The following is a 144,179-nucleotide window of genomic DNA, read 5'->3' as shown; positions in this document are numbered from 1 at the left end:
GGACCACTGACAAAGACTTGCCGCCAAACGATTTTACATAGCAGTATGATATCGCGTAGAAACCGATTAGCGGTAAGGGAAAGGGCAAAATATATTACTGGCTTATCCCCTAACATGTTGGTCGTTTACCATCTTAGACTACATCATTCCTCATCTACAGATGAGATTGCAGTTAAGAGCAAATTTGGAGTCGAATAAAAGAAGTTTCAAGTTTCAACTCCTATTCATGAGCTTGTTCGTGCGTCAAGTTTGTGCCGTTAATTCTACTTTAATTGGTAAAATCTATACAGTTGGTTCAAACGACCTGTGATACTTCATACTAGTGTTAATGAATACGGGCGTTAGCCTTTACAAGGTCTGTGAATGTACATTACCATATGTCTACCTCAATCCAAAGGCATGATTGCATGAGGTTATAACTAAAGCACGTAATTCGAGTTCCACAGCGCCATACTGGGCGATATTAGGTACATATTCAAGTTGTGGTCATGCTGTATAGAGCACCTACTGAATCTCTAATATCTTTGACGTTTGTACTGGTTTTAGTTATTTAAGCATTGATTGAATATGCTACTAACGTGACTTTATCTTCTCTTGTAAAATGTTAGGTTAATATATGAATAAATAAAAATATGGTAGAGACACACATACACACGCACACAGTCACCCACACACATGCACGCACACACACGCATGCTCGCACACACACATACACACACACACATTTATACACATAATAAATTGTATGTTGATAATGTAAACTTCCAAATATGTATATGTGTATGTTTTTTTTTCTCTCTAATCTCGATGCGATACGGGAAGACACTGACTCCCAAGACACGGGATATCATAGTTTGGGGCTCCATGGTAATTTTAGAAAAAACATTGTACTTTTAAGCAAATAAAAACTGTTATTATTATTATTAATATCTATATCGTAACTTAGGGAATTACGATGCGAATCATTGACTCGGTTAGAAAAATTATTAGATATTGGATTTTTCCATATAGGAATTCTTCATATCAATCCTGAATTACTTTCTTTACTCAAAGAGAACGTTAAATGGTCTATCAACACTGGACTACGTAGTGCTGGGTCCCTATTTCAGCACTTTGGAAGTGCTGAAAACTAATAAGTGGCTGATAAAAATATCAATTTGTTCATTTGTATTAAACGGTGATATAATTTATCTTGAGGATACCTGAATGCCTGAGAGTTATCTAAAAAATTGTCAAAGGTGTATGAAGACTAACAATCCGCACTAGGGCAGCGGATCGAAGTCTATTTCTGATTTGATCACTGCCTTCGCATAAACAGCTGTTAGATTATATTGAAAAAATACGTAATATTTGAGGCAAAATGAATTTTCTATTATTATTTAAGATTTGTTTAATATTAACATTACCTAGTCGTTTAAGATGTGATGTATATGCAACCATTTTGTAAATAATTATTTAATTAAAGACACTTATTAATGAGACATTTGCGCATGAAAGTATATTACGAAATGTTGAAATTAGTAATGCGAACAACAACGGGGGATACGGAAGTCTCTGAAAGTTTAAAATTTATGTCCTCTGCGGTTTGGGATGGAAGTAGTAAATTAGAATCTGTATTTCCTCGGACAAGCATTATATTTTCGTGCATGCATACAATTATATATTATTTAAGAGGTGTACTACATTGGATTTCAGGGTTGTTCCCGGATATTATTACAAACATTTGATAATTATCGTTTATGCCCGCTAACACTTAGTCGAGCTGAGAGCTTTCTCCTATGAGAAATATATAATGCTTACAGAAATAACTGTGACATTTTTAGTAGTTCTTTGACCTCATTCAAAAAACATGTCATACATTTACTTGCATAACTTAAATTAATTTATTTTCCGTTTTAATTTTATATCGTAGTAATATAGATTATCTTTTAGATTATCTTAATTAAGCATGCTGTGGTCATTTCTAGAAGGTTTCATTGTCCTGTCTTTCTCTTTTATTTATGTTATTCTCACGATAACGTCATTGGTTGTTACCAGTTTAATGATCCTATAAAAAAAAAAATTGTTCTCAGCATGTGCTGGGATATTTTAGTAGAACCTAGTAGATTTTAGGGAAAGTACTGTGGGCCAGTCTGAAGGACGCGGTCGCCAGGGTAATTACAGGCTCATCAGCTTAGCACCTGAGGTTGATAGACACAGACTTTCGTTGTAAAGTCTGTGTCTATCAACTGTGTGCAGTGTAGCGATTTGTTAACGACTACACTGTTCACAAAACAAAACGGCAACGATTACATTAAGGATGAGTAGTTCCTGGTAGCCATTTTTCATTTTCATCGGCAGCCATCTTTCTCATATCAAATTAGTACAACTAGATGCCATGTCTATTAACATAGGTGCCATGTCTCTATTAAAAAATAAACACGTGTGAAGCATTTTAGAATTTAAGAGTGATGATACTTCTTTGGCTTCATTATAAATGTACCTATTTTTGTTTTAATCTCAAATTTCCTTTGATGGACGAGTTCCTTGTACGCCCTGTGAAGTTATACCTACCAACAGAAACAGTCTGTATTGAATATATATATATATACCATTGTACATGTTATAATATTCAGATACCTAATTAATTGGGTTTTTTATTATGTACAAGGTAAATATTATTATCCATTTAATATCTTGACGATTAAGTTACATGAAGGCCGTAAAAGAATAGTACAACAATTTAATGACATGTAGGTGAACCATAATGATAGAGTGACTGCTATTTGCGTATTCCGCATGAAAAATATTTCCTGATCTTGTTTATTTGATGTCGTAATCCGTACCGAGCGTAGCGCGAAATTCACGTTTTTTCGCTACAGTGAACTCGATTATGTAAATAAAAATGTCCGGAATGTGGAACAGAAAAAAAATCATAATCATCTGATGATCCACATGCGCAAGATACCTATTATTAATATTGCATGGTATTTACTGTTGGAATACCGATCGGTTAAGATTTGAAACTTAGAGAAATAATAAGGTTCCTACTCACTTAAATATTCATCATCATCATAAGTCTATAAACACATCTTAAATGATTAAAAATATTTCAGTTGTTTCATACTGTTTGTTTTCCGTAAAGTAATGATTTCATTATTAAAAAGATTACAATAATGTTATAATCCCTTTTAATAACTATTTGATACCTTAGATATTTGATACGAGAACTCAGTCACTAACTCAAAAAAGATCAGATTCAAGATTAATTGGCCATGTGCTATGTGTTGCGTCATACGTGTGCCCAACCGACCATCAGTATTGCAGCAGACATAGCCTATCCATTTGAAAAGCTAATCAAATTAGCTGTAAGCAACTAAGATTTGCTAGGTATATACCGCCATGCACAAAGCTATTTTAACAAAATAGGCATTATAACAGATCTAATTTAAGGCCCTTCTAGTGATTTTGCCTTACACCTGCGAGTTACGATTGTGCTGCCGGAATGGACATTTAAAGAAGTAAGTTAGGGGGGGAGTGCAATGGTATAGGATAATAATAACGATGCTTATTAGGCATTTTCAATTTCGAAACGAAGTCTGTTGTTTTCTTTTTTATCAATATCGATAAGCTCGCTGGAACTCCTTCGTAGGTCTATGATTTTATTCAATGAGCAGTGTTGCTCAGACAATATACAAAATGATTCTAACCAAGGTTATCTGTCTCATAAAACCTATTGTACATTCCTAACAGCGTATTGTTCTCATAATAATCTTTTTCCGCGAACAATAAGTACCTATTCCCGCTCGAGGGGAAAGAAGCACGCTCGCTAAAATACAATACAAACATGAATTCGCTCTCCCGTAAAATAACAACAAAACAATGGAATGAAATAAATGTTAGCATGAGAAATGAAGATGGAGCGAAATGATGAAGCGACTGCCATTTGCGTGGAATGAAAAATATTCACGTTGATCTTGTTTACATTGACAGGTTTTTGCCATGAATATGGGAGATTACAGATGTCGTTTTCATGGCATTTTCGTAGGGAAAGATGGAGGCGAACCATGTTTTGAAGGTGATAACCTGTACCTATACTTAGTACGCAGAATCCTCTAGACGACATAAATACTTTTTATACGTTTCGAAAGATTGAATATTATTACTAAATTCTTTTTCTTTTTTTTTTGTAGATAAAAATTAGTTTTATTTTTTATGCATTGATTAATTTCGATATATGTGGTCCTTCTGGTGACTTACTTTTTGTTTATACCACCACCGTGACTACACACTAACAATACCAAATTGTATATTGCTGGCCAAATGTGGACAGTGGATTGGTGGACTTCACACGACTTTGAAAACATAAACAACTCTCAGGCTCTCAGGTAAAAAGAAAGGCCAGATCCCAAACAACTGGGCAGTCCTAAGTACTGACTTACATAACATTAAACATTATATAGAAAACGGTATTCACTGCGTTTATAAACTAGAAACTCGCAACATAATGGTTTTTGTATGGGTAAAATAAAGTAGCGTAACGTTTTATTGATATTGGGGAAATGATTATTACTTAGCAAATTACATCGGAGCGTGTCTTCCAGATACTTAAAATGTATTGCCAATTTCGAGGAAATTGCTTTAACGTGGCTGAGATTGTGCGTATGTCCCGTTGAAGTTTTTTATGGCGTTACTTATATTTATGAATGTGGTAAAGTAAACTTTTTTTGATATAATAGATTTTAAAAAGTTAACTCTGATAGGGCAAAGCTGCAATCAAGCGCTAGCTAAAGGTAGGAACCTAAACATACAGAACAATTGAAGCATTTCTTTTTAAAAGCAAAACAATCATAGACCTGTAACAAAATAATAACACAACATCACATAACATGACAAAGATATCGAATACACAAACGTGAGAAATGAAGTTGGCGGTAAATAATGAAGCGACCCCCATTTGCCGAGCTCATGTGAAAAATATGTCTATTGATCTTTCTTATGTTGACAATGTAATCCACATGAAGTATTATATTTAAACACGTTTTAATACTTTCGATGTGATTTGATTTCTTCGTGGTCTTATGGGGATTATGAAGACAAAATAATTGAATATAAAAATTAAATAGGTCCTACTCCTATTTGATTAATCACGAAATCACATAAATAATAATGCTGATTCTTGAAATTGAATAGGTAGTCATTGTGTGCAAGCAAGTTTCTAACGTCATTAATTATTAATTGTTTAAATATGAGTTACATTTTTAAGGTTATATTTTCAAGACACAAAAGTCAGCAGAGCTTCTTCTGCTTTTTGCACAAACAACGTCTACAGACGAAAATCTTCCCGAATAATTTGGAATTAACTAAACCCCGATCTCAATCAACGATTAACAGAAATAATAGACTAATAAAGATTTTGATTGGGTGGCAGAAACATTATCTTAATATACTCCAAACAGCGTTTGGAGTATATTATAACAACTCCATTTGTTAACGCGGTTGTTAAAAAAAACAGTTAGCATATTACCTCTTTGATCATCGATGATTCACATTATGTTGTTTCGAGTACTCTATCTGTTATACACGAGTACAATATCAGAAAATAAAATCAATGAAAGTGCTAAGCCACATCCTTGAAACGGTAAAATAAGGGTAGCTTTTGGATATTTCATTACACCTTTTGTTATCAGCGACGTAAAAGACCCACGTCCAAACTTTACGCATCTGTAACAAGCAGTCGAGTGATTTCAGGGTCCCGCATAAATAAGCGAGTACTTATGTGTTGTTTTAGGACTAATGAGCCCTTTGAATTTTAGTCATTAGGTTTACCTTGCAATTGATAATATGATCATGGCTAAATCCATAAAAAAAACATTAAATTATGTTAAGTTACAAGCATTGTTACAAGCATTGTAGGCAGTTTACAAGCATTGTTGAAACGACTAGCCAATCTTTTTGTAGTGACTCTGCCACCGTTTAAGAAAGCAGATTCCACTGAGAAGAAGCCGGCAAGAAAACTAGCAGATTGCTCTTTTATAACATAATTTTACAATCTTTAGAATTTTTCTATCTTGTGAGAGCGGCCTGCTTCCAAGCAGCCGTGTCGTCAGCCATTTATAATATCTTTTATATTTTAAAATACACTTACTACGACGCAATAGAGGTATTTAATTAAAGTGTTAAATTCGAGCAAAACAAGGTGTGCCTGTGTGTTCATCTAAAAATACTATAACTTATACAGACATGCTGGTAGGTATAGTATGCAAAAATGGATGAATAAATAAATATTTACACACTATTTACATATTTTTTTAGTCTAGATACGATGGATGAAAAACTAAAAACAGAGCACCAAAATAATTAAAAATTGATGATTCGGTATACCTTCTATCAAAGTGTGTGCTTTTAGCGATATTTTTTTCCGGTTCTATCAGTTTTATTTTCAAATCTAGTTATCTACTATTACTTTTACTATATTTTCAGAAAATTTATGAATGTAAACAGCAATTACTTAGGTATATTGAATAATATTAAAGTAAAATGAAGGAGCTATTTTTTTAATTTGCCAGTTGTTAGTTCATTACTATTATATTAAGATTTACCAGTCCTTTTAATTCAGCTAACTTTGTTCGGAAGAGTTTTGTTTGTTTCATTCTCTATTTTACAGTAACATCAAAAATAAACATGTGCATAGGCAAAACTTGATGCCAGGGGGCATTTCCTATCAGCCTTTGGTAAAATGGACAGTGTTAAAAAGTGAAGTATACAATTTTACGAGATCTGCACGTTTTTTCACAATATTGATCCACCAAGAGTTCTCTACTCTACTTTTCGATCTAACCTTATAACGCTCTATTTAGGTGACAGATTTTATATTTATTCTTCTTTACTGTTTATTTTAGTTAGTCATGTTATTTTTAGAAACTCAAGACATGGAAATAGGCCTAACCTAAATTCCCGAGTTTAACGAGGGTTGTTTAACCTTCTTATGTAGGCAGAATAAACTGTTGTAAAATGGCTTTAAATTATTTGACCGCATTGTCGTAAATATTAAAAGCTGTCATGTATTCTCACCATGCTCTCATACATAGATTAATTACCTACATAATAAATCTATGCCACAGTTTATCCCCCATTTTCTGAGTAGGCTCCACAAATTATAAAATAAACCTTAAAAATAATAGGCAATTAAAATTTAGTGGTCGCCAAATGTAATAGTTGTATTATATACGAAAGGTGAATGGAAACCGAAATAATACGTAACAGGCTTTAGAGGTAAATTATGAACTATCTTTAAGTCTAATCTATGACACCAAAAATCTAATAGTTTTTGAGTAAACCAGTGCCATAGTTTTTACTGAAATAAATCATATGTAGCCCTAACATCACATGCAAAATTAAAATCCCGTGACTCTTGTCACTTTATTAGGTACACGTCACGTATCGTAAGTAGGTACTATGCACGTGTCGGTCTTTTGTGTTCAATAGGGTTGTTATAAGTCACAATGAGAATGTTTTGAATTTGCTTGTATGCAAAAATAAATATGCTTCTTTTGATTTTATATTCTTACAGATTCCTTAAAAAATATACTTGTGCATGCATCAATATTATTTTGCAATTCTGTTACAAGTTGTTTAAGTGGCGTGCAGTTCATACATGCGCGAAAGCACTGCATACCCTTGGTGTTGCTGCAGCCGTAGTTACAGGCATATTATGTTTAACATCTACGCCTCGGGTTGATGGACACAGGATAGAAATTTGTCAGACATGTTACTAGCGTGCCCTGCGAAGTGTTGTTACCCTGCTTTAAATCGCCATCAGGAGGACCTTCTACTTGGTCCATTAATTATCACTCTAAAAATCGTCTACACGTGTTTAAAAACATATGTAATTTTATTTTACATTTCTTATAATATTTACATGAAATCTAGAATTTAAAAATTGAAACGAATTTATTTTCAAAATCGATTCTCGCGTTCGTTTCTCGGTTCAGTAGTATATCAGGGTGCATTTAGGACCAACGCCAAGGCTTTCTCTGTGACCTTTCTGCTTGTAGATATTAAAACATTATAAAACTTCTTTGTGAACTTTTTCGAATGAATTAAAAAAAAAAAACTTGAAAAAGAAATGATTACTGAGTACTAGGTTATATTTATTATGACATTTCGCTCGCTTTTTCTATGATTTTAAATTACAATCCAGTAATCAGCTAATCTGCAAATATGTACAAATTCAGTTATTGACGCAGATGTTAACTTTAGTCTTTGAAGCGACCATTCGGTTAAAATATCGCTAAATCTCCTCAGTGAAAGGCTGTTTATTATTTTGCTATTGTTTACAAAATAAACACAGAGCACGTGAACATTACAGAACATTTGCTACATACTCCAAACGTAAATAACAAACCACAAAGCAAACATTATCGTGTACATACATATTTGAATAAATGACGTTATTTTGATATGGGCATGTTTATGGATAAATTATTTTGTTTCAGTAGGTAATTATTGTCTGGTTAGGCAGGAATTTTAGAAATCTGTTTTAATAAGAATTAGGAATGTATGGTTGACCGGGTCGTTGATCTAGTGATTGACGATTCGATTATATATCAGGGAGGTCCTGCATTCGATGCCTGAATCGGACCAAGAACATGCTAGGTTTTCTTTCAAGAAGTTTTGGTTATTACATTCGATAAAACCCACCAACCTGCATTGGAGCGTCATAGAAGTTTAGTCTTCACACTTCCTTCAATGAGAGGCTTTTGGCTATTGCCTAAGAGCTATTAAAAGAATGCAAACTATATCATGATGAATAGATCGCTTCGCTTTTATCGCTGTATTGAAATAAGTTCCGTTTGCGATAAAAGTGTTCCAAAAAAGGAGAAAGAAGTTCTTTGGAACACTCCATAATAATATATAAAATTAATTCTTAAAAAGAAAAAGCAGCGTATCCATAATACAAAAAAAAAATACGACTGATAGATAACCTCCTCCTTTTTTGTGTATGTAAACTTAAAATTTTAGGTCCAGAAACAACGCTATCTAGTCATACAACTAACCGAAAGATACGATCAAAATAGACAGACAGTTGGTATCTAAGTGCATAAATAACAAAGCTATACTTTGTTATTTATGCACTTAGATACCAATTTTATTTATGTTATTTAAAAAAAAACATTCAATCAAATGGGCATAGAAACGTACAAAGTGATGTTTAAACAATAGCATTAAACAGGTTTAATATATTTACAATTCATCAATAGCCTGTAACAGTCCACTGGTTTACTAAAGGCCTCTCCCAATGGAAGGGTTTGCCCATAATCGCCACGTTAGGCAGGCGGGTTGGTGATCGCAGTAGAATGAAATCGAGTAGCAGGTAGTAGTAGCACTGAGAATGTTGCTGCCCGTTGTCTGTTATATTCCCTTAGTCGCCTCGTACGAAACCCATGGGTAGAGGACAACTGTACTCTGATCTGCCGTCGCGCCACGAGGATTAGCTACAATTATTGACAACATTTTATAATTTTTTACATAACGTGCTCGTACATAAAATACATAAATGAGGCTTAGTAAATTTCGTATTCTTATTTTATTCTCCAATGCTGCTTCCATTTTATTAAAATAACTTGGATGTACCAATTGATGTAGTAATTCCTTCTGTTTTATGAGTTGAGGCAGATATCAAAATATTCAAGGCTTATCTCCGGGGAGGGAAGAGAGTCATTGAGAGAACTCGTTTTCATTTTATACCTGTTATGAAATATAACGTAAAAATAATAGAATTTTGAAGTTATATGCCTTTGTTGAGGTGTTTATCTAAAAGAAATATGCCAGTACGTAGATTTGAATTTGAATTCCAACATTCCTTCATTTTTTTATTGCTTTTTTACTTTTATGAACATTTATCCCGCTAATAAAAACAAAAGATAAGCATTTTCTCTTGATTCTTTTGTTTTCATGGATTTCAACAGAGTGTATTAAACGGATTATGGTTTTTTACATTCAGCTAAGAATCTACTCACGGTAGTGGAGAACGGCTGGACCAATTGGGCTTTTTTTTTATCTTCAGAATTGTCAGGAAAAAGTTTTGTATGTAAGAAAATTTTAAAAAAGCCCGATAAAAAGTTAAAAATTTCGATGATAATCGAAGAATTCCCATCTATATAGTCACTCACCACGAAATCTCGGGAACCATAAGACTTAGAAACGTGAAACTTGGTTGCAATATTACTTTTGCTATGTAGAGGTCAGCTATGAATAGATTTTAAGAAATTCATTCCCCAAAGGGGATTGCGGGGGCGTTAACAATGAACAATTCCCGTTTTTAAACTATAGCTTCTATAGACTTCAAATTTGGTAGGAATCTTCTGTAAGAGGTGTAGAAATAGGCTATGAACGAATTTTACGATAGCTCACCCCACAGGGGGTTGCGGGGGTGGGTATTAACAATTAATATTTTTAATTTTCCAGCTAAAGCTCCTACAAGCTCCAAATTTTGTAGGAATTTTCTATAAGTGATGTAAAAATGATTTATGAACAAATTTTACGATATCCCACCCCAAAGAAGATTGCGGGGGCGTTAACAATGAAAATTTTCAATTTCCAAGCGATAGCTCCTATAGACTCCAAATTTAGTGAGAGTGTTCTATATGTAATATAAAAATGATCTTCGAGCGGATTTTACAATGAATCACCTCCAATAAGGTTCGCGGGGGTGGGTGTTAACAATAAAAAATTTCAATTTCGAAATATAGCTTCTGAAAATTCTAAATATGGTAGGACTCTTTTATTATTCACATAACGAACATCTCAAAATGGATTTCAATAAAGTCTACTTCCGACAGAAATTGCGGGGGTGGGTGTTAAAATCTAAAATTTTTATTTCTAACCTGTAACTTCTACAGACACCAAATTTGGTGGGGATCTTCGTGTATGTAGGGATATTCGTGTATTTCCTTACAACAATCGTCTTTTTGGCAGCGGAGAAAAAGTCATTGAGAAGTTTCAAAAACTTAACTTTACATGTAGCTATCCAATCAACGGACTAAGAATTTTACATTCATTTTACTTTTGCAGACTACATAACCGACGAATTCTTTTATTGCGGGATCGCGGAAATGTAACAGATTAAAATGAATGCATTTTCCAAGCACATGAGATGTGGAAAAGAAATTTAGTTACTTATTCCAATAGAATTCATAAAAAACATGCACAATTAATTTTCTATAAAAAATTTATGTCACGGAGAAATTTTAGTTAACAAAAAATTCGTCGCAATTGAACCTAGACAGATTTCAACTTCACATATGAGACTTGCAATGACTTTAACTTAAACTTTCAATGCTCATTTCAAATTTTTTTCTTCATGTCAATTATTATTAATTTTTGGAAGAAAGGCACGGAAATGTTATAATGATTGCACATTGAAAGTTACAATGAATATTAGTGAGAAAAATCACCTGGATGAAAGATACAGGCTAAATCGATGGAATTTGGAATTTGAGTAAGTCTAAACAATATCGATGCTTACAGTTCTATCCGCGGGGCCTATTTATGTTCATACAAAAATAAAAAAAAGGAGAATAATAAAAATATGAAAAAAAAAAATAAAAATGAAACATAAAATGTAATTTATTTCCTTTTTCAATTCGCCCAGCGAAGCGGGCTGGAAACGGCTAGTATTATATATATCAGTTTTAGGGTAGGCAGTGCTTTTGTGCATGTATGAAGTGCTTGCCACTGCTTATCTCTACTGTTGTAGGTTACTTATCAGACCTGAGACCGCGTCGAAGTGTGACTACAGAATGCATCTGTTGCTTAATTTAAATATATTATCATCTAAAAACTGCGTCGATGTGAAGAAGCAGAGATTATAATTGACTACACACTGACTAAGACAGCGTTGAAATTTTACTAGAAATTCATATTATTATCTGGTGTTTAATTTAAATAACTCCCCACTAATATCTGCTTTGATGTGACACAGCAGAGATTTCACATTATAACTGCCTAGAGGTAGGTACTTACTAGAATTCGCCAAAGAGTATTAATTTAAAGTTAAATTCTTCGCTAGTCCATAATTAATGAGCAACACGTTTCCTAGAAATTAAGCTGGCAACTCAGCTTGTTCTGCGATGGCGAATTTAGGTTTAAAATGATAATTGTAGCAGCGTAACTGGATATTTCTTCGTCAATATGTCAAGTGATCCGGTACTAACCTGACAAAACCGAAAGCGACTTATAGTAAGTTAATAATCACTGGGTTGTTCCCTAAAATAAGAACCCTCATTATACAATAAAGAATACACTACTCCCCAAGGGTAATTAATATCAACTCCTTATTTAGAATTTTGAATGGTATTACATTTAAGGAGAATCGTTTACATTTTCAATTAATTGCTGCCATTCTGTCGAAATTCTTGGCATTACAATTTAAATCGTAATAATTGACAGTGTTACAATAACAATATGGAATAAATGAAGCATTTGGCTTGTATCCCGTGAAATAATATTGTTTCTCGTGATAGTTATGTAGTTAGAACATAGGTTAGAACATATCTAGGTAAATATTTAATAGCTTTTTCTTGGGAAAAAAAAAGGTGTACAACAAAATATAAGCGTTGATAACCTAGTTTTCTAGGTAGAATTCGGCTTGATGGTGAGTGACTTTTCGAAGTTGCGCGTTTTTTAATTTAAGCAATTAAAATTTCACTTGCTATAACTCACAGTAGGCAGCGACACTGCTTTCTGAGTCCAAGGCCGTGGGTATTCCCACAACTGGAAAATATTTCTGTGATGAGCATGAATGTTTTTCATTGTCTGGGTGTATATTATTCATCAGCATATATTGTCGTAGTATATTTATTTATTTTATTTAAAGTGGATAAAACAAAGTTTGTTTTTGATTTTTCTGTTTAGTTCTATAGAAAATTTGTTCTCTATTTCGATATAAACAATTAAAGTTGGTATATACCTTTACAAAAATACAAAAATATTTGCAGAACAAAATATCGATACTAACCTAAATAAATTGCTTCATTTTATAAAATATCTACAAAATAAACAGACCTGCTATTGATAAAATAGTTATTATTTTATTTATGCAATGATTGCAACTCTTTGATACTACAAAGATAAAACACAGCATTTTTTTATTTGTGATTTACTCGTAAGTGCTCACTTTCTTATCAAGTCACGCCATCTTGTTAAAATTCCTGACAGAGAAAGAAATTTTCGCCACTGATATAGCTCGCTTCTTACGTTTTACTACACACAATTTTATTACAGAATAAAACAACTCTTTCGTTTTATTTCTTTGTAAATCGTGCTTGGGAACTTTTATACAGCTGAGTACATTCCTTGGTATACTTTATATCTCCAGACCTCAGAGTATAGAGACCTATACTCTGAGGTCCATGAATATAGGGGACACAGTCATAGCTATTTTAGTTGATGGTTATACCATCAACCACACTAATATTATGAATATGAAAAACATTAAATTCCTAAGAATGGTATAAAAGCACATTCGTATTTTTACATGAAATATCTTCTTTCATTCGTGTTCAAACCAAGCAAACAAGGTTTTTTATAAACTTTATTCCATGGTACTAAGATAAATAGTGCTGCAAGTGAAGTATTCTATTCTTTATTTAATTTGATTCTAAAACGATTCATTGTGATGGTCATTTTGAGTCGTTTGAGAAAATTAAAAGTAATTTAGTAAGGCGAGACGGGAGTGAAGTCCCGTGACATTTCATTTTCGATTGGCAATGTTCACTTGAATGATAAATACAAATAGTGGCTGATTTAAGCACTAAGGGCAAGCACCTCAGTCGTTTGTTGAAAAATGTTGAAATGAGTCGATTTATCACATTAGAATTAGATAGGTAAGGTTACATACCTTTTACCTAACTAATGTGATAAAGCTGAACCTTTTTTGTATGTTTGCACTTATATTTTAGAACTCTCAGTTCAGTTTTAAAGCAATTTGAATGTTTTTTTTCACTCGGTCGGGGTTCTATCTATTACCTATAGCAAATACCTATCATTAAAATTTCTCAAAGTTTTTTTACCACTACAAGTAAGCCATGGCTGCACTCTCACCTAATGGTTACGTGATGATGCGTCTAGGATGGTAGCAGGCAGATGGACCCAACACCCCTATTCGGTTTCTACAAGGCATCATACCAGAACGCTTATTCGCTTGACGACACGCCTTCTTCGGTAGTGTGGTAACTAAACAAGCTAACTAAAAAAGCTCCGACCAGACACAGAGCATAAAAAAAAAATCGGTATTTTTAATCTATATTTTTTGTTTAGCTTTTGAACGGATGAATGCTGTGTAGACAGTTAAAGAGTCATCAAATTTCGTAAACTTTTTTTAATCCACTACAAGTTAGCTTTGGATGCACTCTCACCTGGTGGTACCTGATGATGCGTCTAAGATGGTAGCAGGTAGCATGGACTTAACACCCCTAATCAGTTTCTATATGGCACCAGAAACCTTATTCGCTTGACGACACGCCTTTTTCGGTAGGGTAGCAAACCAAAGCTACCATCAGACCCAGAGCATAAAAAAATATCGGATTTTTTTTGCTGCTGATCAATGCTGAGTAGACACTTAAAGAAATTGCTGCTTGATCTAAATACTTATACCATATTAACGTTTCGTTAAGAAGTTCGTGTATGACAAAGAAAATTGAACATATTAGAAACCCTTTATATAATAAACACTAGAGTGAAAGCTTCATGTACTGTGGTATAGGTTTTGCCGCTTCAAAGTTTGGAAGTTGTTCAGCGTGCTTCGACAAAGGTAATTTATGTGCCTCAAGGCGCAGACTGTGTGGTTTAATTAGAGAATTCTGAATTGGGTTGTTCACGCAGATTAATCTCGATCGATCCAATATTAAGAACTTAATTGTATAAAGCTTTAATTTATTACAATGAACTTGCTTCCATTCGTCATCATCATCACCATCTTTATCAGTCGTTAAAGGTGTTTCACACTCTACAATACACGGGTCTTGTATCACGCTGGCCAAGTGCAGAGTGTAGAGTTCAAACGCCTTTGGGAACTGTTAAACGAGATTTTCAATTGCGTATATTAATTCATTCTTATATGTATGATATGTTCTAATTGATACGTATTATAAAAAAAAATATCTGTATTTTTAATCTATATTTTTAGTTTAGCTTTTGAACGGATGAATGCTGTGTAGACACTTAAAGAGTCATCAAATTTCGTAAACTTTTTTTAATCCACTACAAGTTAGCTTTGGATGCACTCTCACCTGGTGGTACCTGATGATGCGTCTAAGATGGTAGCAGGTAGCATGGACTTAACACCCCTAATCAGTTTCTATATGGCACCAGAAACCTTATTCGCTTGACGACACGCCTTTTTCGGTAGGGTAGCAAACCAAAGCTACCATCAGACCCAGAGCATAAAAAAATATCGGATTTTTTTTGCTGCTGATCAATGCTGAGTAGACACTTAAAGAAATTGCTGCTTGATCTAAATACTTATACCATATTAACGTTTCGTTAAGAAGTTCGTGTATGACAAAGAAAATTGAACATATTAGAAACCCTTTATATAATAAACACTAGAGTGAAAGCTTCATGTACTGTGGTATAGGTTTTGCCGCTTCAAAGTTTGGAAGTTGTTCAGCGTGCTTCGACAAAGGTAATTTATGTGCCTCAAGGCGCAGACTGTGTGGTTTAATTAGAGAATTCTGAATTGGGTTGTTCACGCAGATTAATCCCGATCGATCCAATATTAAGAACTTAATTGTATAAAGCTTTAATTTATTACAATGAACTTGCTTCCATTCGTCATCATCATCACCATCTTTATCAGTCGTTAAAGGTGTTTCACACTCTACAATACACGGGTCTTGTATCACGCTGGCCAAGTGCAGAGTGTAGAGTTCAAACGCCTTTGGGAACTGTTAAACGAGATTTTCAATTGCGTATATTAATTCATTCTTATATGTATGATATGTTCTAATTGATACGTATTATAAAAACAAACAATAATACAAGTTTTCATCGCTCGCAATCGAGGAGTCATTATTATGATGACTATGATGATAAAAAAATAAAAATAAAATAAAAATACTACGATAATACACACATCGCCATCTAGCCCCAAAGTAAGCGTAGCTTGTGTTATGGGTACTGAGATGACTGATGAATATTTTTATGAATAATATACATAAATGCTTAGAAAATACATATAAAAATCCAGACACTGCAAAACATTCATGCTCATCACACAAACATTTTCCAGTAGTGGGAATCAAACCCACAGCCTTAGACTCAGAAAGCAGGGTCGCTGGAAACTGCGCCAAATTGCCGTCAAATTTATAATTACTCCTCGATTGCGAGCGACCAAAACGTGTATTATTGATGTTTCACATCTGCCAAGCACCTCGAGACAGCCAACTGTTTTTATAATACGTATCAATTAGAACATATCATACATATTAGAATAAATTAATATACTCAATTGAATATCTCGTTTAACAGTTCTCAAAGGCGCATTTTCAGTGTCTGGGTGGTTATACGTATATTATAAGTATTTATGTATTATATTCATAAAAATATTCAACAGCTATCTTAGTACCCATAACGCAAGCTACGCTTACTTTGGGGCTAGATGGCGATGTGTGTATTGTCGTAGTATATTTATTTTATGTATTTGTACACTTTATTTCATAGAACTGTACTGTTGCCGCACTGCGTATGGCGACTTATTGGAATGCACCTTTATTATACACCCTTATATTAATTAATCAAATTTTGTAACTTTATGCACTCTCTGTGCCAAAGTTGCATACGATAGTGGCGATTAATTACTTTAAAACAACTTAAGAAAAATTATGGAATATTCTACAAAAAAATCTCCATTTATAAGAATAATGGAGAAAGTTTAATCAATAATCCTACGTGTGATAGCGCAAGTACTATAAATTTACATTAATCTTACAGCCATTCTGAAACAAATGCGGTAAAACTTTGAAAAACGTTCAAATAATCTTTATAAGTAGGTCATAATAATATTGTAATATTTATCGCCTGGAGAATACTATGCTTCCGGATGCGAGCAGGGTCATTCCCTAGGCATTAACTTTGTTCCAACTTTTACTATAGGCAAACAGTATATGAAGTCATAACATGGCATATCATTGTAAATATTTAGTTTTGTTATTTTTTTTATCACATACATATTAGCCCTTGTCGGCAATCTCACTTAGTGGTAAGTGATGATAAATAAATAAATGAATATACTACGACAATACAAACAGCGCCATCTAGCCCCAAAATAAGCGTAGCTTGTGTTATGGGTACTAGGATGACTGATGAATATTTTTAGAAATATTATACATAAAATACTTATAATATACAGATAAACACCCAGACATTGAAAAACATTCATGTTCATCACACAAACATTTTCCAGTCGTGGGAATCGAACTCACGGCCTTTGACTCAGAAAGCAGGGTCGCTGCAAACTGCGCCAAAGGGCCGTCAAATGGGCCGATGATGCAGTCTAAGATGTTAGCGGGCTAACCTGTTAGGAAGTATGACAGTTTTATTTAACCCATATCCCATCATCGTATCGAAACGCTAAATCGCTTAACGTCTAAGTTATGGTAACTAGCCACGGCCGAAGCCGCCAGCCTATACTAGAGAAATTTCCGAAATAAGAAATTCCCAAATCGCTCCTGTCGGGAATCAAACCCGGGACCTCCAATATAGAACCACAACGCTAACCGCTGCGCAGGGAGGTCGTTAAAAAAAAATTACACTCCCAATTGTATATATAGTCAATAGGATTACAGGAAAGGATGCGAATTTGAGACTATCGGGGATTTACCTTAGTCAGCTCAGTTACCGCAAAGGGATTTGTCTCCAAACGTCTAAACTAACCACGGCGCTTTACCTTACCTTTTGGGTTTAAGTACGAGTAAATACAAGTTAAAAATTAGGATGGGGTTTACTGTTGATAAACGTTGATTGAGTTTATTTACTCGAATAACTGGCTGTTGCACGTTATTTGAGTAAATAAATGTAGTAAACAAGTTTGTAGTATTACTAAGTAACATTTCTTGACAGAGTTTATTTCTAAACAGCATTGTTATAATGCTGTGTTACGCTCTGAAGGGTTTAGTTGCCGGTGTAAGGTTGATGCGACAGATGAGCACTTTGCAGGATTTGTTCCTTACACTAGCACTTAGCAGGGTGTCCTGCTAAGTGCTATTTTATTTTATTTATATATTGGGTCTACCAGCGATATCACATAAATAAAAATAATATTACTTATTATACATACATTATTACACAGAGTATGCAAAACCATTTAAAGGTTAAACACTACATGCTAATTTCGCTTACGAACAAATAATTTTCAAAGAGTATCAATAAAAACAAATAAAAAGAACAAGAACACAAGCCGAAACAGTTACAAACGGGAAAAACTAAATAATTATAACAAAAGAAGTTATGATTAAAATTAAAATTAGAACTATGTTTAACTAATCTGTTCTGTTTATAGGCGATGGTTTCCACTTACCATCAGGTGGGTGATCTGCTTGGTCGGTCAATTACAACTATAAACTAGCTTAATTTACATTTACCGGCTCCGACCGGACCCGGCAGTAACCGGAGGTATGATATGAACAACGAATATGCTGAATACACGTAATGGCACTAGACAGAATTTGTAATTCTAACACATAATTATTTTTTTTAAATTAATAAAAAAAAAATTGTTAATTGCTGGTGTGTCTTATGAATAAATAAATTAATTAAAAAAAGCTGTACTCACTTAAATCATATGTAAAAACACTCCCGACTATTACCTTGCATACCGACTTACCGACTCAGAAAATGCGATGCGACACTCATATAAAAACATGTAAACACATACATAAACACACACGCACACACAAACACACCATCGTTTTTTCGTCGGGATTTTAAAATTATACTTTACTGAAATATGTTTTAAGCAAGGAGTTTTCCGGTAGAAGAAAAATTATTCGCAACTGTATTCTAGTTGTGTATTATTAAACACTTTGCATACATATTGAGCATAATACAAAAGCACACTGGATACGAGGTGGCTGGAGTGGTATCCAATTTTGAAAACTTTTGGCCGGATGGAAACAGTTTTGCAAATTGCATGTAATTTGCGCGTCTGCCTAAGCGGAATCTGCTAATGGCGGGCCAGAATTTGCCACATAACTACAATTCTCAAAAAGAGGTCACTAATGACTCTCATAAATTACTGATATGTTGCAAACTCTTGAAAATCTCCCTGGCGCATTGGTAAGCGATGTGGTGTTCCCACTTAGAACCATATCGCTCGCATCGACCCCGGTTTCGATTTCCAGCAAGGGTAATTTAGGAATTTATAATTCAAGGGTTTTTTCTTATCTGTGCTGCTAGGAAGCTCCAGCCGTGTTAGTACTTACCACTCTATCTACAGAGACGTGCCGCTAAGCGATTTAGCTTTACGGTACGATGTCGGGTTTAATATAACTACCCTACCAATACAAATCTTAATAATAATAATAAACGACCGTTATTGTTCCGATCGTCGTTTCAGTCAATGTTCTTCTCGCGAAAAGCTTCGACCGACATCTTAAGAAGCTTTCGCTTGGTTGTTGGATCAAGGGTCGGATACAGAAGGCAGTAGTCCTTGAAACGGCGCGTATTATGGGGAGGTTCCTCACACCGCCGGTTGCTTGGGCATTCAAAAGCCCCGCAAGGTGTTTTGTTTTTTTTCTTTTTCTTATAAATTTTTAATAGTGTTTTTTTAATTTTTGTAAGCATTGTTAAGAATTAAAAAAAAAGAATAATATCAATAAATGATAGATTATAATATAATCTATCATTTATTGATTTTCATTTTTTATAACATTATATATAATAAAATACTACGACCATACACACATCGCTATCTATTCCCAAAGTAAGCGTAACTAGTGTTATGGATACTAAGATAACTGATGAATAATTTCATGAATCAAGGTCAAAGTCAAAGTTAAATATTTCTGTATTCAAATAGCACATAGATTGCACTTTTGATGCGTACATTACATGTAAAATATGACATAGAAGTGAGTTGATTGCGATAACTAAATTCGTCAACTTAAAACTAAGCTACGATGGTTCCAAACTCTTCCTGGTCTAAAAAAATCATAAATATTTATAATATATAGAACCCAGACACTGAAAAACGTTCATGTTCATCACACAAACATTGTCCAGTAGTGGGAATCGAACCCACGGCCTTACACTCACAAATCAGGGTCACTGCCCACTGCGCCATTCAGCCGTCATATGATACAATCAATCAATATAATAGTCAATAACAAGATTTCTATGACCATTCCCTAACAGGTTAGCCCGTTATCATCATTACTTAACAGCAGGTGAGATTACAGTGGTTGAGGAAAAAAACTAACAGAAAGCCTTTGCTCGTGTTATCTCTTATCGACCTTGGAATGTCTTAATGTGCGTCTTTCCAGTGATGATTTATGGTTTCATAACACGGTCCTTAACTATGGGTGTCATAAGAAAACTTAGAGTCACGTAGTGGGTGGTGGAGAGGACAATTCTGTGTGCGAATCATTTCTGACGCGATCGCGTGATAACAGCAGAAATAAGGAGAGATTCGTAAAAGAGCAATATCTGTGAAACTAAGGTGGCACAGAGCGAGGCACAAAGCTCGTAGGCACGTCTTTAAGGTAAGCCTCCCACCAGATCACGACCCGGGACCTCCCATTCATAAGATTACAGCTCATGTTGATTCCGCAAACTATGTAACGTGACTAGCTCTAATGAAATGTCGCTAATGGAGTTTGTAATTTATGTCGGTAGCTGTTAGGAGCTGTTGGGACGTGAGATAACGAACACGGTTATTAACAACGTTTAATCAACATCAGAGATTCACTATCGCGTCAATCCATATGCGTTTGGAAAGCTAAATTCAAGTGATATTAACAAATTTCCTTATTAATATAAATTTGTTCGTCTGATTCCATAAAGTGCTCTATATAAAAATCTGGCTATTATACTAATCCTTTTTTTTTTTTTTATAATAATAATAATCATAAATGGAATTATTGCATAAATACACTATGATAATCAGATGTTAGAAATTTACCTTTTGTTATTAAATTTTTGTATTACCATTAATTTGGCGTGCAACTTACAATCATATTATATGAAATAAAAACATAAAAAGACGGAGAGAAATCTTCTTAAAAGATACCCGATTCTCTGTGGGAGAATTCGGGTTATGTGGGATTACTACTCACTAAAACCCACTTGGTAACCAGCATCAGTAACATATTGGGAGGCTCCGATCTCCAAGGAACGCACCGGTGCAGTGCGTCCCTTGCACAACGCTTGTAGCTCGTCCCAGGAAGATCAATGATTCCCGACCTCATATAGGAACGTCGCTCTGATGTTGCTTTGTTTAAGCATTTAGCAAGCGACTGTCTTTCCAGAGTCGTAAGTAGAGGTAATGACGTGATTGCTAGTCCCCGTTGGACCTTTCGCGACCCTGATGTCTCTTCGTCTGGGAGTATTGAGCAGGTGAATGAGCTCGGTTACCGCCAGCTCTCCGGCGCTGTCTTCTCCGAGCGGGATTGGTTCTCTCTCGATCTCGCTCGGGATTCTTGACTAATACAGTTTCGTAGATGAAAACTACCGCCTTCCACACTCTATCCTACGCAAGCATCGTTCCTATCACTGCTGCAGGAGTAAGATATATACCTACCCTATGAAGTAATAAATATGACCGATATTTGAGACATTTTGTCCGATTATCTAGGTAATTAAATTGAAGTCTCAATATCTGAAGGATGTAACAGGAGATTTTAATCCGATTACGGGTTTAAACGTAACCCGTTTGACTCTTGTTATACTCGTTAAATTCCAGTACGACATCGTGTAGAAACCATAGGGGTTGAGTTGAGATAGTTTTTTAATATAACTGTCATACCTCTGATAGGTTATATATATCATATTATACTACATCATCGCTTACACATAGTGAGATTGCAGCCAAGGGCTAACTTGTGATACAATAATAATCAACTGCTTACGTGCTTACATAAGTTTAAAATCAAGTATTTTATCTCTAGCATTCATTGAGCACTTACAGTATTGAACGCCTAGAGATATTTGACTTCGGTTAGAATTAAGGAACCACCTATGTGAGACTTTAAATGATAGTTTCTCTGCATAAAGATTTGACGGATAAAAGAAACCGCCGCTATGTTAGAAATTGAGCTATTTTATTATCTTTAAATTTACGTTTAAACATATTTACTTATTAATACTCTTTATTTGTACACCACTCAGAAAAACGAGAAAAAAAAAGAAAAAATACATGAAGAATTTAGCAGGATACAAAAGGCGGCCTAATCGCTAAGTAGCGGTCTCTGCCAGGCAACCTTAGGATAAGGAAAACTAAAAAGAAAAACTTACATAGTGTACCATCGGGAAGATCTGACATGCAATTACATAGATATTTACTTGAAACTAACTGTGGAAAGCCGATGGGAAGTCAAATTAGCTGGCCACACTAACTGAGTGGCCCAGGCCTATTGAAATATCTACCTACCTATCCTGCTATTGATATATTTACTTACCTACTGGTAGGTAAATATATCAATGGCTGCAAACAATGGCGGGATGATAAACCCACTAACTCGTAAGTACATTGGAGATATTTAGCGATATATTTCGGCTAAGCGGGACGTAGTACAAACAAAGGCCCAATGTCAACACTAGTATGATTTACTAAGAGAGGGTATACCGAGCTCACAGTATGCAGGACGATAACTGTGGTGTAATGAATCACGATGTTTTTACGTCCGTGTTTATGGCGTCACAGCTCTAATGAACGTATGCTTGTTGGGAAATTTCATTATTCCCTCGTCAGAATCAAACGGAAATTTTATGTATGGAAAAGTTTTCCGTGCATAAAATCCTTTTTTCACATAATATCCTTTTCTCACATGATGATCTCTGCTCTGCGTGTGTGGGCAGATCAGAATACAGTGGTCACCACACAGTGGTACCTCGGTACAGTGGTACGAGGGGACTAAGGGAATATAACCGAGAACGAGCAGCAGGGTCCTCTAGTATAGAGGACCCTGCTGCTCGTTTACTGCGATGACCAACCCGTCTGCCCAGCGTGGTGATAATGGGAAAACCTACCGTTGGGAGAGGCCTTTCGTCCAGCAGTGAACTGTTATAAGCTATTAATGGAGGCGCTTATGTTCTCAGAAATCAAATTATGTAATTGCGTATAATAAACATTTTATTTAACTGCCTCGTTAGTGGCTAGCCCGTTGAACTAACTACTGTTAGATTAGGTCCTGGTTTAGGTTCCTGTCTTTAGGTAAATTGTATTGGCTTTTCTAGAAATTAAGAATTTAATTTTCTTTTGGATTTTGGTGTAAAAAAATAACTCACTAGGGACCAGCCCAGAGTTAGAGCATAACAGTCAATACTTCTGAGAGCGCATTAAGATTTTGCTCCTTTTCTAATTATTACCATTGTTAACCCGTTTAGAAAAGCGTGGAGGTACTTTTAAACCCGTTTCTCTTTACTCTAAAAGAAGCCCATAATTTGTAAGAGGACCGGATGATGATATTGACAAACTATAACACTACATTTACTTTTACCCCATTTTTGACGAAACATATTGCAGATAAGATATATATATAAATATTATTAGGCTGATGAACGACACTACCCTCGCACATTAATTAGCCATTCAAATTCATGAGTACTCGATGTCGCGATGAAATACAGGATCGATAGCAACCCTCGTTCTCGTTCGTAAGGGGACAAATCAGATCACAATCCAAAGACTCCCCGGGGGCTAAAAAGCGGTAATGTCCTATCACGCCATTTACTGTGTTTTTCTTTTTACAAAAGGCGAGCCAATCAGTGTTTTTCAATTTATCGTTAGTAATATTAAAAATTCATTATTTTAGAACACAAATAGGGAAGTTTATGTATAAATTCAATAGTTATTTTTATGTTGTTAAAAGTGTTCAAGTTCAGACTTATTGTAAATAGCTTGTCATTTCATATTTAACTGATGAAAAATATCTTCTAGCAAGTACTCGTTCGGTCCAAAATTTAGTCAAAGATGGAAAACACGTCTATAGCATTGGTATACCTAAGCATGGCTATTACATGTACCTACACGTACAGCTCAGCCTAGTTATATCAACCTTGGACCACTCACTAGTCTTAAAATCAAAATATGTTTGTTGTATTTGATATCATTGTAGCAAGGTGCATAAAAACGACAGTTCATACAATTGATTCAACGTCAAAAATTTTCATGCTGAATCGGAGCAATTTACGTTATATAAGATTTCTTGTTTGACAATTATATTTTCGCAGTGACCATTGATTAGGTATACCTATATAGATATGAAAATAGTCATTTAAGTTCTTAAATGTTAATTTTATTACCTACCCTTATTAGCATAAGATTAAGTAATACATTTCCCTCCGGAGTCATTAAAAACGAAATTAGGCAAGTTCCATTTAAAACTCAGCAACTTCTGAAAAGGAAATTTATCAAAAGGAAGGTTTACTTGCGAGTTAATGAGCCGACATTGTGGTGATAATGTCCCCGGTACTTAAAGCTTACTACGCTGCGAGTGAAAAAATACCGTAGTCGGGGTTTTAGGGATTTTCAAATGAAGATCTGAAATCGCAGTATAAAACTGCTGAGAAAAATGTAAAGCCTAACTTTTAAGTGGCTGCTGGAAATATAATTTATATCAATAAGGGCAAGAAATAAATTGAAAAAAAACGTTGCGTGTATTCATAAGTTGAAGTAAATTCGACTTTTGGCTACATTTACGTGCTCACCGAATAAATACACGTAACAAACAGATTGTATTGCTGGCTGTATTTTCCATTTCAAAGTTAAGCAAAAATTTTGATATTTGTGAACATTGGATAGAAGCAGGTGGTACTTCGCGGAATCTCATGATATTCAATATATGAATTAATCAACATTAAGCTTAATTTGCTGTGTTTATAAAATCTGTATGGTGTTATTTAAAATTTCTTCAATCTTTATACTCCACACATAACAGATTTCCCAAAATGTATTCCCTACGCACTTTGCAATTGTTCATTTTAAAGTTCATATCTGGGGATACAATGAAGATATTATATGGAATTACGTGTTCATAGCAGAAGTTACTATGATAAGAAATTGTCACAAACGGAGAGACTGTCACCTTAAGAGTTTATTTTTACCGTTTTGGCATCGGTACCCTAGAATGGGCTTTTTATTTTAGTGTAATAAGAAAGGTAAACTTTTTTATTCACGCACGGAAACATTATTATTCATGACACGTTACATTCTACGTCATCTTTCTGTAATTTTTGAAGCCACGAGAATGTTCTAAGGCAGATATTACTCGCTCTGTATATATTGAGATACTAAAGTACACTCGTCTTTATTGCACAATAAAACAAATGTATTTTATTTCTTTGTAAATCGTGCTCGGTAACTTTTATACGTTAGGGAATGCCTCGTTTACATTTACACATAACTTTATATTGTATAGAATATGGCGAACACAAATGTTGATGTTTGGAACCTTGAAAACCTTCGTGAAATCTTCGAGATGTTATTTTCTTGCTTGTTAAAAAAGTTAACCCTAATTTAACTGACTGCAATACTGAAGTGGATCTCATTGGCCTACACATGTTGTCAATTCTCTTATAATGGTAGTCACGTTAGTGCAAATAAATCGATTGCATTGGTTAAACTACTTGACAAACAAAAAGACTATAACTCTATCTCTACAAAGAAAAGAAGTGCCCACCACGTTGGGCAAACATGTGATCACAGTAGATGATAGTAGGAGCACAGATTACGATGCTGACCGTTATCTGTTACACTCCCTTAGTACTCTAGAGTGGTGATAACTTTATTCTGATCTGCCGCCGCCACATGGCACATTTATTTAAATGTAAGAATAAAAATATAGGTTAGAATTATGCTTTCAGCTTTTGCCCATTTCGCTCTACCTGGTAATTATCGTTAATTAATCCGTTCATTCCCACAATGTACATTTTCATTTACATTTTGCAATATATACATGGGTTAACGGAATCTGCGAGGATTAAGAATTACAGTAGGTTAATTAAGCCCGCACCCTGCATTGCATCAGCATGGTGGGTCTACACTCCATCACAAGCTCAGGGACAATAATATGACTGATTATGAAGGCGACGACTTCGTCAGTCATTGAACGTGAGATAACTGATCTAAGTTCTACGAGGATTAATTATCTCATTATCTTTAAGTACCTCAAAGATTTTGAACGAGTCAAATATTACCTTAGTTTTGAGTATTTATCGGTGAGAATCATAGTAGCTAAGTTTATTTAGAAAATTGTAGAAAATTCCTAATCTTTTCATCTGTAGCATAAGTTCACTTATAAATTAATCTTCTAGAGTAAAGATAAGTGAATCTGACACAGTAGGATTATCTCGCTTGAACGGAGCAAGATGTGAATATCAGAAATGCTTGCAATAGAAAAACTTGCTTAGTATAACAGTTTTACATCTCAGTTCCTGGAAAGCTGAATTTGTCTAATTCAATTACAAGATATCGCTTAGCTGTTAGGTTCAGTGATGAAAAAATGTAAAAACGAAAGTAGTTTGAAGTTTATCTATCGTTTGCTCGTTATAGAATTAAAACATTAAGTATTTGGCTCTACAACTTTGCCACTAAAGTTGGTATCTACAGAGTCGAAACAGAGCAAAATTACAAAAAAATATTTCTGAATTTTACCCCCATTTCAGAAAAGAACCTGGTAGCTCTGGCTTGAAATACTACTTTGTACGACAAAGATAATATTGTAAATTAAAAAAATACTATTCTTATTAAGCTTTTTAAGATATAAGTCTTATTTTGTAGGATTATACCTTTTATAGGATAATTCTTTCTAAAAGTCATTTTGTAATAATAAGCTCAAAGGATCTTATCCCACGAGGATAAGGGTGGTAGGGAAAGGTTAGGTTAGCACATCACAAAGCGATTTACGATTAGCCCCCATGGTAACAATTAATCTATATAAAGGAGCTTTCCATTGATTTATCCAATGCTGGATAAAACTAGTTATCCCATTTTCTTTATTTATGTATACTCCATTAAGATTGCTAAATTTCGGTCATATAAGAAATCTTAGTCAATCTATATCTACAAATGCGACTTAGGCTACTGCACATAAGCAGCAAAGGGGCTAAGTCCGAGGCTTTTGAATTTTTTTATAAAAGACCTACGTAGGTCTGTTATAAACTTTACGCCCTTTCTAAGCAACTAATCGACTTGATGTTTAGCATAGAGTAAGTTTAAATAGAGTTACTTTTAATCCCAGGAAAACACTTTGTGAAAAGTCGTAATAAACGCGGCGAATGCAGGCAACAGCAGTAGCATTATAAAACATTCTCGTAGTTTTAGTGATAACCATGTTTTTGATGTTTTACTGTATATAGTGATGGCTTTTAAACATTTTCCTTTACCGAAATAGGTATATACAACGTGTAAATGAAAACCGATATCACGGGCTTTAGAGGCATTATATATTTACTGATTCTGAGACTTATCTGTCAAACCGAACGCTAATAGTTTTTAAGTAAACCACTGCCATAGTTTTTACCGAAAAAAAAACAGATACAGCCCTAACATCACATGTAAAATTACATCAGGTAGCTCCTGACACTTACTTAATGCATTTTAAAGGTATGTCATAAATTAACACTTAAAATGTTTAGAATTATTTTAAATGGAAAAATAAATATGCTTTTTTTGATATAATATTCTTACTGGGTGATTTCTTATGAAATATACTCATGTACCCTCCAACACTATTTCCTAATTCAGTGACTCGTTGTATACAATTTATTTTAATCTCGCTTCCCTCACGAAATTGTAACAAGAATCTGAGTGTACGAAAAATCTAAACAGCGCGGACGTTTGCAAACTTATCTCGTCTCCTCGTTAGTGGCTGGCGAAGCCTCTTGAATACGTAAACGCGTCATCCCTTATTAAGCAAACGTTTTGTGCCAGACTATAAAAAAAAACTTTAGATTGTGAGCAAATCTTTCGTTAATATTATTAATTTTGTTAGAACCTCTATCCATTCTTTATGTTATTAATGCGAAAGCATATTTACTTCATATATTTATGTTTGTATCAGAATTTACATAAATCCCTACTTCCCTACTCATATTATAAATGTCAATGTAAGTTTGTTTGTTGCGCTTTCACGCAAAAAATACGTTACCGATCCTCATGAAACTTTGTACACATATTCTTGGAAGTGTTAGAAGTAATATAGGATACTTTTTATCCCGACATTAAGCTCTATTCCTTTGGGAGAGGGGATGAAAATGTTTGACGATTTTCTACCATAACTACGACAAATTATAACCGATTTAAATATTATTTTTGTACTATAGACGTTATAATATATGTTTAATTTTGCCCTAACTGTGGTTGGAAATAGAGGACAGAACTCCTCAGCGGACAGCAGCAAACCCCTCATTTAAGGCTTAGCAATACTACATACTTTAAATTGCTTTAGATCTACAACTAAATTTAATGCCACATCAAAAAACAAAATCAAACGCAGACGAAGTCGCGGTCAACAGCTAGTTTTTTATAAGTTAACGCGTTTCAAGTAATTAAAATATCACTTACTTCAGCGGTAAGTAAGGTAAGGAAAATATCGTTAGGAAACCTGCATGCCTTAAAGTTAATGTTAGATAGTATAATGTTCTCAAAAGTGTGTGAAGTCCACCAATCCGAACTGAGCCAGAGTGGTTGACTACCGCCTAAGCCCAGTGAGACTGGGAGGAGACTTATGCCCTGTAGTGGACTGGTAATGGGTTGATAAGACTGGTGGGATATTGTAGGGTGTCTTCCTTGCCCTGCTAGGTGGCTGTAACCCACTAAGCTGTCAATGATCGATCAAATCGGCAAATTAATTTCTGATTTGGCGCTATATGGCAAAACCACAGAAATAATTATTAGGTACTTGTACCTATGTCTAGGTACTGTGGTATAATCGATTTTCGGCGCTTCAAAGTTTGGAACGTATTCAGCGCTTTTCGATAGAGGTAATTGATGTGCCTCGGGCCCACAGCGTGCGGTATAATTAGAGTTTCAGAATTGGGTTGCTGTATGGCGGTATCCCAGATTGACAAAATGTAAAGAACTTTTTGTAAGTGCTTTTTAAGCAGAATTTAAGCGGCTGAGTGAGTGAAAGTTGTCTAACTAAGTACATTGCTTTAAGTAGGCTTAAACTTTAATATGTTTTAAGAACTATTTGATTTAGTTCCCCTCTACCATTTTATTATCGTTTCGCAAAAAAACTAAACGCATCTTCGCTTTTTATCATTTATTTCCTAGAAAACCTTCTTTTCTTATAGTCATAGTAATTTTTCCACCCTAGGTCAAGCACAAACCTTTAATATAAAGTGTAAAAATAAATTAGGCTTATTTTACGTACACTATACTAAGAGAAACAAAACCAATAGCTTATAGTTTTACAACTGACGGCTTAAAGATCGACCTCGATCCGTCTGAATTACTTTTGAGATAGGTACGAACTACTGAAATATAATATTAAGCACATACTAGATATTGAATAAAAATTACAGTTAGTTTGGCCCAACCAATGTTTTATTCATAAAGTATTTACATATTTATGCTTGAATTAAACTATTTTTAGTTTTGATGAAATCTGATTATTATTTATAAGCCCACCGCGTCAATGCTTTTACTTAGTTCGCTTAGCGTTTTATGTGTTTTTTTTTGCTACGGTCCTGAGATCCTATTTTTGTTATCAAATTCAAAAAAAAAAGATTTTTGTAATCCGATTGGTAGTTGCGGAGATTACCGCGTTGAAACCAGAAACACAGATACAATTTATATCTTTTTATATTATAGTAATACATATATTTTTTCCAAACATTAAGTGAAAGAAAAGGTGTTTATATTACGAATGTCCCTCACTTGTATTAGACTCTTAAAAGAATAATCTGTAAACGTGACGTAATGTCGAGCGAATGCGTAAATATGATGACAAAATCCCTTCGCCTATCAAATTTATCTTTACGTCAGTGTACTTACGTGATGTAATTCCGGAAATTTTTCACCGTACAAATTCCGTTTCAGGGAAAATGCGTCGTATAGACCAGCTTTCTCTGTCGGAAAAAATCACGTATCAACTGTTTACGATAAAAGTTATAAAGTAAAAATTACTGCGAAATATTTGCTTGAACGGAAGACAGCTTATGTTTCGGTAGTAACTCACCTAAAACAAGCTGTAAGAACAGGTTTCAGCAGGGTTCAAGAGATGGATTTTCAATAATTCCTTTCTTATCTTATATATGATGAAGGGTCAGAATTATCGAAAAGGGTTATCGAGTCTACCGGTGATCCTAGAGCGGGCAGTTACCTTGGCCAACGAATTAGTTTGGCCATCCAAAGGGGCAATTCAGCCTGCATCTTAGGAGCTGTGCCTCGCTGCGGTGGTTTCAACGTTTTAGATTTTATTTAGTTTTACATAGTTTATTTTAGATTATATTTATAAAACAAATGTAAAAGAAATAAATAAATTATACTTTCTATGTTATAAAGGGTCTGTGTTCAGAATTTTATGCTTTTTTATAGAAATTGTATGCTCTGCGTTGTTGGTTAGTTAGCCAGTGCTAATTGTTTATTATATAAGTTTCTACAATAATACAATATTATAAATTTATAACAAAAAACTGTAACAGGTAAAATTCTGTACATTAAAGATATATATTTTTTTTTTATGAGCACTCACTCCATAACCGATCCTTAACCCAAGACTGTATTTTTTTTCATTCATGTCTGTCTGTCTATATCATGGCCGCGCATCACGCTGAAACTACTGAATGAATTAAAATGAAACTTTGCACAAGTTGAGTTCATAGTATGTTGTATATAATTGGAGATTAAGGACAGAACTCCTCAGCGGATAGTAACAAACCCCTATACGTTAAGATTTAACGATACTGAATACATGAAGTGTTGCCACATTTATGAGGACTTCAGTGCTAAATAAAAATATTAGAAATTTTCGTGATTAACCTTTAGCATCCGAATCAATTAGCAATGCGATATCGATTCTTCTCTTAACTATTAACATTGTGGTTAATAAGAAATTATTTATTAAACTTCTAAAAATCCGATTTTTAAACGTTGCTTATCCAGCGCTGTCGACTTATATGTAGTTCTGCTGTTAAGCCACACATTAATAATACAGTCATTTTCTTTAGGGAATTAAACTGGATATATTAAACTGGAATAATGTTAAACTGGAGAATGTCCCCGGGACAGGCATTTGCGATTGTTAACGTCATTGAAGGTTTAAAATAGTGGGTGATTAAACCTCAAAGAGCAAGAACAGATATACCATTACCACACCGTCGTTTGTTTAAATATGTTGAAATATTATCTGTACTTAATATCATAAGTTATCGAAAAAACTTTGGTTTATTACGTATTTGGTTTATTGAGGTAAGTGTAGACTATGAAGAATAATTTACGCGGGCGAAGCCGCAGAGGACATCTTGTATTAAATGAAAATCTTAGTCTTGTTTATTTATAGAAAAAAAATTATAAACAATCTTAAAGAACATTTAAAAAAAGTACAGTGTTTTGCATATGGTAGAGCACTCATCTACGCGTTAATCTACGTTTAGGTTTAAAGAAATGTTGAACTGCTTACAGTGCACATTAAGATTAGCAAACAGCTCTCAAACCATTTTTAATGTAATTTGAGACTTTAATACTATCAGTTTATTATTTGTTTTGTAAAACATTAAAAACATACGAAAGTTTGACAGTTCAGCGCTTCCATTGCTTCTAATATTTAAGAGGACTTGGACTGGTACCGGTAGCCAAATACAAACAACTAAAAACAAGTTAAAGCCTTTGTTAAAACTTGTCTAAGCAGAAAATCCCTACGATTAGATTGAATTTGAATCGTTAAACCTCACTGCTCTAAGTGACTTAATATTCAAAGGGTACAGTTCAGGCTCGGTTTATTTACTAACTACTCGGAGCTTGTCTGATGGAATAAATTATTTTAAGTTTAATTTATTGCAGCTTCACTAAAATTATTGGATTTTATTAATTAAATAACATCCTAACTAGCCGGAGCTTGTTAATGAAATAAGTTTATGTTTAAATAATGTACGATTTCATTTATTTTCTCATTATCATCGCTATTAACGAATCACATGTGGAACCTAATAGGCTGTTACTAAAACTAAAATTAACAAAGAAAATTGAAATTTCGTAAAGAAATTAAGTTTAAACAAAGTGTTAAAACCTATTTATTACAGCGAGGAGTATAGCATTGATTAAGTTCTTAAAAATAAGGTTGCTTAAAAGCATCCGGCTCGGTTTTTATCCCTCACAAGATAGAAAAAAAGAATGTTTAATTAAAAATAGTTGATGTTGGAAAAGAGCAACTGGTTAGTTTTTTGCTGGCTATTTCTCAGTAGAGTTTGCCTTCCAAGTCACCACAAACAGACAGACTTGTCGTTTCAAACGTTCTTGACGTTATATAGTGAGCCTACTTGATACTTCAGATGCATGAATTTAGATTTTTATGAATTTCAAATTCTAAAGAAAATCAACATCAATTCATTCATCTGTAAGAGTTATAGCTTTTAGAAATACCATAAAATAAAGATACAATATTAAATTAATTAAGACGGCCGAGTGGCGCAGCGGGCAGCGACCCTGCTTTCTGAGTCCAAGGCCGTGGGTTCGATTCCCACAACTGGAAAATGTTTGTGTGATGAACGTGAATGGTTTTCAGTGTCTGGGTGTTTATCTGTATATTATAAGTATTTATGTGTATTATATTCATATAAAAATATTCATCAGCTATCTCAGTACCCATAACACAAGCTACGCTTACTTTGGGGCTAGATGGCGATGTGTGTATTGTCGTAGTATATTTATTATTATTTATTTATTTTATTATTAATGTGAATTTCAGACATTCAATAAAAAGACATGCCATTTGTTCAACACTTTATTTAAATAATCTGCTATTTATAATGTTTCCACTGTATAACTTACCTATTATCAGTTATAAGTATTTGAATGCGGACTCGGTTTCAAAATGGTAATAGCGGGTATTAACCTAGCTTCCTTCCTTAATATGTTGAGGGTATATTGAAAATTAACATTTGGGAAGAGTACCTACTTTTAATTAGGTTGGTCGTTTTACTGTAAGAAATGCCACATAAATGTGTGAGATACACATTCATGAACACTGGTGATTTTAAGTACACTTCAGCAAAGTCGAAACAGTGACTAACGAAATTCGTATTCGGATAATGTTTATAACGTCTAACATCCAATTGCAACGACGAAAGCACCACATCAGATATACACATTTTTTTTTAATTTCGTCAAACTTTAACTTTGTCTATAAGGGGGTAGCCTCTTATAGACAAAGTTATGAAGCAAAAATAGCAATGGCAATTTTGTTTTGTTATGATCTACATAAAATGCAGAACATATGTAATGTATTTAATTGGATAAAGAATGTTACTGTTTTCTTTAAAAGAGAAGAAGAAGAAGAAGAAGAAAAAGTCTTTATTGCACATACAAATATAAAATCAGGTTAAAAAAAAAAATAAAAAAAAAAAACCCATATATTATTTATTTATTACATTGCTATAATCTCTCTCTTTAGGTTGCATGTAAACCCACAAAAGTTTGTTAACATTTCCTTTTCGTTTTATTTCTCTTTTCTCTTCTTTATCATGCATCACTACATATGAACCTTCTTCGTGAATAATTCTATTTATTGTTAAACACTGACTTAAAGTCCTACGCGTAGTTTAAATATCTAAGCGAAATAAGGGCGGGAGCGACTTTATTTCATATTATGTACAGTAATATTAAACATAATGAAAAAAACTACTTTTTTAAATATTTTAGATTATTATGATATAATGTTAATAAGTTATGATAGGCGTCCATAGCATCACAATTCGTAAAAGAATACAAAAAAAAAGTAAAAAACAGATGTTATCATATCATGAATATAAAGACTACGAAACTTTAAACAGATACAATTATTCTGCATTTAGAATATAAGAATTGAAGGAAATTCGATGACTTGCACTTTAACGCTCACCTGTTCAAAGTAACAAGTTCCAATAAGTTTTCTCGACATGTCCTCATCTGGCTGGAAAATTTATAATAATCCTCTACAGATTCAATTTTCTACGAAACTGCTAAACGTGATATCCAGTCTTCGTAAAAGTCACGTATAATAGTGTGAATACACATACTCATAAAATAATAACGGCCCCATAGATTTATCAACGTATATTTTAATTTTATGGCTGTGAAGAAGAAGCTTTTATCGCAAGTACAGCTTGAAAACGACGATAATAAAAACACAATTCAGCTGCTAGTTCATACCATTTCGATTTAATCAGGCTTTAATTAATCTATCTTGAGATAGAATACTTATTCGCATAACAGACAATATCAAATTACGGGCAATCATTGCGATAGTTTATTAATGCAATAATATTAATAGCACGTAACACATTAGAGTTGGTTTCAAGTCTTGTATATAATTTTTCTTTAATAAATGTAAAAGTTTTTAATTTAAGATGTTTATATCATTGAATTAATAACAACAGCCATTATTGTATGCCCCGCGCCCCTCTGACTTTACACCCGCGGAATGTTGCTAGCTCACAAACAGTTTAGGAAATTAAAGGTAAAATAATTACTGTCAACTGCTAAATCGTATGAGGTGACTAACCGTTTGTTCGAGAAACCATAAAGTAGAGTGGTTTTGATGCTGTATATTAGTCGTGTACACGGTTTCTGTGTGTTCTTAATTCTGTGGTTTATATCACCTCCGAGGAATATTAACCGATTAATTTGGCTAAAATTGGAAATGAATTACGGCCTGCGTAATTACATGGGTAGCAGTTTATCTTGCTATCAACAATAAGGAATAACTATAAATAGTTGTATTCTACATGCATACACTATAATTAAGTGCCCACATTTATGTAAATTACCGATGGCAGACGATTTATCTTTTTTTTTTTATACAGAGAAAATACCTGACGCATACCACTCCGTTGGGGGAAACAGAGTATTTATATGAGACGCACCCACTAAAAACTCTGTGTGTCCCTCGATAGACCTATATGTGAGAGCACGGGATTCACTTGTGTATTCACCGAACTCTCGCCAAGGTTTTGACCCTCCCATGCATGGCGGGTCCCATAGTCAATGGCCTGATCGCTGCCAAATCCTCCAGAGAGGCGTGCACTACACGGCACGGACGCTTTATCTGTATTTTTATTATTACTTCGCAATTTTTATTTCTATATTAGATTTGAAGCTATTGCAGAGGTTATGGTCAAAATTTGTTCTTATACAAATATTTATGGAACATTAAATTATAACTTTGAGTTAATCGTGTTGCATAAATAGAAATTCATGATAAGTTCTCGCATGAGTATTGCTCATTCAAGAACAAATTTCACTTTGAAAACCAACTGGCAATGTAAGAAATGTTGACTCTCATTACGGTGCACAGTCGGATTTAAAGACTAATACTGAAAATGTTCTGGTTTCTTTGGCTTTGAAAACTTTAGAATTTTTTGCCCTTTGTAAGATCAGCGGCTTACTTTTTCCTATGTAAATATAAATTGTTCTTGCGTTTATAAAGTATTTTTCCTTTTCTATGTTGTAAAATTAACCATCATCAACCCATTATTCGCCCACTATAGAACACGGGTTTCCTCTCAGAATGAGATGGGAATTCTAAGTGCGGACTGGTTGACCTAACACATCTTTAAGAACTATGAAGATATGGACAACAGGCATGTAGGTTTCCTCACGATGATTTCCTTCACCGGCAAAGCAAGTGATATTTTAATTGCTTAAATTAAAAAAGAAAGTCGAAGCCTTTACCACTTAGCTATCACGGCTTCCCTAAAAATTCATAAGAAAAATATGTTAATATTCCCATGGAAAACGTTACTTACAATAATTGAAATATAAAGGCAAAATTGTTAGGTCAAAATTATGGATTCCTGAATGTACCACTTATGTCAGTTATAATATATAGTCTGTGGTAAACTGTCAACTGTCAGTGGCAAAGAGGATTTCGGTAAATTCAAGCTATTGCTTATAATTGGTTCTTTTAGGAAAACTTTTAACTAGGTTATTTTAAAGGTAATTGATTTGTTTTCATACGTTATAATTGGTTAAAATGTATTTGACCTTCATATTTTCCAAATAAATCCTCCGTAAAGGTCTTTCATTTTACCTTTTTCAGTACTTTCAAGATGCAGCTTTACATTTTGTAAAGACTAATGAACTATTATATTTATTGCGATGTTTTTCAGACGAGTTGAAATTACTACAGACACAAGAATGAATTTTCGCGCGGCTTAAAGCTCTGTACAAGCCTAAACTGCATCGTAAGGGTCTTAACCATATCAGTGTGGGTGAATAATAAATATTGTATGAAGTGCATAGTTATGTGAACAAAGTCAGTACATGCCTAACGCTGGTACATCATTAACACGTCTTCACATGGCTTAAAACCAACCTCGCAACCTCCACTAGGTTCAAAAACCACGCAAACGGCAGAAAACCATAGAGTTAAGTTCTAATACCTTTACAAAATACCTTTGTCTAGCAGCAGAAAGTCCAGTACTGAAAATGGTATTCTGTTGAATAAAACGCATTGCAACATAATACTTAATGATTTCATCTGTACAATAATTGCGAATGTCTGGCAAAGATAATACAGTTTTACACGCCTAATTTCCCTCTGGTGAGAAATATATCACTCGCAATAAATAACATTTTATCTCACAATAACTATCAAAATTATAGTATCAGAGCGTGGCGGGCTTAACGAGTTTTCGTCCAGCCGAAAGTGTCGTATAATAAGATTGTTACTATACCACTGAAGGAATGATAGCCAATAAAATACTACTGCGAATGTTAGGAGACGATATTATAAATAAATAAACATACTACGACAATACACACATCACCATCTAGCCCCAAAGTAAGCGTAGCTTGTGTTATGGGTACTAAGATAGCTGTTGAATATCTTTATGAATATAAATACTTATAATATACAGATAAATACCCAGACACTGAAAAACAATCATGTTCATCACACAAACATTTTCCAGTTGTGGGAATCGAACCCACGGCCTTGGACTCAGAAAGCAGGGTCGCTGCCCACTGCGCCAATCGGCCGTCAATTATGATTTGGGTGGTTACTTTATTAATTTATAGAAAATCAGTGAATCAGTGCGAAAACAATAATATCGGGTAAATATCCACAGCATTGTGTGGCAAATCTGTGACGCAGTCTTACTCGGCTGTCAAATGCGAGCTAAATGAGGCAGATTTCGACCAATTGTCAGACACATTATTAGCGTTATATATTCTAAATTATTATTATTTATTTAAGCACGTTTTTAAGAGTGTACCCATAACACAAGCTATGCATACTTTGGGTGGACGCCTATTATAACTTATTAACATTATATCGATTATTATAATCTAAAATATTTAAAAGAGTCGTTTTTGTTAATTATTAATATTACTTTATATAATATGAAATAGAGTACCTCCCGCCCTTAGTACGCTTAGATATTTAAATAACGCAAATGATTATGTCAGTTTTTAACAATAAATAGAATTATTCAAGAAGAAGGTTAGGTATAGTATACAATATATATATATATCCTCCTGGCCGTATCCGACCACAGCGACTCCTTCTAACTATTATGAGCGTACCTGATGTGCTCTCCAGTGACTGGCATAACCACTCTACAGTATACAGTACAGTACATAATACAATATACATGCATAATAAAGAAGAGAAAAGAGAAATTCAAAGATTTGTAACGTGATGTTTAACAAAATAATTTTTGTGGGTTTACATGCAACCTAACGAGATAGATTAAATCAATGTACGGAATTGTTTATCTTAAAAAAACTGTCAAAATGTCCGCGATGGTGTATGTTGATCTCCAAAGGATAGCCCACTGTCGCTATTATATATATTTATATATGCATGCTTCTTTAGAGCAGAGAACCTATTTTCTAAACCTGTGAAATAATCTGTACAAAAATAAATATATATATATATATATATATATTTATTAAGAGTTATGTTTGTGTTGTTAAGTTAGCAGATCAACCATTCAGGTGGTTTTAATATGTCAAGTTCATTTTTGAATAAAGAAGCATGCAAAAAAGTAGGAGCTACTCTTTAAAATTACACACACGTACATACGCTCTCAGCCTATTAATGTACCACTGTTGGGCACAGGCCTCTCTTAATAAGAGGGGGGAATTAGGAACGTAGATATACTATGCTGCTCTAATAAAGGTTGCTGCGCTTTAACGACTGCTATCACAAGTTGGTAATATCCAGCACCGAGCTCTTAACGTGCTCTCCGAGACATGGAGGTTGACAATGACAATTTTGTAACTCCTGTTTAAACACTTTATAATTTAAACAGTACCCATCTCTATTAAAATAACCTTAACGTATTAATAATACCTTGTTGAAAAAGCTACCTTCGCAATATGTAACGAAAGTTTAAGGGAATTAGAAAATTCTGTTTAAAAATACTAGTCTGACATTTTAGGCCAGCGTTTTAATTTTACTGCATTTTATAAGCTTTTTGTTTTAATGCATGAAGTAAAACTTTTAATTTACTTTCGAGTCGTCCAGTAATAACACAAATAACAATAAAAACGCTATTATTATAACGGTGTATTAATAACTAACTATATAACAGTGGATAATAGTTCCGTAAATGAAAATTATTTCGCTTTTTATAGTCGCACTATATTATTTTACGTTTCGTATATTATTTCGCGCTATTTAAAATAATAATTTGACTGAAATATTTCCCGATAATTAGCTACCGAACCGTAAAACTGTTTAAAGCTCAATTTTAAGTTTATTCATTCGCAACGATTGCGCGGTGATATTCGATGAATGCGGTCGCATGGAGTGGTTTTTATGCAAGAAATTGCGAAGATGAATTTACTATAGCAACCGGAACAATGCAGTGCCGTGATTCTTCATGGCATTGAAATCTTGAATGCGCATAAAATGCATTTCGTGGCACACATCTTTATTACAATTTTTACGCCATAAAAAGCGACTTACGATTAGATTATCAATAATAAATAATCACTAAGCATAAATTTTTACCGACCTAGAAAAAGAAAGCGATTACTCTCTTCTTCTTTTTTTGTTTGTGAAATGCAACACTTGGTCAAGTGAAACTGATGATGACCACGGATGGCTACCGGAACTATACAATAATTAGTATAACACGGGTGGCGCTTCAATTATAGCGTATGATTAATACTTGAGGAGCATCAATCTAGGATAAGGGATAAGCCCTGAGAACTCCTTAACCATTAAAGCCCCGGCCTCGGGAAAAGTAATATTTTGTAAAAGCTTATGAGCAGTTGACCATTACAACTTAGATTATTGCAAACCTATCCACAAAAAAAGCGTAAACATTTTTTTTGACAAACAACAACCGACTTTTTTAAACAACTAAAAAGCAAGAAATAAAATATTTTCTGTAACGTTTTTAAATCAGTGCAAAGTAAATCCAGCGTGGTCAACTGCGGCCTTAACATTGTGGAGACGCGTGTCTTGTAGTGGGCCCTGCAGCAAGCTGATAATGGGTTGATATGATGACCTCCAATTAAATCCTGTAAAGTGGTATGGGACACCCACTCCCTTTTCCAAATCGAAGTTAGGACCATAAGCTAATTTCACTTGCCACGTACCTATTAGATCTTCCGCGAAGTGAACGGTTCGCAATAAATCCATGTGAGTCTTAGATAACTTCGAATTGACACAACAGCAAAATAGGTGTAGGACGAAGTAGGAATTTGACATCGCCGCGACAACGCCTTAATACGAACGAATAAATGTAATGTTATACGAATATATGCCTATAGTTAAGAGGGCTGGAGAGTGGTAGGCTACATTTTATTCACGTAAACGTCACGGTTGAAAGTACTTTTAATAAATTAAAAGATGTTTCTAGTCTACATTGTAGGAAATCCTTTCAAGTAGTTTTGTTTTCTTTGGGGTATCATTTGCGGGCTGGTCGCTTGTGTTTACGACGGTCCGGTCCATTTCGGTCAAGTAAAGTAGCATCCGTTTATTTTAGGGTATGTTTATGGGAAGTTGTATAAACTATCACCAAAGTTTGTAATGTGTTCACTGTTTTCTGTAGTTTTACACACATAACTTGATGGTTTTCGTGAGCCTCAGTATTGTAACGTCAAAATCAAATTGACCAAAAATTGATGGCCAATTATATACGGTTTTTATTATATAGTCGTGTTTTCTATACGCTAACTATGGGCCTCATAAGAAGGCTCAGAGTCTGTCTCAGAGTATCTCTACGTGATCAAATCAGAAATGAGGAGATCCGTAGAAGAACTAAAGTTACCGACATAGCTCAACGAGTCGCGAAGCTGAAGTGGCAATGGGCGGGGCACATAGCTCGGAGAACCCATGGCCATTGGGGTTCAAAAGTATTGGAGTTGTAAGCGTTGATCGACCTCCAACCAGATGGACAGACGACATCAAGCGAGTCGCGGGGACGCGCGGGAGCAACCCAGAATCGTGGAGCTTGGAACGCCCTACAAAAGACATACTCGTATGTTCAGAAGTGGACGTCAATTGGTAAATTTGATGATGATGGTGATGATGATAATTCTTTACTGCCGTAATTAATTTCATTGAATTCAATTTGTGCAGACGGAATCAATGAATGTTCTAATATTTTTTTGTAAGGACGTAGTTTGTTTTGTCATAGACGGTTTTCTTAGTTACCTAACGTAACTGAAAAACCATCGCTTATAAACAGTGCGACACTTCGCAGGGAGTGCAAGTAAAACGTCCTACAAAGTGGTAGAGTCACTACAAACAGACTTGACGTTTCATAAGTGCTTATTAATTAGGGCTACTTGAAATAAATGAATTTTGAATTTTTAATTTTGAAAGTGCCACGCTGTGTTTATCAAACTGAGGCTTAAATAAGCATGGCTTATCCGAGGAAGTAGGTACTGCCTTTCCCGCATGAGCCATGTTATCATCATTCCAAACACAGTGTGACGTGAGAATCTACATGAGTTTAGGAAGTTACATTCACCACGTATCGATAGATCTTATTTAGTGTTTTACTATGTCTATTTAATTATTTTAACATACATTAGATCCTATTGGCGTTCAGACGGGCCGACCAGTCGGAGAAAATGAATTATCTCGTTTTAACGAGGACTTTCATGTTATGGAACTCTAGATTCATAACATGAAAGTTAAGTTAGTATAATGTCTAAGTTTATAAAGTGAATTATAGCATAGTCTATCGAATGTACACGAAACTACGGTATTTCGAAGAGCCAAACAATAGCAGTAGGTAATCCGTCTCAGTTAAGCTATTCAGTTAAATAATGTCATTTCCTATTTTACCACGCAAGGCAAGAATTTATTTTTGTTAAATTTTACATCTCGTATACATGTTAGAGTGTGAAAAGTTTACCTTTACATTTAATTCCAAACTTTAAAATACCTACATGCCAGAGAATGCTCCATAATGTTCTTAAAGGCGTGTGAAGTCCACCAATCCGCACTGGGCCGGCGTGGTGGACTACGGACTGAAACGTTCTTACTGTGGGAGGAGCCCGTGCCCTATAGTGGGCCGGTAATGAGTTGATGTGATGAAGATGATGAATATTACGGATCCCTTTTATTGTGCAATTCCTACTCGCACTTGACCGTCTCTTTATCTTATATCTGAGGAACTTAACCAACGTAAAAAGTACGCCCTCGACCCTAATCACGTTTACAAAGTAATGGAACGAGTGCTTAACATCTTGGCATATGACCAAATTATCTTGCAGTTCTTTGCGTTGATGTAACTTTGAATTTCTTATCTATTAAATACTCTTTGAACATTATGTAAATTTGAATGTTTGCAAATAAGTAAAAGAAAGTTCTTTACTTGCACATGAGCTCCGTCAGATGGTTAAGGTGGGATTGATTAAATTCTTATTTCACACAATCGCTGCAAATCGCACTTTATTCGTTGTAGGTCTGATTCACAAATAGTTGTTTTTTCTTTGGCATTCCTAGTTCAATCTTGACTGCAATAACACCTGGTATTTGATGATCTAGTCGAATATTGTAGCGGATTAAACTGTCTGAATATTGTGGCGGTTGTACCTCTTATCAGTTTGTACGCAGCATCGTACCGCAGGTTTTGTAAAAACGCAAACATCTCAAATTTTAATATTGAGTAAAATTTGCGATACTGAGATAACTAGTTATTGCGTTATAATAAAACTTTCAATGTATTTAATACCTTTTTTCTATTGTTAGACTCGATTTTTCTACAAACGTAGAATAAGGCGAAATATTTTGAAAAGATTTCTTGTTACGCCAAAGAAGTATAACTTCTAACGCGTGTACATAAGTACACACACGTTTTTTTTTAATTTTTCGTTAAGTTATAAGGGTTGCTGTGGCGGGCGAGTCTTCACCGGGAGAGGGGGGCGAGCGCGAGAGCTCACAATGAGAAGAGCCCCAGGGTTAGACGACATCGGGGGCGATTTTTACAGAAATGTGTTTAACAGAAATGTGTCTCTTAAATACTAATGTGCAGATCATAGCTAGCCAATAGAAACGAACTTAAAAGTAACCTTAACCAATATCTACAGTAACAATTTAAAAAAAATAAGTAACCAATAGATAACAGCACATTTTCTCTTATTAATTTTAAATATTACACTATGGCATGCAACGTTATTCCTAATAATGACTTCGTAATAAATTTTCGTACCTCTACTCATTAACTTTGGCGTATTCTAACAATTAATCAAACCCTTGCATATATAGTCTTTTGCTATTTATAATTTTAGGAAAAGAAATTAATTTAACCGTCATTATTAATTTTTGAATAGTTCGTAGCCCGAAAATCATTTACTGCCACATTTTATTGTTCTGCTGCGAAAATTATTCGGCTATTTGAAATGACTTAACTCATACAGTATTTCCCTATAATTAGGTATTGAACCATAAAACAATTTCTACCCCAATTGAACTTAATTCATTTGCAACAATTCTACCATAAAATGTGTTTAAATTACATTGTGTGTGAGTACATCACCTTTTTTATTTACGAACTATTTGTTCTTCGCGCGGTTATGCTTGAAATAATTGAAAATTTGGCTAGAATCCCTCTTAGCTTATCACAAACATGATTAATACTGGAAAGACCATATTAATCATGTTTGTATAAGCTAAGAGGGATTCTAGCCAAATTTTCAATCATAAAAGACAAAATACCACACAAAACTCTTCTTTTACTTTACAGATCTTTGGCTGAATCAATAATATCCTACGGTTTGTCTAGTTATGGAAGAACATTTAAAACCTATTTTGACCGAATATTTTCACTCCAGGTGAAAATCTTAAAATGATGAGTGCCAAATAAAGTAAAAAGCAAGCCTTTTGGATTTTGTAATATAATACCTATCTATGAAAAATTGAACTGACGCTAACGGAACAATACTTCACTGAAAATTTAACTAAAATAAAGAAAACATATTCAGCCCGTAGGTCCGATAACCAAAAATTCCAATTACCTAAATACAATAACCTCTATGGGAAAAGAAAATTAAATTACGTAATACCCAACCTAATTAATCAGTTACCAAATTCTTTAAGATAATATGTCATAACAAAGAAAAATATAAAAATCAAACTAAAAGAATATTATCACCAACTCACTCTTACGAAATACTCATAACATAAGAATTATAAATGATCACCAAAGCAGTTCATTACATTCCGTTCATTACCTTAGGAATCAAAATTTTAATCAAAAAAGAAACCACCTGTATAATGATGCGTATACAAATTGTTTGTACTCTCCTTATACATTTTTTACCTAAGTACTTATTTTTATACTACCCACATTTAGCTGTAAATTTTTGTTCAGTACTTATTATTTATCGCCATTTGTCATAAGTTAATGATCATTAGTTAGTTTAGTTTAGCATAAATGTAATTGTAGAATTTAGCTTGTTGTATTCACGTCCAATGATTGTCGACGGCGCAGGGTGTAACGGTAAAACTCTGAAGAGTTTATGTTTTACACCTTTTAAATGTAATACTTTTTTTTTGTATTTTTCGATGAAAAAATAAAAAACAATAAAAAATGCCCAGTATATCGTGAGGTTAGCTTCACTAGTAGCAGAAAATAACATTTTTATTAAACGCCCATTAAATTTGAAATGAAAATTTTAATTATTAGATGTAGCCATCTTCTAATAATTAAAATTTTCATAATAATTTGTAAGCAATATCTAAGCCCTATTTGTTCTTATACCCATTATAAATAAGGTCTAAAAAATGATCCGAGTCATGACTAATCGCGGATTATCCTAAATTATTTCTCTATGGATTTCTCTGAAGTAATATTTTCATCGCTATGCCGGTGCCTGCTGAAATATTACAAAAAAGCTAGGTTGGAGTAATAGCTATTCGTCTAGTAAATTTACTAGCACCATTACCACTCGGCGTTGTGAGAAATTTTCTTAGAGTGTTTATTTTCTCCAGAGTATTGTTTTTGTGTTCCGGTCGCTTGTGCTTACGACCGTCCGGTCATTTCTGTCGTGTATACTGTAGAGGCATATTTTCAATTGCTGAGGGTACAAGCAGGCGAGCTGCATAAACGATATTTGCGTTGAGTAAATATGGTATAGGTATATGAGCCCTATATTTTACCTTCGAAATTTAAATGAGGTAGGATAATTTGCGATTCTATAAAACGCAAAAAGGTTGTTTTCAATTAGACGACGAGGCGTTACTTTGCGGAAATTCATGATATATGTTATTATAAAATTGTTATGATTTGTTATAGTCAAAGTCAAAGTCAAAGTCAAAGTCAAAAATATCTTTATTCAAGTAGGCCCACAGGTGGCACTTTTGATGCGTACATAAGAACCACACGGTAGTGAGATGATGGCGATAACCACATTCGTAAACTTAAAACTAAAGCTACGAGGGTTCCAAACGCGTCCTGGTCTAAGAAGAAGCCCACAACAAACTTAGCCGGGTGTTTTTTTTTTTTTTGTTATCACCATCTCACAATGTCATTTTAAATTATTAGAAGAGCAACCTGGTTAGAGCAATAATTTACACCCAAGCTTTTTTATCGTTTACGTAGTCCTTTATACTATAATAGGACTTTTCTATAAGCTTACGTTTAATACAAACTTTGAACTTTTTAAGAGACATCTCCAAGATGACAATTGGTAGTTTATTGTAGAATTGTATGCAATTTCCTTTAAACGAATTATGAATTTTATGTAACCTAGTATATTGCACTGTAAGTTTATTCTTACTTCTAATGTTTAAATTATTGCAGTCACATTTTTTCTTAAATTTAGAAATGTTTTTATGAACGTACATTAAATTTTCAAATATGTACTGACTATACACTGTCATTATTTTAAAATCTTTAAATTTATCTCTCAATGACTCTCTCGGACCCATTTTGTAGATAGAACGAACAGCCCTCTTCTGCAGCACGAAAATAGTGCTAATATCAGCAGCATTACCCCAAAGTAAAATTCCATATGACATAATGCTGTGAAAGTAACTAAAATATACCAGTCTCGCAGTTTCTACGTCAGTCATATGGCGTATCTTCTTTACCGCATAGGCAGCAGAACTAAGCCTGTTCGATAAATTATTTATATGAGGGCCCCATTGAAGTTTAGAATCTAACGTTATTCCTAGAAAAACTGTCGTATCCTCCAGTTTCAGTTCCTCATTATTAAGTAGTACAGTGGTTTTCACGTGTTTAACATTAGGTAAAGTGAATTTTATACACTTGGTTTTTTTTCCGTTAAGAACCAAATTATTAGCTTCAAACCACTGTACCACTTTAGCGAGAGAGTTGTTTACGTCGTCAAAAGCTAGTTCACGTCGATTTATTTTAAAAGTCAGTGATGTATCATCGGCAAACAGAACTATCCCGTGTTTGTCCTTGGCAAGGTAAGGAAGGTCATTAATGTAAATAAGGAACAGAAATGGTCCTAATATAGACCCCTGTGGGACACCTATTTTATATTTTATATATTCCGCGAAAGTCAGGAGTATCTGTACGGTGTGATTTATAATTGGTTCAATCTTCTTTAATCTTTATTCTCCACTCCAAAAAGATCTTCTTAGATGTACTCTCTAAGCACTTTTCAATCTGACACCGGAGCATCGTCAGGAGATGTTGACTTTACAATGAATAATTGTTAAGACACAGAAGTTGATGACATATAGCGGAGTTAAGAAAATTAAACTTAATTTACATAGTCTAATATAATGATTACTCTTTTTTTATATTAATAGTGAGCGAACGAGCAAGTAGGTCACCTGATGTTAAGTGATCACCGCCGCCCATAAACATCTGCAGCACCAGAGGAGCCATAATTTGTTATCTCTAACATATATTTAGCGGTTCGTCGCAACTTCGTCCGCATATTATTTTTGATATGTTTACATGCGTACTATTCTACTATTTCTACCCAAACTGTGACGTGTCGCCCATCTGTGCTCCTACTTTTTTATCTCCGCTTCTTAAGATTGTACGCGTCACTATAAATAATTTATAACCTTCCCTCGCCTATAATTTTACAGACAACTGAAGGATTTGCGAATTCAAATAAAAACAATAAACTCTTCACCATTATTATTTTTATTTCATTGTATACATTAATTAGTTGGGATATTGCTTACTTATCCTTTGATTTGCTTTTAATTTCTATACCAACCTGCCATGTCGACCTAATACTTTAAGTAGGTATACGTTTACATAGTGCTTCGAGGATAAACTGTCTCCAATTTACGGAAGGTCATACATTTCCGATACTACCTTTCCATTGAGTCGAATAAATGTTCTGAAGCTTATAGAAGTCGCTACTATTTGGCCCAAGATTCGAGTCAGCAAGTGGCATATCAGGAATCTTTTATACAACTATGCAGAGAAAAGTTTTTTTTTTGTATTAAAATAATCCAAATATCGCCTTAATTGCTTTGATTAAAAACCTTGAAGTTTATCTTTATATAGGTATCTACTTGGTACTCTCAAAAAGAAAACAGAACAATCACAAGTTTTCAATCTAAGTACAGTTGTTTAGCTAGGATGGCAAAATTTGTGTATAAAAAAAATATCAAAAATGTATTAATTATAATAAGTTTTTATTTTATAAAATCACACAGACCTTTATTATTAATTAATAATAATAGAGACAAAAATGCAGATCAATGTTAAACAACTGAAAAACGTCGCGTCATCATAAAATGTATATGCTTTGTGTAGACTACACGTATTTCTACGTAATATAATAATCATAAGGGGAATTTTCAGTGTAGTGAGCTTTATCTTTAGATAGGAAACTAATACAACGCTGTCATCCGCTCATCCGTTCGGAAAATTTATAATATTACATTTCTAAAATCAATTTTCCCCGAAAGTGCTAGAGCGGGGCTTTGCAAAAACGTTTTACTCGTACGGAGGTACGTTTATGTTTAAAACTCCAACCGTTAAAAAGGTTCATAAATTTAATAATATATATAATAATTGTAAGTTTATTTTTTACTACTTTTACTCACGAATTTTTTATTACAAATATTTTAGTTTCTGACCAGCGGACCCTCGCGACTTCATCCGCGTATGAGTCAATCGAGAAGCTAGAATAGATGTGATGCTAACATCATAATCATCAAATAAAAGATAAAAGGTATCCTAAATGTTGACCCGGGATATCAGCTACCACTATACCTAATTTTATTTAAATCCGTTCAGTAGTTTTCGCGTGATGCCCGGACAGACAGACAGACAAAAATTAAATAAAAACCTGTTTTTGACTCAGTATCTATTATAAAATCCCCGGTCCCGCGGTCAATATTTTAAAAATATATGAAATGTACAGAAATCTTCCAGTTACAGTTTTATTATAAGTATAGATATAGATTTGTATATGGCGATTTTGTGATTTGTCTAGACAACGTTTGTTGGAAAGGAGATACAACCACTACAAAGTATCAATAAAACTCAAATTAGATAAAATTCCAAGTAACGTATATTTTAGTTTTAATATAAAAGTATTCTAACAAAATTTAACTACCCTAACTGATTGTAATGATATGAAATAGCATTTACCCCTGTATGTGATACCTTACCTACTCATGAACGTAATCATATAATTTAACAGTATCTCCTGAACTATGGGGCTAATAACATACTGCTAAAGGCAAAGTTTTATATTCTTTTGTAAGGAATAATAATTTTATGGCCAAAAATCACGCTTGAAATTAATATTTGAATTGTATATGGTTTATGTGGCGTATTAATAGGTGATACTTTTATGGTTTCCATGTTGTTTAGACTTGTTTTTTGCATCTACATTAAACGTATTTTTGTAAAACAGTATTTATGTATGACTGCTAGTTATAAAAGCGGACGCGGATAAAAGTGACCTATATTTCAGTCTAAATTCATACAAACATAAAAAAAATATTTCCTCTTTGTAATATTAGACAGGTTCGTAGATATAAGTTTTTTTTTTAAATTAGCAGTTGATTTTACTTCTCATAAAAACCTAAAGTTACAGTTTCGCTGATAAGAAGCACAATCATTATTCATAAGAAATGCCATTTTATCGCATAATAACCGTGAAAATTATAGTATCTGAGTGCGGGAACGATAACGACTTTTGGACGGGTCGAAAAGTGTCATATAATTGGATTGTTTTCTGTACGAACTGTTTGATGGTCAATAAAAAAGCAATGTATCTTGAGTGATAGAGTATACATAATATGATTTATTTCGATCTATATTACGAAGACTCTGCTGTGATGGTTCGTAAGTTCGTTTCTATACATTTACTTACTATATAATGTGTGTATTGTTCATGCAAAATAATGATAACTCCTAATCCCTACGACAAGGGTCGCCAGTGCCCATCTATGGCATATTAAAAGGCCGAGAAAAAAGGTTAAAACGATGTTGAGGTTTTTTTTAAGAAAAAAATATAAGATTAACTGCAAAATACCTAAAGGGCGAAACTATACCACAAAAGAACAAAGACAGTATTCTTACATCAAAGAAACAGGAAAATGTTTTACACGGTCATCTGCGATCAAAAATGTATCTCACGCCTTCGAGAAAAATGTAAACTTCCAAATGGTTATTTTGCACGTCTGACTTTTTGTTAATACACAGGGCGCGCGGGCATAGGCAAAGTTTACGAGGGTAGGCAAGTATGACGCATGAGGAATAAATTACTTTTACTCGTTTGTCGGTGTTTGTCTCCCTGTCAAAGTTCAACACCCTCGATTGTGTATACGTTTTGGGGTGAGTTACAGTAGTGTAAAATAATAACTACCTAACGTATAAAATAATAATTTAAATTGATGTATTGATGCCGCCCTTTTAAAAAGTTAAAAGGGTGGTATCAATAAAACTAGTTTTACTTGTTTACACGTGTATGTGTAATCGTGAACGGTTATTGACATAAAATAATGTAGACCAACCAATTGTTTAAAAAAAAAACATGCAGGAAGATTCTGGACTTATAAATGTACATTACTATTTAGTTAGACCTATATGCTCCTTGTATTGGAGTGATTATAGTTATTATTAAACTAAAAAATCTTACTTCTTAAATCTACTTCTCAGACGCAGTGGGAAGCGACCCTGTTTCCTGAGTCCAAGGCCGTGGGTTCGATTCCCACAACTGGAAAATGTTTTCAATATCTGGGTGTTTATCTGTAATATTAAATATTCTGTAGTAAAGTATTTATGTATATTATTCATAAAAATATTCGTCAGTCATCTTAGCACCTACCCATAACATAAGCTACGCTTACATTAGGGCTAGGTTGCGAACTGTGTATTGTCGTAGTATATTTATTCATTTACTTAATTGTATGTTTTATTTTGCAATTTTTTACTCGTCTGCTACAGTTTTAATAACTCTAGTTTTATCCTGTACACCTACCAATAAAAACCAAAAAAAACTACTTTGAGATCAAAGTACCCAAATTGGGTAGAAATACTAACATTTATTTTTCAAAACTTTTATTAGACGATAATACAAAAAAAAACCACTATTAATAAGCTGAAAATTAATTATCTCTGGTTCTATTATCTATTAAAGATATATAATAGGGCCTTTTCAAGTCAAGTAGAAATCGGCAAATAAGAATATTCTTATTTGCCGATTTCTATAAAGCCTTTTAATTGACGACATTGTGACGGCCCATTGGGGCAGTAGGTAGTGATTCTGCTTTCTGAGTCGAAGGGTGCAGGTTCGATTCCCATAACTGGAAAATGTTTGTGTGACGAACATAAATGTTGTTCAGTGTCTGGGTGTTTATCTGTATATTATAAGTATTTATATATTCATCAGTCAAGTACGTACCTACTTAGTACTCTTAATACAAACTACGCTTACATAGAGGCTATATGGCGATGTGTCGTAGCGTACGTTTTTGTTACGTGTTGGCTTTTTAAGTTCTATTAAGTTGACCAGTCCAATGTAATCTTGCAAGTTAAATTTTACCCACTTCCCTATTTCCGATTTTTCACTTGGATAATAATACAATAATATTATAACAAAAATTTGGTCTGATCAACGACGCAACCTCATCGGGTTTTGCCTCGTTTGCTGTGACTTGAAAAGGCCCTATTATATATCTTTAATAGATAATAGAACCAGAGATAATTAATTTTCAGCTTATTAATAGTTGTTTTTTTTGTATTATCGTCTAATAAAAGTTTTGAAAAATAAATGAATTATGACATCACTTCGCGCGTAAATATAGGAAGAGTGTTGTTATTATATTGTTACTCTATGATCATTGTACGATTCCTATTAGAGAAATTTGCATAAAAAGTTTTCGATACTTTCTGGTTGAGAAAAAGATTGAGATTAAGCACTTTTGTTAGGAGTTTTATTATTTATTTGTTATTTACTCAGTTACCATAGCATTTGCATATTCTGTGTTGAAAATTATTGTTTTTTTTATGTTTCATAACGTACTACAATGCTAAATAGTTATGTCTAAAAATAGCGCCTTACCAGGAGATATTTCATATAAATTCTGATATTACCCCTGATATCTCGGAATCTAACTGGTTTTTGATGTAATTTTGTTCCTTATTTCTTCTTGGAATTATAAAGGCCTTCGCACTCCACACTCCGTATATGTTCGGTTTCCTATCGAGTTATATTATCTTATAATTTTAAGAACGCTAAAGAAGGATTTATTTTTGTTTTCTTACTATATGACCTAATTTAATATTTTTTATTCGTCAAATAATACAGCAATATGCAATAATAAGGAGAGAGCAACTGCCTTGTTGGTCTAGTGTATATCTATGTACTCATCTAGCTTTACAAGCATTACAGATAGGAAAGATGTGGCTGTTATAAAAAAAATATATAAGTTCCGTTAAATTTCACTGGGCGACAAAACGCGCGTGATTTGTGACCTCACGACCCACGCATCCTAGAGTCGTCGGTTGCTGGAACTATTTGTCACCGTATTGACACGTATCTACAGTAAGCGCACTTCCATATAATATCTTCATAGAAATCCACTTGGTAACAATGGCGTGTTTTGAAACTTAAAAATATCTTTATGATTCCTCGCGTGCAGACCGCACAAGGGTACATGTACTTACAATATACAATAATACAATGTTAAACTGAACTAAGTAATAACAGAATATGGTTTTGCAATTTTAGTTTATTTATTGCGGACATTCGTCCATTCTAGCAACTTCGAAATTGTGATACTTGCGTTTTATGATATTAATTATTGTAATTGACTGAATTTATGGTATGTTCCCAAACCATTAAATACTAGATGTTCTTTAAAACTTATTCGCCTTCTTGGGGCAGCGGCTTTGTCAAATATGCTTGGGGCTCAAAGTCCCAGTGTCACGTACGTTACCGATCAATTGTGATCGACACTATCGATAGTTACCTACCAATGTCAGTTGTCGCAAAGAACAGCAGCGCTATAGGAGTTATTTGTCTTTCTCAGGGTACAATGTGTTTTCCTTGTTGCTACGCTGATGATACGCATCAGTGCAAGGCTGTGACAGGTAAAACCAATAAATATACTATTACACTCATCTCCATCTAGCCCCAAAGTAAGAGTAGTTCTGGTACTTGTACTTTCCTTGCTACTATGTAAAAAGGAATATAATAAATGCGAAAGTATGTTTGTTTGTACTTCGTTCACACGTTAACTAAGCAACCGATAAACTACTTTAATAGCGCGTAAAATACTATTTGCTACCTAATATGTAATGATTTATATATTTTATATATATATATATATATTATGTACTTCTATATGTACTCATATATGTGATTTATCTTTATATTATGTAGTATTAGTATGTTAAGCAGGTACACCGTACATGTAGTGTTTATCAATTATTTCTTTTTAAATTGAAATTTGCAGTATCCCGTTTTCCGTACCAAACATGCTTCATCAAAAGGTTGTCTGGAGCAGATCGCTTCAAGCGATAAGGCCGCCTTTGCGCATATCTATTTATTTACCTTTTGTTTTGTTAATTTGTGTTTTTTTTCTGTATGTGCAATAAATAATAATAATACAATAATAAATATACTACGACAATACACACATCGCCATCTAGCCCCAAAGTAAGCGTAGCTTGTGTTATGGATTCTAAGATAGCTGATGAATATTTATATGAATATAATACACATAAATACTTATAATAGATAAATATCCAGACACTGAAAAACATCCAAGTTCATCACACAAACACTTTCCAGTTGCGGGAATCGAACCCACGGCCTTGGACTCAGAAAGCAGAATCGCAGGCCACTGCACCAACCGGCTGTCTAAGGTTATTCATATAATAAAGGTCCGACGAAGCTGTCTAGACAAAGCAATCTTGCCGTATACCTGACCCTTACCGGCCTCAGATGTAAGGGTTCTATATACTGTATTAACGTTGTGACAATGTCGGCAATCGCCATGAGATCAAAAGCTTTGTACTACTGTTTCTCTTCTTTCTAGTTACCTTAATCATATGTAAATATATTCCATAAAAGGATTTCCGTAAAACATGGGCTAGGCTACAGATTGCTAAGACAGTTTGCATATTGCCCCTAGCAACTTTGTATCACTAGTTTATAATGTGTTTACTGGAACCGTCACAGCCAGTTCTCCGAAGTGACGCCTATTTTACTAGAGAGCTTTATCAGCTACCGGATGCAGCCTCTACTTCGCAAACTAATTAATGTTCTCCATTCACTTACATAAGGCTACGAGAATGTCACTCATGCCCGATTCCTACTAGGGATGCACGATGCGTTTTTCGTTCCCAATTTATATCGAGATTTTTGCGTGTATTTTGTTTTAGGTGGTGGATGATTTGACAACTATGTCAGTTATAAATTATGAAATTCTCAATTTAAAATTTGGCAACTCTATATATCCAGCGCACTTGACTTACCTATAGGGACGCTAGTCGCTAATAGATAATTTATTTCTTATTTCGTAAAGTGGTGATAGTTTAGTGGTTAGAATCTCACTTGCTTTAACAGTTAAGGAAAAAATTCTTAGGATACCTGCAAACCTGAGAGCTCCCTATCCCAATCCGCTCTTGGCTAACGGAGTGGACTACGGCCTACTAGCTTACTTATTACAGAATAGCAAAATTAACTCTTAAACTGAGACGGCCTACTAAACTAGGTACATATTTAAAGGCTGATGATGAGGATCCAAGGAACATATTTTTAATTCCACACATATTTATTAGGATTATTATGGACTTTTATTTTTCCTTTATTTACCCAGATAATGGTGTCACTACGGTAAAACTAAGAATTAAAATACATCGCATTTATTTTATCCGATGTAATAAGCGCAACGTGATATCATAAAATATCAACATATACTGAAGCATATCGATATAAGAACGTAATGAAATTTATAGTGAATCACTATCCCTTTTCATAGACAGTATCGTTAAGTTTACAAACTCAAATTCAGAATAAGAGTTGTATAGACAAGTATTATAGATAAGTTCTATTCAAGCATTGGCTACGACTAAGCATTTAAGTAAACTATTGAATAATAATCATATTGGTGTTATAATTAAGGGGTTTGCTACTGTGGTCAATCAAGTAAGAATTTCTGCAAAATATTTATTTTCCTAAACCGTGCATTAGAATGTATCACACTTCAATGAATTTTAAATCGTAGTATGCTAGGCTTAAAACCATTTATACATAGCTTGGTTTTTAAGCCGTCATGAAAAAGTTTGCTTTCAAAATATCCTAAAATAATTGGTTTGCGATGTAGCTAAACATAAAATTATTGCAACTACGATTTTCCTCTTGCATAGTAATAACTCATGATGTTTTGCTTCACCGCTGAAGCAAGTTATATTTTAATTGCTTAAAACGCACATAACTTAGAAAAATTAGAGGTTAGGAGGAGGTAGGAGGAACTGATATTCCAACTCGAACCCACGAAAGTGAATTCCTACCATCTTCAGCCCGAGGAAACCTGCATGCCTGAGTTCTCCATAATTTTAATTATGGAGAATAATTTTCTTAAAGGGCTCAGAACTCTACCAATCCAGACTGGGCCAGCATAGTAGACGGCCTTAACCACTTCTACTTGTGGGAGGAGACCCATGCCCTATAGTGCGCCAGTATCAGGTTGATATGATGATGTTGAGTAATAACTAGTAAAGCAATTCAATTGGAATATTATGTTCTATGGCATTAACAATCTTTATTAAAACCGAGTACGTTAAGGAATTTTAATGCTCGAAAAAAAATACTACATTTTCAACTTATTACTCAACGATTGTGCCTTAAACTCGATCTCGTTTTATCAATTGTCAAAGTTTAAAAACTTAATCCACTTAAGGACCCTTTTCGGGAACGCGTACTGCGCATGACGTTACCCTAGCGGGAAAACCAAGGACATTCGGCGACTCGACCCAGCGCGGGTAGCACGCTCTGCTCTTCCATTCGATAATGGGATTCGGACTCGCTCGGTGACTTGTAAACAAAGTGACTGTCAACAGAAGGATTAATCCCAAATTCGGAAAAGTTTTGAAAGTGTTTCAAATTTGTGTGTTAAAATAATTACTATATTTATTTAATGTTATTCTTCTGTGTGCTTATATCAACAATGAAGATAAGAAAAAGACTGTCTGTGATCTATCGTTTGTGACTTTTTCGACTGAAGTGCTTGTGATGTTTTAGACGCTAAATATTATGTAACGAGATAAGTGCTCCAAGACGTTACAATGAAGATTTTAACGCTTATAGCGTTGTGTGGTAAGTGATTAAATACCTATGCAGACATAAGAAATTGAAGTTCTTAGTTAGCATAAAAAATCTCGTTAGCTTCTCCTTAATAAATAAATTCAAACTTGTTATATTCACAAAATTTGTCCCTAATAAGGCATAAATATTATAAGTGTGATATCTATAAAAAATAATAAAATATTATTGGAAAATTACAGCAATGGATTCTCCCATTGTATTTAAGTTAATATAATTTTTTTTTAATTTGGCGACGTTTTAATTATTTATGCAATTTAAATCCACATCCATCTATAGCAATGTACACCTCAAATACTAAGGTAACAGTTGCGTCAAACTCAAATTGATGCACTAGGTTATATAGTCCCTACATTAAAAATGCCTTAAAAAAACAACAGAAATTGACAATTATTATAATTTCTCATATGAATTATACAAAGTTTAACAATATATTTTTTATAAAAATAAAGACGTTTATTGGATAACCGTTAGTCGGTTAGTCCGTTAAAAGTTTCAAAATCTGACTATTGAGACCAAACCTCCTCCATGTCAGCCTAAAAAAAAAAATAGGCTTTACAATATTAATTTTTTTTTTAAACGTTACAAAATTACAAAATATTATAAAAACCAACAAAAAAAGTTGATACACATGATTTTATTTTGATGTACATGACATATTATGAAATTATAGAATTTGTGTTCACAAATATGTGAAACGCAATTTCTACTACTGTTTGCTAATTCATTTTAGGACCATTAAACATTTAATGATTGAGTGACCAAACTGCAGTCTGTTACTAATCATGATTTATGTTAAATATTCTGCATCATTTACTGAAACCACATTACACATTATAAAATATAACAGTTTGTCTAACATTACAGCCATCCTGTAATTATTAAAAGTAACAATTGCAGCCAAAAAATAGTTAAAATACAAAATCGTTTCATGCATGTAGACCTATCACAGGCACTTATGAAGCTTTCGTAGATATTATAATATGTTACCATTAATGTTAATGTCAGTTTGGATAACGGTAACAAGCTGCAATAAGGTTATGAAACAGAAGTGAAACTACTTTTCTGGAGCTCTTATATTTTTTAAGAATTTACTGTAAAATCCAATAAAGGAAGACTTAATATCCAGTTTCACTTAAATAAATATAAATAAGATAAATTAAATTCTGCAATTTTGTTGTAAAGAAATTAACGAGCAAGAAAAATTAAATCTTTCGTTTAAAACTCCATTTCAATTTCTATAATTCGACGAAAAAAGAAGTTTACAAATTGCTGCTCCACGTCGTAGGACTGAAGAAAATATTCAGTTTTTATTTTCCTTCGTTGTCATCGCCTTACACTGGACGTTAATATCCAGCAGAAGTGCTGGAAATTACTAATAAAAGTTTCGAAAGAAAACATGATTCATGGGGATTACAGCGGTTTTGGGTACTATGCTTTGAGTGAACAGTAGGCCGGTTTATATTTTTGTAAATATTATACAATAACATAACTGCCTCCGAGGCCAACTTCATAAGCTGTTTTCATCAACTTCATGTCTGTCCGTTTGTAGTTACTCTACCACCGGTAGGGAAGGTTGATTTTGTGCTTTCGTGCCAGCTGTTAAGTCTAGCTGCGACTCATTTGAATATGTCTAGCCTTCTAGTGGAGGCCACCAACATCTACGGATGCGTGGATTGATTGATGATTGGATAAAGATTGTTCTTTATTTGATGTAGTGTACCCTGCCCTATTGTTGCTTTAAATTTTTGTTGAGCTATGTTGGTAACTCTACTTCTGGTTTCATGTTTATTTAAATTACCTAGTTACAGTCCTAGCAAAGTAATTATCTTCATGTGACCGTTGAATGACTAAGTTTACTTATCAAGACTTATAGTAAACAATAATAATTAGTAATTGAATAATTAGATATTAAGTTTTGGAGCCAACAAATACGGGCATAATAGAATAATAAGCAACATGTACGACTAATTCGTCTTCTCAACTAAATTGAGTACACCTACAGGCTATGTTGTAAAACCGACTGAAATAAATAAATACAACATTATTTAATGTAAATAAGTAAAAACCGTTTTTTTTCAAATCAATTACTATAATGTTACCTAAGTATTATAAAACTGAATCCGTCAAGTCTTAGATTTAAATGATGCCCGCCTTTCTATATGAATAAGCAGCCGTTTTCATCGCGGACTGTACACGGCTCAAAGAGTTTCATGTTTAGGCACTGAGGATTGTAAAATATGCTGTAAAGTGAAGGGGAAATCATCTCGCATTTGCGGAGGTCTTCAAATAACGGCTTGCTTGCTGGTCGCAAGCATAATCTATCATTAAATCAATGGACCAATCACATCTCTCTCTTAAATCATCGTATCTAGTTATTGGTCGTAAAGGACGATAAAGCGGAGGCAAACTATACGTGCGATTTTGGCGTTCACTTTCCAGAGGTTAGTATCACAAAAGTGAAGCGCATGACATCAATTTAATATCTTGTCTCTTTTTTATGTGTAAATCCAAAAATGCGCAAAAAATCGTTTTATATACCGTTTCATTTATATAAAAAAACCTTTTCATATTTAAATGTCAATCGTCCAACTTCCTTTTATATAGAAAACGTTTACCGCAACGGCGACGCGTCGAAAAAACTCAATTTCGGGCGGACCTGTTTTCACGTATTTATACTGACGAGGAGATTTGGCAACAGAGTTTTTCGATAGATAAATCAATTTTGCCTCAGTTTAGTACGTATATGCCGGCTTACCGAGATAAAGAAACTTAATGATTTGGAAACATTGAGTACGACAATATGTAAAAGTTTTTCTTAGAATATAGGCATGAGTAAAACTTCGTACACGCCGGCTTGTTTATTATTATGACGAATGGATATTATGTAAATTTCTCGTTTACGAACCGAATTTAGCGATTGTCGAGGTTTTTTATTTGCGATAAATTTTAAAACTAAGTATCTTTATCGTTTCTTCCGCCATTCTATTAAAAAGTTAAAATTGACGTAATATGTGTGTAAATCAGTTGAATATATGCTATTTGCTATATCACAAATGATTTGCTGCTGTCCATAATCAAACAACTTCGTCATAATCATCATCATCATCATATCGACCCATTACCGACCCACTACAAGGCACGAGTCTCCTCCCACAATGAGAAGGGGTTAAGGCCGTAGCACCACACTGACCCAGGGCAGATTGGTGGACTAATAAATAATATAAATAAATAAATAAATATACTACGAAAAATGGGAACAAGACGGCACATTTTTTTGCAGCAAAAGTGTAACGTGCTGATCACAGGAAAGCACATGTTGCAAATGCTCCCGCAATTTGTATAACGCTACCGATGGCATTCTTGGTGTATTGCATTTTGTGCATTTTTTAGTGCATTTGTGGTGGTCTGTATTTCCATACATTTGTTACAGTCATTAAATGTAAACCTGCATGCATTGGAGTTCTCCATAATGTTCTCAACGGCGTGTAAAGTTTACCTATCCGCTCTTGACCAGCGTTGTGGACTATGATATAACCCATTCTCATTCTGAGAAGGGGGCCCGCGGCCTGAAGTGAGACAGTAATGGATTTTTGATAATGAAGATTAGAGGCTTCGCCGATCGCGCTGCGTCATTTTTCTCGCAACGCAAATGGGATCATTCCTATTTGTTCCCTGTTCTGTCCTCTCTGGGGGACGGACATACATTTAATTATGAGAAAATAATTTGTTCGATCTGACTGATTCCTTCGATTAGTTCATAGGCAGAAGAGTCCCTTTATAAGACTAAAGAGCCCGGAATAAATTGGTCTATCCCCTTGCTCCCATATTTTTATTTTGCTTGCATATCCAGTATGTCTGTCCGTATGTAATCCAGCAAATGTCCTGGGGCCAGCACGTACTGATGAAGTCCATTCAGATTTGACGTAGATATGGAGTATCATCACTAGCATAACTAACCTACAATTTTTTTTTAATTTGTGGTTAAGTAAACAAATATCGCAGTTGCTTTTTTCTTAAACATGGATAAAAATAAAGGTTGTCTACAAAATTAATATTAAACTCAGAAAAGGAACACAAAGCCTTTTCCTAAAGAAATTTTCATGATTTTTCTTGATATGTCCATGAATTTCAACACTTCTGTGTCACAAAGCTCAAGTCAACCAAAAAACAAATGTAAACTCTTGGAGTGCTATTCATACAATGTACTCGGAAACCCGCTAAACCGCACTAAAGTAAATATAAGAGAGAAGGCCTTGGCCCAGCCTTTGCAACAATGCGACTATATTAGTGAGTCGCTGCGACATTTTGTTTTGCGACAGCAACAGCTGAGGCTGTAGGGTATAAATTAATTAAGCATTGGCGGTAGAAGCGGTGATAGCGCAGAGCTCAGGCAATAGATTTTAAAAACGTTTGTGTTGGCTATTATAGGATACTTAAATATCCTATAATATCCATTGAATCTCAATATCAATGTACAATGAATATTAAGCTTAATTTTCTATAAAAGTCCACGAAACCCTGGGTAATCTGTATACACCACACTCAGTGGCTTGCACCGGGTTTCTTACCAGGGTATGCATACACTAGGAAAATTCCATAAAACGTCACAAATTCTCCTTCTATACGAGTTATATATCAATGTTTATCAATGTTAGGGTATGCAGTGCTTTTGTGCTTGTATGGAGTGCACGCCACTCATTAGGCACGTTTTGTTCTAATAGCGGAGCATGCTAAGCAGTCGATTTAAAATTACAATTGTATTTGTAAAATCAACATCTCCTAAAAATTATCCGCTCATATCTTAAAAATTAGTGTTTCATGTAATGAATCTTTCATGACTGCCACCTGTATAGCGCAAGAGCCCAGCTTTACCACCTGGTGAGATGTCATTAAATAAAAATATCAGTGTTTTCAGTAAACACAGTACTCTATCAACTTCAAATATGCATTGAGCTTTCCCATTTTTTGTGTAGCGATTCCGCCGGTAGCTTGTTAAAGCGCTGTCAACAATATGTAACATGTCAACAGTTATCGCTGCAGCGCTATTTCAGTGTATAAACTGGCGCGGAAGCGGTGAAGTGTCAATAACTTGTGTTGGCCAGTGTCAAAACTTTACAGAGAGGATAAAATAAAAATACAATTTTAGTTAATTTTGATTCACTGGTTTGGTTGGTATTGTCAAATTATTACCGGCCCACTACGGGGCACCGGTCTACTCTCAAATTGAGATGTGCTTAGATCTTAGTCCACCACGCCAGCCATTCGTGGACCTCACATGACATGACTCTGAGATCGTTATGGAGAACTCTCAGGTAGTTATCCTCACGATGTTTTCTTTCACCGTTAAAGCAAGTGATATTTTAATTGCTTAAATTAAAAATACACTTAACTCCGAAAAGTTAGAACTTCGTACTGCCGCTGGGGTAACTGAAATAAATTTAAACTTCTCTCCCGAAAAGAAATCGGATCATGTATTTACAAATCTGCCTCGTTGGTCTAGGAAGCATGTTGCAGTACGGATCAAAAGTCTATGGGTAATATTACCGGTAACTACAAAAACATGACATCCTGGGTGATAACATATCTCACAATAGGCTGGCGTAAATCTCGCGATATTTGCCAACAAACGTCAATTTTGCATACAATATAAAATACAAAAGTGACATTTGACAGCTAAAATTGCCAGATTAAGCCTTTAACACGCCTGTCGTGAGATATGTAATCACCCATCGTGTCATGATTTTGTAGTTAGTATTAGGTATGAGGTCTTTTAATAATATGTAATTTTAATTTAGGATATTGGCGTTATAAAGTTTCCAGGACTGAACGCCAGTTTCTTAAAGATGTAAAAAGTTGCGCATCGGCCCCGGTTATTTTATATTTTATATGATGATAATAATTATTACAAAAATATAATTTTAGTTACCACTCTCACTCTTATGACAGAGGAAGCCTCTGCCAATCAAGAACAATTCGTGGAATGAATGACGATGGAAATACATCGAGTTTGGTATCAAATGAAAAGCCTGAGTTGTCAATTTGTTCCACTAGCTGAAGTTACTTTACTCTTACGTTTTACTGAGAATAGCCTGTGGTCTATAATAGTCCACCGCTAGGCTAAAGGGGCGGCAGGGTTTGCCCTTAATCACCACTTTGGGCAGACGGTTTGGTGAACGCAGCATATGGTGGTAGTAGCACATAGGACGCTGATGCCCGTTCTCCTTTATGTTCTCTTAGTACTTTCGTACATCTGCAGGAAGAGCTGTATATGGTGGTATTAGCACATAGGACGCTGATACCCGTTCTCTTTTATGTTCTCTTAGTACTATCGCACCTCATCTGCTGGAAAAACAGGGGTGATGACAATATTTTCTGGTCTGCCGTCACCGCATGGCTCTGAAAATATGACATAGTAATACAATGATGTTTAATATTTAATGCTTACTATATTTATCAAACATAATATTGATTAAGGTATTATCATGTTAGCCCCAACATAATGCGGTTTAATGATTCGTAACAGTCGATTCGCGTCAGTGACTTTGCAAACAGGAAATTTTCGCTATCCGTAGGGCTTCTACGAATAATATCACGTACATTTCTGTTATCAATTGGTACATAATTCCGGAATAGAAAGGAAATTCACAGTCGATATAATTTTGGACTATTTCTTTTGATCGAATTCGCAAAAGAAGGGTTCTTTTCGCGTATGATTTTGTTTTTTTCATTGCTTATATTATTATTTACTCGTATATATCACCGAATATCTTTGCCAAATTCGAAGTGATATTGATGATTCTTTAAATTATACGAAGACAATACACACATCGCCATCTATTAAGTAAGCGTAGCTTGTGTTATGGGCTTGGTATCCATAAAACAAAATACAAGATAACTGTGAATATCAGGTAACTGATGAATATTTTTAAGGAATATAATACACATAAAAACTTATAATATACAGATTAACAACCAGACACTGAAAAACATTCATGTTCATCACACAAACATTTTTTTTACTTGGGGGAATCAAACCCACAGCCTTGGACGCAGAAAGCATGGTCGCTGCGCCAACCAGCTGTCAAACTTTTTTCAGTACAGGAATATTTTTTTACTTCTACTATTGTTTCGTACTTGAGCCATATTTCTAGGACTATAAACGACCAATTCTGGACAAGAGCTTCATCTCTCGTAGGAGGTATGGGTAACAGAATAGACCTATCAAATCAAATCTTATTTGTTTTGTTTGAAAGCTCATTCTTGCCTACAATTTTTGAGCTTAAACTTTTGACAAAACGTGTTTAAAACAAATACTTGACTCTAAAACGTGTGCCGTTAGGTTCATTTTACTTTAAAGATGCAGAGTTTGATATGCGATATCGACTAATTGATTCGCGATATCGCGAGCAAATCTTTTACCAAGATTACAGGACCGACGGGTTAACTTAGGTCACATGTAACACAGAAGATGATTCATACGATCAATTCTATAGAAAGCCCTTTACGAGACCACTGCGTAAGACTACACCAGCCATGTTTAAGAGATGTGGCGCGGTGTCCTGAGCGTGAGACAGACGAAGACCTGTTGTTATCAATATACGATGATCTTTCACTTGACTCCTTCGAGGGTCAGGCGTGGCAAACCGTCACTTTCTGAGTGGCTGTTCTCGTGTCAAATGTGACACTAGCAAGCGTCATCAAACTGTCCGAGGCTCTAGGTATCGCATATTTGCTCACTGCAGGCTTATTTGAAATTTCCCAACTGAGCATTATACTTAACCGAAAAACTAAATACAACATTTTTGGCCCTACCCGGGGATCAAACCAAACAATCGAAAAAATCGGTCGCAGGTTTGTTTATTGTGCTCAATTTAACTACTAGAACAACGAGGCAGTTGGTCTATTTCGTGGCATAGATTTACATTCTTATCTGTCAGTTTGAAGTTAGGTACTTACATTATCTTTCAAATGGACAAATAAATAAACCAAGTAAATTCGAAGACCATATTTCGAAAGGCTTAGAAGTATTATACTCAAAATATTTAGTCAAACTTTGTTGCTGCGGCAATAAACATAATAAACATAATAATCATTATATCGATCAATTAACGGCCCACTACAGGGCATGGATCTCCTCCTACAATGAGAAGGCTTTAAGGTAGTCCACCACGTGCGGTTCGGTGGACTCCACACTACTTTGAAAATACTATAAAGGACTCACAGGCATGCAGGTTTCACCGTTGAAGCAAGTGATATTTTAATAACTAAAAAACGCATATCCCTACTAATATTATAAATGTCAATGTAAGTTTGTTACGCTTTTACGCCTCATGAAACTTTGTACACATATTCTTGGGAGTGTTAGAAGTAATATAGAATACTTTTTATCCTGACATTAAGCTCGGTTCCTTTGGGAGAGGGTGACGTGTGTGACGATTATACACCATAACTCCGACAAATTATAACCGATTCAATAATTATTATTGTACTATAGCGGTTATAATATGTGGCTAATTTTGTCCTAACTGTGGTTGAAGATAGAGAACAGAACTCCTCAGCGGATAGCAGCAAACCCCTCATTTAAGGCAATACTGAATACTTTTTTTAGATGAACAACTAAATTTAATGCCACATCAAAAAACAAAATCAAACGCAGACGAAGTCGCGGGCAACAGCTAGTAACTTATAAAAGTTAGAGGTGCTGGGATTCGAACTCAGCCCACCGAAAGTGATATCGAGCTCCTAACCATTACCGATTCAACATACTCATATAGGTTTAATATTATCAGTATCTACACGGTATCCTACCAAAACGCTCAATTGCTTGGTAGTACGTTTTAACCTGTATAAATTACCGAGTAAATTATACAAAAATAATAATAATAATAATTTTAATCTAGCTACTAAAACATTTTTAGAAATACCAACTATGTAGGTACTTTTCAATTTAGAAATGTGTTTTAGAAATAGCAGCCATCCAAGCGTTCCTGTCACATAAATAATCCTCTACGGTATAGTAACCTTTTTTACATAAACGCTCCTTTACATATGATTTGAACCTCCCCTCTGGTAAATAGAATGTTAGTGTTATAGCAGACCTTGTCAATAGCGTTATATACTAAAACGCTCGTATTAAACTGTTAGCTTTCCATTCACTGTCCCTGAATCTTTAATTCATTACGAAAACTGGAAATTACCGGAATTATTACAGAAATGGTTTCTAATTTTCTTGAAAAGATAAAAGGAAATCCCCGTGCAAAATTTTTAAATTAGCTGCAACTCTCAGTGATACTGCCTCTCGTGTTTTTAAATCATGGTGTTGCAAAAATCCCCCTTAATTCCTCTTTATGAACCCGGAAATTAGCTACCTACCTCAAAAAATAACATGATAATATAATCATTTTATTCTTTGTAAGAGAAAAATATCCTCAATGTTTTACTTGCTGCCCTTTAGATAATAATGAATTATTTTGCCTGGAGCTTTACACGCACGTGGATTACGGTTTTAACCGATTTAAAAATGGGAGGAGGCTTTTTAGTTTACTGTACCAAAGTAATCTCTATAACCGAGCCTCGGTTAACCGTCCGACTGCTTGCAGTCTGCATCTCTGAACGATAATGCAAAGATTAACAGTTGAAATTATAGAACATTTTATTTACTGTCATACCAAATCCATACTTATATTATGAATGTGAAATTGTCTGGTTCTTTGTTGGTTTTTGGGTTACCTAATGAATTTTGACACAGACAAAGCTCGTATCCCGGAAACGGACATAAGATCCTTTTTATACCAGTTAAATATGTTGTGTAATATAAAATCACGATAATGCATATAAAATAAAAGTTAAAAATAAAAGAAACGCGTTTTTTGGTGTTTCCACGACTTAAATAATGACAATATTCGATAACGAATAATATTGCACGGTGGTACGGACCTATCGTGTGACAGCTCAACACGCACTTAGCCAATTTTTATTCATACTCAATAGATTATGCATTCATATAATATATTTAAATTAAACTTGGCAAACAACAAAAAAATATTTTTTTTTTAAATTAAAAATTACATGCAAACGCGAATAGTAACCTACGAGTATATCCCCTATAAAGCCTCTTTAATACTTGTTTGCTCAAGAAGCTTAAGGCCGCAATCAGTGTAATTAAAAATCTGCAGATGACAGATTGAATTAATTAGTTGTGTTATTATTTATTAACGTAGAGCTTTAGGTTTCATATTTCATAAGCTAAAATAACTTTTTGGATAGGAATCTGGTAAATTATTTCCTCAGTCAGGATCTGAGAATTTTAAAATCGGTCCGTGGTTATTAAAAAAATCTCGATTTAAGTAAATACGCGAAGTTTTGCCCGAAGAAGCTGTAGGAAAGACTAACTTGCATTCGATTACCAAACGGAAAGAGAACTGCTTTTGTAACAGTTTGCCAGAAAGTTTCTTGTTGATTTTATTAAATGAGCTGAATTCATTTCACCGCTTTCGGAAAATTTAAGTTTTATAGCAGACTTTTTACAGGATTAAAGTATATGGACGCCCAAAAAATATGAATTATCAGTGTATGTGTATGTTCATATAATATTCATATATTTTAATGTGGTTTATATTTATCGTTGTAATATTTGTTAATTTTTCGTCTTAGACTTTGTTTACTCGATATTTCCGTTAAAGCACCGCTAAAGAAAAGTGAATTTCTTTAAACGCCCATAACTCGGAAAAGTTAACGATAAAAATGGAACCGAAGGAGGCTGAAGTAGGTACTAACCACGTTATCACACTAGTGAAATAAAAAATGCAACAAGTCTTATTTCATTATGCATATCATTCATGTTAAAACAGAGGTTGCGGCCGGTTCTGTTTTACACAAATGTTAAAACAATTTGAGCACAACAGAATTCGCACCATTGTTAACCTAATAATGATAAGTTTAAATATCATTTATTCAAACAATAAGACATTTCGCACGAAAACCAATTTGCACGCTTTCAATGGTTCCTATATAGAAATAGGGTCTTGTTGAGATACTTAAGAACATTAGCTATTCATGATTCTAAATGTTTGAAATTGTTTTTGCAATGAATAAATAAATTTTACATGGGTCACCTGTTCCATTAACCATTACGGACGGGATAAGTATAAGTAGATGTTTTAAAACTAAGCCTACCCGTTTTATTCCATTACAAAGCGTAATCTATATTACTTTTAAGAGCTGAGAGGTTAGTTCATTTAAGTATTTTTTATTGTGGAACTGGGAGTGCACACTTAGTAATTGGAAAGTGGTTTTTGTTAATTGTAAGCAAAACGCAAGAAAAAAAATATATTGTGATAATAAGAAGGAACGTAATAAAATTTCTAAAATATTCATTATTATTATAAAGGTAAGCGTAGACCAACCTAGCTGTTAACAGTGTTTTTCATTAGTTAGCAGTGTCGTGAAGCACAAGTTTAAACAAAAAATGCGAATTTGTTTGTGTAACCTAAAAATTTTCCAGTTTCTGGAGCTTGCAAATAAATATTCTATCTGGGCAATCATCTAAGTATCCTTACACAGTCATCTACTTAAAATTCACTTTCACTACAGTTGTAAACATCTGAGTGGCATTAAATATTTATGTAAGAGGGTTACAGTAAATGTAATTAGAGAGTCGGCCATTTTAATCCCGTCAAAGCCCGGAATTTGAAACAACATTCGGGGCGAGTTTGTTAACGTCTTTAAATTAATTTTCGCGAAATTCGTCAATTGGGACGGAATAAGGCTCCGTCTTCAGTACAGACCCGTCTGGCACGAAGCCAGTGTGTTGCCATTTATTCGTTCTTAAGCAACGTATTTCGCATTTCAAACATTGCTTGCGGGAGAAAAGTTCAAACTTGAATCGGCTATACTTCAAATCATCTATTGTAATTTTTTTAAGCGCTCGTCGGAAAACATGAACTAAATAAATTCGTTTATTGTAAGGCGTAACTTTTGCTGCTCTACATTAAATTTATATAGAGGATTAAAAACCACAATGTGGGCGCTTATTAGATGTTGCATAGAAAACATCTCTTGCGGAACTAATTCTGCTGGAAAACGCAGTGCGGGCTCTCGCTGAAATTTCTGTTTCAGTGTGTTTCAACTAATCTTGGTTAAATTAACTCAGGTTTTTATATTCTATTGTGTAGTTTTAGCTGCCATAATACAGGTGTACTACTGCTCGTTTTTTGTCGGAGTGTGTTCTCATGATACTCGTATTGGTTTCATCAGCATATCCGGTTTTGGTGGCGAGGTTTGGAAAGCTCTGCCAGGATTTAAGCCTAGGCTTAAGGGAATCGTCAACCTAAGTGTCTCACAAGAGGCTAGGAGTTTCGGCTAAGGTGACGATTGTGATGACGGGAGGAACAAGCCTTTTCTTTTGTAGGACAACGAGATAAGAGCTTCCATGTACCTAGCTGCTTCCATATTAGTTAGCCTGTTTAAATATTAGAGATAGGATTAGATTCAATGTCTATCTGAAAACTATTGACAATATAAGTGGTTGAGGACAAATTATACTTTAGATATTAATTTTAAGCTGTAAAAATAATAAATTCAATAAATTCAAATACAAATTCAAATTCTAAATTCATTTATTTCAAGTAGGCCTAATATAAGTACTTTTGAAACGTCAAGTATGTCTGTTTGTATTGACTCTACCACCTGAAATATCAAACATAGGTTATACAAAACTCCTTGTTATTCAAATAAATTATAAGGGGAATTAATATTGACGAATAAATACATATGTCTTGTTTAATTATGTTTTGGTGCACCATCAAGTGTACTTTAGTTTCATTTCATTATCTTTCCTAAGAAACATAGTTGAATTCTAGAAAATATACATGCTTTTATTTGGTAGCCGAGCATTAAATAAATTGTGAAAGATGGCTTTTTAACATTACGGTACGATCTTTGGAGTCCAAGAAACGAAGTAAAAGCGAGGGCAATGCTGTGCATTGGCGCGGGGTATATTGTGTAGAATATGCCACTAAAAGATTGTATAGATTTAATCGATAATTAATGGTTAAAATAACATCAAAATTGCGTGACTTAGGAGGAAGGAATTAGTTTAAAAGACAGACGGAAAGAGACTTTGTTTTGTGCTAATTAGAGTGCTTATTGAATTAACGTCTATGATTTCAAGTTACTTCAAGTTACAAACACACACACACACACACACACACACACACACACACTCACTCACACACACACAAATACACACATATACACACACATACATTCACCTACATCCATACATACACACACCCCACACCCACACACTCAGCCATACAAACGCACCCACACCCACATCAACCCACACTGTCTCACACGCACACACACACACACACACACACACACATTCACACACACACACACACACACACACACACACACACACACGCGCGCATCAAGTTTATGACAACCCGTCGTTTTTGCGTCGGGGGTTAATAAGTACATTAGTACCTTAAACTGGATTTGTTCATGCGAAGTTTTATAAAATCGTGTTGAAAAAAAAATGCCATATGAAAAAAATATAGATGTACATTTTCCCATACAAATCTCAACGCCTCGTTGCACCCTCGTTAGGGTATGTTTGAAAAATAAAAATACTACATTAATGTTTTATTCATTAAGTATCAAAACAGAAAGTACATTTTTCCTTTTAAAATTTAATTTCCTAACTCTACAGTCTAGTTATTGAGAAGAACTTTTGTAAAAAAAACAAATTTTTATTCAAAACTAACCTAAACTAGCTGCAGATTCAAATATTCTACCCCCCTTTTCTTTGTTCATTTACAGGCTTTGTAATGATTTTGGTAAAATCCTTCGTCAAAGGATGCCTACACCCTGTCTCTCTATTTTAAGTTTCTAAGCTCAGAATTCCATCTTTTTACTACAAGTAAGTCAGCAATTCAGCATTCCGGTACTATGCTGCCTAGAAACCAATAAGGGGTATTCCGCTACCATCTTAGACTGCATCGTCACTTCCCATCAGGCGTCCAGTCAGGGTCAGCAATCCACCCTTCACTGGAATGTAGAAAAAGTTTGACGACTACATTATGACACGTATCAACGTTTTAAGTTTGGAAACGTTAAACAATAGTATTGTATTAAACACAATACCTGTCTATAAGACGTTTTATTAGTAACTGTTCAAGACGCCGAAAGTTATACCGTTAATTCTATTGCACAGTAACACATAGGGACCACGTTAGATCTGCCAAGGCTTGGCAGTCAGCCAGTCGACGATTGTGCTTTACTATACCGATTATTTTCACTGAATGGTTCAAAATGCTCTCGTATCCAACGTTTGAGTAGACATGAAAGAATTTTTCGTGTGCGTCGACCGACTGGAACGACTACCATTTATTTCTAAGAGAATGCAAGCGGTAGCGCAGAAGTTTAATTTTGGCTGCGTTAGCTTTTTTACCAGTAACCGATGCAAAAGGATAGAAAGATTTTATTGCAAGCAAGTTCGTTAAAAATAATACAAATCAAGTAATATTTGATAAAGATTTGTATGCAACCGTGGCCTTTTATATTTAATGTATACTTAAGGTGCTGAGTGCTACTAGGTTGAAAGTTTTAAACGATTAATAATTAAATTTATGTTATTCTTACCTGAAAAAAGAAGATAATATGCTCTTCATGGCCATATTTTTTACTCATTTTGATTTTGGTTAATAGTGGTTATTTTTTTAAGGCAATTCAGTTAAGTTTTCTCGGTTTTAAAATTTGAAACGTTTTCATATGTTTTTTGTCACAATTTTGACAAAATATAATGATGCTTTAGTGAGTATATAGTATAGTCGTCATTATTTTTCTTTAAATTACTTATTTAAATTATTGTTGTGTCCACACTGTATCTGTTTTATTATTACAACCACACAGAGTGTTTAACATAATATGGTGAAGAACGTGGGGACATGAATAATATTACTAGGTTTTACTCATTACATTTGCTCGATATTTGAGCAGAATTACCTCCCACAAATACTTGATACCATAGGAATGTTTGACAATGCAATGCTTCTATTTTTTTACGGCTCAGACACTGTTTACAATGTTGACAGCAAAACGATCCAATAATAATATTTTACTTAGTTTCCGGTATGTTATTTCATCAACTAGATCATTATTAATTAATTTAGAAAATATTAGATAATTAGATTATAACGATGGAATAATAAAGAATTATATAAAGTTAATCATAAGTATTTAAGCAATTCAATATCAATGAATCCTGTAATGGCGTCGCATCATGTAAGATGTCGTAGCGTAGGGAATAGTCGTAGTTGGTTTGGAGCACGTCGTGATTAATACCAATGCGCCATGGTGCGGAATTCAGCCTTCTGTTCACAGAAACTATTAGGTACTTAGTTAGGTTGCGATTTTTTTTAAAGTGGCAACGATAGTAATTGCCTTAGGCCGTCAAATAAATATCGCCAAAGGCGGTACACTAAAACATTATTTATATTCGTATACTATATATGATCACCTTACGGACAGTTAAATTGGACGTAGTACAGCTGCAGATGTGTCATGGAATAATTCGTTTGGTTTTGGCCGATAATTATGGACCTGAAGACTGTACAAAAGTTTGATTGTGTTTAGGCTTTTGATATTATTTAACTTGATTTGTCATACAAGAACATACTCGAATTGTCAGTTTTTTTTTTAAATAGGTTCGATTGTACTGAAGATCATTTATAATAACTGAAACTTGGGCACTAACGAGTAGTAAACCTTGGCCAAATTTGTTGCGGCAACTTTCATGGTTGCCATGGCCAGACTTGGAATACAAAATACGTCCGAGGATAATACAATTTTTTTTTTAATATTTTACCATAAAAGAAAAGCTCCATAAACACCGTAGTAGGTACAATTAAATTATTATCCAAATAAAAATAGAATATATTATGTAGTATCGTATTGCAGTATAAAAGTGCACTTCTCTTACTCTTCTCTTCGTAAAATCCTTTTCAAAAGGCCTAGACGACTTACCCGTTCGGTTTTATATATATATTTTATTATCTATGCGCCTGTCTTTGGCATCGTAGCTTCAAAGGGATCGGACAGATTTTTTGTGCATTTTTTTTTATATCATGCAGATGGTTCTCAGTTATTATTTATTGAGATTTGCTCAGATGTGTGAAGCTTATCACCTCAATTGATTGTTTGGCATTTACTGTCTCTGCAACTTTCATAGGTTCGTTTGTTTTAAAATTTTGTGTACTGTTATTTACGGTGGTATTCCCAAGACATGGGCACCTTGAGTTAATTCAGCAGCATCGTGTTGTCTGCAGGATCCGCAATTCCGAGTAATTTACATCAATAGCAGATATTTTATAGAGAGCATGTGTAGCCTCTTTAAAACGTTCTTAATGAGTGCTGTTAGCTAGATAATGATCTAGGTTTCCGTGGTGGATAAAACAAATCTTGAATATCCATGCGTTGTTATTGCCAAGCCTTAGGTTGTAAATTAAAAAAAAAAGAAGATTTTTAAATATAAAACATATGTAAATACAACAAGAACAACAATGCTTTATTAAACTGAGCGTTCGTTAAAATACTTATTTAAATATCCAATTAACCCTGCATGTAATTTATTGCCTGAAATCTCGACCATAGAATTTCAATAACATAAGGAAACGAGACTTGTAAGAAAGCCAATATTGGGTGCCATAATTTTCAACATAAACATAAATTTAACTTAACTTAATTATTAATTTCATTATACTTACTATTTGCCTTACGAAACAAGTTATATTAAAGCTGTGCGAGAGGTGTTTTACTTATTTTAAGTTATACATTATGCTGTAAAGTTAAAATGACGTTTGCTTATAGTACTTAAAATAATTAAATATACTACAACAATATTGATAATCGACTAAGACACCAGGAGGTATCTTTGCATCGTTCGAGTCCATGTAGGCTGAGGTATTTATATCAAAATACCCACCAACTCAATGTCATAAACATTGGTTGTTAAAACTATTTAATAAAATATCTGGCAAATATGAATTTATAGATATCAAAAGTTTAATTATTTACCCACTTTATAAATTTACTGTACCATTATACACATCGCCATCTAACCGTACAGTAAGCGTAGCTTTTGTAATGGGTACTACAATGACTGGTAATATCCTTATAAAATACATAAAAACAGACTGAAAAACATTCAAGTTCTTCCCACAAATATTTTCCAGTTGTGGGAATAGAGCCCAGGGCCTTGGACTCAGAAATCAGACTCGCAGCGCACCGCGCCAATCGGCCGTCTAACACGTCATGTTCTTCACGTCACTGAACAAGTCATTGAGTCCAACAGTACCAATTAACCTGAAATACGCTATAATAAGACGTAATAACCCAACAGGAGTTTTTTGGATATACAAGTACATTGTACCGTTACAGAATAAGTTAAGTAAATAATTTAATGAACTGGCGATCGTTATAGTAAATTAACCGAGACATTTCCAGATTTAACTATATCTATATATGCTCTTCTGTGAGTAACGAAAATCTGCCCAGCAGTGGGACTTATTTGGTGTATAATAAAATTAAATTATAAACCAATCAATTGAAAGATGTTTTGTACGAGCTAGGTACCTATCCTATTAAATAGCCTTCCTTTACGAAAATAGGTTAGGCGCTTGGGGATTCCATTTTGTTACTTGTGACAGCAATGGGCCTGATCGTAATTACAATTTTATTTATTGCTTCACCATAAGGGAATACATAGCGAGTGCGAATCGTGAGTGAAGCGGTGGGTAGGACTTTTACTTCACTTTCGGGGGACGAGTTCGAATGCACCCAGCACCTTTTACTTTTCTACGTTATAAATAATAAATAATAAAAATAAAAAAACCTTTTAATTTCTTCATACATTTACATAGTTTCATATTTATCATTAATTTTAAGTATATAAAGTGAAAAATAATAATAATAATAGTTATAATAATTAAATAAAAAACTCCGTTATGAAGAACCCTTTTTCAAGGTCAAGGCCTCCTCCAGAGACAGCCAGAGCTGCCTGGTTTTTGCTTTCAGCATCCAGTTTGGTCCAGCCACTTTTTTGATGTCGTCCTCCCACCGATAGTGCGGTCTACCTCTAGCACCTCTTTTCTACGTTATGAGCGTTTAAATAAATTCAAATATCACTTGCTTCAACGGAGAAGGAAAATATCGCGAGGAAACCTGAGGGTTCTCATAATGTTCTCAAAGGTGTGTGTACTCCAGTAACCCGCACTGTGTCAGCTTGGTGGACTATGGCCTTAACCGTTTCTTAGTAGGGAGGAGACCGGTGCCATGTAGTGGGCCGGTAATGAGTTGATATGATGATGACGATGATGGTATTAGGAATATCGTGGTCTATAAGAATAACAAAAAAAAAAAACATTTCCTTGCAAGGTACGGAACCGTGAATACGCTGCACTTGGTTCGATTTATTTTACATCCCCAATTATTTTTTCAATTATTATCATTTGCATGGCGCGTACTCAGTGCTCTAGTTCATTTTTAATCTAGGTGTAACACTTAATTTCAAAGTTTACTGAGGTCATATTCCAATTTTTCTAAGTGAAAGTGCTAGTATAGATGCTAGCCCATCTGGTTCAGAATAATAAGTAGAGCTTACAAAAATTTGGGTCACTTTTTCACTTCACTCTTTGTCACTGTTGTCACTCTTGTTTTCACTTGGTGATATCAATTGCTTGGAAATCGGTCTCCACTCCATCCTGACGGTTGCTTTTCTAGTGCAGTCATGTAAGGAAGTTTTTTGTCTATTCATTTCATCGATGATCTTTCGCGTGTTCTTGTACCTTCCCTTGAGACACAAGTCGATCAAATATAAGGCCGCCTGGACAGAATGCCGAACAAACTGAGAATACGAGCTTGAACCGTGTAATATAGACGCTGCTTGAGTTCCTTAGAGTCCAAAAGTGATAGAAGATTTTTTTAGCGGGAATTAAGAGTGATATTTTACCATCAAATTAGGTTATGTTGCGTATGGATTCTTGTAAATATAAAGTTAAACTTGTTTTACCTTTTTATAAGTCTGAAAAACGTTGCAACAGAAAGAACCGGTTTCGATTGCAAAACGGAAAAACTAATTGAGTAACTGTCGACTGCAAAGTTAACTGTTGATTCCATAAAATGAGATGCTTAATTAATTCCACTGCGAATTGAAACATTTTTCAACTTAATTTTTCTGCATTTTTCCACGCTTTGATAACAGTTGGAGCTATTTGAGCGTTTTAGATATTTACTCATTTATTATAGGAAACTATTTGAAATCTTCTTGTGTTAATTACTTCCTATCTAATTTGTTCTAGTTAATTCTTGGCTATCAGTTGTACCTTCTGTAGGACTTATAGCTTAGATTAGCTTTTATAACTTTGTGGTGTACTTTACCTAAAGTAAATTCTTTTTAGTGAGCCCTTCTTTTTTTATTTCTTTTTTGTTTAATTTTATTTACACTACAAGTAAGCGCTTGGCTGCAATCGCACCTGGTGATTAGTGATGATGCAGTCTAAGACGGTAGCAGGTTAGGGAATATGGCAGTTATATTTAACCCATATCCTTAACCGGTATCTTCGCGACATTGCACCAGAAAGCTTAACCGCTCTGCTCATCTTTGTTGTTAGCCAAGGCAGAAGCCTCCTCCCAGACTAGACCAGAGAAAATTCAGAAATTCCCAAAATGTCGAATCGAACCAGGGCCCTCCAAGTTAAAAGCGCTCACCACTGCGCCAGAGAGGTCGTCAAAAAACTCATACTAAAGATCTTGTAACCAGCTGCAATTTAGTATATATAATTTAGACCTTTATAAATTTGCAGCTGGAATAGTTTAAGTCTCGTGGATTTGACGAAATTTCTAGTCGATTTCTAGTAATATTTAAAGTGTAAAATTGTGTATGGCGGTCTGTTCACTATCGATTTAATCGTAACCTACAATCTCGGTACTTTGTAATAAAAATAATGTTCAAATTTAATCGCATTAGTTTTCGACTTTAACAAGAATATCAATTAGTAAATATGATAGCTTTATGGGAATGAAATAATCATAAATTTTATATAAATAATAATATTATATTATATAAAAAATGTTACTCACGTTAGAAACTAGAATTTTAAAATACTCGAGATTCTGCATGAATATTCAGGACGTGCATAAATGTGTACGCTTCTTTACGATAGTAATAAAAATGCTAATGATTTTCCCTTTGCTACACTGGCAGCGTATGCCAGTCCACAGTGTTATAGTCGCTAGGATATAAGTTGAAGATGTTCTACGATATCTCACGAGATACTCATATTTCTTTACGTTTTTAGAATATGTGCTTTTTACTTTAAAGTTTCTAAAATATAAACGCTTAATTAGCTGAGTAAGTAAAATATTATGTCGTCTAAGAGAACTGGCACGGCAGTTTTAGGTTTAAAATAACCATTTAACAACTAAGGACATTTGAACCGAAGCTTTAACATTACATTACCTCTCCTCTACCCGCGAGTATCGTACGCTACTACAGCGCTACTTTCGTACACGGCCCCGCTCTTCCATAACATAATATACAAATTGAAATAAATAAGTAGATCAAAGTTATATAAATCAAAATTAAGTATAATTTAAAGTTATAAGGTTAACCAAGGTTTAACCAGGTTAACCAGGTTTGCGTGTGTTTGTGAGCGTATGTGTGTAAGTGAGTGTATGTGTAAACGAATGGATGTATAAGTATGTTATAAACATAATGGAGAAAGGGTAGTTGCGTCCTCTTTGGTCCGGCGGCAGATAATGGGCAAGCCTTTAATCCAGCAGTGGACTTTTATAGGTCATTGATGATGATGAAGCTACCTCTAGATCACTTGTTTGGCAGAATTTTACAATGCTACAACTAACCAAACCACTAACTTCAACTCACTCCAACACACTGTTATGTCAAGTAAGTGTTCTGAACATCCAATAAAACATTACGACCATCTCGACGACCTCTAAACTGTGAAATTGGAAACGGCAGATGAGGTGTGTTTATGTGTGCGTGGCAACCCAATGAGAACCTTTTAATACGATTGTATGTGCAGATTGCACTAGATAACATTTCTTCCATTTATAAAAAACTGCGTTGGGGATTTACGGCTGGAACCTTTTTATTGAATCTATAATACTGGTTACCGAGTCTCTCAGGGAAGATACTATACAGATTCAAACTGCACCTGTATTTATAACAAAACACTCACCGATTAAACCTGAAAATTCAATTAAAAAATTGCAAAACCGACGGCATCGGAACCCGCAACCAGGTATCCAGTTATGGCGACCGGAGACACTGCCAATTCCTCTACTGTACAATACCATTTACCCGCCCGAAAGACACATAATTTTTGCTTAAAATTGTCGATGGCAGTGACATCTATTAGCCATACACCTAAATAATCACTTAAACATTAAAAACAATAAAAATTATAAAAGTAATAAGTACTACACGGCATTAATTAATGCTAAATTATATGATGAAAAAATAATGATCTGCTACGTTAAGTAAATTTAAATAGAGTGAGTAAACTCAACCAAAGTTATGCCATTATGTAGCCAAGTGAGTAAAAGCAACGTAAGGGCATAGAGAATATTTTTTAAACTTAAACTTCTGTAGATATAATTAAGACGAAATAGGTATTTGAATGATAATTGGTACAGCAAAGATTTTAAATAAGTTTAACTTTTAAAACTTTTAATTAATTCTTCATCTCTTTTGATATAGTTGGGAGGTGCTTGCAGGACAATCTATTGAAAAAAAAATGCTCAACATATTTTAAATACTTTATTTATGGAATAATTGGATAACTGAGTAATTACAAATTCATTTTGGTTTGCCATATTTTTATTATTGTAAGGTTTATTTTATCCTTTACAAGCTTGTAGTCTTCAGTTAATGCGGTTTAAACAGACAGGTGGGTGATAAATGAACAGAGTTTTATCAGGTAAAATTACCTGTATCCTTGGTAAAGATTTAACATTGTACAACAACAATGGCGCCATTTTAATCCATCTTATACCGGAATAAAACCTGGAATAAACATTCGAGAAGTTCGTAAACGTCATTACACGTTCACACGTTCAGGGTTATGTTTCTTCACCAACCTTATTATTTATTATACCACTGCCACGTACAGTATGTAAAAGTTTCAGGTAGAAATTTAAAAATTATGAAAATTAAGCCTAATTTTTATACTCCGCGAAGAACAGGAGAATGTGTATGGTGCAATTTATTTTTTCCCCTATCTTTATAATCCACACCAAATAGGAGATGTTGACTTTACAATGTATAATTATAAATTGCCGAATATCTGTTTGGTGTGGATTACAATGATTGGAGAAATTATAAATTTCACCATACAGATTCTCCTGCTTTCCTCAGAGTATAGCAAATTAAGCTTAATTTTTTCTATGCTCTGAAACCGTCCTCTGGTTTGAGCCCAGCAGTGGGGCTTTAATAGGCTAATAATGATGATTGATAACAGATCAATCGATCCCAACTTATATTAGAAATGGAAAGTGTCTGTTTGGTTATTTGTTCCCTAACTTCGGCTCAAAGTTTAACTGATCTTGATGAAATTTGGTAGCTTGCTTACTGGAGAAATACATAGGATAATATTTATCCCGGAAAAGTTGCTGATAAAAGTTACAAGCGAGATTTAAAAACAGCTTTCATTACGTATGCATCGCTTGACCACTTAACTTATCTTGATGAAATGTATGCACATTTAGTTTGCTAAATCCTGGAGACGGCCAAACATTGGAAGATAAAGTGGTACTGTGGAATTTGAAAATCCCAAAATAAAAATAAAAACCTTCCAGGTAACCTTACCATTGAGAAAACAGAAAGAAAACCGGTGTTTTATTATTAAATTTACACTTAATTAAATAACATTATTAAATACTTATACCTACTTATCCTATTACTTTTAGTAATATTAAAAAATATTGCCTAGCAAGTAATCTATAGATGCTACATAGACTGTAAGTTTAAAATGGACGTGAGCATGCATATTTTATCCTCAATGACATTTTTCATTTATAACGCTGTCAACTACAAACTAAGAATATTTCTCCTGAGAGCGGTATAAGTGCATCATGAAAATGAGGCCAATGTAAACCACGCTTCAAGTATTCACTTTACTATTGCACTGCGCAATTTGAACTATACCTATCATGGTATAGTTCAAATGGTATACGATATAGTTCTCAAGCAGGAGACATTTTCTTCACTGGGAAAGGTCAGAATTCCTTCCCACAGAAGTAGATTTTTTCGTGGCAAAGCTCGTCCAGAAAAATACAGCCGCCATGCTTATTTCTGACGCCAGCTAGCATTGTAAGAATTCTGTGTTTCGGTCTGTAGGTCGTTTTCGGTGTAATAACAGGCTAATGAGGCTTAACTTCTACACCTCAGATGGATTGGCGCAGTGTGGCACGTTGCAGATCGTGTATACCCTGCCAAGCGATGCAACGTTTGTAGGTTCAAAATTTTCATAATAGGTAATTGACAAACCAATCCCATGGTCAATTATTACAATGAATAAAAAATCCACTTTATCTACTCCGAGCATAATGTTGTAATAAAATCTGAATAATATACAAGTAATACATTAAACTCTTGTTTTTTTTTCAATCGTAACATATTAAATCAATACTTTCAAGGTGTGCTTGTATATTTCGGTGCTTATCTCTTTATATGTATTGGAGGTCCATCTATGTTTGTCCATCCATATATATGTTTGTCTGTTCCCTCGTGTTATTGACACAACTTGCTTAGTATTAAACATAAATAAATGTGTTGTCGTTGGATCTGTTGCGGTGAGAAGCATGGTGATATAAATGAATAACCTATTATGAAGATTTCAAGAATGTTATAAATATTTTATTTACCTTCACTACTTTCTTCATAATTCGAAAAGAACTCATTACTAATTAGATTCTATTTAGATTTAACTTAGAAACGGCTCTGATAGGGCTTCGTATCCATCACATAGATTTCTGATTATTCCTAAGTTCATATCCATTTGTTAATTTAAAATGTAAAGCAAGTAAAAAAATGAAAATGAAAATAAAACATTATTTTAATTATCGACGGATCTTTTATTTTCATTGATGTAGTTTCAATTTGATTTGAAAAATAAATAAAACATTATTCTTGAAAATAATTAAGTCCCTTACGAATACAAAAATCCCACGCTATGAGATCTCAAGCGATAACTTGTCAAAATGATTAGTCACCCCTAACTATATATTGTAATTGGAGATAAACGATACAATGGCAATTGATAAAATTCTATTGCGCCATAACGCATAGGGAACCATGTTTGAGATGGCATGGCTTGGCAGACGGCCAGACGACGATTGTACTTTACTACAGCGATTATTTTCACTGAACGTTTCAGAGTACCCCAGAATCCACCATCTAGGTACACATGAAAGAATTTTCGTTTGCACAGACCGACTGTAACGACTGCAGTTTATTTCTGAGAGAATGCAATCTGGTGCGCCGAAAATCCCGAATTTAATCTTGTCCCTCGCAATTGGTAAATTGTGTTTAAGCAGTCGTTCCAATTTAGCGGAGAACGTCATTGTTGCAAACTAGGATGACAAACGTTTGTTGGTTCTTCTTTTTTTACCACTACAAGTTTGTCCTTGTAAGTGATGAATTTCTCTAAGATTTGATCCACTACTTATTACAAGTGCTTTACGATGTTCTATTATCTATTTTTATCAGGACAAGATGTTAATAATGATAGCTTGCATTATTAATAATCTTGCCTTGATCTAATCTGAGATTCTAGATCCAATTGAATAATCTAAGTTACGCGTATGTTATATATGATTCTCGGGTTGAGTCAATTATATATATATATATATATATATACGTTGAAATTTTGATATTGTCCAAGTATTAGGAAATTGGATCCACTCCCTTGTCTCGAGGAGAATGTAAGCCATCGTACTAATATTATGTGATAATGATTGTAAAAGCCATCCACCCCGCATTGAAACACCGGGTTCTGAGCTATAAATCATAATTTAACTGATATTGTTTACCTACATAATAGATCATATTATAATACATCTTGCGAAATAAATTATAGCACGAAGGTCGACCTAAATTATATAACTCTCAATGAAGATGAGGCCCGAGACTTGCGATGAGGACGAGAAAGCTAATACTGTGTACCATAATTTATACATAAGCATAAATTCACCGCAAGTCAATTAATAATATCATTATACTTACTATTTGTCGTCGTAAACAAGTTATATTACCTTTGTACCCGAGCTACGGTGCTTTGAACACAAAACAAGAAGACTTAAAGTTAAAATGACATTCACTCATATTATAACTTTAACAAAACATAACACCCACATTAATTTTGGGGTTTAATAGTGCCAATTAACCCGTCACACACCGTAATGGGACATAATAACCCTGCCAGGTATCTTGTCTGCAAATATCGTACCCACACGAAAGCATATAATACGCAGGTACATTTCGCTTGAATGTACGAAATACATGATAATACATATACTCTAATTTGAGGTAGTTTTCTTTGTTCTATCTTAATTATTTATTTCTCTACAGCAAATTTCTGAATCAGTAGCAGTTTTGTTAGTATCCACAGTAGTATTATTATTTTCATTTATATTTTTTCATAATAATTAAGAGAACGTTTGATGATTAGGTATCTAGTTCAAAGAAAATATAGCTCAGAGTAGAGGTATTAATATATTTTGTAAAGTAGAGGCGCGCATACCTACAGAATGCCTGGTCGAAGTATAGTGTATAAGGAAAAATATTCGTGAGATGCACCGTAATGTGGGAACGGGTGACATGCACTCAAGCTTCATTCGATAGGTTATCTGGTTAATTTTAAAATATATATAAATTTTTAAATATCGCTTTAATATTTTCACAAACACAACTTTAAATATATAAGATACATTTTCACAATTGAGACAGTTAAGAAGTACAAATTATATAATACGGTACGGCGGTAAAAACATACAAAATTTGAAAGTGCTTAGTTATACAATAAACTCCCTAAAAGTATAGAAGAATCTAAAAGTTTTATTATCTTAGTAAATGAAAAATAAAAACTAAATATTGTACTATCTAGGAAATAAAGCTACATATTGTTACTCTGTCTATGTAATATCCACTTTATGACGTAGCTATACCATGCGATACTGGGATTTTGTTACAATGGTGTCATAAAATAAATATGAGTGTAGATATTTATTAATAAGTTTTTTCGGATAGCTGCACTGTTTATTAAAGGAATATTGGCATAAATAATTATTTTGTTTTGCTTTTGTAAAGCACACTCTAAACTGCAATGTTAGCCTACCCTAATTATGTAATAACCTGTAAGTTTTTATGTAAGTGAATATTTCTCATGAACATTATAAATCTATTAAACAACAAAATTCAAAAAAATTCAAAATTCAAAATTCATTTATTTCAAGTAGGCCTAATACAAGCACTTTTGAAACGTCAAGTCTGTCCGTGTGTAGTGACTCTACCACCGGTTCGGAAGGCAGATTCTACCGAGAAGAAGCCGGCAAGAAACTTAGCCGAACCATAAACCAAAAGAAAATGACATATAAATATAAATTAAAATTGGTAAACAGAACGTTACAATGCGGAAAACTTTTATATTATTATGTAAGTTGTAACTCATTGATATTATGTACCTAATTGGTGTTACATTTCCAGCCTTGACATGAATTAGGTTATGTGTCTGGGGGCATAGTTTTGTAAGTTATGACATGACGCATTAAACACTATCGTAATTAGACATTTAATAACGATATCGCAATGAATAGTTTTTAATGGTTATGCCAATTTATTAAAAAGTTTTTACGCGTGAGGTATGAAGGTGTCATGAGATATTACCAATATAAGGTAAGATGTTAAAGATAAACAGTCTTCTTTTTAAAAGTGCATTCAATGAGTTATTCATTACACACACATTTTATTCAGGTAACTCATAACATTTTGAATACCTTTAATTACCAGAATTATGCATAATCTTTGGTCGGTATAATTTGGAGTAGGAATTCAAATATAAATGGCGAGAAAAAAGAGGTACAGAGGATTCCATACAGGATTGTCAAGGGAAGATGGAAGAAGTTATTTCTTTGAAGTTAATAAACAATGTGCTATAAGTTCAAACATTTGACATTTGAGTTTATAATGTGGTATGTTGTAAATAGAGATACTAAAACGATTAAACTTTATACATTTTATAAAGAACCCGTTGAACTAAGCACACAGTTTTTTTTTTTTGATAATGCATTTCACATAAATACGCATTATGGGATCGAACAGGTTACCTAACCTAGCCTATATTAAAAAGGAAATGACTTTAGCAGTAACAGACACATATTTACACGACTTATAAGTAGACAAGAGATAACTTCACCCATATAGGGCAAAAGTTTCATATACCACGGCGAAAGTGGAACGATGGATGAGTGCATATTGTTCATACGCGTTAGCGCGTGCTTTCCATCGTGCCGGCTTACCCAGTATTAAAACGGGCCGTGAATAAAAAGCTCATATTTTTTGTATCAAAAATTTCAGTGCTCTGACGTGTGACAATTAAAATGGAATCAACGTTGGAATAACAAAGTTGTTTAACTACCCCGATATAATGTTTGATACGCAAATAAATATTATATGTTTTAACTCAGAAAGTGAAAACAAGGATTGTGTTGGTGCGTTTAATTTTTTGTTGCTATCTGGTCAGTAGGTATATTAGTATTATTGTTTATTTATTTATACAAAATATATATTTTATAGTTTCTTCGCATCCTTAAGCCTCGTCGCTCTGACAGGACTTTTTATTTTAAACGGGTAAACTACCATACGGGTACCATAATATGAACCCAATTAAATATTTAATCTAATTACAATTAAATCAAAACTAATTGAAATCACTAACAAATGCTTAAATTTTCTCTCCGATATTAATGGTTAATTGGCATGAAATTAGTTTCTTAGGCGATCGATGCTCATTCATACGCGGCACATGATTATCTTAACGTAATTTTGCAATTTTAGTAGGTACACATACTTGAAAATAAAAGCTTCCTTACTTTTCTTTGTTACTACTTCTCTTCTTAAGCTGTGTTTTACGCCTTTGGTTGCCTGGAAGAGATCGCTATGTAGCGATAAGGCCGCCAAATTGTATACTTTTCGTTAAATTTTTATTTGCAATTTTTCGATATGTTTCTGTGGTGTACAATAAAACTGTATTCATGAATTCATTCATTCATATTGAAAATCTTATGTAAGAACTTGTTTCAAATCCAACTTGAACTGCATCCTAAATAGATGCAGAAACCATTCTTGCAAATACAATGCTTTTTCATCTTCCTTACTTATATACGGCACTCAGTGCCATGTGTCAGGACAGACCTCATCAGTGTCGTGTACAGCGTTACTTCGACATCTCTTGATAGAAGCCGCGATTTGAAATACTTTTTCAGACTGAAGTAATCTCTGTTTACAATAGCTATTCGCCGTCTTATTGCATTGTTTGATATGCCTTGCGAGCTTAAATAGCCAGATAGCTTTTTAATACTGACATCACATCATCCAGAAACGTTTGAATTCTTTAAAAAAAAATTGTGATACTAAAAGTGCTTGACATGGCAGATTTAGACCGTGGTAGGCTTTGTTCGCAATAGCTATTCACCTTCTTCTATCCGAAGATAAGTATAATATCATTGTGACATTTGACTTGCAAGCCTGAAAAAACGTACAATTTTTTAATTGTGACGTCAAATGAGCCACAAAATTAGAAATCATTTGTTGAAAAAAAATGTGATATTAAATGTGGCAGATAACATGAGGGAGCTTAGAATGAATTTGCTCATGGGAGTCACAATACCATACTTAACCAGTACTATAGAGTAGCGGAATTCTCTGCAATTGGTTTGACGAATCTCAAAGTCAGGATAGTGCAATGAGCTATATTATTACCCCGGACTGGCTGTTTCTATATATGCATAGAATTTGAAACTCCACATTTGACATCCTGTTGTCTATGGTACTAACTAATAATATAATGAATTTTAGTAATTACTATCAAAAGTAATCGATAGGTGCAGTGGGCTTTGTGAGTCCGAGACTGTGGGTTCGATTCCCACAACGGGAATTTTTTTGTGTGACTAACATGAATGTTTTTCAGTGTCTGGGTGTTTCTCGGTATATTATAAGTAATTATGTATACTACTCATAAAAAAACTGTATTATAAATATCCTTTGGGAACATTATTGGGAACTCCCAGACATGCAGGTTTTTTCACTTAATAGCTTAAAACGCATATTACTTAGAAAAGTTAGAGGTGCGGGCTGAGATTCGAACTCAGCACCCCGAAAGTGAAGCCGAAGGCCTAAACACTAGGCTATCACCACTTGCAAATTTTATAAGTACCGTATATTTTTCTGTTCCAAATTGATATTATCTTAATCGGACATAAGGCAATAGTTTCTCAATATGTTAACAAAAGGAATAACTACGTAATAAAATTGTGAATAATCACGACAAAGCAATAGGTATATCTTGAGTGCGGTTGAAACAATGCGAAGTGAAAAATACGTACAACTGGCAAGTAGTGACGTTGGCTTAGCGCCAGTAGTGGCGGCGATTCACCTTTTTGCTGTTGACAACGCTTCTCGTCGGAAAATATTTTTGTATTACAACGTTTATTTCGAAAGTTAATGGTTTCAATTACGTAAAGAGCATCCGCTTTTCTGGAGCCGCTTTTCTCTGCTTTTAATCCATACAAATTGTTGTCAAGAATATTTTAATTAATTAAATGGTTGAAGAATTGTGTCTGTAGGTCAACTAGATAAATTAAGGTTACTTGCACCCAGCGTAGTTAGTTCTAAGCCAGAGGAAAAATGACCTTAAAACTCTCAACTTTAAAGCTCGAATTAATTTTTATTGGAGTGCCCAATGCTGGCTGCACTGGTTCCAGCAAGCATTTTCACTCTCCACGGTCTTATGTTGCTTGGGTCCAGATGCTTGCTGTGACTAGCTTGATGTTGTCTTCCGACCTAGAAAAGGGTCTTCAAACGCTTCGTTTTCCAGTCGCCACTTCAGCATCTGGTAACTTCCATAAGTCCGTCCTTAAGTTTTTTTTTTTTAATTTCACTACACGTTAGCCCTTGTCTGCAATCTTACCTTGTGGTAAGTGATGATGCAGAGATGGTAACGGGCTAACTTGTAAGAGGTTATGGCAGTTATAATATACAACTGATACTGCTAATCGGTTTGTACGCGACTTTATATCGTCTTTGTCGGAAGGGTGGTAACTAGCCACGGCCAATGCCTCACACCAGACCACACCAGAGAAAATTTATAAAACGAAAAACCGCCAAGCGATTTTGTGTTCTGGTACGATGCTGTGTCAAAAACCGATAAGGGGTATGAATTCAATGTAACTGGTAAGCTCAGGCCCAATCCAGGTGACTAGTGAAAAATATATATAATTTACTAGCTGTTGCCCGCGACTTCGTCTGCGTTTGATTTTGTTTTTAAAGTATTATATAACATGTGACTGTCAATTAATTATAGACAAATAAATTGCAATAAAATAAAATTGCGAATTTAATTTAATTGAAAATATAAGCTATCCTATCTCTTAAGTTGGACCAGACTGCTCACGGTGTGCCAATTTAATTTAAAATCGGTTAAGTATTTTAGGAGTCCACCGCGGACAAACATTGTGACAGGAGATTTATATATATTAAGATTTATGGTTTCGTAGACATCCTAAAATAAGCCTACTTGAAATAAAGTTATTGGTATTGAGTGGTTTTATTTTCAATTCCGTTTTAATTTCAATTCGTAATAGTAACTCATACATTTCTTTAAAAGACATATTCTAACGAGAATAAGCCGGTATGAAACTCAGCAGTAATTGCGCATATTCAACGTCAACATATTTTCATAATTTAACGATCATTTTTCTGTTTTGGATGGTATGGATTAAATAGCTTTAAAGCATTATTATGAATAAGTACTTTATGAATAATTTGGTCATATAACCTCAAATAATGGTATTTAAATTCATTGTTTAAACATATACAATAGTAGATTTTAAGTAATGCACAAATAAAACATCTATGGGATTACTTTATCAACGATGCTCGAACCCATATAGATTAAAAATACAGGATTTTATTTTTGTATAAAAAAAAATAAAATATGATAAGTTGAAGTTTTCAATATGATGTTATAATGTTATGAAACTCAAAATCAATCGAATTTTACCATATTTTGTGAAATCTTGTACATAGAGATTTGATTTAATTATCCGAAATCAATGTGTTATTCCTGAATTCAATATTTCTAGCCATTATATATTTAAGCCAAATCAGTGAAGAAAGTAAGAAACATACAAACATACGTGCAAAATTTAAAAGCAGAAATAAAAACAAACTCACGTTTACATTATTAGCTATCATAACATTTTAGATATTATTTAAAATGTCATGAATTCAATTAATAGATCTTTAACACATTTAAATCATTGGATTGTAAATATAGGATATACTTAATTCATTTAATAATTAAAGATTCCTTCATAAAAGAAAGGGCCTTCATAAAGTACTAACTTACATAACTTAATGACTCAATAAGCCGCTCTCCCTATTGAGAAAATAATTTACTCAAAAAGGGAGGTAAAGCATTACCATCGATGCCTCGATAGTTTGGTTAATTATTTATTACTAACCACTCTTGACATTAAGGTTAACCAGTGGGTTTATCATTCCACAGCTAAAATTAAACCTATAATTTTCATGAAATATTTCCGATCGTTAATCTTTATGTATTTACAAGCTACAACATATTCCAACATGTTACTGGCGCTTTCAAAATATATAGGAAGAGCCGAGCAATGCATGTAAATGCTCTTCATTTCCTTCGAGACGCGGATTGTAAGATTTAAATTATCATATTCAACGGCTATTTATACGTTGTTGTACATTTTAAATGAAACTTAAATTGCTTGACAATAGTATTGATTCGGTTGCACACAAATCTCTTAACTAAATTAATTTGATATAATAAAAGAAGAGCTGTTTAATTCACAATTTTCCTATCGGAACGAAGTAAATTTTCTAGGGTGTTCTCAAACTATACCCCCAAAACAAAAGGTTTCTGCGTTTAGCCAAAATTAGGTTATATAATATATGCATCCAATTTACTTAGTGATCTTTTTATATTTTTCGTTAACTTATACTATTTGTAAATCCTAACATAAACTGTTTCGTTTCTAAGGATAGCGCATTGTTTGCGGTTATGTATTGTTCTGTGCTGCTTGGATCCAGCGGCTACCTACGCCGCGCTTAATGTCGTCTGTCAGCCTCGTTGGGGGTCGACCAAAGCTGCGCTTACCAGTTTTCATTTACTAGTTTTACTTTAATGGGGAGAAGTTTTTCCATCAGACTGTCTGAATAAAGCCTTTTATAGATACTTAGTACTCTACTAGTCAAGCCCTTTATTTAGATACCCATATTAAGAGAGTTGTGAGTAAATAAGCAATGCGCCATTTTGTGGCGGCAGCCATTTCAAACCAATTTGCATCAAACATAGCTAAGAACACTCCTGATTAATTAATCTTTCTAAAAAGAAAACAAAATCAAAATCATTTCATCCGTTCGGGCGGTAAAGTGCGACAGACAGACTTATACACACACATAAATAAATAATAAATAAATATACTACGACAATACACACAACGCCATGTAGCCCCAAAGTAAGCGTAGCTTGTGTTATGGGTACTAAAGATGACTGATGAATATTTTATGAATATATACTTATAATATACAGATAAACACCCAGACACTGGCAAACACTTATGTCACACAAACATTTTCCATTTATGGGAATCCAACCCACGACCTTGGACTCAGAAAGCAGGGTCGCTACCCGCTGTCAAACACACACACACACACACACACACACACACACACACACACACACACACAAAAAGACACGTTAAACTTATAACACCCTGTTGTTTTTGCGACGGGACTGAAGATGAAAATTCCGTTATATACTGTGGTATTTTACCAGAACGCTAAATTGCTAAATGACTTCGTCGGTTAACTAACCACGTTCGTCGTAACTAGCCACGGTCGAAGCTTTCCACCAGACTAGACCTGTGCTGTACCGACCCACTACAGGTCACGGGTCTCCTCTCAGAATTCAAAGCGTATAGGCCGTAGTCTTAGCATACTTTCATAGCGAAAAGCTGATATTTAAACTGGCAGTTTTACATATTTGTATAGATATACAAGACTAACGTACGTACAGGTATTTGGGATAAGTAATCAATTATTACCGAGATTTGTCATCCAAGCTTAACAATCCATTAACGGCACAATAGTAACAGGTGCTTTAGATTAATCAAACGTCTAAGGTATTTACAATTAGTTATGTGTTCGAGATTAGCTCGACTGATTGCCTAAAATGTTCTATGAGGCGTGTAACACTTTGCTGCTATCTGACTGAGATCGATCGCCAAGACGAGCTAAGAAAGGCTCGGAACTAGTTTTAAATTAGCGCTACATTTTGGTCAAAAATATTACACTCCCACTTACTTTGTTTTCCTGGTTCATTGATAGGAAGTTTTCTAAAAATGGCAATGATATTGGTAACCAGAAAAATTAAGCAAACGATTTTAAAAAGTTGAATTTTTTGAAATAAATCGCCTAGTGTTTAAGTAACAACTGGACACCTTCAGAGCGCCCTGCAGCTTATTGAAACCTCTTTCTTTTCTTTTAAAATAATTTAACGAATGCGAACTAGATCCGTTTTTTTTAATTTAACCAGGAAAATAAATGAATCTTTTATCTGATTTTCGAAATGTATTACTTGGGATCTGATTGACCTAGGCAAAAAAATAATCCAAACCTTACTTTTTCCAAAATGTAGTTTGTAGAGTTGGACCTTACAGGCATAGTTTTTTTATTCATTTTAGAAATGTATTACAATTAGAGCATTCTTTAGAGAGAGATTCATGTTCTTTGGACTTCAGATTCATGTTCTTTTTGACAGGACAGGATCTGTGGTCTGTGCAATTTGTACTGTGCATCACAAGCAGACCAGCAAGTAATTGAGTAATTTGAGCAGAGCTAAGGGCTTGGCCCTATTACAATAGACCTTTAACTTTATGTTACAATTATTATAACTTTTTAACATCATGAACTTCAAGGTTTTGCAACATCTCATTAATATGACATTGGACGTAAATTTCTCTATCTCCAAACATTAAGCCCAATTTCTAAAAGTTATTTAAAAAGTTGATTATATCAATGATCAAATAAAAATAACTGTCACTGTAGACAAGCAATTAATTCTGAAACTTTTGATTTGCAGAAACGCCAATCAACGTAACATTCATGATGTTGTCAGCGTAAATATACGATTGACGAATAAAAATGATCCTTTTCATATTAATTTAATCAACTGATTTGCTTTTAACGAATCGCATTTTAGGCTGCTCAATTTAAAAGAGATCGACGATTTATTATTAAACGGATTAGGCAAAAAAAAATAGTGAAATCGAAATGAAATAAATACAAATTTAATTACTCATTCCTCATTCTTTGCTGTCCCACTATTGGGCTTAAATATCCTCTCTCAGGGGAGATAAATGAGCTTTGACGCTCCACGTAGCTGCAGTAATGTAAATTGGTGGACTTCACTATTATTATTACACTAGCGGACCCTCGCGACTTCGTCCACGTATGAGTCAATCAATTAGCTAGAATAGATCTTATATTAACATCATAATCATCTGCTAGCTATGAGTTAGTAAGTTGTCATTATTTTAGTTGATACAAACATACATACATCCATCCTCACAAACTTTTGCATTTATAATATTAGTAGGATGGTACGCATGCACTCGATCGTTGGCACATATGCCTTGCGACTTACTGTTATTTGTGAAGTGTTATGTCCTTTATCTCTGACAATATTTATGAGATCCTTATTAAAATAAGATAACATATGCTTGATAGTATACACTTTAAAATAAAATCGGTTCGAATTTAACGGAGATATGAAATAGAATTGATAAAAATTGTCATCCCATTTCCCGGAGGAAACTTATTGTTTATCGGAATATAATATATAAGTATCCTATTTGTTGACCCGAAATACCAGCTATCACGATACCAAATTTCATTTTAATCCGTTTAGTAGTTTTCACGTGATGCCCGGACAGACAGACAGACAGACAGACAAAAATTAAATAAAAATCTGTTTTGGACTCAGTATCGATTATAAAGCATTCCCCGGTCAACATTTTCAAATTATATTAAATGTACAGAAATCTTCCAGTTACTGATGTATTTATTTATTTATTTATTTATTTATTTCATTACATATTGTACATACACATAGCAACTACAAAATACAAAATTGTAAAAACTTCACAAACAAATTAGATGTATAATATTTATATGTTATGGTTATTAGGTAGGTACATTTACATCGCAAAATACCTATGTGCAATTGTAAAAACAATCCAATTGTTCATTGACTACTGAACTAGTATAAACTGTGTTTCAGTAGTCAGCCTTCCTCAATTATACAGGAAAAATTACACAAAGAGCAAATAGTGAGAAATTTTAGCAAAGGACATTTAAAATAAAATTTATAATTATGGCATGCAGGTATGTTCATAGTGGTGCTGTGTATATGTAGATATGTGTAGTGAAGGTATGCAAAGTAATGTGTGTAGTATGGTAGGTGTGCATGTTTGACATTAAAAGTAAAACTTATAATTATAACATGCAAGTATGTGTATAGTGGTGTTATGTATATGTATGCATGAAGGTTGTGTAGTAAAAGTATGCAAAAAAGTGAGTGATTATGTGCGAAACCTTATAGATAAATTGTTTTAAGAAGTTCCTCAGTTTGGACATACGACATTTTAAGAAGGTAATCTTTAACCGTTTTTTTACATACGCTTAATTTTAGTGGATAAATATTGAGTGCATTGTTTATAAGTATAGAATTTAATAGCCGGGACCGACGTTTTAACGTGCTGCTCTAGACACAGATATGGACAAGTTTAATTTAACTGGTACCAGGAATTTACTGTCCCGGTAATCGAATTCTCGTGATGAGTATACTAAAACCCTTTAATCACTTGATCTACGAGGCACCTGCAATTACTATTTCAATGTTTAATCTATGAAAGCGTAAGGGTAGGTACTTTACGCGATTTCTCCCAGGTGCAACTTGAGGCAAGCGGTAATAAATAAAGTATTAGTTGGTCCTTTGGGAGAGTAGACACACCCTTAGTTGTACGTAAAATTTTACCGTATTGCTAACCAAGCCACTCTTTAAATGGAATTAGCCCACTGTGAAAGCACTACCTGGAATTAGTTTTAGCGTATGTTTAATACGCTTCTTTTAAAACAGAGACAGTCAAAATTGTCATGCGAAGTTTATTAATGATAATTTTTTGTTGGTGTGACGCACCTTTATTAGTTCAGTTTATTAGTTCAGTTTTACAAATAAATAATTGATTGCTTTTTAAGTTTTGTAAAGCGAATAACAATCATCATTATCAACCTTTTAAATGGCTCGGGTGCCCTTCCACATTGAGAAGGATTTAGTCTGTGGTCTGAGAGTGGGTAGGACTTCGACTTCACTTTCGGAGAGTCGATTTCAAATCTCAGCACGCACCTTTATCTTTTATAAGTAATGTGCGTTTTAAGCAATGAATTAATATCACTGGCTTCAACGGTGAAGAAAAACAGCGTGAAGAAACCTTTTTTTTTTTTTTGTCGTCGTGGAAAAGCTTTCAAATTCATTTATTTCAAGTAGGCCTCGACTTCTGTCCTTTTGGGCGCAGGACAGAGGTTATGTGGGACTCGTTTACCCGAACTAAAAACCACCACGGCATGTCCCTCTCGTTGGCTTTATTGGACGTCCGGGGAACCCGTTGTCTACTTCCCAAGACCTGCGTACCTGAGAGTTCTCCATAATGGACCAATGGGTGAGTGGAATTTCGAATGGTGGACTAAAGCGAATATCCTGTAAGGATAATATAAATTGCTTTCGACAGTCCACTTTTGGACCTAAACCTCCCCCAAGGTTTTCCCATAATCACCACGCTGGGCAGACGGTTTTTTTTTATCGCAGTAGGTTGCAATATAGTATTAAAGCCTACTGGGATCAAAAAGCACAGAGGACAGCAACAGAATTCAAATCTCAAAATTTAAGTGGGATCAATGGAAGGCAATTTAGATGCGTATATACAATTTATTTTTGCATTATTTAATTATTTATAATTTAAAAAATGTGTATCTTATAAATTTAATCTTATGTAAATCTAATTATTTAACTTTTGGCATTCGTTATACAATGTGCTAGGATGCCCGGGTTCACGTGCAAAGATCCGCACGATTAGTCTACCTGATGGTGAGTGACAACCATAGCCTGTAAAAAGAGCAACACTTTACAGGGCATACAACGAACATATCCTACAAAGTGCCACACTGATTCCATTAACCTGACACAAAAAGCTCTACTGCTTCTACTATACCATATTTATTATGTTTGCTTTGACGTTATTATCACTTAGGGTATTTTGATAATATAAATCAAAGAATTAAGAACCTACAGAATCCTCATTCAGGCATGCATGCAGTGCATTGTCTCCAAAAACAGAGAACACGTCCCGAGAACGACTCACTTCACACCCGCGGAATGTTTCTAGCCCACAAACTTTTCCCATTTTCCTTTTATGGTACACGTTTAATATACTCGTATATGAGGTAAAATAATAAATATCAACTGCCTAAATAAATGAATTGACAACCGCCTGTTCGGGAAACACTTCTGATGCGTCAATATGAGTCGTGTACACATTCTGTATGTTTAGATAAATTTAAAATGCATATAAAAAAATCGGAACCGACAGGATTTGAACCTGCGACTCTCTGGCAATCGCGGCCTGAGCGCTTTCTCCAATTAAGCTACAGCTCTCCTACAGTCGATGCCAAAATTACTATATGCCTTTCACATTAGCAAATAGCGAATAGCGACTGTAGCGTCATCTAGTAGGAAACGCTGCAGTTTCGATCTACTTTTCAAAGGTCCATATTACAATAAGACACGTTTGAAACAAGAGATGACACTCTTGCTTTTTTATAATTTTTATTAGTGCCTTTACCTACACTTGGAGGAATTATCAATTTTAAAATTATGTATGTTCTGAATTCTGTGCCCGAAATGATCTACAATTTTACGAAAGATACAAATTTACAAGGTCATAAATTGTGATGCAGCGTTTATAAGCTACGGCAGTATTTTTTGCGTTCCCATTCGCAATTAACATCAAATTACTTATTCATTTTCATTCTTATGAAACTTTATTGTAGCTTTCTTAATTTTCGCTCAATTGCTTGGTAATGAACTTGAAACACAATTACCATTTCATTAACTCGTAAATATGATTAAAAAACTGGGAAAAATTGGCCTTTGTTCACCATATTTTATATTAACTGCTATTCTTGTGAATAACAACTTTGTAATAAGGAATGGTCCGCGAAGTGATATTATTTTTGTTTAGCCAAACAATTTGGTTTTTTGCAGAATTAGTGTTACTGTGTTTTAGTAAGTTGTGTCCACCTAAATAGTTTATGCATAAACTATTAAACCATAACTATTATATATATAATACTATATATAATTGCTTTTGTAAAGTTAATATTGTTTTCCTAAATAAGGTAATTTAAAAAAAAACAATATTATATATTCAAAAGTTTGGATGGATGGGTGTTTGTTACTAAATCACGTCACCACACGATACCAATGCAAAATAACGTTAAGATCGCTTTTAACTCTTATGGCATGATGACAATAATCATCAGTGGATGAACCAAATATATTTGTAACAAATAAATAAAGAAACAATTAAGCAGTTTGGTGCATTTATAATATTTAGATGTACAAATTTTGAAGAAGAAAAGGTTTACGAATGGTTCCAGTTTAAAGCAGAAAAAAAAACAGGAAAAAAATGTATCAGTGAGTATGCAATCAGAGTAGATATCCTAATATTTGAATACATTATGGGTGTGCCAGTTTATCGTCAGGAAGCAACTTAAACAAATTACTCTGGCAACCCTCCATAATTATTATTCAACCTTTATCCAGGGCAAATCGAGTAAATTTGTTCCGAAATTACTTTTATTAAAAGCATTTCTTTCTCTCCACCGAACCAAAGTGCTAGAGTAGACTAAATGGACTGGAAATTCCGTTTGAATAAATTATTCTTTGAATATAACTGTAAATAATTCCATAAAACGTGAGAGATTAAGGCTGAGAATAAGGTTTTGCAGATTTTCTATGACGCATACGAATACCCATAAAAAAATATAACCTAGTCAGGTTACTTTTAATTTTACTGTAAAAAATTTTTTAGTAATTCTATACTAATTTCTTATCAGGAAAGTTTTTTTGTTCGTTTGTTTGTACCGAATAAACTCCGAAAACACTGGAATGATTTACACCATTTCTTCGCCAAAAGATAGCAAGACTATCTCGAAGTTTATTATATATATATATATATATATATATTATATTGTATAATTGGAGATCCTTGAGAAAATTTTGCCTATAAAATTCATTCATTCATACTTAGCCTGCGCTGAGAAAACTCTGGTATATACATAAAAACTGTGTACCACATGGTTAAATTACTTTGTATTACGTAGAAGTGGTGATAGTCCAGTGGGTAAGACTTCAAATTCACTTTCTTGGGGCCGAGTTCCAGCTCTAACTTTTCTAAATTATGTTAGTTTTAAGGAAATAAAATATTACTTGCTTCGACGGTGATGGAAAACATCATGAGGAAACCTGCATGCCTAAGAGTTCTCCATAACGTTCTCAAAGACGTGTGAAGTCCACCTATTCACACTGGGCCAAGGTTTATGACAATGTTGATGACCTAGAAAAAAGTTCGCGAAGGAATATATCTAACTATTATGGTTAAGACGAAAAAGCAACTTTTGTGTTCTAAATTTTTTTTAAATCACCGGTGTAAACAAAAATGGGTTACATTAGTATCGCAGTATTAATTTTTATTCAACTAAATAGTTTTATTATCAATGGTATTTATATCGTAGTAAAATACTAAAAATACTAAAAATTAAATGTGTGACATTTAATTTTTCAAAGTAATCGCGATTTAAAAAAAAATTAAAGAGTTCACTTTTCTAATAATTAATTATAAAATGGTAGTATAAATCAATAGTTTAATGCCTATGCTAAATAATATAGCCATAAATGGGGTTCGAAACTTCTACACTGTAAGAACTTAATTTGCGTAAAATTAACTTTAAATAATAGATACGGAACCGAGAGCTAACCAGATTGGTCTATTTTTTTCTAAATTAAACTATGACCAAAGCAAAAAGTGTAAAAAAAAAATCCAAGTGCCCAATGAAAATTTTGTAATAATGTTCTGGATATTACTGACATTTAGTGTCAGTAATATCCAGAACATTATTTCAAGTACACAATATGAATACAACTTTTTAAAAAAAATACCTACTTAATAAAGGCGCAGTCACGAACAAAAGCTTACTTTAATAAAACAGGGCCATTAAAACAAATCTGACATCGAAGGGGAATGGAAGTTCCCTTCTAAACTTTTCTATTATATTTTGTACCTGCTTAATGTTGTCGACAGGAGTTTTAGTTAACTTTAACACTTTCCGACAGTAATTTACTGTTATAATATAAAGTTTATTTTACTTCGCCTGAATTCTCTTCGAATTATAAAGCCCGTAGGTATATTGATATCGCTATCTAAATGGTCGAATTGTCAAAGAAGTTCGGGAGATAGTATAAATTTACGTTTCTTTTAAAAACTTCACAATGAGTGAAATGTGATAAGATGGGATGGGTTACAGTATTAATAGTAATTATAGTATTCATAATGGTGAAAATTTTATGTTAGATAACTTTTTCCTGGGATTAAGATATGATCTTTTCCTGGGAGATGCGAGAAATAAGACAACCATTTCGTTAGCTGCGTTTTTCTTAAAGTAATAATTGACGACCAAAGAGATGGCCCGCTTGACGATACTCACTGGAGTGTATTCATAATCCCGTCGTATTTATATCAAAATACCCACCAACTCCACGTCATGAACATTGCTTGTTAATCAAATGTAATTTTAATTGTTTCTTGACAACTATTTATTAATAAATAATAATTATTGGCGTATTTGTAAAAATCCTAATCAATTTAATAAAATATGTGGCAAATATGAATTTATAGTTATCAAAAGTAAGTAATTATTTACTCACTTTATAAACTGAAGGGCGTGGCTGCGGTGTAATAACAGGCACGTGAGGCTTAACAAATATAACAGATGTAACTAACAACATTAAAAAACTTAAATGGAAGTGGGTCGGTCGTAAAGTTGAGCAAAAGATTAAACGTGATATAAAGAGTGGTATTCTAGAGTTTACGTAACGGTAAGAAGGAGGAGTAGATCATTCCGAAGGTGGGAAGACGACTTAAGAGCGCTAGCGGACCTCTGTGGTTAAAGAAAACCCATGATTGCGAAGCATGGAAGAACCTGGTGGAGCCCTATGCTAAAGCAAGACAATCAAGCGAAAACGGGTCTTGAAAACTGTTTTCCTGAGCTGTTTTTTTTCCTGGGATAAAAAGTAGTCTAAGTCTCTTACTGTGCGTCCTTTCAACTAGCTTCATGCCAAAAGTAGTCTTTACTTACGTATTTTTTATTGTGACAGAGATCATCTGGGGAAGTACTGACACTGCGGTGTAATTACAGACACATGAGAATTAATAAGTTTTATTTTATCCCGTCTTTTTACTCCCGGAATGCTTCTTTCGATATTATGTTGGCATGTTTCAACTTTTCCTTTACTCTTTCCGCTCATATTTTTACCGTCATATTTGTATATGTTCTTTAATAATGTAATGTATTTTTTGTGTACGCCCTGACTGCCTAATGCTTCCGAAATCTTTTCATGTTTCAGAGAGTCAAAAGCCTTGTTATAATCAACAAAGTCTAGGTAATAAAACAAATTGTATTTGTTGCATTTTTCCACGACTTGTTTGATCCAAGTATTTATATATATGGTATATCGTTGAAAATCCACTACGAAAATAATGGAAAATTGCTTTCAGAAAAGGCCAAACCCTAATTTTTTTACCTAATCTTCATTAAAGCGATTAAAGCCGTGGCCAAAAGCAAATGTTTGAATAAAATATAGATACGATTGGAACGCAAATGTTGCCCGAAACTTTTTTATAAAAATGTGTGTATTTTTACTGCACCAATTCACTGACGTATTTGCACTGCTCCTTTCAGAATTTTTACATTCTACATAAGTTTATAAGTGCACTATGTCCCATTAACCGAAACAGATCCAAACTACGTAACATAATTGTATATAAATAAAACCTACCAGATAAATATCAATGTAAACTTGTATATAATGTAAAAAATAAAGTTGCTTTAGCAATATTAACAACTAGACGTACCCTGCAGCATCGCAGCGTAAATTACGGGACGCAGCGTACTGCTACAGAGTCTACACCTACCTCAATACCAAACGTAAAGTTTTTTCAATCGTACTGGAAGTGCCAAATATACAGACACATGATATGAGGTATAGAGTATTTCAATACATTTAAAGGTGAGTTAATAATAGGAAGTGTGTGTTAGGACATGTGTTCTTGATCTCGGAGCTTTAGCCGCCCACAATTTGAAACCTTCAATTACGTAAACATTGCCAATCCCAAATGCCCGTTCAGAAGACTTCTGATAACGACACCAGGAGGTATCTTTGCATCTTTCGAGTCAATACAGGGCTGGAGTGTATTAATAAATCCGTCGTATTTTTATCAAAATTCCCACCAACTCAACGTCATGAACATTGGTTGTTAATCAAATGCTATTTTAATTGTTTCTTGATAACTATTTATTAATTAAATAATAATTATTAGCGCATTATAAAAATTGTAATCAATTTTTTAAAATATGTGGCAAATATGAATTTATAGTTATCAAAAGTATAATTATTTTCCCACTTTATAAAATTACTGTAACACTTTTTTTAAATACTTTGAAATCGCTATAACAAAAGACTGCATTAATAATGTTTAACAGCACTACATACTTTTCTACTCGCTCTTTAACGTTACGTGGGACTTGGTATCAACATGTCTTCTTGAAACTTGATTAGGAAGTAGTTGTTTTGGCATATTTTTCGTAGAATCAGCGCAAATGGTTCAAAGGGGTAAGGTTATAAACCACTTTTAATAATGAATGACTGAATAAACGAATGAATGATTTATTTATTTCTGTTACTTTGAGTATCCTCATGATATCATTCTATACCTTTTCGAGAACTTCCCCTTAGAACGAGTATCGAATTAGTTTGATTCATTGCAACTATAAAGTCGTTGCCTTATAATTTGTGAATGACAGTTTGTATAGAACACATTTGCTTATCAGAAGTAACGAATAGGTATCAAAATTTCAGGGATGAAATCGTAGGCAGTAAGCTATTTTGTAGGTTATTTTGATAGAAATACGAAAGCGTTTTAGGATGGTTATAGGTGCCGCCGATAAATAGCCTGCATTTGTTACATAAGCATTTAACTTTATTAGTAGTCTGGCCCTTTGTTTGGGCTTGGCCCACTTTTTGCACAATGAGCAGGTAATTTCCTGAAACAACACTCGACTTTGCACCTTAATTTAGTTTGAAACGCCGGTTCCCACTGCTTCAACTTTAAATTAAAAAATTTAAAATGCGGCTGGGACAGATTTTTTAAAATGCTGCATACAATTTGAGTACCTATACCATATACAGTACCTTTAAAATTGACCTAACATTTAGACGCTTTATTCAAATTGAACCTTACATTCTTTATCATAGAGATTAAATTCTCACCCAAGATGCTGGCAGGTTGAATAACCTTTGAATGGCTAAAGTGGGTAACTCTTTGGCTAAGGCTTTGTCATAATCATAAATAACTAACTATTGTTTATATGATAATTTTAATACAACAATTAAAAAGACGAGGTTTCTGACACGGATTTTTATTTATTTATTTATTTATTACACAAACTACTAAAATTATAAATCTTCGCATCCTGAAACTCACATGAGTTTATTTGGACGCTGCACATTCCTCTAAAATCTCATAAGTTTATAAGTTTATCATATATTAATCATTAAATAGCAATACAGTATACAGCAGGTAGTACACTAATAAATCCAGTGTAGGTAATTCTGTACTGCGAGCCATCGCGTCGCTCAGTAGATACGATGATGCAAGCTTTCTCGATGCAGGTTATAAACAATACTGAGATAAAAAATATTCACGCACATATCCAAAATGCAAGCTATATAGGTATGCGCTAAATTTCATCACGATCGGTGCAAGGGTTGAGCTGAACATAAGATACAAACAAACACGCACTCTTTCGCATTCGCAATTGGATAATTGTTCTATACTTGTGTAGTTTGTCACTAATGTTCTCCTGGACCGGTTTTGATTCAATGACTTTTGGGTGAGACCCTGATTGGTTTAAAATTAACAATTCAAACCGATAGAAATAAAGAAAGAAAAATCGTCTTTATTGTCACACATTTGTGTAAAATGTTACATTTGTGTCATAATTTATGAATAAGAATTTAAAAAAAATGTGTGACAAAGGAGGTGGCTCAGTATAGCTGCATACTAAAACGCACAGCACTGGTTTTCAGCCAGCCCCGTTATCTTCGTCGTCACTGAATCCTCGCAACAAAACAATAACAAAATAATCATAATAAAGGACAATAACATAGTATTCTATGTTATTAATAATTTCATGTTTTTTCTTTTTTTTTTCATGACACAAAATAACGAAAAATCCACATGAGATCAAGATGCCAGGCCTGCAAGTTTGTTATAGGTTTAGATTTCATTGATGTTGGATAGAATTAAGCCTTATCTTGAAGTGGCTGTAAGTTCCAGTCAATTAATGGACATATTTTATACCATATTTATCAAGTTTAACAGTTCATTGTATTAATTAATGTTTTCTTAATTCAGCTATTTATTGTTAGAGTTTTTTTGGGAATAATAAGCTTACACTATATTACTATTGCTATTGCATAATACAGCAAGGGCTGACTTCACTTATGTAGGGCACGAGTTTCATATTTCACTAAAAGTGGAACGATGTATGAGAGCATATTGTGCATATTGTTCAGGCGCGTTAGCGAATGCTTACATTATTACTTTGCGTTTAATGCAGGTACAAACTGTAACAGTGTAGCAACATGGAAACCTATTATTAACAATCGACATATTATTTATTATAAGCAACTCGTGCCACGTAAGTTAAATCCATTAGCTATTTACTAGCTGTTACCCACAGACTTCAACTGCCGAAAGTATTAATTGTGTGATTTGCCCTATACTTGACGGCCGACTGGCGCAGTGGGCAGCGAACCTGCTTTCTGAGTCGTGGCCGTGGATTCGATTCCCACAACTGGAAAATGTTTGTGTAATGAACATGAATGTTTTTCAGTGTCTGGGTGTTTATCTGTATATTATAAGTAATTCTGTGTATTATATTCATAGAAATATTCATCAGTCATCTTAGTACCCATAACACAAGCTACGCTTACTTTGGGGCTAGGTGGCGATGTGTGTAATATCGTAGTATATTTATAATAATAATAATAATTTATACGGACTTAACGGAACTTTTTATGCCTAACTGAAATGTGTGATAGATAAACATTGAGTAATTTTTCATCATCAATAGCCTATAAAAGTCCACTGATTGACTAAAAGCCACAAACAACGTGAGGGTTTGCCCATTATCATCAACAGACAGACAGTTTGGTGAATTGGAACAGAAATCTGGCGTGATCACAGTCAGTCAAAACATACAAGTTGCAGTTGGAATTAAAATCAGGAGAGAATAGGAACGAGTCGATGTTATTTTTTGCGTATTAATATGTAGACCCGGGGCACTCCCTGGGTCTCCGTTGAAACTCTCCAGCTCTTTGAATATTGCCACGCCAAAAATACGCTATCTTTTTATTTCAGGAAAGAAACCCGCAAAAGCTTAAAGTCAAGTTACAATAGCGCAATAGTTGTGAATATTTATTAATACTATACCAGCGTAGATAACGATTTCACATCAAGAATTTTTTACTATTATTGTCTATACATTACTCAGGTTCTCTAAACGTAAACCACGGGTGAGAAAGCTGTGTTGATAGGAATTTATAATAACATTAAACACTCTCATTTACTCTTGAGTGGACTCGGTATCTTTGTATATTAGTTGAGATAGTGGACATTCGCTTTTTAAGTTCTATCATTTATTGATTTTAATTTTTTTTTAAATTCTTAACAATGCTTACAAAAACAAAAAAAACTATTAAAAATTTATGAGAAAAAAAACACTCTCCGCTTGCGGGTCTTTTGAATGCCCAAGCAACCGGCGGTCAGGGCTTCAGAGTGAGGAACCTCCTCACAATACGCGCCGTTTCAAGGACTACTGCCTTCTGTATCCGACCCTTAATCCAACAACCAAGCGAAAGTTTCTTAAGATGTTGGTCGAAGCTTTTCGCGAGAAGACCATCGACTGAAACGACGGTCGGAACAATAACTGTCGACTCAACATTAATTAATTAATGTTATTATTAATTAAGTATTATTATATCATGCATAAAATAACTTTGGTTGTCGCGTAAAAAATATTTTTTTTAAGTGGTGAATAACAAAGAACTGCCGAAAACAAATGATTAAAAATGGTTAACTTTTAAAATCGAACATAATGGTAAATTAAATATTATCCGCAAAGGAAATTGTCAACAGCTATAAGGTGAAATTGTCACCATTTCTGGCATAGTTCCAAAACTTTATGTACGTTTTATTACTTCGTATTGTTTGAGCCAGCCTCAAGAATACATGAAATATTACTCTATCATGAGTAAGTAATTATAATTTAGTTTTTATGCGAGTTTATACGCATTCTTTTGTGTAAGGTACAATAAAATTCCGACGTCTATTAATAAAGTGCTTTGTCACTGTTTTTCAACGGTATTCTATAAACGGCAGAGGTACTTTATTGGGGGCGTTTTAAAAAAAAGGTATATGATGTACTTCGCTCGTTTCGCCGCGCTGTTTGCTGGAAAGAACAGGAGAAAACTGTTCTCGAAAGGGTTTCATTATTTTTTAACGTTGGTTTTGTCCATGCTATGTGGAATCAGCTTCAGAGATATATACACTGAATTGTAATATGGAGTTAATTAACGGGCGCATAGATAAACGACTCAGCTTGGCAATGCACTGAAAATTCCTCTGGTGCTCTTAATTATTCTGGGCGGTCGAGATCCTTTCTAGCTTTGTATTTTTTTTTAATCGGGTAATCGTCAGTTTCTATATAACTCATGGCTTTAATATATGTGCAAGCCAATAAAAATTGTTTTATTAAAACAATTTTGATTGGCTTGCACATACATTAAAGCAACACTAAGAGCCTTATATAAAGTGAAATAATACTTTCTGTCTAATTTCGATTTTTGCGTCGCAATAAAATTTGCGATCACTTATTTGCAACGGTTTGCAAATGGTGTGTTGTGTTGTAAACAATTTTCTTCGCTAAATTGTAATTATAATAGTAATTATTTTTGATTATATGATATCGCCAAAAACTCGATAGCTTATGAATTTTTTTTAAGGTTTTAAAGTTGTTGATAATCATTGTGAGAAGCCTTCAAAAAAATATGTTCTAAATATGTTTAGTCATACTTTATACGCAATCTGTAAATAATATCTTCTTATGCGTGTAGGAATACATATATTATCTACAGTATAATTATATTTAGTAATTCAATAATTACCTGTAAATGACTAATATCGTTAGTCATTCACTTTGAAATCTATTAAGCTTGTGTTTAGGTTTGAAGGATGTTTACTGTTTACAATTAGTAAGGTATAATATTCTACAGATTACCGAGATTGATTGCCTTAAATGCTCCCTGAAGCATACCCAACAGCTGATAATGTGATATATTCAGCTAATTTCTTGATACGTAATCCTGTATCACGTATCTATTTATACCTGTAGGCATAGAACTAGGATAGAGTGGAACTTATCAAACTATTTTCATCTTTTCATCCGATTGTATATAATTCATTGTACCTTCGGAATTGAGTAATTTACTAACTAACAATTCACCACAATTTGGACTATCTGTAAAAGTATATTTACAAGAAAAAAAAAATTAATGAATTATTTTTACTAGTTTAATACTAGCAAATAGTGGTGATATCTAGGTATGCGCCCCGTTTAGACAGATTACTTACGTAGAAACGGCAAGACTTGTTTACTTTGCGTACTTTCATAGTGTGATGTCTTACGGTATCTTATTATGGGGCAAAGCTGCTGATATTGTACGGTACGGTCTATATATAAACTTAAATCACGTGAATCCCTCCGTGAAAATTTAAAGAAATATATAATATTAATAATATTAATAATAAATATTAATATATAAAGAAATATATTAGTCTAAATAAACAAAAAGTGGATATAAACAGTCGACTTACAAGAAATGGTTATATATTAGTGACATCTGCATATCGTCTGCGAAAGATACAGAAGTCATTTGTGGGATTGAGTATACGCTTTTATAATATGATTCCTAAAGTAATTTTGGACCTACCAATGCATAAGTTTAAAGAATATGTTAAAACAAATTTATTACAGTGAGGTAACTATACAATAAGAAATTCTTCTTAATGACAATGTTGCTTGGAATCATCCAGCTCCGCTTTCACCTCTCACAAGATAGAAAAATGAATGTTAAAATGTAAAATGTAAATTGTTGATGTTGGAAAAGAGCAACTGCTGAGTTTCTTGACGGCTTCTTCTCATCAGAATCTGCCTTCCGAACCGGTGGTGGAGTCACTATACACAGACAGACTTGACGTTTCAAAAGTGCTTATATTAGGATTACTTGAAATAAATGTTTGAATTTTAATATTATAAATAGGTAGATGGGTAAGAGATAAGGAATCTTGACCGTTCGTGAACTACCTAATTACGCACTTTTTCCGTAACAACAATTTAATATTGAATGTAATTCGTAATGCTTTATTTTATACAACTACTTTGTTAAAGGTAATCAACTTATGTGGTGTAATCGTCTTGTGACGAAATAACTGAAATTTCAGTACAAATCGGGTAACGAAGTGACCAGATAATATGGTAGATAAAACTGTTGGGACTTCAGAAATAAACCATATTTCTTAATGTGTTTTGTAAATAATTTGATATTATTATTATTATTAGTGGACTGTTTTGTCTCGTAGGTTTTTTAATACGCCCTAAAAAGCGAATTAGCATTCTGTCCAGGGTGAAAATGAAAATGGAGAAATGGATGGATGGAAAGGAGCCACCTGCCACAGCTCACAAAAGTTCTTCTATGACACAGTTCCTATACACCAATGCGGAGACACCAAATATCACTTTCAAACTTCACCTGGACTGGGCCGAGATCTATTCAATGTTCTTATGTTATTTATGAGTTTCATGAATGATTAGTTAGATTACACTTCGATATGTCGAATGCATGCGAGTTTAAGATGCAAAACGTCTTTCAGTTAAAAGAAACAAATACAGGGTTCGCCTTGCGTGGGTTTCGAATAGAGACTAGGTTAGAAAAGTGTGTTGCGTGGAAGAGAATGAGAGAATGAGGTACTAGGTATGATTGAACATATAGGAGTGAACAAGAGCGAATACTCAATTTAAGAGAACACAGATTCACAGAGGCAGACACGCCTGACGTCAAATGTCTGTTAATTATTTATCTACCTTTAATTTAATTAATGTATGCGTTTCTACCATACTTCTATATGACTTAAGATGTTTCATATGTTCTTTTATTCGAATATCGAATATCTATAGTAGATTCAACAGAAAATCTCGAAAATTAAAAATGTTTTTTCTTTTATATGGCTTGCCTGTTACTAACTATACTTTTTAGGCAACTCTTAACTACCGTAGTTTAACGTGAACTAACAATAACTTTCATAATTACCCTTTTCCTACATTCGGGTATGACCCACTTTATATCACAAACAACCAGGAAACTTTTCGACACCGCTCTCAACTTCACACCTTTTAGGACCCCGTCGCGACCGTCCAACTTTGAATTAAAAAATTGAATTTCTTTGGGAGATTTAATATTCAATATCGTAGTTTCATATATGTTAAATATCAGTAAGTTTATCTATTATATTTTTAAACTTAATTCGAACACAAAACGCGACGGCCGATTGGCGCAGTGGGCAGCGACCCGGCTTTTTGAGTCAAAGGCTGTGGGTTCGATTCCCACAACTGGAAAATGTGAAATGATGAACATAAATTTTTTTCAGTGTCTGGGTTTTTACCTTTATACTGTTATTATTAATGTATATTATTCATGAAAAATATTCATCACTTATCTTGGTACCCATAACACAAGCTAAGCTTACTTATGGGGTTATATCGCGATGTATGTATTGTCGTAATATATTATGAAAAAGTGTGTGCGTGAAACCTTTACGCGCAATTGAAGTAAAACTATTATTATTATTTATTGGTGAAAGAGTAAAAAGTTCTTGGGACTCCGCCATTTCATTTAATATTTCGTTTTATATTCTATTTAAAATTCATTAATATCACTTTCAGATTTTATAAATATTTTCATTTGTTAAATAGAATAATTGGGAGTAGAAAATTGAAGGTTAGATGTAATTACGTTAGGCATGTATCGTGTACATATCAATATAACCTTGTCATTGAATATTATGAAATCGCATTCGTCAGAAAATTTAATAATAATTTATAAATATATTTAGAGATTTAAAAAAAAAATTGCAATTTAAAATAGTTTTTTTGAAACTGTTGAATATTTATTCACTTTGCTATTCACAATTGATGCGTTTGAAAATATTGGAAATGAATTATCCTCATTGATTATGATATTTGCTACTAGCTGGCATATAAATCAAGAAGCGTGGACTATATGACATATACTTACGACCAATTCAAATTATTATTTTTAAATAGCGGAAACTAGACAGACATCTGACGTAAGCGTTACTTCTGTCAGAAAAAAATCTGAGTCGTGTCTCGATCTCCCTAGTCGCGCCTAAAGAAGTTTTACTTCAGATAGGTATTATTTTTCTTAACAGAGTCATTCAGAGTATTTTTCTTAACTGTGCGGAATGATAAAATTTCATTTCACTGTACTCTAATGAGTTGAGACACGGAACAGAAAGATTAGTGCTATAATTTATTTGTTTATTAATTAGTTAATTTTCAACATTTGACCGCAAATACTGGAACCACAGACTAGCTGAATACAATAATGTAGTATATACTTTGAAGGCTTGAAACTGTGTGACCTACATATCTGTAGGTTCACCTGGTAAACTGCGTGCCAACATATTCGCTTAGACTGAAAACACCCTGCGTTACCTCTATATATCAGTTTCATCTTCAAGATTTTCAGCTACCATTTGGCTGCTGAAATCTTGAAAGGTGCCTAAGGTGTTAAAATTGATAGACTTTTTAATTGCAACTCCATTTATTATTATTACTTTAGTACTGGCATCCTCCTAGAAGATCATGAGCTGAGTCTTCTTTAACATTTTATTGCAACTATACAGCGCTGTAGTGTATGTCAGCGGGTAAGTATCGCAGCGTGCTAATCGAAGAAACCAGCACGATGTCATTGGCATAACTGTGGTTCATCCATCTAGAAGATGAGCTGCATGCCGCTGAGTCGTTGAGTCGGATTGAGCTCGCCTTTGCTTATTTGAATTTACTTGAACGCGTTTTATGAACTGGATAAGAAGCCTGTACATATTTAAAAGCTTTCTCACCCACCTCCATCAGTTCTCTTCATTGCATTACCATCGCCTCGTAATTTAGGATGCCATAATATTCAGTAATATTAAAAAAACTAAATATCACATTACGCTAAACTGTAATTTTACATATAAAATGAAATAAAATTATTATTTTACTGACCCGATATATGACATATAAAAAACTTACTGACGATTGATAATCTAGAACTTAACACTACAAAACAGGAAATGTAATCTACAAAGCAGGATGTAATTTATTTAATTCAAAGGAGATAAACACACTTTGCATTTATTCAAGCAAATATCAAACTCATTTTGATTGAACATAGGCGTTACTTTGCGAAATTCCATGATATATACAATGAACATATACGTAATTTGCTATACTCCGAAAAAAGCAGGAGAATCAGAAGAGGTGTGATTTATAATTTCTTCAATCTTTATACTCCACACCGAACAGATCTTACGCAATGCACTCTCTACGCACCTTTCGCTCCGACACCGGAACTTCCTCAGGCAATGTCAACTTTACAATGAAAACTTGTACTTGTTGGACTTAGCAATTGTTTTCGCGAAGTATAGCAAATTAAACTTCATCATCATCATCATCATTACATAAACCTATTACAGACTCACTACAGAGCACGGGTCTCCTCCCAAAATAAGTAGGGGTTAAGGCCGTCGTCCACCACGCTGGCCCAGTGCGGACTCTACATACCTTTGAGAACATTATGTAGAACTCTAAGGCATGCAGGACTCTACATACCTTCGTGAACATTATGTAGAACTCTAAGGCAAGCAGGTTTCCTAACGATGTTTTCCTTCACCGTTGAAGCAAGTGATATTTTAATTACTTAAAACGCACACAACTCAGAAAAGCTAGGCGTGCTCGGATTCAAACTCGGCCCCCCGAAAGTGAAGTCAAGCTCCCATCCAATGTGCTATCACCGCTCCTTAAAATTAAGCTTAATGTTTATGAAATATCGAACATTTGGCATATTTTAATCATACTAGGTTCGGTAAACACGGATTACTTTTGGAATTAAACAGTAATACGCAATGTGCGTAATCCAGAATTTTAGTACCCAAGGTTATTTATAGAATTATCGATAATGGTTGAATAATACAAAACACGGTATGATTTTAAATGAACCTATGTTAAATTATACATGACGTAAGATAACTTCGTAGGATAAATTAAGGCGAAGCGAAGCTAGCTCCGAGAAAAGAATAATGTGTATTCATTTGTTCACTTCACCCAACTCTTCTAACGCTACTTACATCGTGCCAGGACATAGAGGCGAGACTAATGTAAGATAATGTATGAATTACGCGCAGGAGTAATGTCGTAATATCACACCAGCGCGCATAGTGAAATGAGGAAGTTCAGACGCATTATTTAGATTGATAATAATACCCTTGCACCACTTTCGAATAAGGACAATAAGCAAACTTGGTCAGTCAATTTGAGTAGGTAGGTTGATAATAACGTCAGTACGAGAATCAGTATAGTTAATATTTAAATCTCTTTGTACATTATTCTCTACGTTTTACTCTGAAGATATTTTTTATGCATAAAATGGATGATGGTGATAAAGATGAATAATAATCAGTCTTATCATCATCTGGTGCTATTAAAGTTCTTATCGACATTCCAGATCTAGTATTGCCTTAATTTAAATGTGCTTAAAAGAGCATCTGTAAATTAAAGGTGTTAAATACAGGTTGTTTTGTTATTGAGTGATTACTATTATTATATTAGTTATTATTTTAAAACGACTGTTCAAGACAGAAGTTTATTGTTTTAGGGTTCATGCATTTATGTATTTATCTTCTTAAGTATATGGTTAAGTTCACCATAAGTTCAAAATCGCCACACATTTGTACACGTTGAAAAGCCGCAAGGAGAATGTTGGTATAAACAAAATACGTACCTACTCAGCTGTCTAACAAAAGCTTTACCATAAATCAGTGCCACCAATAAAGTGAACAGTCAATTCGCCACAATCATCAGCGCGAAGTGATTTATTTAACTGTTCTAATCTTGAGTGATTCGCAATTCCTTACATTGGCTGAATGACTTCTTCCTTTCTTAAAAAATGTTGTAATAAAGTGCGCACTTAGCGTACAAATAAAGTATTTTCCATAAATCAATGTGAAAGACCTATTTACCTACTAGAGTGTAGTAGAGTAATGTGTGACTTTTTATTATCGATTATATTAATTATTATTGCTCACTATAGTCAGTTTATTAATCTTAAGGACCGAATTAAGACTGATCGTACGTTATGTTTATAGGTAGATATGATTTATGTCACTGACTCGGTAATAAAATAATGCTAACTAATAAATTGTATATTAGTTGAGGTAATAATTTATTTTTATTACTTATGTAATAATTGCCTCATTGGTCTGGTAGTAAGTATTTAAAACTTTCCGAGTTACATAAAAATTGTTACATGTAATCTTCTTGAAATGTGGTATGGGCCTCATAAGAAGGGTCAGAGTAACTAACTCAGCGGGCGAAGGAGAGAGAAAAAAGGAGATCCGTAGAAGAACTAGAGCTACGGACATAGCTCAGCGAGTCGCGAAGCTGAAGTTACAATGGGCGGGAAATTTAGGTCGAAGAACCGATGGACGTGGGAATTTAAAGGTGCTGGAATGGCGACCTTACACCGGTAAACCCAAACACATCGGGTGGGTCGCTGGAGGCAGCTGTAGCCGCGGAATTAAAAACTCCATACTAAAGATCTTTGTCCTGCAGTGGACGTCAATTGGTTGAGTTGATGACTGTGATGATAATGATAATCTCCAGATATAGTACTAGCGGAAAGTGAAGTTAGAAAAATGTTTGACGTTCCCATTCTTGGAGAGCACGTTAGTTGATCCTGTAATATCCTGGTAATTATGTCGAACATGACCTTATAATAGCGGGGACCGAAAATAAAACATCTTATATATCAAGGTTTGACGATTTAAGCTCTAGATCTCTATTCATATCAAAGAGAAGCCCTGTACTCAGAAGTGGGATTTAGGCTTTAGATAATGATAATATTGATGATGTGATGATAACGTTTCTCTTCCTTGAACATTTCATATCCACTAAACTACGAACAGTAAATAAAGTAAGAAAACGCAACAAAAACATAATGATGAACATAAATCAAATAGCTCTAATACAGAGACCAATCATCTTTTCCGTTACCATCAGTATTTTACGTAATAATAAAGACGTTATGCTCCATGACGACGTTATTCTAGCTGGGAGTAAGTACTCATTTTGTGGCTGTACGAAATGTTAGTCATATATCAAATTGCTATAATAAAGTGAATGGTTTTTACGCGACTTTGTTACTTGATCGATTGGCATATATACATATATTTAGGATGTTCTAAGGATTGCATTCTTCCTTAAGAATCACGTTAATATTGTACGTATTGTGAATAAGAAGATATGACGAAAGGTGTATAGGGCTTACTACCATCGCTTAGAGCAGTATTATTCAAATAACGTTGACGTTTTTGTTAAACGTTAACAATTATGCCGAATTCTTTTTTTAAAGACATAAGGGTATATCATATCAAACGGTAATTTTAAAATAATATTGTTAGCGTTGGATAATGCGTGGACATGAACGTTTGTTTACATAATCAGAAATAATGTAATAATTAACAAAGCAAAATACAACATAAAATCGGTTACACTTTCTAAACACCAGTAGATTCTGGTATATAACCAAAGTTGAAATTTTTACCGCTCATATTATAAAGTTACCATGTTACCCCTATCTTCTTCATGGGTCTTTCTTGGACATACTGCTCTAAGTACCTATGTAGGATATTCAAAAAAAAAATTGTATGCCAAGATTTGAAAGCCGCATGGTTCCAAGTACAATGGGTTTATGGGCGGAAAACTTAAAAGGTCCGAATTTGACCTCCACCTGACCTCCAGACTGATCTCAGTTTTTATGACTTCTAATTAATTAAATATTACGACGCGCTAATAATTAATTAAATATTAACTTATAATTAATCGTTAAAGCTGACAAAAGTGAATTGGAGGATATAAATTATGGCAGAGGCAAATCTTATAACTTATAGGCAAACCCCTTTGACAGAGAAGGTGTCCAGTACTTATCAGCGATACACTTATGGACTAATAGTTTACTCAGAAAAGTAAGTGATGCACCTCACCTCTGGGATTCGAACTCGAAGCCGAAAGTGAAGTCGAAGTCCTAACAACTGGGCTATCACCGCTTGTTCCACTTCTAAATCGCTTGACAGCATTTATTTTCTAAGAATGCCAGAATTAAAATATCAGTTAACACCTCGTCGTAAGTCACCGCTACATATAGCTTTGGGTTTAATCGTTTAAGACCCTGTGGTCCACTAAACTTACGTAAAACGTCTCATTACGATTAATAGTTCATTACCTGATAATTTACCAATATTTTTTTTTTGTCCGATCAGAATCTCACTATTCGTAGAACTTACTGAAGTGTAATTTTCTACTTACTTAACGTTATTATATTTGCTTGTAATCTAGAATCGTTATTTTCTTCCTTTCGTAGAATTGCTACATTCAAATAAATATACGAGATCGTCGGTCAAAAGTACAAAGTCGTCCAATAAAGTGGCCAGTCAATTTGCCCGCGGCCATCGGGGTAGATTGATTTATATCAATGGTCTAATCTCGAGCGTTTGACAGTTTCTTAACGTTACAAAATGACTTCTTTGGAGAAAGGAAACTTATTCGCTGTCGGTCTTTTCAACATTGATGAAATTTAGCCTCAGAATAGCATGAACAAATTTATCGCACATTTTATAAACAGTGATGTGCCATTGAGTGATGATCCCCGTTTTGAATTCCTGGCTTAGTTAAATAAAATAATAAATAAGTAGTATATTTATATAGACACATCGCCATGTAGCGCCAAACAAAGCGTAGCTTATGTAATGGGTACTAAGGTGACTGTTGAATATTTTTATGAATAAAATACCTACAAAAATACTTATAACATACAGATAAACATCCAGACACTGAAAAACTTTCATGTTCATCACACAAATACTATTCAGTTGTGGAAAACGAACCTACAGCCTTGGACCGTGCCCACTATAAACTTGATCTTCTTGAAAACTTGAAATAAATACGATATTAAAGTAGTGAAAATCTGTGAATATTAACCACACTAATAACAAAACTGTACCACCGAATAGTTAAGCGCCCCGATACAACGCCTTGTAGAAACCAGGGTTGGGTGACACCTTACCAACCCAGTGTTTTGGGTGACAACTTAAGTTTGCAGTTCTCGAGTTGTGTTCATTAACATTTGAAACCCTTCAACCCGTATTGGAACGCAGAGGATCTAAATTTTAAATCCCTCTCAACTATAAAAGCGAAGACCTACGCTCAATTCTTGGGTATTAGTAAGCTTAGTGTCATAAGATTATTGTGTGATACTGTAAATCCGCGTACTTACATAATACTTAATAAGTTTGCAGCTACCGTGCCTCTCTCACGTCATAGCGTGGCCAAAACATTTTAAATTGTACATGATAGGTTTACTTCAATCGATTCAGTGGGTTTCTCAGGAATTGGAAAGCAATAAATAGAGTTTCTTTACCCATTAAAATGATGCCCAATGCATCCAATCTTATCCATTAGCTGCTTATCCATTAGAATGATGCCTGAAGCATCCAATCTGGGATTGCAGCGGCGTGAGACGTTGCGTTGGTTTGAGCAACTGTACTTGTATTGTTCGCACGCAGATTACAGGCATTGGTTATAGCTTCGTAATTTTACTAGCTTTCAATGTATTCTGAAGAGTTTCTTGCATTAGTTCAACCATCCGTTTTCTTTACCAGCACCATATATGGTAGAACTAAGTTGCCTCCACCCTACTTCCGGACACCCCATTCTCTTTCACCAGCTGGTGTATCAGATAATATTTGTAACTCGCTTGAAAATTGTAGGATAAAACTGCCATTCGTTGGTCTCTCGTTATTATTAAAAGAGAGGATGAACACACCCTACCAACATCCTAAAAGGTAAAGTATTGGTGTCTGTTTTGGTGCTATGGATTCATAGTTTTAAATCCATAAACCCTTTTCTTAAGTGTGGTAAGGTTTTTTTAGGTACTAAATGCAAACCCATCGTCTGTAAACAGAATGACAGAGGGCATGCGAGGAACACGTCCTAAAACCAGAATAATGAACGTATGTACCTATAATTACACCTGTAACCACGCTTTCAGACAGCAGTACTGCCGAGCATTATACATAAGCATGGGGCTAGTAATTCGCTGGACGATTTCAGCCACATAAAGCTTTACCGCTTTTAAAATTTCTCAACAGTTAAATTATTAATTGACGGAACATATTATATTTATATTGCAAAAGATACTCGTAATTTAATTGCGATAAAAGTTATTCATTGTTTTATTAATCACATTCATACCAGTGGCAATAAAATATGTGCGTCAGAGCTGGCGGGATCGCCGCCTCGCTGAAGATTTTCAATTAAGATAACTCTCAGTGTGAAATGGTTGCTGTTTTATAGCTGCAGCAATTATTGTTTCAAATAAATATCGTCCGTTTGTTCTCCGTTGCTTCGCGTTTTGATATGTAGGTATGTTACAGGCATACATTGGTGACAATTCTGTTGTAAACTAATCGCTATACGAAACTAAATTGAAAAGTCTAAAAATAGTGAGCACTTCTTTCGGACCTAGAGGTTATTTGACATTAGCTTAGAAAACTGCGTACATACGAATCGGCGCCATGGATAATTGTATATTATTATTTTTTATGCCTCAACTCGTAAGGCGTTTTGACTCTAGGAAAAACATCATCTGTAATGACAAAGATACAAACGTTTTTGGATACTCGTAAATTTACTATTTTCAGGCGGAAATCGTATAATTTTAATTTAAAAAATATGCAGGCTTCCTTACAAAGTTTTTTAATCTCGGAGTGCGGGATAAATTATAAATGAAGCACTTAAGTTTTAAGAACTCTGTATTACTTGACCTGGTTTAGATTTTAAAATAATATTTGAATTCAAATAGTAATTTGATGAAATTTAAATTATAATAAATTAAAATGTTGTTAGTAATTATTTTTAATATTACGCAAATTTTAATAACAGGCTTTCTACAAACTCTGCTAGAACACGAAGATCCACTTAAGTAGTTGATTTCTTTATTATTTTATTTGTTGAGTTTAATTAAAATAATTTGCTATTGGAAAAGAAAAAAAAAGTAAGGTATACTTTTATTATTTTTAAAGTATTCTTTACGAATACTTTTAAGGTTGCATATCAATGTATGGTATGTTTACTGATGTAGTGCATATGTATACAAAATCACCGAATATACTGTTTTATTATCATTACTTTAGGAATACTCGAAATACCTAATAACAACTAGTAATGGCATCTTAGTCAATCCGCACTGGACCACCATGGTGGACTACGGTCTAAGGACCTCTCATTTTAGGAGGAGACCCGTGCTTTGTAGTGGGCCGGTAATAGGTTGAAATGATTATGGCATCTTTAAGTTGAGATTTGCTTAACTAATCAAATATGTTTACAGCTTGCTTTTTGGAGACGGGCAAAGTCATCGCGTTTTACTACACGATGACGAGTACCTTAACGACAAGGCTGCTTGGAAGCAGGCCACTTCGCTCTCATCTCTCACAAAACAGAAAAATTCTAAAGATTGTTCAACTTTAAAATGATGTTGGAAAAGAGCAATCTGCTGAGTTTCTTGCCGGCTCTTCTCAGTGGAATCTGCCTTTCGAACCGGTGGTAGAGTCACTACAAACAGACTGACTTGACGTTTCAAAAGTGCTTATTAATTAGGCCTACTTGAAATAAATGAATTTTGAATTTTGAATTTGCAATGAATTTCGTTAATCTGACGTAAATTCGAAGTTGTTTGAATCCGCTAGTTTATAAACATCGTTAAATCATGATGCAACATCGTCATTTTAACAACCCATACCCGGCCCACTATAGGACACGGGTCTCTTTCCACACTGAGAAGGTTTAAGGCCGTAGTCCACCGCGCTAACCCAGTGCGTTGGGATTCACCTTTGAGAACATTAAGGAAACTCAAACATGCTGGTTTCCGCACGATGCTTTCCTTACGTTGAATCGAGTGATATTTTCTGATATAACTTGGAAGTGAGTGTTGGGATTTGAACTCAGCCCGCCAAAATTAGGGTCTTTGGTTAGGACTTCGCGGTGATAGCCTAGCGACTAGGCTATTATAATGCAATAGATAATAATTGCAATATTGTCACGAGTTTGTGACAAAAGTTTAAGGCCAATTAGTTGCATGTTTGCAAACATTTGTTTCGTTCATTTATTATGTTTATGTTTGTTTCGTTCGTATTAAGTACTTAGTCCGGGTGACAGGTAATTTGCACTTATTTTATTTATATACTGTCTGTAAATAATTGAAACACTGAGTTATAACTCACCACCACGTTGAATTTTATCATTGCAATTATCTGGTGTTTATAGAAAAAAAAGATACCATGTGTGAATAATAATCATGTTAAATTGAAATTAACTATATAGGGTCGAAGGGTTATATAGCGCTTAATTAAATGTAAATACCACATAAATTAGAAACATGTTTGCAGGAAAACTGTAGAACAAAATACACAGAACGGATATAAATAATTGATTTAAATTATTTTCAAAGCCCCAGGACAATGAACTGACATTCATTATATTAAATTTTCCCGACATCGGGTAGCGTAAACATTCAATAAATGACTTTATAATAATAAAACAGTGACATAGACGTTTGGCAACGAGAATTTGGACGATTAGTGTAGGTATGAATAGTAGAAACGATATTTATGAAAATTAAGCTTAATTTGCTATACTCCGCGAACAGCAGCAGAACATGTATGGTGTAATTTATAATTGCTTCAATCCGTATACTCCACACCAAACAGATCCTCTTAACAATTATTCATTGTAAAGTCAACATCTCCTGAGGATGCTCCGGTTTCGGAGCAAAACGTGCGTAGAGGATACATTGCCGAGGATCTGTTTTATAATTTGATTATTGGATGGATTGAAGTAATTATAAATTACACCATAAAGATTGTGCTGCTGTTCGCGGTGTATAGCAAATAAAGCTTAATTTTCATAATATGAATGTATTCATAATATGGATGTGTATGAAATTTTTTATAATCATAAATTATTATTAATGAAAGAATTGCTGTATTAATTAAAATTTATTTATAAGAGAAAGTTATAAAAGAACTTTATTAGCCCATTTGCTGGTTTTTTATTTTATTTTAGTGTCCAATCGAATTGTAAATATCTAAAATGTCGCAAACGTGAAAAATTAAATTGCATTACGTTTTGTTTTAATTCCACTTTATTTACTTAGTTGCTATCAGCCTCACCTATAACGTGTATGCTACTCTCATACTACCCCAATAGACTTCTACCGGAACGCTAAATTACTTAGCAGCACGTCTTTGTCAGTAGGTCGGTAACAACAGACAAAGACTCCCACCAAACCAAACCATACATACAAAAGTTAATTTACTGAATCTTTTAATTTTTTTTTTAAGTTTTGGTAGCGATGTTACTAGGAGTGACTTTAATCAGTGTGACATACTGTAGACATATATATGTATGCTATTATGATCATTTTATACGCAACATATACACATAGGTTAACCTGCAATAATGTTCTGTACTTAACGTACCTAGACTTAATTCTCTGTCATATATTACAAACCTGGGTGATTATCTGATGCTAGCTATAAGTATTTTTTTGTTAACTTTTATGTAAACAAATAAATAATAATAATAAATTTGTTTCAGCAATAACAACGGCACACAAAATCACCGAGCTCAAGGTTCCACTGTACGCGGACCCTCGTCGAGCAGCCGAACTGAGCTGTCACTTCCAGATGGACGATCAGAAGCTTCACTCGGTCAAATGGTACAGAGATATGAACGAGATATTTAGATACAACCCATCACAGAAGGTACTTTTTTTACTCCACTACAAGTTAGCATTTTACTGCAATCTCACCTAGTAGTAAGTGATAATGTAGTCAAAAATGGTAGCGGGTTAACCAGTCATAGAGTATGGCAGTCATACCCCTAATCGGTTTCTACAAGACACCGCACCGGAACGCCTTTGTCGGTAGCTAGCCACAGCTGAAGCCTCGTAACAGACCAGAGACAATTGTCAATTATAAATTACCCAATTGTGCCCCCCCCCCCCCCCATAGAATTAAAAATACCGCAGCGCACTACTTTTAGACATGAAACTTTTCACACCATAAAGGTGGTATTTAAACACGCACCAAAGTTTTTTTTCTGACTTTACTGTTTATATGGGTATAATGTATGATGAAAATATGACCTTCGAATACTGACATAATCTCCATGTACATAAATACCGCAGCGCACTACTTTTAGACATGAAACTTTTCACACCATAAAGGTGGTATTTAAACACGCACCAAAGTTTTTTTTCTGACTTTACTGTTTATATGGGTATAATGTATGATGAAAATATGACCTTCGAATACTGACATAATCTCCATGTACATAAATGATTTTAAAGACCGTATTACAGCCGAGGTCACGTGAGTAATCCTCATGTTTGGAGAACTTCGGCTTTTGAAAACCTGACCTAAAATTTATAATTTGCAATGGCCTATTTCACTTGTTGAGTCACATGTTTGAGGTCATGTTAAGTAGTGCAGATGTTTTAATAACTATTGTGGGAGTTCTCCCATTAATAGGTACATTTTGCGGTGTAAAGGTTTTATACAAGTAAATTCCAAGCCCCATCCACCTGTACAGGCTATTGTGCACTGCGTTCAGCCTAAATCCGATAATATACAGTCCGAGTAAACAAGACAACGCTTGAATGCCATTAATTGACCTATTCTGATCCGGACTCAGCAAGCTATTATCATTGGTACTGTATTACTTTAAATTACGTTATGATAAGATTATGGACGACGAATCTTTTTTTTTAATTGTTGGCTTTGATCAAATAAGGACCAGTGCAATCTATAAGCGTGTATGGATTTTTTTGTCTTCCAACTATGGCGTAAAATACGAAGCGAATTATGAGTGCTTCAATATAATTAGCTTCCAGGGATAAAGACATTTGACAGTCTCTTTTTTAACAGTATTAATTGACGGACTAAGGGGATGTCCTATTTCAGAGCAACATATCGTAGGCAAGGACTTCAGAGGACGTGTTCCTATGAAGTCCCATCAATCTAAGAAAGAAAGAAAATATCTTCATTACTAAAATAAGCCACACACTACAATATTTTAACGCTATGCGCCTAAGATGCCACTAGCGACTCCGCTAATTGAACATACTCCATGCTCAACTAGCAGAAACGTCAGGATAACGCTCGTCTCGTGTGGCACAACCTAGTAAAAGGGTTCCAGCTCTGCATTATGCTACATTGCTTGATATGAATGCAGCACTGATTATCAGTCAGAACCACAACCCTGGTGACGCCACGGAAATAATGATTATATCTATACAATAATAATAATAATAATAATAAGAAAAAAAAATAAAGCGAAAATCTGAGGCTTAGATTTTAAGGTAACAGGAATAAACAGGGCGGTAGTAGCCGCCATGTTTATTTCTGCCGGCAAGCAGCATTTCTCCCCGGACGAGATCTGTCACAAAAAGTTCTACTTCTAATTAGTCTATTGCATTGTTATTTTAACCTGGTATATTGTCCCCAGCCGCCGATCCGTCTATATAATATAACAGGAATCACGGTACAAGGTGGAGATTGCCAGGTGGACTCATGTATGGTTCGGGTAATGCCTCCTCCAGTCGCTACAAGAGCAGCTTACAGTTGTGAAATCTCCACAGAAGGTCCCAAGTTCCAAATAGCAAGACAAACTAAACTTATGACTGTTGTAGGTAAGTGACTGGTTTCTTCTTCGAGCAGAACAAGCTAAAAACTCTTGTAGGTGTAGCTTTATTTTTAGTTAAAATAATTCGGAAAAATATCACCATTTCTGCACCACAATAGAAAACTTTGAACGCAGGGCAAACAGTGAAAGTGATTGAAATGAAATATTTTATTTAAAAAAAGTGTGACCTTGACTTTGATATAGATTTTATGAAAATATTACTCATTCTGTGTGATATTTTTACCATAACAATTCTAAGATAAATATTGAAGAACGATTTTTTGATTTTGATTATATGGTTTCAACATATAATTTAAATTATCTAATATATATTAAATTATTCAGCTGTATAAGCAGTTCCAGTGTGATCACACTGGAACTGCTTATATGCATCGCTTAACTCTTTGGCTATCACTGTAGCATTCACTCAAAACAGTCAGACCAAAGAACCATTTTAGATAGATGACTGCCAACAATCTCTTTGAATTCAAAACTTTGTACTGTACGTAATCACCACTTCTAGCTAATTAATGCTTAAAACTTTACTCAACTAATATAGTATTCACATTCTCACAAAGCGATTCATGTAATGAAACTTCTTACACGAGATTATCTTAATTGCTAAGTTTCCTCTAATTTAGGCAACATGCTCTACCTAAGTCTACAAACGGAGTTCTAATCGGAGATTATACCTGTAAACTACATGCATAATAATAATTTTAGTATTTCTTGTTGAGCTTATTTTTTAAATGCCACAGTTTTTTTATCCGCGCTGTTTTTCATGCTTGTTGTATTATAAAAAAAATGCTAGGCAAACGTAGACATTTTTTGTTACGAACACGAACATACAGCAATAATTGATCAACCGGCAGTGAACATTCTATTTTTTTAGTAGTTAGATAAAATCGTTATATTTTTATTAAAGTTAATTTACACACACAAATATTTAATTTAGAAATGCATATAAAGCGTAAATGAAAAACATTAAAGTGATAAATGTGTGTATATTGTTTTAAGTACCTATCTTATTCTCGTATAAGGCTGATAAAATTCCATATATCAGCAACAGAGGGATGTCCCAACATGGCTTAGTTGGCAAAGAACTCGGGCTACGATTGCCGGAGAAATGCGGATTCAAATCTCGCTGTTTCCAAAATATGTATACGCTTAAATTATATATTTAATATAGTAAGAGATAAAATCATCCGTATCCAGTGATGGTGCAACGAAAAGTATCAACGATCCAATAAAGGTTAACGGGTTTTATTGATAACACGTTGGGAATTATTACCAGAACCGACGACGAACGTAAGTATGAAAGGAAATGCGGAAGTAAAATTTAGTTTATTTTAGAAAGATTCCAGGATTTTATTTTTATATTCAATGTTATAAAATTCCAGTTTAATAGCATATTTATCTATAACAATATTACAAAAAAAGACTCATAGAAACGTGATTTATTTTTGTTTTACCCCAACAATGAAAAACAGAATGCTTTATAATAACATTTATGTAAAGGCTTTGCACTTTAACTACTTATTTAAAATATCACACATCATTATTTTTATGGGCGTGAACGTTAACCTCTTATTAAAATAAGATTTCCTTCCAGCAATGCCAGACAAGGACCCCATAATAATTGGAGCGCCTAAATTAGTGAAGCCCGGAGAGCAAATACTCCTGAACTGTTCTACAGACTACTCTCTACCAGCGTCGGAAATTAATTGGTACATCGACAATGAGCCAGCTAAGGTATGTTTTACCTTTAAACTAGTGTTAAATACCGGTATACGAATATTTCAAAGCAGCCTGCAAATGGAATGCTTCATATATTATGCCTAAAACACTACCTCTTGTTGTGTATTTTAAAATATGTTACAGAAACGGGAAACTGGCGTATTTACAAGTGTTCCTATCATTAGTACATTACTTTCCGGAATTCCGTGATATACAGTAAACGTTTGCCATAATTCGCGAAAACTATGCAAAACTTTCAACCAGATAAACAACATGAAGAAAACGCTCAGTCAACTTAGTAATTGTAAATCCAGCCATCTCCTCCGGATGCTCCTGGAGAAATATTATTCAGACATTATCTATGTTAACATTAATCTATGAAATATTTTATAACAGTAAAATAGAAACGTGAGCTAATGAAGTTATCGCTGTCATAAATTATTGTAACCTGGAGTATTTATGATAGCGATAACTTAGACAGCGGTATGTCTTTAGTCACATAAAGCATTGTCAAAAACATGAAATATTTTACCCCAATAAAAGTAGCTCGTGCATTCGAATTTTCAAGTGCTGAGTGCAGTTTAATGAGGTTGAAGGAACTGAAACTATTAATGTAACCAATACAATTTTTCACGCCGAAAGAAGAACAGTTATTATTGAACCCAGTCATGCCACGTTCTATGTAAATCGGCTTGGCCTAGTATTCTATTAGTGCTGTAGTATTATAAATGTTTCGTTTAAAACATTAAAAACGAAGCGTTCAGAGTACTCTATATATACCCAGTGGCCTGCATTCGCTATAATTTTTCACAGGTAATAAACTAGTTTTATAGAAATCTTCTAACATAGTAGTGTACGAACTTTGAAATAAAGACCGGTAATTTGGTCTTTTCTTCCATCACAACACGTCATGTCTATTATTTTCCTTTTCCTACCTTTTCGATACCGAAGGTGGTGGACTCGTAAAACGAAAAAGCTGTGTAATGTTCACTTCCTCAATATTACGAAATCACGACTTAGATCTTCAAATGCAACGCCTCTTACTCAATAACAAATCATAATGTTATGGCCAATGGCATTACGAGAAGCTTTGATATAAAGTAATTCATGTGTCATGCAAATGGTTCATAAACTACGCATATATAAGATGTGATGTGAAGTTAAATATATTAAGAATGTTAGATCTGAAAACAAATGCTTTATGCTTTACTGCCAAAAATTTGTGTTGTAGGTATGTACTAGAAAATATATATATCTAGGGAAGAAATTTAAATGAAGAAAGAGTAGAAAAAGAGATATGAAAATTGAAACTTTTAGTTTATAATTTCTTAATCTTTCGAGGTGCCTTTGCTATTTGCTGCGTATGTTTACGCTACTTTTCTACCTCTCACAATACTATGTCAGAATAGTTCTCATTTTATACAGCTAAAAAGATCGCCAAATAACTCATCACTAATACTATCACTACATTATATTCTCTAGTTTTATAGTTTCAGTTTAAGTGGGTAACCAAGCCGATGTATCTAGTAACGGAGACAGCCTATTTTTTCGTGGGAAATTCTCCATGGATACTACCGTGTTCCGCGAGGCATTTTAGTTATGTTAGACTCGTACCGACTAATCCCCACGGTGTTCAAACGCCCCACAGAGCCGTTTGGTGGTTGGGCCACGGAAAAGCATTTTTGCACGCATTCGCGACCCAGCTTGAGGTGCCCGCCGTGGCAGAATATATCAAAATGGCCCTACAAATCACCAAAGGAGCACCAGAAACATAAAGTGCGCCTTCCAACACAGAACTTATTTTCAACGGGTGACGGATTAGAATGCTTATTACTTAAATTGACCGATACGCTGCATTTTATCTCGGAAAGCTCTCGACAAGTCCAGAAGCTGGAACGGTTTTTTTAATTAATTATTTTTCATTTCTCCTTGGCTACAATTCTGATGTCCACGCAAACGAAGTCGCAGATAGAAACTAATATGCTAATAATAACATTAATAGTAATGTTATCGTCAACGTAAAAATGAATAATATCTACATTTTTTATTTTTCATTTGTAAATAAAATACGTAACCTTGTAGTGTTGATTGGAGTCTCACGTCGAATAGACATGACCTTCTTATGTCATTCCTCATTAGGAAATGCCGAGAGGGCAAAGTGTTACATATGTATAAATATCGTATGTACATACATTACACGTTGTATTCAAATAGGGATGTGAGGATTCCCGTGTACGAGTAATGTCGATGTCTATTTTCGTCTTTATACATGCTTTCTTTTATTTATGTCAAGTAGCGAACGTATTCTTGTGTTTTATATATTTTGATGTTTTAGATATCTTTGGTAACACATTGTTCTATAATTGAATAACAATGCCGCTGGGATCAGTTTTGATAGTGACACGTTTTTGATTATAGTAAATTCTAGTAGGGTACAATGTCTAGGTGTCTGGTTTACCGCGGCCATCTGTCAAGCTAACTTAGCAACTACAAGCAACTAACATCTAGGCAGGCATTCCTTATAATCTTCATAATGTAACATTGACGCCTCAGAAATTAGTTATTTCTTTTTAAATCTTAATATATACTAGCTGTTGCCCGCGACTTCGTCTGCGTTTGATATTGTTTTTAAAGTATTCAGTAACGCTAAGCCTTAAATGAGTATAGTAGTATATATATAACATGTGACTGTCAATTAATTATAGACAAATAATTTGCAATAAAATAAAATTGCGACTATAATTAAAGATCTAAGCTATCCTATCTCTTAAGTTGGACCAGACTGCTCACGGTGTGTCAATTTAATTTAAAATCGGTTAAGTAGTTTAGGAGTCCATCGCGGACAAACATCGTGACAGGAGATTTATATATATTAAGATAAATCTCCAGTCACGATGTTTGTCCGCGATGGACTCCTAAACTACTTAACCGTTTTTAAATTAAATTGGCACACCGTGAGCAGTCTGGTCCAACTTAAGAGATAGGATAGCTTAGATCTTTAATTATAGTCGCAATTTTATTTTATTGCCAATTATTTGTCTATAATTAATTGGCAGTCACATGTTATATATATATACTACTATACTCATTTAAAGCTTAGCGATACTGAATACTTTAAAAACAAAATCAAACGCAGACGAAGTCGCGGGCAACAGCTAGTATTATATATGTTTACTGATATATAGCAAAACTACTCACTACTACCACGTAATTACTTTTTTTGAATGATTTGTAAAATTTGTGCAAGAGAAGGCTTAAATACTTGACGTATTACTCAAATCCATTATCCACAACGACAGCGAATACCATTTCGACCCACAATGTCTTTGCAATAGGCGATGCACCCGGGGGGGTATCCCAACTCGATTTCGTTGTTTGCTCCTACTCTAATTGAATCAGGGATCCAACCTGATTGAATTAGGTACGTACCACCTTGCTATCAATTACTGTGATTGGTATGAGGGTGAGGGAGTGAATTTGTTTCTCATACTTTTTCGTTTTTAGAGTTAATGTTGAAACAAGGAACCCTTGCTTTAATAGTTTCGATATGTCAGTCCGTCCCTCTAGATGTCTATTCATATTTGCATATTAAGATGCAAATACAAACAGATGACCAATTAATTCACACAGCAAAGGTATTAAAAATTCTTCTCACAAAAAATGACTATTTTTTTGGTGACAAAAACAATAAATGTTTAATTAAAATATAAAGAACTGTTTAAGAGTTATTTATACCTACTTATATTTTTAAATAAAATAGTTTAAGTAACGTTACTTTCTTTGTCTTTTTTAAATCTGCCTAGTTTATTTATATATTGTATAAAGCAATACACTAAAAAGATTATAAAGCACACACATTAAAGCCATTTTAACTAAAAAAGTGACAATAGTTGTTTTCCTAAATTGAGTCTTCATGTTAATGATAACAATCGAAACAAATGGTTTAACGTGCTCTTCTAGGCACCGGGCTGGACCCAACCAATTTCCCAACTGCGGCCAACTCTTGGCCTAACCCGGGAATCAAACCCCATACCTCACGAACCCTAGTTGAACTTGCTTACCACTAGACCGACGAGGCAGTTACACATATTTTTTACATACATATGTGTAAATACATTTGATGCATGAACAGTTATCGAATGCAAATGGGCTGCTTACATAATATTTATATTTATGTCACTAAACTAAAATAATTATTGAACTTACTCGAATATAATACAAGCTGCGCCCCGCGGTGTTACCCGCGAAGAATAAGTCTTACACGTTACTTTGTTTATTGCAATTGCGTGTATTGTTAATCGCGGAGTAAACCATGAAGCGCAGCTAGTATAAATCTAGTTTCAATCGGGCAGAAACCAACGATTTTTCCAGGGGGGTCTCCTGGCGTACCTGATTAATCACGCGTTCTAGTGAAGGTGTGTAAATAATTAAACTCTTTATAAGTAAATTTGATAAAAGAGTGTGTCAGATATTTATAAAATGATGAGCATTTTAATGTGCTAGTAGTTGTTATTTAGTTCATGAATATATAAATATATTCATGAATGAATAAATCGCTATGTAGCGATAAGGCCACCAAATTGTACTCTCTTGATTTGTATTTATATCTTTGTAACTACTTTTTGTTTCTTTGGTGTACAATAAAAGTGTATTCTTTCATTCATTCATTCATATATATCGACAATATACACATCGCCATCTAGCCCCAAAGTAAGCAAAGCATTTTGTATGGTTACTAAGACGACAGATTAATACTTTTATGAATAATATACATAATACTTATATACAGATAAACACCCATACAATTAAAAACACACACACTTTCCAGTTGTGGGACTTTAATCCACAGCCTTGTACTCAGAAAGCCACTGCGCCAATCGGCTGTAATAAAAATTCCAAATAATTAAAATTATATTTGATCCTCTGTCTATGTGGACATGCCATTGTATCAGTGAGTATTTTGATATTAATAAAACTTGTGAGTGACTCAAACAGCGCAAAAGTACCTCTCAGTGTATAAGTCGTTCTCACCGATATAATTTATGTTCATTCCAAATTTCAGTCAAATCCGTTGAGTAGTTTTTGCGTGAAAAAGTAAAAATCACATGCATCGATTATATCAATTAATATAGTTTTGTATTTGCAAGTTGTGGCAGTCTTTAAGTGGGTCTACAATATTACATTTATATGTTTTTTCATTTTTTGTTTAGTTTTTAAGAGTTGTTGTTGTAACCTGTTTGTTGATTGTCCCTTAAATAAATAAATAAATAAATACATCGATGTATCCTCACAACTTTTCACGTTTATAATATTAGTAGTATAGTAGAATTGTTTGGGGCTTGGATCGAACGTTCAAACAACACTTTGCCGATGGGCGATGCACTCGAGGGATAGGCTAACTGGATTTTGCTGTTTGCCCCTTACTCTAATCGAATCAGGGACCCAGCCCAATTGAGTTAGGTACTTCCTATCGATTATTGCGATTAAAGCGGATGTGCTCAATGGACCACATTAATTTTAGATATTCAAAGTTAGATGGTAGTTTCCAATTAATGATTTATCCTTAATTTATTCTTCTGTCTATATTTCTATACTGATTTTATAAAAAGGTAAATTTGATAGATTGTGGGATTGGATCTACTGAACCGATTTTAAAAATTCTTTCAACAATATCAAGCCGCATTATTTGTGAGTGCTAAAGGCGATATAATAACCTAAAAACTGAAAAGAAATATTCGTGGTAGCGATGATATAAAGTTTGCTTAAATCTTTTTTAAAACATCTTTTGAAAATTATTAGTCAATACTGTAGCTAAGGGATAAATTTTGTGTTCTTCATAAAAAAAGTCTTATTATTCTTCTTCTTTGGGTTAATGGCGTTTTTTCATGCCTGCACGGCACAGTTTACTTCGGCAAAGTCGTGTAGGTAGCTTGAAGGAAATACAAAGGACAATGGTGGGTTTTTCTTGAGACTTTTTAGATTCTCTAATCAATAGCAGGGTTGAGTTTTAGTAATTGTTATTATCAAACAACACAATTCTTTTTCTTTTTTTTTAAGTTTTTTGGGTTATAGACAAAAAATATATATGTTTTTATGCATAATAATTATTATGTAAAATACTAGTGTGTTCAGTTTAATATTGTTACGTTTAATGTTACTTACATTAAACATAACAATATTACACTGAAAATACGTAAGAATTAAAATTTGTATTTGATATTGCATTCAATCCCTGATTTATTATTTACCTGAACATTAAAACTAAACATATTTTAAAAACTGTCTTAGTATTTTACTATACACAAAACATTAGAATTGCTACTGATTTAAAACTATACATATAGATGGACACTGTGTATATAACATCAAAATTCTCACAAACAACGGAAAATGTAGAGGCAATCAAATCTGTACTCAAAGGGCGTATCAAGCATGGTACCTATGCAATAGCGCTGCACTCAAAAGATTGGCTAACTGGATTAAGCTGTTTGCCTTTTACTCTAATGGAATCAGCAATCCAATCAGATCTGACTGAACTATCAATTATTGTGATTGGGCTCAATCGGCGATTGGATTGGCGGATTAAAGTGATTACCCATTGAACAGTTATTAAATAAATTTCTCAATTACACATGCAAATTTTCATTCTAAAATTTTACTTTTATTTTTTCGAGGTAGGTCTACAACAAATAATATTGAACACGGAATAATAAATATAATATAGATATAATTCATTTGAAAAACTTCCGATGTCTACACTGTATATTGTTCTACTAGTCAAAGCCCTTTTATTTGATACCCATATTTAGGGGATCGTAAAAAAAACGTAATACGCTTTTTTGTGACGGCGGCATATTTGATAGATTTTTATAAAACAGCTTAGAACAATACCAACTGACCTTGTTTAATACCTTTCAAACAGAAGAAACAAAATCTGTTTGGGAAATACGATGCCACAGACCTACGGACACACAAGCGCGTCAAACTTATAACACCCCATCGTTTTTGCGTCGGGAGTTTAAAAGATGTTTGTTACTGAACGGATTACATTTTTTACAGATATACCATGTTCAGGATTAACAGAAATAGATTTATACTAGGCATTTTAAGATGTTGTACTGACTGTTGGTTATCAAGAATAATTATTTTGTTATAAATTTTGGTATATACACTGAGACGCCGATGCGTTAATGTAGGTCCGGGCCACGTATCGAACCCAACGCTGCGCTCGCGACTCGTGGACCCATTTCAATGTACAGGAGTTAATTTCGAACAACGTTTTTCTACGGGAATAAGTTCGGGATTTAAGAACTAAAACATACAGGTGTGCGAAAACACGAAAGGTAAATTGTCATTATATTTTTTTATGTAAATTTAGTAACGTGAGACATAAGAAGAAAAAGATCTTCGAAAAGAAACTTCTCCGAATGGATTCGTAATTATGTCAAGTGGATACTCAGGGAGACACACTGATTTTACGATTAAAAGGGGTCTGTAACATCACCACGTTGACCGAAAGGTGAAGGTTACTCTACTACATCTAACATTCTCAAGAAGGGTTGATGTCAAACGGGCAATCGCTCAAAAAAAATATGAGTAAAACCAAAATAACGTTTTTTTCAAGTTAGAAAAAGATATGTACCAACCCCACATAACGTGGGACAAGGGCAAAGAGATGAAGACTAAACGACGACAAAGAAAGCCCAAAAATTTTTAGCTATAAATGTTTTATGGCTGTAGCTTTAAGAATAGGGAGATAAAACCGTAAAAAATATCTGTTATTAAAATGTTATAAAATTATGATAAGTGAGTATAAAACTTTTACAAGCTTTATTGTGAATTAGCTTTTGCCCGCGGCTTCGCTCGCGTTAAGTTCAATTTTTGATTTGGTAAATTTTAACTACAAAGGTTAAAAAAAAAGTCCTGCTGCTAATAGAAAAATATGAACGTAAATTACTTAAAAAATAAGAAGCTTTCAAATTTTCATCCCCTATTAGATGATGATGATAGATGCCTTTGGGTTGGAGTTTATAAAATTTGTGAAACACGTATTTCTTTATTTTTAATCGAAATCCGAAAATCAAAGTTTCATGGATAAAACTTGAAAAATAAAATGTTAATGAAGGATTTTATACAAATTCTAATCCCCATTTAACCCTCTTAGGGTTGGAATTTTCAAAAATCCTATCTTAGCGGATGCCTACGTTGAAATAACTATCTGTGTGCAAAATTTCAGCCCGATCCGTCAAGTGGATAGAGTTGTGCGTTGATAGATCAGTCAGTCAGTCACCTTTTCCTTTTATAGAATATAATTTGTATATAACTTATTAAAGGACACACCAAGACATAACTTGATAAGCTTACTGTTCATATGTGTATAAATTTGAATTTTAGGACACTAATGTTAGTGTCCTAAAATTCAAAAATAAAGATCCCAAAGAACAGCCGCAAAATAAAAAAATCTAAATTAATAATTTTGTATCCAATGCTATGGATCACAAACCAGTGATATGAAAAAAATCCATCTAGGATATTTTAGTGAAGTGACATTCCTTAATCTAGTTAAGTTGACAAAAATAATATTAACTATTGTGTAAAAATGTATCCCGAATCAGAAACAATGAAAAAATTCACACCGAACGGCCTCGAAATAATGAATCGTCTATATGTCATTAAGTGAAAAGGCTGGCGGGAGCAGAACAGAGTTCCCGCCACAGCCTTTGTGGTTCATTTTTTTTATAACCACTCGAAAAGTTTTGTTTCGTTTTTTCGAGAAATCGTAATTCGGTATGAAATTGTTTGTCATCATTTCACGAGATGTTTCAGTAGCAAGAAGAATTCGAATCGTGTTTAATGATACGTCTAGATTATTGTTAGGAAATTCGTAAAACTACTGACTTTTTAATATCTGTACAACGTACAAAACCTTGTAAATACAACAGCACTGATGCCCTGAAATGACCTTTGACTCAATAACATTATTTTATTCGCTTCAGTTAATATTTTTTTAAAAGCATTTAGACGTATAATATGTATATTAACATTTTATTTCACTTTAATTTTGACAGGAATGTTGTTATAAATTATAATGCATGACATACATTCTACGAAACTCTTTTTTTATTCTAAATATTTCTATTCTTTATCATATTTAGGATTTCTAAAATCCAATTCCTTAAGAAGGACGTTTGTTGGAGTAAGTTATGTTAACGATTGCGCTGGTGACGCGGTACCTACGTCGTCAAGTCCTTGGAATTATTGGGGTCGCACGAATTTAGCTATTTCCAATATAAATATATTTACATGGCAGGATTCTTTCTTCAGTCTAGGATTCTAGGGATTAAAATTTTGAACTAAATAACGTTGTAAAACGTTGACCTTTAAAAAAACAGTTGATCGCCAGCTACTTCCGGTAGAATCTGCATTTCGTGCCGACCGTTTGCTGCGACTCTATTAGTCGCAGCAAACGGACAAGCTTGACATTTGTTTTACCTCAAAGAAAATATATTAGTTTTTGTATTTCAGTCCATACCGGCTATTTTTATTTTAGGAAATTAAATCAAAGTCAAAGTATTTTTATGTACCTTTCTACTCGCTACTTAACATTGTCGTGAATATAGCCGCATTGGTTTACACTCATAATATTATTATTTATTGATATCTAATAATAGAGTTTACACATATAATAGACGTTCATAAATCTGCGACAGAATGTATGTATCTTAAATCATGCGAGTATTATTTCCTTTCAATTCTCAGTTCATAATAGTGCCGGCCATAGTATAATAGCATCCAATTTATTCGTACAAAGACTTTGTTATTAAAGACCGGTTGATATATCTCTTGACGCTTGTACCTATATGCTGCATAAAAATACAGGCATAATTATATTTGTATGGTCAATTCAATAGAAATGAATGTATATTTGGTGAAAAAATTGAACCTGGAATTCCCAACGGTAACTGGAAGTTGTAGTGTGAAACTTTAATAATATAGGTTAGACTCAGTCAGCGACGTTTCGAAAATCATGCAATTTTTTTTGGAGCAGTTTCTCACACTTAACGAATCCAAACTAACTCTTTGACTTCATAACATTAGTTTCAGATTTGGTTATTGCCCGATTATTTTGTCTATTGGAGATATTGTTTTTATGTATCGTTGATATATAACAACCTAAGATCTAGTGAATTCTAAAATAAATAATTAAAAATATACGCTGAATAATTTATTAAGAAGAGAAGCGACATTTCGTGAGATATATTAACCATTTTAAATGGCCGTTAGTGAAGATATAAAGTGGCTCCACCAAGTCTTAACAATGCTCGGTAATGGCAAACAAAACAAACGCCCAACCGTATAAAGGATCCCGGGTGTGAATCGTACCCGTAAATAATACGCCCAATTCTGATTTAAACGATCTATATGTAAGTACAGTAAGATATGACTATTAGAATCAAAAAACCTAACAAAAGGATTTTGAATAACAGGAAAATTAAATGGTTTTATGATGTACTCGAGATAAATAAAATGCCATTCAAATTTCTTGTGTTGACAGCTGATCTCACGGGCTACCTATCCGTGCGTATCACATTATCGGAGCCAATTAAATTGTATAAAATGCCTTTTAATTTACTGTCGTCGCTGTCCAACCCAAGCCATAAATATCTGCAGGTATCGATTTTTACCATAGTTTCAGAAATTACTTAAGTTGACTAGGTAAGCCTTATTAATCCTGATACTATCGCAAGTTAATAATAATCCTTTAATATCATAATAATAAAGTATTTTCATGCCCAAACGTTAACTCTAGCTGCTTGAGTTAAGAAGCCAGCCGGAGAAAAAAAAACTCACAATTTACTTTGTGCTTTTATTATTTTGACTTAAAAACGTGTTTTATAAACGTTGATTGAACGTATTTAAATATCCTCAAAGCTGTTTTTCTATAACAGATTTGCAATTATGGCTGTGGTCTTCATAAGCAGAATCACTTAATTTTCTTCGTACCCTTTTCGACAAGAATTATTTGGAACGCGACCATAAAATTTAAGTTGAACCTTTTTATTAGAAGGTTATTTCTGGTGAAAAATCAAGCATTAAAACCGTTTTATTACGTACGATAAACGAAGCATTAATTAGCTTTATGAGAATAATATTTAAAGAACTTTGAATCAATCCATCTACAACCAATCCAATCCATCTACACGAATTTCCAAAATCGTTATAAACGTACCCTACGTTAGGATTATGAAGCTTTGAAATAGTATTAAGATTTCAGAGATATAGGCAATCAAGAAATTCATGTCTTTGGTCATTTACGTGTAGACATCCATTCTCATTCAAAATGTAATCGGGTGATCATAATTTAGTTTTATTCTATTGCAGTTCGAACCCGAAATTATCATCACAGTACCCAATCAAAGCAAATTAAATTTTGGATTCCATTAAAGGACAAACGGTTAAATCTTTTGATAGCTAGACTATCTTGAGTGCATTATTAAGAGCATCGTAAGAGATTGATAATGTGGTTTTAATTGTTTTGTTCAAAAAGAAAAGTGTAGTTTTGCTTAAAAAACAACAAGTTGTAATAATTTTTTTGAAACAATGAAAATAGTTGATCGTTCATAAAAATTTAATATTTGTAACATAAAAGCTAACACCGATGTGACGTATGTTTACATGAAATCTTACACTAGGAAACTAAAAATGTTATCTACCACCCGTTATATGATACATTTCAATCAAATAACATAATAACGTATAATTAACGTCCTAGAGACGTTCATCATAAATCAAAAATGGGTGCAAATAATCGAGAGATATTTGGCATCGTAGCAACACCAAATAATATTCGAAAGGCTTACCCTTTCGAATATTATTTGGTGTTGCTAAACGCTGACCCACGTTTGTAAATGACAAAATGACCGGTTCTATCTATTCACTAAGATTTTATAAGTTTTCTTACCCCGAATGCTTCATTGCGTATTTATACGATAATAAAACTACAGTATAAAATTACAGTTATATTATATCGCATGTTGAACACTTGGGAGCTTTAAAATAATATATGCTCACTCTATAAAACCGAGTAATCAGTTCAACTTTAAAATGCTCGTAAATTCATGCATATTAAAACACTCTCAAACGCTTTTATTCAGCGCACACTAATGAATAATGTAATAATTACCTGGGTAGAATCATAGTGGAGTTTTTAATGCAATCGCATACATTAAGGATAGGTTCTAAGCATGCGGAGCGACGAAAATTATATCAACAGTGCAGAAACTGCAAATCGGTACAAAGAGCAAGTTCCTGCACACATTACTCTCATCTCAACCTTCCATTCTTCCATTTCAGTCGATATAAAATCGGGCTATACGTTTTTGTAGTCAATTTGTACCTACTATCACCGCCATGCTTATTTCTGAAAAGCAGCATTGCAGTGTATAAAAAAATGGTTACCAGAACGCTACTTTCTTTTAGATTAAATCTAATATTTGTCTCATCCCGCTCCGCTTGTTACAATAAACCTAGTCAGATTTCACCAGGATTTATAGAATGAAGTAGTTAAGCTAAATAATGAGACGATAGTCGCTTAATTAATTTTATACAAAGGTCATTAGTCACACTTAATGCGTCAAAATGCCTGTTCCTACTATACTTTTTCTAATATTAATAAACAATTTTTATTTTATTTTGTGTTAAATAATGAATTAAGTAACAATTATTTACAAAAAACCTTCCTAGTGATATGTTATAAAATTATTTCTTATCTTATCGATGTGGAAAATATCCTGTAAAATATTTTCGGTTAACTTTATTATGTGCCCTAGTCGGTCTAGTTGTTAGCTTGTCTTTTCTGTCATAAATATCAGTACCAACCTCGTGCCTACTAGAGCATGTTAAGCTCTATCACTTCGGTCAGGTTTATTAGCACTAATATGTAATAATGTCAACTAACCAGCATTGAAGAAGCGATGATGATGATGATGATGATGATGATGATAGCTCGTCTAACTGTCGTTGAAATATTCTGTCATTAATTCTTTGAAGTAACAAGTTTTACTGTATTTTTTTATTGCACTACAAGTTAGCCCTTGACTGCAACCTCACCTACTGGTAACTGATGAAGCAGCCTAACACGCCAACATGGTAGGCAGTTAGGGCAGTTATATCAAACCCTGATAGGTTTGTTCACGACATCGTACCAGAACGCATATTCATTTGGCGGCACCTCTTTTTCGGTAGGGTGGTAATTAGCCAAGGCCAAAGCCTCCCATGAAACCAGCACAGAGAATGTTTAGAAATTATTAATACCAAAATTGCTCCTGCCGGAGATGAACCCCGGGACTTCCTCTCATAAATCAACAGCCCTCACCACTGCGCCAGGGAAATAATCATAAAAAATATCACACTTACAAAATATCGCAGTAGGTAGGTTAAAAATGCGAAATATTTATTGAGTGAGTTCGTGATTGAGAATACCGTGAGACATCTCTCAGTAGATTTTTTTATCTATCAAGTTTTCTTTGTTCCTTTGTAGCAAAACAGGAGCTCGATAACAATGTTGCTTTACATTACTGTAGGTACAAAATTCTCAAAATAAGATACTCAAAGTGCTTTAGGTGAGTTTCATTATGGAAATATGATACTGTGAAGTGCTCTCTACAGTATAACGTTCCGTGGTTGCTGTTTAATATCTGGAAACCTTATTCTATAAAATATGTTTTATCCGTTCAATGACTCATTAACATTGTTTTCCTAAAGTTCTATGTTTGTTAAAATAATGAAATATATGTTTGATTTATTTTTTAATTCGAGTATATGTACGTAACAGGCAATTGATGATTATCCATTCCACAGACAGAGCCATGGCAGCAGAGGGAGCTGAGTGCACCGCAGCCAGGCGGCCTTCGAGCGTCATGGCATATCCTCCGAGTTGCCGTACCGGCATCAGCTAGCGGTGCCTTGCGCGTGCGATGCGAAGCAATGCTCCCCGTAGAACCCCCTGTAGTCAGAGACACTATGACTATCATCACTGTATACTCACGTACTCAGCTGTCGAAGTACGTTGCTAACAGAGGTATGTGGGTTTATACTTAGATCTTTATACTTCTCACTATACTAGATGAGTCTTTGTTTCTAATACCTCCAAGAATATGTATAATAAGTTTCATGAAGATTGGTTCAGTAGTTTTCGCGTGAAAGCGTAACACACAAACTTACATTCACATTTATAATATTATCACTATCACTATCACAACACATGATTTGTAAGTTTTATTAGCTTTGCACAGGTTGTATATATTCAGAGGTTATACACCACTAGAGTCTTCTGCAATTGTATATTTTTGCATTTCTGGTGTATGCTTTTTACCACATAATTTAAGTACCTTTAAAAAAGTGTGAAAAAGATTTGCTATTAGTTCATACAATTCCGGCTACGCCGCACCGTAGCCCTTTACTCTTAGCCCTAGCCATAGTCAATTCTACCGTTGAAACGAGGTCTCCTATTATTTAAATTAAAACGGATACATTTAACATTTCTACCCTCAAACTTGTAACGTAACTTTGCTATGCAGAATTTTTACGTATGCATGCAACTTACAAATTGTCAATTAAACCTTTTCGTATAATGTCAATGTTTTGTAAACTGTTGTCACTGTAAAATTGCTAACTGTTGAATTTAAGTACTAAGTAGTGCGATTGAACATGACCTATGTTCGTTAATAAATACAATTTGACATGTATCGTTAATCTTTATAGGAAAATTCATATTGTGTTAAACTGGTTTCCAATAAAGACAAAAAGTTACCAGTGGTTATTTAAAAGAAACAAACGAATCTCTTCACTCATCCTCTTGTTTGACGATCTTATGGCAAAGGAATAATCTATTTGAAAACTCAGAATACAAACTGCTTTGGTGCATAGTAAAATAGTAAGTTATTGTAAAAAGCTATCGAAATAATATCGACCAAGTGCTAGTCTAAATCTTGTTTGCTGTTAGGCGTAAAAAAATACAGGTAGGTATTTTTTCAGTGTAAAAATACAAAAAGCATACGTAAATAAGGTACGTAGATAATAATTTTTGAAATGCGGGGCATGTATGATTGAGGAATTTCCAGCATAAATATGTATTTGGATTTTCGTATTTAATTTAATATTTACGTGAATTTTGTGATGAGATGGCCACACATACAAAAAGGGACTGGGCTTAATTACAAAACAGAGGGATTAACTGAAGGGTTGTAATTTTAATACTGTCCTTGGTTTTTGTGACCCTGCAGATGAGGTTATTACTTCAACGGCATTTTCCGATTTTCCGATTCCGATTTTTAAATCACTTGGGTTCATTTAGTTGTTTTAATAAATAATCATATCTGCCTTAAAATATTAAGGTATTTGGTTTATTTAAGAAATTTTTAGTAGTTTAAGTAGGGACATTGAGCAATTTTACACTTGCTCAGTTATAGCTCCTCAACTATAAGTCCAGATTACTTGTTTCTCATAGTTAACACACATATATAGTTTTGATGTTGGAAAAGAGCAACTGCTGAGTTTCTTGCCGGCTTCTTCTCGGTAGAATCTGCCTTCCGAACCGGTGGTAGAATCACTACAAACAGACAGACTTGACGTTTCATAAGTGCTTATATTAGGCCTACTTGAAATAAATGAATTTTGAATTTGAATTTTTGAATTTGAATTTCTAATACACAACAGGCATTGTAGCGAAGAAACTTAAATTTGATCATCTATCACCACCCGCCCCCATACCAAGCTCTAATGATTTCGGAATTTGGCAGTTTCCACCCTAGTTACTATGATAGTCGTTAATCCTGGTTTATTATCACAAAAATGTAATAGCAATCCTGCCATAGCAAATTCATATTTGAGCAACATGGTGAGACTAATTTTTCTATGAGAGAGATTAGCTTCTGAACAGTTAATAGTATGTTGAAGTTTTAGTAAATCCTCAAACTTTTTATTTATATAACACAAAAGCAGTTTGAAATATAGGTCATTACATAGAATAATCTCGCCTTGTCATCAGAGGCACGTTTATAGGCCACATAATTTAGGTAATATTATTACCATACTAATCAGAAATTCAGATAACACCAAACACTCGGTATATAATATACAGAACTTATGTCCTATAAACTACGACAATACACACATCGCCACCTAGCCCTAAAGTAAGCGTAGCTTGTGTTATAGGTACTAAGTCCTTGTCCACAGAGGTCCTGCTGTCGCTCTTAAGTCATCTTCCCACCTTCGGAATGGTCTTCCCCTTCTTCTCTTGCCGTCTCTAGGATACCACTCTGTTATATCTTTAGCCCAATTTTCTTTTTTCCTTCTCATTAAATTACCAACCCACTGCCATTTAAGTTTTTTAATGATGTACGTTCATCATCTGTCTGCGCCTTTTCCCATCATCTGGGGTCGGGTCTCCTTGTCCGTTTCCTCCATTCAAGACGGTTTTGAGCAGTTTCCGCGTTAATATCATTTAGCTTCAGGTCATTTTGGACCGTCGTTAACCAGGTGGCGGGGGGTCTTCCGCGCCCACGCTTCGTCGTCGGTATGTCCAGGGCTACTCGTACCATGTGGTCTGCGGGTCGTCTGACAACGTGTCCGTACCAGCGCAATCGTTTTTCCTGTAATTTATGAACGATGGGAGAGATTCCATAACTACCTCTAATATACTCGTTCTTGATTTTGTCGTTATATTTGTTTTTCCTCTTATATGCGTAAGTTTTATTTTATCCTGTCTTTTTACTCCTATCATGCTTCTTTCGATATTATGTTGGCATGTTTCTAATTTTTTGAGGTTTTCTTTGGTTAAAGCCCATGTTTGGCAACCATAAGTTTATAAATAATATACATAAATAAATAGCAATATACATATAATCACCCAGAAAAACATTCATGCTCATCACAAAAACATTTTCCAGTAGTGGGAATCGAACCCACGGCTTTGGACTCAGAAAGCAGGGTCGCTGCAAACTGCGCCAATCGGCCATCAAAATAAGTTTTATAATATTATTAAATTTTATATATTTTTAAGATAGAACTCGCGTGCTTTATGTAAATAATATTATTACTGGAGTACAAAATAATGGGCTAAACGCGTAGCAGAAGCTATCTGTATTTAACTGCGAATATTTGAAGCCAATTATACAAAACAGTACGTGACAACTATTCAAATTAATAGTCATAATTTAGAACTTAATATTCTAGCAAAGATAGCTCGTATAACGTTGCTGCTATTTAACATTATCTTTCGTAATAAATTTCAATGATATGCGATGTATTTACGAATGTTCGTATTTATAAGTAAAATATATTAGTAGCGTCATTAAAATAGCGTTATGATAAACATACTATTTTTGCCAATGTTTGTAACTAATCAAAGCTTATGAATAAAAATATTACACGGTCCATTTTTAATACCAAGCTAAGTATCGCATTTGTAATGAGGTATATTCCAAGAGACTCAGGTAATACTTAAATGTTGCCCAAGGGAAATAAGAACGTAGTAGAAATAGCATCAAAGTAATGAACTTGAATTTTTGTAGTTTTTCAGCTTTGCCGGTCTAATAACTGGCCATAAAATATGTGTTTGTAATTAGGTCAGCTATATTTTACAACAAATATGAGTATTCGGTTAAGTTGTTTTCTCCTTTTGGTATTTTCAACGTTTCTAAATATTTTGTGCTGTTTGGTATTAAGTTAGGATCGTATTATAGAGGGTAGGGTAGGTATGCTTTAGGCAGTTACATTGGAAATATTTATTTATCGGAATTAAACGAATACGAATTATACCAATTATTTTATTACACGTAACTTAAAAATGGATTTGAAGAGCTATCAGAGTAGCTGTCTAAGGGTCTATCACAAAAATAGCTTTACCTTAAAACTTTAACCAATGCTTAACACCAATCTAGTAAAAGGAAATATTCAAAATAGAACATTTTAACAGCTTCCTCATTGTATAAAGAACATGTATAAACGGTTATTAAGGCGTATTTTTACGACGATACGTATAATAGGAATATTTTTATGTGAGTTCCTTTATGCCATTATGACAACTGATTACCTGAACAGAGTTTGATATTGCTAAAATCGTTACGTCATTGCAAATAAGCTATAATTTTTATATATGATGGGCCATTTTCAATTGTGGAGTATTCTGTGTACCGTTATTATGATTTTATTTATTTGAATTGCGTTCTTTTCTCTTTAAAACCCGGGGCTTAAAGTATATGCAGATATATAGTATATACACTATTTGCCATCATATCTGGTTTACGAAACGTGAGCAGTAACCAAATTATTTATTTTTATTTATTTATTTACAACTTATGTGCGTGTTACGTTCGGATAATTACCATAACTTTGTCAAACCGTACACTACACTTAGACGAATGTTAGTATAAAAGATGTAGTTTCATTAAACAGTCTTTACGTAAGATCGAATGTTGCATATAACGAAGTTTGCTTAATTAACTTACTTTACTCCTAGAGTTGTTTATTCGCCATATTTTTTTATCGTACTAATTGACGAATTAAACAGAGCAACTCTTCGCAGAGCAAGTAAGGAACACGTCCTTCAAAAGGCCGCCCTCTGTCCACCAACCTGGGGCGTAGTTATTAACCCTCATTTGCCGGTAATCACACCGGCAACCACACCCTTCATACTGGAACACGGCGGTAGAAATAAGACGGACGGACGAGCTATACTAACAAATAGTTAACAAAAAGCTCCACTACTGATATTTTTATTTCGGATACACAATTATGGTCAGGCTTCCGGCATTGTATCTACCATATGGGGCAGAAAAATATATGTTTCACTTAATGTTCTCTATGAGTTCCTATACATTTGTCCGTATCACAGGTCTGCGTATATTAATTCGAAAAGTACTTCCATACGCACAGTCAGTGCTTAACGTTTATTTCTTTTTAATATAATATAGACCAGCACTGGGCTTCATTCATCGACACACAGTCAGTATTTCTTTTATATCTTTTTTATATAAAATAGACAAGTACTTGGCTTCATTCACTGATGACAAGATGGCAAATGGCAACCTAAGGTGAAGTGAGCTTGCTAAGAAAATACTTGTGTGAGCGATAAAACTCATGTTTTGAAATCTCTCACACAAGGTGGAAAAAGTTGGATGTAGATGGGCATCCAACTTTTTCCATTGTGTGGCTTTTCATCTCCGATCTTCTGCAATATTTATGAGCAAACCATAAAAACTAAAAACGTTATGAAAACAAACACTGACGTTTTACGCTTCCAGTGACCCTTGAACAAAAATCTAGTACACACAACTATGTGGAGTCGAGGCTGTGTGGTATGAGCCTTATATTACAGTTTGTTTTAATAGAAGCTCGTTTTACCAGAATGTTGTTTTAGCAAACATAATTACATTTCGTTTTACGCAAATTTTATAATTGACACGGTCTGGTAACGCTTAACATGCCCAAGGGAAATTAGTGGCCAATAAAAACTCTGAATATAAAATAATATTAATGAAGTAAAATGAGTTCACTTTAATTATTATACTTACATTTTGCTTCTGTTATTGTAGTTCGCATTTTTTGGATTATCTATTATTATATATTTTGCATTAAGCATATATTTTTAGTACAACAGACCGGAATGAATGAAACGGAAGGAATTATTTTTTTTTCAAAACTCCATTTCGACCATATATCATGTTCATGGCTGAAAGCCAGCGTTCTTAGCAGAGTCGTTCTAATATAGTAAACGGTAATCTATTTTACCCTGGGCTATAATGTGTTTACTCAAAAGCCATCATATCATATCATCATATCGTAAGGGTAGGTATTGTATAGGGTTTTCTCGCTAAAAATTACAATGGATTTAAAGTGTTGAAACTCTAAACGTCAAAGTAAAATAAACTTGGTATTCGGTTTAAAGTCGTGCAGTCCGTACTGATTTTATTTCACGAACTTTCAATTGTGGCCGAACATAAACCTTAAAGCAATTCGAATTAGGTACATTTTATTCTAATCTTATAGTGTTTTGATACGCTAAAGAATGTTACTCACTTGCTGTGCAAGCTTGGTTTTGCGAGCATCCCTTGCGGGAGAGTCTGTGCACGCGTTGGCGATTTTTTGCTAAACAGAGTACAGAGGCCAAAATTTCATTGCTAGCAATACTTTAGGAATTATTTCTTTAGTAACTAGACTGTTCTGATGGTGAACAAAATAAGGTTTGCGGGCATTCGATACGCGAGCGAATGCACCAAGTCAGTTCCGTCCATAAATCCACTCTATGATTTTGACCGTGGAAATCTTTATTTAGAATATTTATTTAGACTAAGGGTTTATGAAAATTTATCATTATAAATATCCATATTATGGCCTTCACTTCAAAGATAACCTAGATGATGCGTTCTATAAACATGGTGAATGTACTTTTATTTATATAACTACTATTGGTATGTTGAGAATCTGGTATTATGAGTGTCGACTCAACACTGACTCAAATGAAATGTCATCTTTACATCATTTGACATAAAGTTTCTTTGAATTGTATTAGATGTTAACAACGCGTGCTCTACTCGTTATACACTACTGCCTCAAAAAAAAGGAAAAGTATACTTAATGACATATAACATAACGCTTAATTTTAAATGTTTTAATTTGAGTCGAGTTGGTATTAAGCGCACTAAGCCGATATGCTTTGCGAAGGCCTAAACTATATTTTTACTTCCATAATATTAAACTTGTAATTTTTGTTTCAGGTATACAAATGGATTATAAAAGTAGTATTATGTTCGTATTAATTTGGACTTTTAATGAAATATCGAAGGTCATGAGCTTATGAGGCTTGGTATGAAGTACTTTCACAGTGATACTAGAATAAGTGTAGATAAATGTGATCGGCCTCAAAACATACCAAAGTAGTAAAGGAGCAAGCGAACTATTTACTTTCTATCAGTACATCTTTTTAATTTGGATAAGTTCTAATGGACAGAGCATGTTTCGCTGAAGATCTGTTAGCTGCGGATCAATTTTATCATTTAAAGACCCCAAGTACTCTACGTATGAAAAGTAAACGTAAAATGAAAGAAACCAAACGTACAGTACATTATTTAATATTTCTGTACTTATAATAAAATTAATAAGCAAGCAATTGTTGGTTATGAATTCGAAATTTTAAAAATATTAGCGAGTCGTGGCTACTTGTGTCCCTTGGATCCCCCTGTACGTGAGTCCCTCGGATCTCATGGAACCCAGGTTAAAAAATCTGACTCTGAGACTATATTGTTGTCTGACTATATCGATTATTATTTACAACATCTTAAGTGCAAAGTAACATGTTCATTCGCTCTTTGACTATTGCTGTAACTATTTAAATATACGATATTAGATCGTATGTAACCTACAAATAAAGATGAATTTAATTCAGCAGTCTATAAATATCCATAGATATAATATGCAATACGGAGTTATTATTTTTTGTACATTCTCAAGTGTAATTTTTTTAGTATCGTAAAAGTGTATGATAATTAATTATTATTATTAATATATTGTATTATGTAATTTATAAAATTTGTTAGATAAATAAATAATAAAACTGAAACTTATTTAATACATATGTATATATTGTAGAATAAATGTTATTTGTTCATTATTATCAAATTTTAATATCTTTCTTCTACAGTTTTTAAGTAACACTTTTTCCGAGAAAAGGTTTCGTGTTAGAATAATGGATGGCAAAATCCAGAAATGATACCTACATAAGCTTAAAATTACAAAATAGTACAGCTTCACTATTAATTTTAATTCTTCTAGTTTATCAAAACAAATAGTGATATTTTCACTATAAACAAATAAGTTACTGAACTATATTTCAAATGTTCTTTAATACTTACAGTATACACACAGTTATCCACCTACCGGTTTGAAACTCAGCAGTTGCTCTTTTCCGAAATCCACAATTTTCAATTTAACATTATTTTCTCTATCTTATCAGATACGAAAGCAGAGCCGGATGTTTCCAAGCTACCTTGTTATTTAAAAAAATATATCAATTGTAAAGTAAGCTCGCTGCATTAAATGTTTTTTGCCACATCGCTTGAACTTATGAACACGTAGGTTAAAAATTATCTCAAAGATAAAATTGTAAAAGCTCTTTGTATTGCGGCAACTTTTAACTTAATATCTTAGGGCGTACTAACTTATTTATGCTAATATCAGCCGCACAAATGAAATACGTATCTCGTTGTTAAGTTACTGTTAAAAATATAATTGGAAAAAAAATACGAGTATAATACGAGTACGTCAACTCTTTTATAACAGCTTGTACGTATGCCAGCGGTAAATACTAGGAGCATTGTGAAAATTAAGCTTAACTTGCCATACTCCGCGAAAAGCAAGAGAATCTGACCGGTATAATTTATAATTTCTCCAATCCTTATACTCCACACCAAACAGATCTTCGGTGATGCACCCTCCAAGCACGTTTCGCTCCGAAATCGGAGCATCCTTAGGAGATGTTGAATTTACAATGAATAATTGTTAAGTGAACAATTAGCCAATTCTGTCGTGTTTAAAAGGCGACACATTTGGTGTCGAGTATAAGGACTGGAGAAATTATAAATTACACCATACAGATTCTCCTGCTTTTCGCGGAGCAAATTGAGCCTAATTTTCATAACATATCATGGAATTCTGCAAAGTAACGCCTTCTTAACTTCTATCCAATACCAGGAGCATAGTAAAAATCAATCATTAACCAAGTTAATAATTAAAGTCTCAGCAATCAACCATGCTGAGAAGTTTGTATCTCGTAAACTGAACGATTTAAGGTTC

The 144,179-nt window shown here is 33.9% G+C and overlaps 1 protein-coding gene and 1 non-coding gene across 2 annotated transcripts; both read left to right on the top strand.

Annotated features, from left to right (window-relative positions):
* Positions 1-55,353: 55,353 nt before the first annotated feature.
* On the top strand, positions 55,354-142,188 carry LOC120629387. Its single transcript, XM_039898319.1, has 6 exons — positions 55,354-55,591; positions 117,504-117,670; positions 119,415-119,598; positions 121,204-121,343; positions 135,189-135,408; positions 142,106-142,188. The coding sequence occupies exons 1-6, from the start codon at positions 55,561-55,563 to the stop codon at positions 142,186-142,188; spliced, it is 825 nt and encodes a 274-aa protein (XP_039754253.1). The 5' UTR covers positions 55,354-55,560.
* LOC120629664 lies at positions 63,066-63,262 on the top strand. Its single transcript, XR_005658997.1, has one exon. It is a non-coding gene; the product is annotated as a small nucleolar RNA U3 (small nucleolar RNA).
* Positions 142,189-144,179: the final 1,991 nt, after the last annotated feature.

This window comes from Pararge aegeria, chromosome 14, assembly GCF_905163445.1.
Source record: "Pararge aegeria chromosome 14, ilParAegt1.1, whole genome shotgun sequence".
Classification (NCBI taxonomy): domain Eukaryota; kingdom Metazoa; phylum Arthropoda; class Insecta; order Lepidoptera; family Nymphalidae; genus Pararge; species Pararge aegeria.
Note: the sequence above shows the minus strand (reverse complement) of the source record. Positions and strands in the feature narration are given on the sequence as shown.

Bases quoted from the DNA above. Each gene is read 5' to 3' on its own strand.
- LOC120629387 (XM_039898319.1), top strand. From the start codon at position 55,561: ATGAAGATTTTAACGCTTATAGCGTTGTGTG. The intron at 119,599-121,203 runs GTAAGTGACTGG...ATTTCCTTCCAG, and splicing joins TAAACTTATGACTGTTGTAG to CAATGCCAGACAAGGACCCC. The intron at 121,344-135,188 runs GTATGTTTTACC...TCCATTCCACAG, and splicing joins TCGACAATGAGCCAGCTAAG to ACAGAGCCATGGCAGCAGAG.